We start from the raw sequence: 144,179 nt of genomic DNA on the forward strand, positions 1-144,179 counted from the left end.
TCATACTGAAAAGTGTACTAATAAGTCATACACACACACACCCACACCCTACCCTCTACTCTGCCAACTCACATGCAGGGACACATACATATATACACACACACCCCCACACCCTCCCCTCTACTCTGCCAACTCACATGCAGGGACACATATATATATATATTTATATATATATATATATATATATATATATATATACACACACCCCCACACCCTCCCCTCTACTCTGCCAACTCACATGCAGGGACACATATATATATACACACACCCCCACACCCTCCCCTCTACTCTGCCAACTCACATGCAGGGACACATATCTATACACACACACACCCTCCCCTCTACTCTGCCAACTCACATGCAGGGACACATATCTATACACACACCCACCCACCCACACCCTCCCCTCTACTCTGCCAACTCACATGCAGGGACACATATCTATACACACACCCACACACTCCCACTGGTATGTCAGGTTATGAGTCACAGAGAACGGCAGGTCCAGGGGCCCTTATGAGGAGTGACTCAGTCCCTGCAGAAGGATTACAACTAAGGAATCTATTACTAGTTGTGTTAATACTGTATTGTCATTTGACTGAAATATTGTAGAATATCATCAGGGCACAGGCCTTGTGTTTAGTTTTATGTGGATGAGGGTGTGCATTGACGTGAGGGGTTTTATAATGGTGTGTAGTGCTCATTCACTGAGAGATTCCTACACTTCACTTCAGGTAGCTACAGACACAGTCGGCTCTCTGCTCTATTCCAACCAGCACATGTCCAGACAGATAAAGATGGTCTTTTAGCATCCCTCCTTCTGGTCTCTCTCCTTTCGTCGTACTCCTCCCTTCTCTTTTTTCAGAGAGAGAGAGAAGTCCAGACCTGTCAGCAACATACAGCTCTAGCTAGACGTCCTTCAGACTTCTCCATCTCCCCCTCTGTCTTTCTCCAAGGCCAGTACATCTATTCTTTTATGCCCCCACCATTAAACTCCCCCAAAATAACAGAGAATGAAGCCTCCTAGCCGCTCCTCCAACCCCCCAAATGCCCCCATCAATCCACCAGCTTGCATCTCTTATGACAGCTTTCGTTTAAAAAAATGAATTTAGTGGCGGAGGGTGACTCCAATCACTAGCCTTCTTTTTTTTTGTCTTCCGCACAGTTAGCGTCAAGATGCCTGTACCTGCAGTCAGACTGGAAACAGTCAAGAATATATTTTTGCTGTGGTTTAACAGTAGGTTAATGTTAGATGACAACAATGGTTCTTTATTTGATTCTCTACATGCAACACCTTTTGACCCTTTGCTAAGCCCCGCCCCCCTTGGTTACTGTGGGTACAGTCATTTCTGTACTTACCATTTGACTATTATTTATAAGCTAACGCCGGGTAAATAGTGGACTTTCATGTGTTCCTATTAAATGTCCCTATGTGAAAGGCCATCCTGTGTGGAGTACGGTATAGTCAGTCCACTCTCCCAGAGAACAATATGATCCTAGGTAGTGTGGTGCCAGGCGTCCATTTGAGACTAGCTGCATTGTGTCAATGACGGAAGCCCTCCCTGTCCACTTCTTTATTTATTTACCCGATGGAGGAGAGGGGGATAAAGAGAGAGGAGGAGTGGCATGGAATCCTAATTGAGAGCTGTGCCTTCATCAGAAGGTTAATTCTATATCTCTTCTTGTCATGTTTTCCCTTTTCTCTCGCTTTCTCTTCCTCTCTCACGCTTTCCCCACACCTCCGTGCCCCCCTCTCCTCTTCTCTCTTCTCTTCTCTCTCTCTCCTCTCTTCTCTCTCTCTCTCTCTCCTCTCTTCTCTCTCTCTCTCCTCTTCTCCCTCTCTATTATGCTTTCTCCCTCTCTCACTCTCTCCATCCCTGCTGTATCCCTGGGTGGTTGTGTATTACTATATAGTCTGATTAGCATGGACAACCACACACTAGAGGGCTTAGGACTGATGGAGCACACACAGAGAGAGAGAATATCAAGGGGCACACTGTGGTATAGTCTGATTATCATGGAGATGATGAGAACTTGAGAAGGCTATAGTGTTGGTATGAGAAAGATGGGGGGTTGGAGTAATATGGAACAAGGTTGAGGGTTGGAGTAATATGAAACAAGGTTGAGGGTTGGAGTAATATGAAACAAGGTTGATGGTTGGAGTAATATGGAACAAGGTTGAGGGTTGGAGTAATATGGAGCAAGGTTGAGGGTTGGAGTAATATGAAACAAGGTTGGAGTAATATGAAACAAGGTTGAGGGTTGGAGTAATATGAAACAAGGTTGATGGTTGGAGTAATATGGAACAAGGTTGAGGGTTGGAGTAATATGGAACACGGTTGAGGGTTGGAGTAATATGGAACAAGGTTGATGGTTGGAGTAATAGGGAACAAGGTTGATGGTTGGAGTAATAGGGAACAAGGTTGAGGGTTGGAGTAATATGGAGCAAGGTTGAGGGTTGGAGTAATATGAAACAAGGTTGGAGTAATATGAAACAAGGTTGATGGTTGGAGTAATATGGAACAAGGTTGAGGGTTGGAGTAATATGGAACACGGTTGAGGGTTGGAGTAATATGGAACACGGTTGAGGGTTGGAGTAATATGGAACAAGGTTGATGGTTGGAGTAATAGGGAACAAGGTTGATGGTTGGAGTAATAGGGAACAAGGTTGATGGTTGGAGTAATATGGAACACGGTTGAGGGTTGGAGTAATATGAAACAAGGCTGAGGGTTGGAGTGAAGTTGGAGTAATATGAAACAAGGCTGAGTGTTGGAGTGAAGTTGGAGTAATATGAAACAAGGCTGAGGGTTGGAGTGAAGTTGGAGTAATATGAAACAAGGCTGAGTGTTGGAGTGAAGTTGGAGTAATATGAAACAAGGCTGAGTGTTGGAGTGAAGTTGGAGTAATATGAAACCAGGCTGAGTGTTGGAGTGAAGTTGGAGTAATATGAAACAAGGTTGGGCTCCATTCCATTTCAGTTGCTGAATGCTTTCCTACAATATGGACTTTCAGGTCGCCTCCCGGTGCAGGTTGTGAGTCAAATATGGTAAACTGTGATGGTGACGGTACTCTCTGTCTGTGTGTTTCCAGACCCAGAGAAGGACACTGGAGAGCCGGGGGGGAACGGGATGTCCCAGGGGATACTGAGCAGTCAGCAGCTCCACCCCTGTCCTGTCTGTGGCAAGGTGTTTGGCAGACAACAGACCCTGTCCAGACACCTGTCTCTACACACAGGTGAGTTCACTAACACACACACACACTCCCTGTGTATGTTGTGACATGTCTTGTCAACGTTCCCTTGGCGTGTGTGTGACTGTGTGTGTAATACCCTGTAAAAAGTAAATAAGGTTTACTAGACTGGATTGCCCTCTCCTTTAAAGAGATTACCACCATGATTAGTCTCAGTGGGAAAACTGCCCGCCTAATTACCAAGCCAGAAGGCTGCTCTGCATCCCAGTACACACACTGGACGCAATGGACACACAAACACGGACAGACGCAATATCGGATGCGCACACACACACGTGTTTATTTATTTAAATGTATATATCCACACACACACACACACACACACACACACACACTGAGTGGATGGATTCATACACACAGTTACAGTAGGTGTACATACAGTGTAACAGCATTGGGGCCAAACCGTATCTGATGCAAAACCACAAACTACTGTTTCTGTACATGCTTTATGCATATGGATTCATTTACATACACATATATATACATTAATACATTTAATGTATATTAATACATATTAATACACATAAATACATACACTGAGTGGGCAGAACATTATGGACACCTTAATATTGAGGCTTAAAAATCCTTCTTTAAACTGTCTCCTCCCCTTCATCTACACTGATTGAAGTGGATTTAACAAGTGACATCAATAAGGGATCATAGCTTTCACCTGGATTCACCTGGTCAGTCTGTCATAGAAAGAGCAGGTGTTCATAATGTTTTGTACACTCAGTGTATAAGTACATGTAAATACATGTGAACACAGCACACACTCTACCGTCTAAGCGATCCATTGGATGAGAGATCCAAACAGAGGTCCTGACTCTCAGTGGTTCAGATCAGAGATCTCCACTCCCCTGGCATTACCACAAGTCTAAGGGTCATTGCTGTAAAAGATAAATCATTCTCAATTTTAATTTTATTTAAATTGTTCTTTTTAATGCACCCACATTTATGTAAAAACCTACATATTCTTGTGCATGAAAGCGCATGGTCCACACACACTAATACAAAACGTGCACACACACTCCCCCTGTGAGTGGGTTGTTTGGCTGAGAACAGCTTGGGCACACCACAGAGAGCAGAAACGGGGGCATATGTCATCATGATGGTTGTTTTTGGTTTACCCGGGCCACAAAGGTTCCCTGGCTTCATGTCCTCGGGCAAAGTGTGTGTGTGTGTGTGCGTGTTCGTTCGTTCGTTCGTTCGTAGCTGACGTAATAGGATTTGCGTGTGTGTTTTGTGTGTGTAGTCCACTAAGCAGACATTCTCATGCAGGGGGACGTACTCATTGTATTTGTGTATACGTGATGTGTACGCATGTTGTTTGCGTACGTACGTGTGCCTGCATGCGTTTCGTATTATGGCGTGCGTATTACACATAAGTGTATGTACGAATGTGTGTCCCCGTAGACCCGTCTGTCTCTCTCTGTCTCTCTCTCTGTCTCTCTCTGTCTCTCTCTGTCTCTCTGTCTCGCTCTCTCTCTCGCGCTCTCTCTCTCGCTCTCGCTCTCGCTCTCTCTCTCTCTCTGTCTCTCTCTCTCTCTGTCTCTCTCTCTCTGTCTCTCTGTCTCTGTCTCGCTCGCTCTCTCTCTCGCTCTCTCTCTCGCTCTCTGTCTCTCTCTCTCTCTCTCTCTCTCTCTCTCTGTCTCTCTCTCTGTCTGTCTCTGTCTCTGTCTCGCTCTCTCTCTCGCGCTCTCGCTCTCTCTCTCTGTCTCTCTCTGCCTCTCTCTCTCTGTCTCTCTGTCTCTGTCTCGCTCTCTCTCTCTGTCTCTCTCTCTCTCTCTGTCTGTCTCTCTCTGTCTCTCTCTGTCTGTCCCTCTCTCTGTCTGTCTCTCTCTCTGTCTGTCTCTCTCTCTCTGTCTCTCTCTCTCTGTCTGTCTCTCTCTCTCTCTCTCTCTCTCTCTCTGTCTCTCTCTCTCTCTGTCTCTCTCTGTCTCTGTCTCGCTCTCTCTCTCTGTCTCTGTCTCGCTCTCTCTCTCTGTCTCGCTCTCTCTCTCTGTCTCTCTCTCTCTGTCTCTCTCTCTCTCTCTGTCTCTCTGTCTCTGTCTCGCTCTCGCTCGCTCGCTCTCGCTCTCTCTCGCGCGCTCTCTCTCTGTCTCTCTGTCTCTGTCTCGCTCTCTCTCTCTGACATTGTGTCTGTCTGTCCGTCCGTCTGTCCTTCCAGAGGAGCGGAAGTATACGTGTCACCTGTGTCCTTATGCAGCCAAGTGCAGAGCCAACCTCAACCAGCACCTGACCATCCACTCTGTCAAGCTGGTCAGCACCGACGCAGAGCAGATGGTCAGAGCCGTCGCCAGCGCTGAGGGACGAGACGGGAAGACCTTCCCCTATTACTACAGGTGCTGCTACGCTGAATGAAAGAAACACTCCAAAGAAACATTTAATAAATTGGGTTCAGTATCAGTAATGTAAACCATGGACTGTACATGACTGACCTATTTCTTTACTGGTCTGAGGTCAGCCTTTAGGGTTTGATTAGGAATTCATGACGACGTCTTGCCTCTATAATCTGGTCTGAGATCAGCATTTGGTCTATGTTCAATACCTCTCTCCTTTCCCCTCTAGCTGTGACCTGTTCTGAGATCAGTGTTTAACCCCTCCCTCTTCCTGTCCATCCAGCTGCCATGCGTGTGGTTTCCAGACGGGGCTGAATGCCCAGTTCGTCAGCCACATGTCTCTCCACGTGGACAAGGAGCAGTGGATGTTCGCTCTGTGCTGCAGCGCCTGTGACTACGTCTGTGTGGAGGAGAGTGACATGAAGTCCCACGTCAGTCACGGACACACAGGTAGATCATCTGTCTTCTGCTCAGGCATGTATTGTATGGAGAGATGGCTTTGGTCCACCTCTTGTCCCTGGGGGCAGCAATAGGACGAAGTCAGCTTGTACAACCAACTTGGTGGCATTTCTTTTCCAGCTGAACTTGGTTTTGCTGCCGTCGAATTGTTCCAAATGGTATTGATTCCCTTCCTGAAGCGTGTATCTATCTGCTCGCTCGGACTCATGGGTTTTAAAGTGCTGTTTTGGTGTAAGGATAGTCTAGAAAGAGGGGGTTTATACATTTTCTTACACCCAGTCTATACCTTTTACATCCACGAGGAGGACTGGAGAAGTCTGCACCTCGGATCGTAGCCAAACAATGTTTTAAAGCTTTCAGAAGAGACCAACCTTTCAGAATTTTTATTTTTTTATTTTTTTATTTCACCTTTATTTAACCAGGTAGGCAAGTTGAGAACAAGTTCTCATTTACAATTGCGACCTGGCCAAGATAAAGCAAAGCAGTTCGACAGATACAGCGACACAGAGTTACACATGGAGTAAAACAAACATACAGTCAATAATACAGTATAAACAAGTCTATATACAATGTGAGCAAATGAGGTGAGAAGGGAGGTAAGAATGATTCTCAGATCAGCTGTGACATGTTGTTGGTAGGGAGCTGTTGGGGGAGTGTTGCAGATTGAGGGGCTACTGCTGACTGTTCAGAGTAGAAACAGCTAGTTTAGTTCACAGCCATTTATAGTAGAGGGAACCAACATGTTCAGTCTCAACACACTGAACTGATGTGACAATAAAGTAAAGCTTCATAAAACGAGTCCCTTCCCGGGAGAGAGAGGAGACTCTGTGACTCTGTAAACTCTCCAAACAGAAACAACTTCCGCTTTGAATAACAAAACATGTAGATTCTTTTCCCTCCCTCGACCTTCCCTGGACTTTTTAAAGCCACTGGTCCAAAACCCAGCCTGTCAATATATTTTTTCGGTCCGTAGCGGGTTTGTCCGGTTTATCGTCCGATACGGTTGCCCGTCTTGCCCTTCCGTGGCAGTGTGTGTGTTTGGGATTGTCCGGTTTATCGTCCGACGCGGTTGCCCGTCTTGCCCTTCCGTGGCAGTGTGTGTGTGTGGGATTGTCCGGTAGTGTTGCAGACAGCTGAGGGGTCCTCACGGAGGCCGGGGAGCGACCTTGTTTATCTACGATGGCTGCCCCTTATCGTGCCTGAAGGGAAAAAATCAATAGGCCCTCTGGTCCTTCAGAGGCAGGCCAGGGTTCACACACACACACACACACACATTCGTACCCTCTCTCACACAGACACAGAGTGGTGTTTCCATATCGAAGCTTGGCATTTAGGCTAGCCTCCACCCACTAGCAAACATGGCTGCTGAAAACACACCACATTGGGGCTGTAGAAAAGACTGCTGGGTGTTATTTGTCAGCTGATAGTGTTTGGACACCACATCTCCCCCAGCCAAGCACCAGACAGACATGGAAACGGCTGAACTCAGCAGGTGTTACGCCTGAAGTTGGCCCCCGCTAAGATGTGTGTCAGCCACATGGGCAAGGGGTCAGACTGGTGGCCCCACAGCAGGAAGCCTGGCTGCTGCTAGGAACAGGACAGAGATACTGTGTGTGTGGTGGTACAGTAGGAACAGGACAGAGATACTGTGTGGTGCTTCCTGCTGCTAGGAACAGGACAGAGATACTGTGTGTGTGGTGGTACAGTAGGAACAGGACAGAGATACTGTGTGGTGGTACAGTAGGAACAGGACAGAGATACTGTGTGTGTGGTGGTACAGTAGGAACAGGACAGACATACTGTGTGTGGTGGTACAGTAGGAACAGGACAGAGATACTGTGTGGTGGTATAGTAGGAACAGGACAGAGATACTGTATGGTGGTACAGTAGGAACAGGACAGAGATACTGTGTGGTGGTATAGTAGGAACAGGACAGAGATGCTGTGTGTGTGGTGGTACAGTAGGAACAGGACAGATACTGTGGTGGTACAGTAGGAACAGGACAGAGATACTGTGGTGGTACAGTAGGAACAGGACAGAGATACTGTGTGTGTGGTGGCATATATTAGGAACAGGACAGAGATACTGTGTGTGTGGTGGTATAGTAGGAACAGGACAGAGATACTGTGTGTGTGGTGGTACAGTAGGAACAGGACAGAGATACTGTATGTGTGGTGGTACAGTAGGAACAGGACAGAGATACTGTATGTGTGGTGGTACAGTAGGAACAGGACAGAGATACTGTATGTGTGGTGGTACAGTAGGAACAGGACAGAGATACTGTATGTGTGGTGGTACAGTAGGAACAGGACAGAGATACTGTGTGTGTGGTGGTACAGTAGGAACAGGACAGAGATACTGTGTGTGTGGTGGTACAGTAGGAACAGGACAGAGATACTGTGTGTGTGGTGGTACAGTAGGAACAGGACAGATATACTGTGTGGTGGTACAGTAGGAACAGGACAGAGATACTGTATGTGTGGTGGTACAGTAGGAACAGGACAGAGATACTGTATGTGTGGTGGTACTGTAGGAACAGGACAGAGATACTGTGTGGTGGTACAGTAGGAACAGGACAGAGATACTGTGTGTATGGTGGTACAGTAGGAACAGGACAGAGATACTGTGTGTATGGTGGTACAGTAGGAACAGGACAGAGATACTGTGTGTATGGTGGTACAGTAGGAACAGGACAGAGATACTGTGTGTATGGTGGTACAGTAGGAACAGGACAGAGATACTGTGTGTGTGGTGGTACAGTAGGAACAGGACAGAGATACTGTGTGTGTGGTGGTACAGTAGGAACAGGACAGAGATACTGTGTGTGTGGTGGTACAGTAGGAACAGGACAGAGATACTGTGTGTGTGGTGGTACAGTAGGAACAGGACAGAGATACTGTGTGTGTGGTGGTACAGTAGGAACAGGACAGAGATACTGTGTGTGTGGTGGTACAGTAGGAACAGGACAGAGATACTGTGTGTGTGGTGGTACAGTAGGAACAGGACAGAGATACTGTGTGTGTGGTGGTACAGTAGGAATAGGACAGAGATACTGTGTGTGTGGTGGTACAGTAGGAACAGGACAGAGATACTGTGTGTGTGGTGGTACAGTAGGAACAGGACAGAGATACTGTGTGTGTGGTGGTACAGTAGGAACAGGACAGAGATACTGTGTGTGTGGTGGTACAGTAGGAACAGGACAGAGATACTGTGTGTGTGGTGGTACAGTAGGAACAGGACAGAGATACTGTGTGTGTGGTGGTACAGTAGGAACAGGACAGAGATACTGTGTGTGTGGTGGTACAGTAGGAACAGGACAGAGATACTGTGTGTGTGGTGGTACAGTAGGAACAGGACAGAGATACTGTGTGTGTGGTGGTACAGTAGGAACAGGACAGAGATACTGTGTGTGTGGTGGTACAGTAGGAACAGGACAGAGATACTGTGTGTGTGGTGGTAGAGTAGGAACAGGACAGAGATACTGTGTGTGTGGTGGTACAGTAGGAACAGGACAGAGATACTGTGTGTGTGGTGGTACAGTAGGAACAGGACAGAGATACTGTGTGTGTGGTGGTACAGTAGGAACAGGACAGAGATACTGTGTGTGTGGTGGTACAGTAGGAACAGGACAGAGATACTGTGTGTGTGGTGGTACAGTAGGAACAGGACAGAGATACTGTGTGTGTGGTGGTACAGTAGGAACAGGACAGAGATACTGTGTGTGTGGTGGTACAGTAGGAACAGGACAGAGATACTGTGTGTGTGGTGGTACAGTAGGAACAGGACAGAGATACTGTGTGTGTGGTGGTACAGTAGGAACAGGACAGAGATACTGTGTGTGTGGTGGTACAGTAGGAACAGGACAGAGATACTGTGTGTGTGGTGGTACAGTAGGAACAGGACAGAGATACTGTGTGTGTGGTGGTACAGTAGGAACAGGACAGAGATACTGTGTGTGTGGTGGTACAGATTATGGGAACAGGACAGAGATACTGTGTGTGTGGTGGTACAGTAGGAACAGGACAGAGATACTGTGTGTGTGGTGGTACAGTAGGAACAGGACAGAGATACTGTGTGTGTGGTGGTACAGTAGGAACAGGACAGAGATACTGTGTGTGTGGTGGTACAGTAGGAACAGGACAGAGATACTGTGTGTGTGGTGGTACAGTAGGAACAGGACAGAGATACTGTGTGTGTGGTGGTACAGTAGGAACAGGACAGAGATACTGTGTGTGTGGTGGTACAGTAGGAACAGGACAGAGATACTGTGTGTGTGGTGGTACAGTAGGAACAGGACAGAGATACTGTGTGTGTGGTGGTACAGTAGGAACAGGACAGAGATACTGTGTGTGTGGTGGTACAGTAGGAACAGGACAGAGATACTGTGTGTGTGGTGGTACAGTAGGAACAGGACAGAGATACTGTGTGTGTGGTGGTACAGTAGGAACAGGACAGAGATACTGTGTGTGTGGTGGTACAGTAGGAACAGGACAGAGATACTGTGTGTGTGGTGGTACAGTAGGAACAGGACAGAGATACTGTGTGTGTGGTGGTACAGTAGGAACAGGACAGAGATACTGTGTGTGTGGTGGTACAGTAGGAACAGGACAGAGATACTGTGTGTGTGGTGGTACAGTAGGAACAGGACAGAGATACTGTGTGGTGGTACAGTAGGAACAGGACAGAGATACTGTGTGTGTGGTGGTACAGTAGGAACAGGACAGAGATACTGTGTGGTGCTTCCTGCTGCTAGGAACAGGACAGAGATACTGTGTGTGTGGTGGTACAGTAGGAACAGGACAGAGATACTGTGTGGTGGTACAGTAGGAACAGGACAGAGATACTGTGTGTGTGGTGGTACAGTAGGAACAGGACAGAGATACTGTGTGTGTGGTGGTACAGTAGGAACAGGACAGAGATACTGTGTGTGTGGTGGTACAGTAGGAACAGGACAGAGATACTGTGTGTGTGGTGGTACAGTAGGAACAGGACAGAGATACTGTGTGTGTGGTGGTACAGTAGGAACAGGACAGAGATACTGTGTGTGTGGTGGTACAGTAGGAACAGGACAGAGATACTGTGTGTGTGGTGGTACAGTAGGAACAGGACAGAGATACTGTGTGTATGGTGGTACAGTAGGAACAGGACAGAGATACTGTGTGTGTGGTGGTACAGTAGGAACAGGACAGAGATACTGTGTGTGTGGTGGTACAGTAGGACAGGACAGAGATACTGTGTGTGTGGTGGTACAGTAGGAACAGGACAGAGATACTGTGTGTGTGGTGGTACAGTAGGAACAGGACAGAGATACTGTGTGTGTGGTGGTACAGTAGGAACAGGACAGAGATACTGTGTGTGTGGTGGTACAGTAGGAACAGGACAGAGATACTGTGTGTGTGGTGGTACAGTAGGAACAGGACAGAGATACTGTGTGTGTGGTGGTACAGTAGGAATAGGACAGAGATACTGTGTGTGTGGTGGTACAGTAGGAACAGGACAGAGATACTGTGTGTGTGGTGGTACAGTAGGAACAGGACAGAGATACTGTGTGTGTGGTGGTACAGTAGGAACAGGACAGAGATACTGTGTGTGTGGTGGTACAGTAGGAACAGGACAGAGATACTGTGTGTGTGGTGGTACAGTAGGAACAGGACAGAGATACTGTGTGTGTGGTGGTACAGTAGGAACAGGACAGAGATACTGTGTGTGTGGTGGTACAGTAGGAACAGGACAGAGATACTGTGTGTGTGGTGGTACAGTAGGAACAGGACAGAGATACTGTGTGTGTGGTGGTACAGTAGGAACAGGACAGAGATACTGTGTGTGTGGTGGTACAGTAGGAACAGGACAGAGATACTGTGTGTGTGGTGGTAGAGTAGGAACAGGACAGAGATACTGTGTGTGTGGTGGTACAGTAGGAACAGGACAGAGATACTGTGTGTGTGGTGGTACAGTAGGAACAGGACAGAGATACTGTGTGTGTGGTGGTACAGTAGGAACAGGACAGAGATACTGTGTGTGTGGTGGTACAGTAGGAACAGGACAGAGATACTGTGTGTGTGGTGGTACAGTAGGAACAGGACAGAGATACTGTGTGTGTGGTGGTACAGTAGGAACAGGACAGAGATACTGTGTGTGTGGTGGTACAGTAGGAACAGGACAGAGATACTGTGTGTGTGGTGGTACAGTAGGAACAGGACAGAGATACTGTGTGTGTGGTGGTACAGTAGGAACAGGACAGAGATACTGTGTGTGTGGTGGTACAGTAGGGTAGGAACAGGACAGAGATACTGTGTGTGTGGTGGTACAGTAGGAACAGGACAGAGATACTGTGTGTGTGGTGGTACAGTAGGAACAGGACAGAGATACTGTGTGTGTGGTGGTACAGTAGGAACAGGACAGAGATACTGTGTGTGTGGTGGTACAGTAGGAACAGGACAGAGATACTGTGTGTGTGGTGGTACAGTAGGAACAGGACAGAGATACTGTGTGTGTGGTGGTACAGTAGGAACAGGACAGAGATACTGTGTGTGTGGTGGTACAGTAGGAACAGGACAGAGATACTGTGTGTGTGGTGGTACAGTAGGAACAGGACAGAGATACTGTGTGTGTGGTGGTACAGTAGGAACAGGACAGAGATACTGTGTGTGTGGTGGTACAGTAGGAACAGGACAGAGATACTGTGTGTGTGGTGGTACAGTAGGAACAGGACAGAGATACTGTGTGTGTGGTGGTACAGTAGGAACAGGACAGAGATACTGTGTGTGTGGTGGTACAGTAGGAACAGGACAGAGATACTGTGTGTGTGTGGTGGTACAGTAGGAACAGGACAGAGATACTGTGTGTGTGGTGGTACAGTAGGAACAGGACAGAGATACTGTGTGTGTGGTGGTACAGTAGGAACAGGACAGAGATACTGTGTGTGTGGTGGTACAGTAGGAACAGGACAGAGATACTGTGTGTGTGGTGGTACAGTAGGAACAGGGCAGAGATACTGTGTGTGTGGTGGTACAGTAGGACAGGACAGAGATACTGTGGTGTGGTGGTACAGTAGGAACAGGACAGAGATACTGTGTGTGTGGTGGTACAGTAGGAACAGGACAGAGATACTGTGTGTGTGGCTGGCTACAGTAGGAACAGGACAGAGATACTGTGTGTGTGGTGGTACAGTAGGAACAGGACAGAGATACTGTGTGGTGGTACGTAGGAACAGGACAGAGTACTGTGTTGGTGGTAGGAACAGGACAGAGATACTGTGTGTGTGGTGGTACAGTAGGAACCAGGACAGAGATACTGTGTGTGTGGTGGTACAGTAGGAACAGGACAGAGATACTGTGTGTGTGGTGGTACAGTAGGAACAGGACAGAGATACTGTGTGTGTGGTGGTACAGTAGGAACAGGACAGAGATACTGTGTGTGTGGTGGTACAGTAGGAACAGGACAGAGATACTGTGTGTGTGGTGGTACAGTAGGAACAGGACAGAGATACTGTGTGTGTGGTGGTACAGTAGGAACAGGACAGAGATACTGTGTGTGTGGTGGTACAGTAGGAACAGGACAGAGATACTGTGTGTGTGGTGGTACAGTAGGAACAGGACAGAGATACTGTGTGTGTGGTGGTACAGTAGGAACAGGACAGAGATACTGTGTGTGTGGTGGTACAGTAGGAACAGGACAGAGATACTGTGTGTGTGGTGGTACAGTAGGAACAGGACAGATATACTGTGTGTGTGGTGGTACAGTAGGAACAGGACAGAGATACTGTGTGTGTGGTGGTACAGTAGGAACAGGACAGAGATACTGTGTGTGTGGTGGTACAGTAGGAACAGGACAGAGATACTGTGTGTGTGGTGGTACAGTAGGAACAGGACAGAGATACTGTGTGTGTGGTGGTACAGTAGGAACAGGACAGAGATACTGTGTGTGTGGTGGTACAGTAGGAACAGGACAGAGATACTGTGTGTGTGGTGGTACAGTAGGAACAGGACAGAGATACTGTGTGTGTGGTGGTACAGTAGGAACAGGACAGAGATACTGTGTGTGTGGTGGTACAGTAGGAACAGGACAGAGATACTGTGTGTGTGGTGGTACAGTAGGAACAGGACAGAGATACTGTGTGTGTGGTGGTACAGTAGGAACAGGACAGATATACTGTGTGTGTGGTGGTACAGTAGGAACAGGACAGAGATACATTCAATCTCCCAGATTCTGGCCCATTAGCAGATATTTATGCATCTGTAACTTTTGTCACTCATCATTATTCATGATTCATTCATGATTATCCGTAATTGTAGCGTCCACATTAATGTAGAAGTGTTCAGAAACCTTTTTACAATAAAACTGCCTCCAATGAAGCAATATATTATGTACCATTCATTTTTATTGGGCAAAACAATCTGATACACAACCAAAACAAACTACAAATACATCCAACAAGTTACTAGAGTCACCTGATTGATGTAGTCATTGCATGCTAGGAAAATGGGACCAAATACTAAACTTTGAACTACTTTAATACACATAAGTGAATTTGTCCAAATACATATGACTGCTTCAAATTGGGGGACTTGATACATTAGGTGCTTTCATTTCTGAACGGTATGTATAAAATACCCTCAAATAAAAGGTGACATTCTGTACATCATATTAAACGTATTAAAATCCAAAATGGTGGAGTATAGAGCCACCTTTTAAAGTTTTCGCTTCACTGTCCAATCCGTAGGGGAGTGTAACACAGGTTTACAACGTTTTCCACCCTCATAAAAAGTGAAGTGTGTTTGACTAAACACATGCTTCAATAGCATCTTGGACCTTGTAAAAAGTGCTAACAAGGAATATGCCAACAGGGATGATAAATGATGTGGTTTCCCACAAGGGACAAGTACTCTTTGAATGTTCAGAGCATCATGTACTCTATAGCTCCCTTAGATAGTGGAGTGGTGAGCCTCGTTTTGTCTTTAATCTACCTCTAGAGGTCTTCGGTGTTGAGAGAGATGGATACAATGGTATTTCACTCTCTGCTTTCTGCGTTTCTATACCTGCATTCTCTCATTCTCAAGGATGAAAGTGTGTAGGCTATGCACAATATGTGTCTTTGAATGTGTCTGTGTGAATGCCTCAGTGCGATTGTGTGTATGTGCCTGTGTCGTGTGTGTGTGCGCGCACATACAAATGTGTGTGAGGTAGCTGGCGTCGGCCATTTCACAATCCATGGCAGCCAGCAGCTCTATACTCCTTCACCTCCCTCCCTCCCTCTCCTTCTCCCTGACTGAATGCCCTTTGTTGAGCTGTGCCCTGAGTTGCTCCCGCCATCTTAGCTCCCTTAGCCGTGACCCTCCTCCTCCCCTCTTCTCTCTCTCTCATACTCTCTCTCTATCCCAGAGAAGTGCGGTCAAACAGAGAGAGGGAGAGAGGAAAAAGAGAGAGATCAATAAAAGCATACTGGCTGTAGATTGGACTGGCAGCAGGGCTCCAGTCAGAGGACATGGCCCTGAAGCTGAACCTGCCTGCCTGCAGTGTGTGTGATTTTCATTTTGTATTCAACAGACTGTGTTTGTGTGTGTGTGTGTGTGTGTGTGTAGTTTTGACTGTAGTTTAGGGCTTTTCCTCCTTTTATTGTGTTGAGGTACCCTGTCTAATGGTGAGAAAGCACTAATGTGCTAGTGACAGAATTGGGGTATATTACTTAATCATTCAGGAAGTAAAGTGAAATGTAATTACTTTGGTACATTTTCTGAATTCGATGATGATGATTGTCACGATGATGACAACAATGCTGATGATGTTGATGATGATTGACTCTTGGCCCCTCTTCTTCCTAGGTCTGAACTCGCGGAGCCCACTCAGTGAGACTAAGAGCACCTCCTCCTCCCTGTCGGCCCTCAGCGATTCACTGAACAGCTCAGAGGGTGGAGAACTTACCCATGCCAATGAGGAGCTCAAGAACCTGCTGGCCCCTCCCTCCTCTGCAGGCAGCCAATCCAGCTCCAGCAGCCACTCGGGATCAGGAACTGAAGAGAAGTCTGAGAAAGGCAAGGAGTTCTGGGATGTATAGGCTGGAACATTATGTAGAACTACAGTTAATTTAATCTACTTATAATTCTGTATCCTTAAAGGTCCATTGCAGCCGTTTTTATCTCAAAACCAAATCATTTCTGGGTAACAATAAATACCTTACTGTAATAGATTCCATAAAAAATTTGCAAAAAACTACTTCTCAAGCAAGATTTTTGCTAGGACTGTCTGGGAGGGGTCTGAGTGGAAAGGGGAAAACTGAAAACTAGCTGTTATTGGCAGAGAGGTTTGGAACTCTCTTTGTTATTGGTCTATTAACTCATTTACCGCCTGGTGATATCACGATGGAAATCTGAAACTCCCGCTCATGCAAACCTGATGATTAGAAGGTCCTGTGTAGGTTGTATTTTCAACCAGCAGCTGTCAGGAAATAACACTGATCACATTTCACACTTTTACAGTGTTCGTTTCATCAGCTGTTGTACAATACGATATTAATCACAGAAAACATCATTTTGACTGCGCTGGGCGTTTAACCTCTCTGGGATATGTGGGACAGTAGCGTCCCACCTGGCCAAAATTCAGTGAAAATGCAGAGCGCCAAATTCAAATAAATTACTATTAAAATGTCATGAAATCACACATCCAAGATACCAAATTAAAGCTACACTTGTTGTGAATCCAGCCAACGTGTCAGATTCCGGCTTATCGGAGAAAGCAAAAGATGCTATTATCTGAGGACAGCACCCCAGTAAACTTTTTTTTTTAAATACATATTTTTTATTTTACCTTTATTTAACTAGGCAAGTCAGTTAAGAACAAATTATTATTTTCAATGATGGCCTAGGAACAGTGGGTTAACTGCCTGTTCAGGGGCAGAACGACAGATTTGTACCTTGTCAGCTCGGGGATTTGAACTTGCAACCTTTCGGTTATTAGTCCAACACTCTAACCACTAGGCTACCCTGCCGCCCCGACAATCCCATTTCAACCCTCCAGGTGCGACACAAAACACAGAAATAAAGATATAATTCATGCCTTACCTTTGATGAGCTTCTTCTGTTGGCACTCCAATATGTCCCATAAACATCACAAATGGTCCTTTTGTTCGAATAATTCCGTCGATATATATCCAAAATGTCAATTTATTTGGCGCGTTTGATCCAGAAAAACACCGGTTCCAACTTGTGCAACGTGACTACAAAATATCTCAAAAGTTACCTGTAAACTTTGCCAAAACATTTCAAACTACTTTTGTAATACAGCTTTAGGTATTTTTTAACGTAAATAATCGATACAATGGAAGACGGGATGATCTGTGTTCAAAACAAAGTGTAGCTAGCTTTCAGGTCATGCGCCTCTAACAAAGAGTACACTTCCCTCGAGCCTCATTCTGAACATGGCTACTTCCTTCATTTCTCAAAGGAAAAACCTCAACCAATTTCTAAAGACTGTTGACGTCCAGTGGAAGTAGTAGGAACTGCAAGAAGGTCCCTTAGAAATCTGGATTTCCAATGAAAACAAAAAAAGAGAACAAATCAAAATCAAAAATGAGAGTGACCTCAAAACAAAACAAAATCTGAATGGATTTTCCTCGGGTTTCGCCTGCCAAATAAGTTCTGTTATACTCAGACATGATTCAAACAGTTATAGAAACTTCAGAGTGTTTTCTATCCAAATCTACTAATAATATGCATATTTTAGCTTCTGGGCCGGAGTAGCAGGCAGTTTACTTTGGACATGCTTTTCATCCGGATGTGAAAATACTGCCACCTATCCCAGAGAAGTTAAAGGGATCGTGTAAGCCCTTTATCTACTTCCCCGGAGTCAGATGAACTCATGGATACCATGTTTACGTCTCTGCGTCCAGTATGCAGGAAGTTAGCGTTAGCGCAATGACTGAAAGGCTCCTCGAACAGCTAGCATGCAAAAGCACAGACTTTTTTCACATAAATTATGCAGTGACGTAAATGTGTGTGTGTGATGTGTCCAGAATATGTGAGTTAAATACGAGCAATAATTTGAGCCACACACAAGGATATCACAGGGGTGATGTTTAATTAAGAGGACGAGGAGCACTGAAGTCATGCTAACTCCCTCTCCCCCCCCCACCAGGCTTCGAGTGCGTCTTCTGCAACTTTGTGTGCAAGACGCGGACCATGTACGAGCGCCACCTCCAGATCCACCTGATCACGCGCATGTTCGAGTGCGACGTGTGCCACAAGTTCCTGAAGACGCCCGAGCAGCTGCTGGAGCACAAGAAGTGCCACACCGTCCCCACCGGAGGGCTCAAGTAAGGAAAGCAAGTACAGACAGAGGTTCCTACTCCACCACCCCCCCACCCTACCCTACCCCGACTCCTCCCTCACACATGTACAGACGCACAGGCAGACGGTAACCCACTGACCGACTGACTATAGCATGCACATTAAGTCGAAAACATGCGTGTAAGACCACATGTATAAACATAATACACACGCAGTCTGAACTGTAAATGTGTGCATGCATTCAGCCACACTTTCAAACTAGATGACGTCAACACACAAACACTGTCCAACATACACATTTACGTGCATAGGACATCTAGCTCACTGAAGCTATTAAGACATTCACAGAGTATATATAAAGCCCTATTACACTCACAGCCCTAAATACTAAACACTGTCCCCCTCTGACCCAATACTCCTATACCCCTATAGGAGCCTCTGTTGTACTGTGTGATGTACACACACACACACACACACACACACTGTAAACCATACATAGCCATTTAGCCCGTCTGTTCATGTTAAACCAACGCTGCCAGGACATGAAGCTCCTCCAACACACACGCAACAACATGCTAATGACATTAACCTAGCCTAGCGCTGTGCTTTTAAAGCCTGCACACACAGATGCATATTTTATACCACATAGATGTTCTATTTTCCCAGATTGCATTTGAAACCATCAGGAATGAAAGTAGTACATGCAGTCACTTAACAGGAAATCTAAACAGTCATCTAGGGAAATATTTAAGCGCAGTAGAAACAGATTGTTAGTTAACACACAACAGTCACTGTCATTTTTATGTGTTTCTTTTTTTTGTTTGTATCTATTTGTCAAAGTTGTTTGCCATGATACGCAGTCAGTCAATGCACGTGTAGAGCCATCGATATCAATCAGACGCCATTGAACTCATCTCGCCATTAACTGATCGGCCGACACGGTCACTTGACCATGTTTAATGTCAAGCTGTCACCACTATTCACCAGATACTGTCCATTGTCTAGCCATCGGTACCATTAGATCAGTAGTTGGTTTGGTGTTTGGAGTGAGAGAGTCAGGGTCGTAGTTTACTGAGGTATCTGTTAGTGTCTCGTCTTGTTACAAGGAGTAGAGGCACGGTTAAGGTCTCAATACGCCACCACCGATTCTCTCCACGTTCATTGGTCAAAACAGGAACACACACACACACACACACCATCAACACTGCTAACAGTATTAGGCCATTTTAGGTACATGGGCATGTATTTATTTCAAGGGTGCAATTAGTTCAGTCATTATAGTAGAGTGTTTTAATGTTTGTTAGAAATCCATCCTCTATCCTGACTTTAAAACCAGACAGACAGTCCACAATAGATGTGCGGGTAAGGTTTGAGAGGTCAGAATTAAAAGCAGGTAGCCCAAACACAGCTGCCCCCTCAGTCCAGTTCAAGAGGGTATCTCTAGTCTAGAGTGTCTAGTGTCCAGACAGGATTGTGTACTAAGTAGTGTGTGCTCAGCAGTGGACGGTGGGGTGACGGAGTGGTGGTTATCCACTGCAATGGAGAACACTTTCAAATCAAGCTGAATAAGCTGGACAAAAGACAGACGAGAAGTTGTAGACAATGGAGAAAAAACACTTTAAGAGAGAGAGACGAGGCTGTAGTGTGTACCGAAGAGGAGAGCGTACTGAAGACTGTGCACTCTGAGTGTGGCGTGAGGTGTGTCTAGGACAGAGAAGGGCCTCCCTTTACCAGTGCATCCTTAGTGTACTCAGAAGTGTTCATTCAGGAGTGTATGGGAGAGAGAAGGTGTGTGTAGGGTCTTCACCACGTGGCTGGTTGTATTCTGAGGTGATTCTGTTCTGCAGGGTTTGTGAAGCGCTTTGGGGCCCAGAGCAGATGAATGGTGCTATTTAAATGTAAGTGCCACATTTCCATTTATTTCAGTTATCCTTCCATTCCTAATTCCGTCCAATCCTGTTCTCTTTCCACAACCTGTCTCTGCCCAGTTCTACATGCCCCACCCACCTACCACCAACCCACTCCAAACACACTTTCAACCCCAACCCATCCTAGACACTTTAAAATTTCAACAACACAAACACACACACACACACACACACACACACACACACACACACACACACACACACACACACACACACACACACACACACACACCAATCATTCCTTTAGGGTCAAATATTCAGGACACATCACACACACCTTTCCTCCCTCACCTTCCCTCTCTTCATCCTCCCTTGTGTTGAAGTTTTAAGGTGTGTGTTTTGGTCATCGTGTATTTAAGTCCTCTCTTCGTTAAACCTCCCCTCGCTATTGTGTGTGTATTTCCCATGTCCTGCCCCCTTCCACTTCCTCCTTCCTGTTTCCCAGGTGCCCCGTCTGCATTTATTCCACCAATCGACCGGCGGCCATGGAGTGCCACCTAAAGACCCATTACAAGATGGAGTACAAGTGTCGCATCTGCCAGTCGGTGTGGTGCGACCAGCCCGCGCTGGAGAGGCACGTGCGCGAGCATCGCCTCGGCAACCACTACAAGTGTGAGCAGTGCGGCTACCTGTCCAAGACGGCCAACAAGCTGATCGAACACGTGCGCGTGCACACGGGCGAGCGGCCCTTCCACTGTGACCGCTGCGGCTACAGCTGCAAGCGCAAGGACAACCTGAACCTGCACAAGAAGCTGAAGCACGCCCCGCGCCAGACCTTCGGCTGCACGGAGTGCCCCTTCACCACCACCCACCCCTTCATCTTCAGCCGCCACCTCAAGAAGCACCAGGGTGGAGGGGAAGGGGAGGAGGCCGGCGAGGAGGAGTTCCAGGCCCAGCTAGGGGGCTCTCTGGTGGGGTCTCTGCGGGGCGGGGAGCCTTTCCTCCTGGGGGTAGGTGGAGGTGGGAGTAGCGGGGGGAGCGGTAGCAGCAGCCCCCTCATGATTCTCTCTGCCTCCCAGGCCCTGCAGTCTGTCGCCCTGTCACTCATCACAGGGAAACAACACCACCGTCAACAGGAACTCCCGCCCCCAGCCCAGCGTTATCTGACCACAACCAATGGAGGAGGCCCCTCCCTCTTCTTCCCCTCCCCACGCCACGTCTACGAGCAGTTGGGAAACTACGAGCGGGCGCACCTGATCCCCCTCACAACCCTGTTCACCCACCGCCACCGCCACCGCTCCACATTCCACTCGCCCCTCTCCAGACTCCAGAGGCCGCCCTCCTCCTCCCCCATTTTCCTCTCCTCCACCGCCTCCTCCCCCTCTCCTCCCTCGCCCACCTCACTCAAACACTCCTTCCTGGCTTACCTAGGACTGGGACTGACGGAGAGAGCCAAGACTATGTGACTGTTCTCCTCTCCTCCTTCTCATCACCATCTCTTCCCCCTCCCTCTCGTTCCCCTTTCTCTCCATCCCTCTCTCCCTGGACAGTGGTGTGAATGATCGTTATCCACTGCGATGGGGAAAACTTTCCAATCAAGCCAGCTGAATAAGCTGGACAGAGACAGACAAGTAGTTATTGTAGACAATGGAAAAAATAAAAAAAATAAATGATCAGAGAAAAGGCTGTATGTGCTAAAAAATGCATTTATATCAAAAGCTGCTTTTCTTATCTGTTATATCGATTGAATTATTACTCTCTATCTCTACTTTTTATTTTCTAATGTTTGTTTTTGGGACTTTTGAATGACCAGGACCCAACTGCATTACCTGTAAAACGGATCCCTGTTTTCTTTTTGTTTTTGTTAGAAAAGTGGAAAAAGAAGAAGAAACAAAACAAGGTCTCTGACATTTTTAGTGCATTTTTGTCTTTTGGCTACTACGCATCAGAATAGCATGCCTGCCTCTTTGTTTCCGCTAGCTTTGATGCACGTCATTTAATAGGGTATGATGAACCAATCCCCAGGTTGTTAAATTGTGATGCGCCGCGAACAAGAACCAATGAAACGGGAACGCTTTTTCTCAAAAGTCTCGTTTCCAAAGCAACGCCTCAAACCACGCACTTATTGAATTATTTAACAAAGGTGTTCTGTACATAGTTTTGTAGCTTTCAATCTCCCCCACAACTAAGCTTGGACTTGATCTGTTTGGTTTTGTGTAATGGTGAAACCATATGCATAAATCGCCGACTGAACTCACCTTTGTCTCAGGTGGCGGTCGTCTTGGCAACACATACACACAGGTGACATCTTGTACGTTGTTTGACGTTGTGCGGTGGGGTGGCCAGAACAAGTGACATTCTCTACTCAAGGCCCTTTGCCAATTCAAACGGTTTTCAAATCAATGTAACACACATTATAGCCTCATGCTATAGTCTTTGCTTTTCCCAACTTAGCCCTTGTGTAACCGTAGCCTAGTCCCAGGTCTGTTTGTGCTGTCGTGACAATGACCGTAGGAATTGGCAAGACACCACAAACAGATCTGGGACCAGATTAGTTTTACCCCAACAGCCCACATCAAACGATCCATGAGGACACCTGTAACCCCTGAGACCAGGGTCCTATTCATTAGGCACCAAACAGAAGAAAAAGGACTGAATCACCAGAACTTGTCGTTATGCTACGTTGTGCCCTAATGAATACAACCCAGGTGTTGTTCGGTCCAGCATCGCGTGTAGAACTATGTATGGACTGGCGCACCATTACGTTAGATAAGCTGTAAGAGAGAACTGTTTTGTGGAGGTGACCAGCTGACGGGGTGTTAAAACCCCCAGCGGCTCCGGTCACCACAGGCCGATTCAATGGTGCTTTTTCGAGCTCTTTTGTAATTTTGTGTAAAAGAAAAAACAGAAAGAAACTGTTCCAAAATGACTTGAATGAATGTATTTTTCTTTGTTGATGTACGTGATGCGAATGTGATGCAGATGTGCGGTGTAGTTGCAGGCAGGGACTGTTGGGTACCGTTGCCTATATGACAGAAAGCAAGGGGTTGGTTTTTGTAGGTCGGTGGCCTTCTGTGTCTTTTTAGGTTGTTCATTCGGTTTTTTCCCCCTCTCTCTTTCTCTTTTTTACTGAGCCTTTTAAACGTAGGACGATGAGCGTTTTCTACTAACGTGCATCGCTATTATGAAGCCATTTTGATGAAGGCTCCGATAGGTCCAATGTTGTTGACGAGGAAGCAGCCATTGGTTTGGTTTTGGTGGTGTCGCTTCTATCTCAGTGAGAAGACATGGTACTGCTTTCTTTTCCCCCTTCGCTCCATCTCTCAGTTGTAATTGCACTTAGCTTAGTCCCATTTCAAAACCAAAAGCACTTAGCTAGTTCATATTGTTATAGTGGAAACGTTTGAGCTGTCGGTCCGATAGGATGTCACCGGAAACAGACTTATTACCTTTTTAAGATGTTTGCTGTGAACAATCTGAATCAAAACCGTGATTTCCTGATTTTTGTTGTGTAGACATTTTGTGCGGAGGGTTTTTACCTCTGTAAAATTGCGGAGCGCAGATGAACACAAATTTGCATGAATTAGGCAGTCGAGGTATACTACGCTGGGAGACCCAAAGGGCCCAGGCTAAATTGTCAAAGCCAATTTTGCACAGTGCTGCACTTTTTGAACATGAAACATGTATTTATCTGTACAGACGGAGATGCTCAACATGGAGAGTGTACATGAGACCAGGCAGCATAATAAAGGCATTTCGTTTTTTTTTTTTCAAAAGCATTACCCATTTAATTGACCTTGCTCGCATTCCCAAGTGGTCTTTAAGCCAAAATGGTTTCTTATTTGTAAAGGGATATTTTTTTTTTTACCTTAATTGTTTTGCTTGTTTCTTGTACTTTTCATTTTCTTGTGATTTAATTTTTTTTATATATATTTTTTTATTTCTTTGTAATGACAAAAAAATTTAGAGAACAATGCATTGTTAAGACCAAATGAAACTTAAAAACGAGGTTGTGATACTAGGATTAAATCCGTCACTTCCTGGTAACGGAGGGGTGTAACAGTTAAATCTCTCCCCCGTGGTTGGTTTTCTTTTAGTCCCCTTTGACAACATAGCAATGTTCAGCATGCTGTCCGCTGGTCGCTGCTACATTATAGGAGTACAAGGAGCCCCCACCCCTGCCACACACACACTCCTAGGTCAGCTCCAGCTCCTTATCTATCCTCTAATATGTAATACTCTAGTGCCACTTGGTGGAAGGGAACCGCCTGAGACCACTGAGAATGAGTCAAACTGATTTTCAGGGTCCAAATCTAAAAACAAAAAATAAGAGGAACAAAAAAAAGAATGTGCCCGTCTTTTTACGACTGACTGTATGCCTTTTTTATATATATATATATATAGCTACCGCATAATCATTATGTAATCAAGAATGGCTGCAGTTGTTTCTTCTTATAGAACGGCCCCTTGGTCTGGTTGGTGTGTCTAAGGAGAAGAAAAGGCCGACAGGGATCGCTTCTCTGTCCTTTCCAAACCCAGTATTTTTAAGCACTTATCGTTTGCTTATACTTGTTTTGTCTAATTGTAAAGAAGCAGCAGAAGGTGATTTTTTTTATTTTTATGTTATGTCGGGTGACTACCTTTCTGAGCACTTCGGAGTATGCATGACATCTCTCTATTTTATGACTCGACAAGACTCAACTTCTTTTTTGTGTGTTTTCGTTCATCTTTTTGGCACTCAGTAAAAATTGGTATGTGCTGTATAAAGCTTTCTGATTAGTTCATTGTTAAGGCTGTACAGGGTTGTTTGTGACAATAACTGGTAAATAGATCATTTGTACTTTTTTGGTTTTTGTATTCGTTGTTTCTTTGTTTTGGCATTATTTTATGTTCAAAAGTTGCCAGATCTAAATGTAACAGGATTTGAAAGTAAAGCTTACAAAAGATATTCCACCTCAGGTCTGGTTTTTCTTTCGATTCTATAATGTCATTTTCAATGTCATGTTGTCTTGATTGTATATAGTTGAAACGGCCTCTCTCCAGGTACAGCTGCTACACCGGTGGAGATGTTTACAACGGGAAAGAAAAGAGCAGCAATGGATCCTCCCAAAAGTCTAATTATAGAATGCCTCAAAGCAATCTAACCGGCCAACACTCACAGCGGAGGACTCTTTGATGCAACGCAGCTCTCTATAGGTTTCATAGGTTGTGTCTGAAATGGCACCCTTTTCCCTATATAGTGCACTACTTTTGACCCCTGTTCCCTATAAAGTGAACTACTTTTGACCAGGGCCCGACAGGGTTAACTGACAACGACGAAAACGATGCACGCGCTTCAATGGGGCAGAAGGCCGCGAGTTGCTATGATTCTGGACGGCCAGATAGTTAGCAACAGTAACAAGAAGCTGCCATGTAGTGAAGCGCAAGTGGCTCATTTCAGCTAGATTGTTCTTGATACCATGTCTTGTTTTGAGGTGTTTTGTCTCATGTCACATCTATGCTAATATGGCTAAAATTAGCTAGCTCGCTAACCAACAACAGTAACAATGTATTTGAGAAACAAGTGCTCATTGTGAAAATGTATTTATTATTTCAAAAACATGAGAGACTAAGTATAGTTTACACGTTGTCAACAATCTAAATCAACACCGTCCGTTTTGCTCCAGAGTTGCGCACGCCTCGGTTTTGTTGCTAAACAACCAACCTGTCTTGGGACCCTGGTCAAAAGTAGTGCGCTACATAGGGAATAGGGTGCAATTTGGGGCGTGTCCACAGTGCTGTAATGGAGGCAGCAGACAGCAGCAGCACGTTCTCACCCAGCCAGAGGTTGGGGCCAGCCTAATGAAAACAGATGAAGCAGAGATAAAGTGTTTGCAGAAATTAAGGGACTCATTTATCACTGTTAGGCCCCGAGCTATAGAACACCTTGGTCTAAAGTTCTCCTTTAACAGGCCTACAGTCAGTATCCCAAACACACACACTCTCTCCCTCTGTCTACCACCCCTTCTCTCTCCCCCCTCCCTCTCAATTCATTGACTTTATTGGCATGGGAAACATATGTTTACATGAAGTAGATAATAAACAAAAGGGAAATAAACAATTAAAGACATGTCTAATTCAAACTGAAATAGTGCATATCATATAAACAGCCAATACTTTGAAGGGGTGAGACCCCCCCCCTCTCTCTCACCCCTTAAGTATTGACAGTTGCATATGGCTGTTTATATGATATGCACTATTTCAGTTGAAAGTCAGTGTGTATTATGCAGTAATGTTATCTGTTCATATTAGCCAATGATCTGTATATACAGTACCTCATCCACATGATTTCAGTGTTGCTCAGAGTAAAGTATGGAGCTTTGGCGATGCTAGACCAAATGGTCACCTCACTGCCCTGGACCTTAACCTTTACAGAGTTCACCCGTGTTCAGGTCTGAAACTCCTCTCTCTTCTCTATGTAGTTCAGATGTTGGCGTCTAGATCCGGTCTGGCCGTTTGCCATACCGTGGTATTAATGAGTCTCCTCTCCAGTGTGTTTAAAGCTGCTTAATTAAGTTCAAAGCAGTGCCAGGGTCACTAGAGGCCTGCTCAGCTGACCTCCCTATGAGTGGAAGTGTTGATTAGGAAGTGGAGATGGAGACACTCGCGCGGGCACAACTTACATACACACTAGTGGAGACTCACTCGCGCGCACACACACACGGCAGGACCTGTATTGATTTGGGGGTATATAGACGTCTAAAGATTGACTTCCATTCACATAACACCTTAATTACTATACAATGCTATTGTCCAAAATTGAGAATTTATCCTTCCTCACAAAAAAGGTGTATATATATTTATAATAATATCCCTCCACCCCTGGGCTCAAGCTGTCTGCACAGCGAAGACCTTTCGACACCACCCCGTGAAAGTTGGCCGGCACCGATCGATAGCGCGTTAGCTTTTTGTTTGTAGGTTCAGGCTGCCTTGGCTTTATTACAGTTGGTTCGAGTCACGGGGGAGTCGCAGCGGTGCGGATTTGCAGGCAGAGGGAGAGAGAAAGAGAGGGAAAGAGACAGAGAGGAGCTCCCACTTGTTTGCCAAAAGTGTAATCCCACTGTGACCTGGGCTGACCCCGCCCTGAGAGGAAAGCTGCTTAGACAGAAGTGTGTGTCGGCAGGAGGGAGCTGCCACCCAGTGGCCTGCCTCCCTCTGTCTTTCCTCTTCTCCCGCTCTCTCTGTAGTATGGTGGTTCTCTCTATCTACTCTTTTTCTTTCTCACTGTACCCCTCTACCTTTCTCTCTCCCTCCACTCCTTTCTCCCCTTTTTCTACCGCTCACTTCCTCCCCTACCCTCCTTTTCTCTTGCTCTCCCTCCATCTCTCTCCACCTCCCTCTTATTCCCCCTCTTTCTCTACTTCCTCTACTCTCATGTCTGCCCTGAAGCATCAATACTTCTCAGGCTCCCTCTCTTCACCCCTGTCTGTCCATGGTGGGTTTGAGGTCTTAGCATGTGAAGGAGAAGGAGCTGAGGCAGAGCTAAGTAAAGACAGATCCTCTCTACCCTCCATAGAGAAAACAAACTGAGGGGGGCAAACAGAGGCTATGTCAAAAATGGCACCCTATTCCCTATATAGTGCACTACTTTTGACCAGGGTCCATAGGGCTTTGGTCAAAAGTAGTGTGCACTATAAAGGAGATAGGGTTGCCATTTTATACATAACCAGAGAGACAAAGAGAAGGCCTGCAACATAGAGGCTGTGGTACTAGAAGAGAGGACTGTTGGTGCAGAGAAAAATAAGGGGGAAACTATCTCTGGAATTGATTTAGCATGGGGTATACCAGCACTAATGCAACTTTTCAGAAATGACTAGTTTCCAGACCAAACTTATTTTATAAAGTTGTCATTTCAGATCGAGTTCAATGAAATCCAAAGTGCTACAACCTTATCCATTTGTTGATAATCACATCGTTCTATTACGCTTGGACAGCTTCCACCTCAGGTGAGAAAAACACCTCTTATCCAATCAAGAGCTGGGATCTAGCCAAATAAAAAATGGATAGGGGGACGATCTGTAGTCTGGGTTAGGTCCCAAGTGCACTACTTTTGACCAGAGCTCTATGGATCCTGGTCTAAAGTAGTGCACTTTATAGAGAATATGGTTCCATGTGGGAGCCCTGCAGTCTCCTGTGGTGTATCACTCATTTGCCCGTCCAGAATAGGCAACAGAGAGGACATGCATTTACTTGCTTGTCCTTCTGCACCCAATCCCACCAACCAGGACCAGACGTCACCATCACTAGCCAACCACCCCATGCGGTGTGAGCTCCTAATCGCAGGGGTGAGACATCGCTCGGCGGGGGGGTCCGCAACAATCTGATTCAGGAAGCTCCACAGGGGGTTCCATCGCCACCGAGGAAGAGGGATTACCAAGAAGCCACCGGGCTCTGGCGTATCCAGACTTGGGGCCGCCCGGGAACATTATAGAGGGATGGATCGTATAGCCACACACACACTGCCTCACTACACAAACCCAAACATAAGCTGGGTGATTTTGATTGGACAAGGAAGGCATGTTTACTGTATATAAGGGGGAGGGATATACTGTAACTTGGTGAAACAGATGGGGGGGGGGGGTCATACCACTTAGCTAGGAAGAGTCATCTGAAATGGAGACCCAGTAAATCTCATGACTGTTGTCAGGGCTAGACTGTTACCATGGCACTACGGGACACTGACCAGCCATAGGTTACTTGGTTTCTATGGATATGAGCTCTTCGGTCATAACATAATGGCATGAGTAGGTCTTTTCATTTTCCTATTGGACACCACGCTCAGTGATACTGGCATCATCTTCGGGTTTGTTTTTGTTGACATTTAGAACATGATAGTATGTGACCAGTCTTTTAAAATGTGGTCATTTACAGCATCTTGCCAGCATCAATCAGTTGCCATCAAATGCCATCTAAAATGTATCTCTTCTAATTATGCCATTCTACTCTATTCTATCTCTACATGTATTACTGCTTTATATTTATATTCCTTACCATTTCTGTCTATTACAAGACCGGCACTGATTTCAATGATTCAGGTCCGTAGAGATCTGAGGCTGGCAGGTTTTTGTGCGTCTGGCTTCTTTTTAAGAGCAGATCCAAGGTCAGAGACAAGCTAATCCTGCTCCTCGTTCCCCTGGTGAAGTAATGAAGTTTAACACTGACCCCAGTCTCACCCCCAACGATCTGCTCCGGCTGGCCAGGTGAAAAACTGATCTGGAGACAGTTGTACTTCATTCTGGGTTTGGAAATACAGTAAAACCAGGTACAGTGGTTGTTTACTGAGGAAACCACACAGAGAAACATAAGGGTATCGTTCTCGTTTTCAAATCCACCACAATATCCAATGTGACATTTCTAAGAAACAAACACAAAATAATGTTTCATAATTGTCCTTCAATTCGCAAGAGGCTGAATGTATTTAACCGGAGAAAGCATTCGAGCCCATCTATCTGATGCTGTCTGGTCCAAAAGAGTATGCCATCGTGCCACCCAGAGCATTGAATGCATGGGAAGCCAGCGAGCATTTGGCCTCCCTTGATTAAAAAAAAAGCATCAAATAATAGCCAATCAGCATTGAGCTAAACTGAGTGAGCTCAACTGTGAATGGTCCTGGCACACCAAAAAAAAAATCCATGGGAAGCCCATGTCAAATCGCATCGTTAGCGCATCGTTAGCGTACGTCATTGACAGAATGTTGTTCTTCTACTTGCACCAACACGCACACAGACACAAATCAGAACCATGAACAGCCACATTTTATTTAGCTTACGTTGATTGGACTAAATTGTTTTTGGTATCTTTTAGTTGTCATTGTATTAGACTAAGCAGAGGTGATTAGATGATGTTGAAATGCTGAAGTAGAAGCAAACAACACAATTATCACAACACACAGGTTGTAATGTGGCTTTTTCTTCTGGATTGGCTTCCCCAGTGATTTTACCCACGTACCACTACTGCGTTGAACAGACATGTTTAGAAACAGAAACCACCATCTTTAATAGAATCCTTCCTATTTGTGTTGAGACCTGATCACTGCCTGGTTAGTAGTGTTTTAAATGATTCCATGTACTTGAGCATCTAACGATTTCTACAATGCATTTCAATTAGCCTAATCCAATTGCGGTCTTCAATCAATTACGGGACCGCCCCCTACTCGTTTGTCTTCCAATCAAGACATTGGGAATCCTACCATCAATTCTCATTTAAGAGGAGAGCGGGTCAAACAAATTAACTTGGATTGCATCCATCCAGATGTCTGGTCTAGTCGTTGTACGTGGCTACTACTACACGATAAAACACATTTTTGGGCAAGTCAGACATCTTGTATTCCCATCTTGAAATAAATGACTTGCATATCATATAAGACTGCTGTGGAGTGTGGAGATATCAATTAGTATTTCATGTCCACCATCCGTATCATTATACAGTAGCTTACAAGGCAAGTTAGCGTTGTTCTGGAGACAGTTATGTAAAGTGGTCACTAGCTGGCACAGCCACAATATAAACCTAACCTTAACCACACTGCTAACCCTGACATTAAATTAAGACAAAAAAAAGCACTTTTCATGTATTTTTACAATAAACCCAATTTTGGCTATCTACGTTCTGCCTCCAGGCAAGACTCAGGACAATAACACTGGGTGAATCAACGTTTTTTCCACATAATTTCAATGAAACGATGTTGAACACACGTGAAATAGACGTTGAATTGACGTCTGTGCCCAGTTGGAAATGTCAACCTGAATACAAGCTTACTGTACGGAATACATATTAGAAACTTCCTGATTCCTCCTCAGACCTACTCTAGTCAAGTATCAACCCTCCTCCTCAACCCTCTCCCATAGTCCAGGGTTTCCCAAACTCAGTCCTGGTGCCCCCCCTGGGTGCACATTTTGGTTTTTGCCCTAGAACTACACAGCTGATTCAAATACCCAACTCATCATCAAGCTTTGATCATTTGAATCAGCTGTGTAGAGCCAGGGCAAAAACCAAAACATGCACCCAGGGGGGACCCCAGGACCAAGTTTGGGAAAGCCTGAAGCGTCAACCAGTTATTACCTCTGCTGTAGTCAAGCATGTTATTACTCCAACCTTGTGAAAGTGACAAACTGACGTGTTCATTTTCATCAAAAACAACTTCATATCTGGGACTTCTATTGGAGAAGCAGTTTCTGCCCATCTTCATACTCTACTGTCTTTGCCTCAAAGGCTTACATATCTTGGTTAATAAGATTCTCAATTACACTCACACACACACACGTCACATATCACCATGACTACAGTAACAGAACATGATTATACCAGCATTTGTTCTGAAAATACAGTGTACCAATGTCAGATAACACATCAGTTTCTTTACCAAAACAGACAGATAGGCAGAGGCGGCACTGGCACAGTACAACTAACAAATAAACAAAAGCTTACTCTACAGTCTTGAGTTCAGCCCGTCCAGATGTAGGTAGTGACTCAGGAGCAGCACAGCGATGGTTGCCAAGGTGCCCAGATAGTCATTTAACCCTCATTGGTGGAGAGGCACACAAGCTGAAGGGCAAATTCATTTTTTCAAACTGGGCTCTTTCCATTCTCAATATCTCCCCTGTCATATAACAGATAAATACAGATTTTTAGAGGGATTTCTGTAATCTGCAAATGCCAGCCATGCTCTTTCATTTCAGTAAGAAGACTGCCTTCTGCTGTTGGGTGTGATTTAGGCTAATTGAGAGAAACAACGATAATCACTTCTATTGGAAACATAAAAGAGCAAGTTACACCACTAAGGTCAATAGCAGGAATGGCTGGACTTCAAAACTCTAATCTCATTCGTTTCTCACTGCAGTCCACCATGAAATCGAGGCAGAATTATACAAGTAGGGGGAATATACGATCTGAAAAGGCCATCCTATAGAGAGACCTTCCTCCACCACACAAGAGCGCGCTCTCAGTCAGTTCTCAGGGCCATAGCATGTTTGGATGTCGATGAGCATGCATTCCATGGCACTGACTTTCAACAGACGCCAACAGAGAGTACCACAGGAATGGTTATCACAACAATTAGACTGACAGCTCTTTTCTAAACCAATCTTGATTTATTTTGTTTCCCTAAGATTAATGTCCTGCCTGTACAGTAAAGTTGGCTTTGGTTTGCAGTATAAAATGGGGCAATTTCTCTCCCTCTCTCATAAACACACACACTGCTAGCATGGATTCATTTAGGTGGTCATGTTAAATGATGCATACTAGCACATTCCTCTCCTTCTCTCTGACACACACACAGCTTGCTGCTGGAGGGAGACACCTGGCCCATATCCTCGTGCCAGAAAAACGCCACGTCCGGCTGTCCAGTCAGTCTGTGTCCAGTTGCCAGACCAGTGGTCCAGTGTGGCTGGCACCGGTTACCCTGCCCATCTGCCACCAGGCGCTAACTCGCCCCGTCGCCCGCTCTACCTGCTCCCACGCAACTTGTCCGGGGAGAGCAGGAAGTGGCGGGAACAATGAGTCACGGCGGTGCCCACTGCCCTGGCACGGCTCCCTGACATGTCAACGTGATGTGATGAAGCCAGCTTCGCCAGCCACGGCCACAGCTTCCTGCCCACCTCACAGGCCTTTTACTGTGGGCCGTGTCCGCTTTGCCCCCGGAGCAGAGAGAGGAGCCAGGAACATGCCAGGGCAGTAAAACGGCCAGTGATCAACTACCAGGGAGCAGAGCTCAGCTGCCATCTTGTTACCTCAGTGGGCAGAACAGGGTCGTGTTCATTAGGCATCAAACGGAACAAAAATGGACTGAAACAGGGATGGACCAGTTGAACCATGTCCAATAGGAAGCACTATTTTATATTTTCTGTTGTAAAACGTTTTGATATGGTATACCCTGATGAATACGACACTGGTAGGCTTAGGGCAGGGTGGAGAATGGGCTGTATCCATTACCAGCCATTAGTGAACCAAATCAAAACACCCCCCTTTATATCGCATATTAAAAAGGTGCATTTTTAGGAATACAAATATTTTTTATCATTTCATATAGCCCAATTTTCAGATTATGTTAATCAAAAATCCAGGCAAACAAGCGTGTGCAGTTATTTTAACCAGGTTTGAGTGGTAGCCTAGTCGTTTGGAGGGTCTGGTGCTTGGCTGACCCAGTCCAGCAGTGGGCAGGGTTCCCCCAGGGCAGAGGCACTGAGTGGTCATTAACATATGGCCAAGGAGAGGGCAAGGCAGAGTGCAGTCTATCGGTAGTTAATAGCAACTATCCAATATAAACCTCCTCCGCTCCAGAAAGTAAAAACTAGATTGCGTCCCAAATGGCACCATATTCCCTATATAGTGCACTACTTTTGATCCAGAGCCCCTGGTCAAAGGTAGTACACTATGCAGGAAATAGGGTGCTATTTGGGACGCGGACTAGAACACTTTTTACTGGTTGCCAAGGCTTTAAGTGCTGTAGCATTAATTCTTCCATCATAAAAGACACTGGGCTCAAAGCACAGTGGAATAAAATACAAGATTGTACCGTTCTTCTTCTGCCTCTCCACATGAATCAATTTAGCGGAGTCTGGGATTGTGGCGTGCAGGGAGCTGTCTGGTAATTTTCCCTACACAGCAGAGAGAGAGTGTGTGTAGCTGTGGACAGGTGTGACAGGTTGACCTCCATATGCAGCCAAGGAGGAGTGAAGGAGTGTAGTCCAGCACTGCCTCTCAAAACATGGTCTGTCTGGAGCACAGCCTGGAGAGACCACTGGTTGCCCAGCCTGGAGAGACCACTGGTTTCCCAGCCTGGAGAGACTACTGGTTGCCCAGCCTGGAGAGACCACTGGTTGCCCAGCCTGGAGAGACCACTGGTTGCCCAGCCTGGAGAGACTACTGGTTGCCCAGCCTGGAGAGACCACTAGTTTCCCAGCCTGGAGAGACCACTGGTTTCCCAGCCTGGAGAGACCACTGGTTGCCCAGCCTGGAGAGACCACAGTTGCCCAGCCTGGAGAGATCACTAGTTTCCCAGCCTGGAGAGACCACTGGTTGCCCAGCCTGGAGAGACCACTGGTTGCCCAGCCTGGAGAGACCACTAGTTTCCCAGCCTGGAGAGACCACTGGTTGCCCAGCCTGGAGAGACCACTGAAACAGCCTGGAGAGACCACTGGTTGCCCCGCCTGGAGAGACCACTGGAACACAGCCTGGAGAGACCACTAGTTGCCAAGCCTGGAGAGACCACTGGAACACAGCCTGGAGAGACCACTGGAACACAGCCTGGAGAGACCACTGGTTGCCCAGCCTGGAGAGACCACTGGTTGCCCAGCCTGGAGAGACCACTGGTTGCCCAGCCTGGAGAGACCACTGGTTGCCCAGCCTGGAGAGACCACTGGTTGCCCAGCCTGGAGAGACCACTGGTTTCCCAGCCTGGAGAGACCACTGGTTGCCCAGCCTGGAGAGACCACTGGTTTCCCAGCCTGGAGAGACCACTGGTTTCCCAGCCTGGAGAGACCACTGGTTTCCCAGCCTGGAGAGACCACTGGTTTCCCAGCCTGGAGAGACCACTGGTTTCCCAGCCTGGAGAGACCATTAGTTTCCCAGCCTGGGGAGACCACTGGTTGCCCAGCCTGGAGAGACCACTGGTTGCCCAGCCTGGAGAGACCACTGGTTGCCCCGCCTGGAGAGACCACTGGAACACAGCCTGGAGAGACCACTGGTTGCCCAGCCTGGAGAGACCGCTGGAACACAGCCTGGAGAGACCACTGGAACACAGCCTGGAGAGACCACTGGTTGCCCAGCCTGGAGAGACCACTAGTTTCCCAGCCTGGAGAGACCACTGGTTTCCCAGCCTGGAGAGACCACTAGTTTCCCAGCCTGGAGAGACCACTAGTTTCCCAGCCTGGAGAGACCACTGGTTTCCCAGCCTGGAGAGACCACTGGTTTCCCAGCCTGGAGAGACCACTGGTTGCCCAGCCTGGAGAGACTACTGGTTGCCCAGCCTGGAGAGACCACTAGTTTCCCAGCCTGGAGAGACCACTGGTTGCCCAGCCTGGAGAGACCACTGGTTTCCCAGCCTGGAGAGACCACTGAAACACAGCCTGGAGAGACTACTGGTTGCCCCGCCTGGAGAGACCACTGGAACACAGCCTGGAGAGACCACTGGTTGCCCAGCCTGGAGAGACCACTGGAACACAGCCTGGAGAGACCACTGGAACACAGCCTGGAGAGACCACTAGTTGCCCAGCCTGGAGATACCACTGGTTGCCCAGCCTGGAGTGACCACTGGTTGCCCAGCCTGGAGAGACCACTGGTTGCCCAGCCTGGAGAGACCACTGGTTTCCCAGCCTGGAGAGACCACTAGTTTCCCAGCCTGGAGAGACCACTGGTTTCCCAGCCTGGAGAGACCACTGGTTTTCCAGCCTGGAGAGACCACTGGTTTCCCAGCCTGGAGATACCACTGGTTGCCCAGCCTGGAGAGACCACTGGTTGCCCAGCCTGGAGAGACCACTGGTTGCCCAGCCTGGAGAGACCACTGGTTGCCCAGCCTGGAGAGACTACTAGTTTCCCAGCCTGGAGAGACCACTGGTTGCCCAGCCTGGAGAGACCACTGGTTGCCCAGCCTGGAGAGACCACTGGTTGCCCAGCCTGGAGAGACCACTGTTTGCCCAGCCTGGAGAGACCACTGTTTGCCCAGCCTGGAGAGACCACTGGCAAGAGGGCAGCAGGACCAGGAGAGAGGGACAGGTGGAGAGAGAGAGAGAACAGGGGATATTCACTTTTGCATATTATCTACTTCACTTGCTTTGGCAATGTTAACATATGTTTCCCATGCCAATAAAGCCCCTTGAATTGAATTGAGAGGAGAGAGAACGGCCAGGAGTGAGAGATAGGAAGAGAGAGGGGGAGTGAGGGATGGGTAGAGATAGAGGGGTATAGAGAGGAGATGGGGATGAGGGCTAGTGAGAGAGTACAGCCAGAGATAATAGGGGGAGCTAGTAGCTTAATTTTCACCCTACATATCACTGATCTAGGACACAGCCTCTCAAGGCAGAGAGCTGAGGCAGAGAGAGAAGAGATGGGAGGGGAGAGACAGAGAGAGAGAAGAGAGGGGAGAGACAGAGGGGAGGGGGAGAGAGGGGAGGCAGAGAGAGAAGAGAGGAGAGGCAGAGAGTTGCCAAGCCAGGGACTCTCTGCCTGGGTTGATGTCTCTGTCTCTGCCAGAGAACACTGAGTACTAACAGACACACACACCAGAGGGAGGAGACCGGATCCAAGACGTCCATCCACCTTTTGAAAGATGCACTGTGTCCTCCGGGTCTCGTCGGACATCCTTTTGTTTAAACAAGACGTCTCAGTCGGTCAGATGTTATTCCAGACATTCTCAGGGTAGTAGAGGCCGATTATTGGCCCGCAGTAATCGAACAGCTGAATTCACTTAGGCCCAGAGGAGGCACAGCCAGGCCAATTAGACTGTGGATTAAGAGTGATTGCCTTCTGTGTCCTGAGGTGGCACGGACTGGCGCTGGCTGCCATCTTGAGAATCGCTTTCATTAGGTTCTATTATCATGGCGGCTGCTGGCTGTGCTAAGATAAGCTAACACGCACGCGCAAACGCTAAGCACCACCACCGCTGGCTTAAAAAAAATTATGGACCCTTCCTATAATGTATTTTACCTGGAGTCTGGAGTGGGGGCTGTTTTTAAGATTTTAACAATGCAATCGAGGTGGTTGATGGGTCCGTAGTTTGTAGTTTGGGCTGGGAAGGGGCAGCGTTTTTTTTTATCAGGCAGTGCGCGCGAGGAGCCTAAGCAGCTGGATTTCATTAATTGAGTGCTGGCAGCACCGTCTCTCTCTCCATCTCCCTCTTTTATAGCAGTGGTGACTCACACAATGGGATTCATCCTTCTCTCCCGCTCCCGCCGATATCATCTTCCAACCATAACTACAAATAATTATTCACTCAAATCCATTACCAGAGGTCAACCAAGTTCCCCCAATCGGCTTCTAAAGTCCAATTACTGGGCGCCAAGGAAGGCTCCTTCTCTCTCTCCCTCTCCATATGTAGATCATCGTCCACAGGCCCATAGGCAGCAGGCAGGCGAGCAAATTACACACAGCAAACACAGGTCTGTGTGTGAAAGAGAGGAAGAGAACATTAGTGTGTGGATGAGATGCTCAAATGCTTTAATAAAGGGGCAGACTCACACTAGCTGACCACCTGAGAGGCCCTGTCATACTATGTACCACCATGATCTGCCTACTAGGTTTAATAGAATGACTAGACCCCACTACCACCATGATCTGCCTACTAGGTTTAATAGAATGACTAGACCCCACTACCACCATGATCTGCCTACTAGGTTTAATAGAATGACTAGACCCCACTACCACCATGATCTGCCTACTAGGTTCTGTAGAATGACTAGACCACACTCTACCACCATGATCTGCCTACTAGGTTCAGTAGAACGACTAAACTCCACTCTACCACCATGATCTGCCTACTAGTTTCTGTAGAATGACTAGACCCCACTCTACCACCATGATCTGCCTAATAGGCTCAGTAGAATGACTAGACCCCACTCTACCACCATGATCTGCCTACTAGGTTCTGTAGAATGACTAGACCCCACTCTACCACCATGATCTGCCTACTAGGTTCTGTAGAATGACTAGACCCCACTACCACCATGATCTGCCTACTAGGTTCTGTAGAATGACTATCCCCCACTCTACCACCATGATCTGCCTACTAGGTTTAATATAATGACTAGACCCCACTACCACCATGATCTGCCTATTAGGTTCTGTAGAATGACTAAACCCCATTCTACCACCATGATCTGCCTACTAGGTTTAATAGAATGACTAGACCCCACTACCACCATGATCTGCCTATTAGGTTCTGTAGTATGACTTAGACCCCACTACCACCATGATCTGCCTATTAGGTTCTGTAGAATGACTAGACCCCACTACCACCATGATCTGCCTACTAGGTTCTGTAGAATGACTTGGCCCCACTACCACCATGATCTGCCTACTAGGTTCTGTAGAATGACTAGACCCCACTACCACCATGATCGCCTATTAGGTTCTGTAGTATGACTTAGACCCCACTACCACCATGATCTGCCTATTAGGTTCTGTAGAATGACTAGACCCCACTACCACCATGATCTGCCTACTAGGTTCTGTAGAATGACTAGGCCCCACTACCACCATGATCTGCCTACTAGGTTCTGTAGAATGACTAGACCCCACTACCACCATGATCGCCTATTAGGTTCTGTAGAATGACTAGACCCCACTACCACCATGATCTGCCTACTAGGTTCTGTAGAATGAGTAGACCTCACTACCACCATGATCTGCCTACTAGGTTCTGTAGAATGACTAGATCCCATTACCACCATGATCTGCCTATTAGGTTCTGTAGAATGACTAGACCCCACTGAAACTGGTAGTGAGACGCAATAAAAACTAGCCAATCAGTGCCTCATCGTCCGTATGAAGACACCCTATAGATAGATTATCCCTACGTTCCATCCTACACTCCTTATAATATCACATGTCCCCCACCCTCTAGGGCTCTACTGCTAGAGCAGAGAGAGAGATGCTATGGTGTTATGAGAGGGTTGCTTAGAGGGTGAGCACACAAACAACAAAAAGCACAAATCTCAGACACACACACACACACACACTCTCCATCCTCTCTGCTCACTCCAGTCCACTCCATCCCTACTAGTGACTGTGGGTCCTTGGATCGTTTTGCAGCAGTCTTGAAACTGAGCCGTGAGCCTGAATGAAATGCTTCACACACACTCATCTGTCACGTGAGAGAGACGGCAGAGCAGCCAGCCGAGTCGGTGCGACCCGGGCGGGAGGAGTGTGTGTGTGTCATGGAAGGAGTAGGGCAGTGTGTGTGAGGGAGGTATGTGTGTGTGGAGGGTTTGTGTGTATGAAAGAGGGAGATGGGGATGGTGTGTGTGTGTGCGTGTGTGTGTGAGCAGGGGGGACTGTGGGGAGACGAAGAGAGCCAACACAGCAGGGAGGGAGAGGCTTTGTGGATCGGCAGACCATGACCAGCGGCCACACTACACACACACACACAGAGAAAGAGCCCAGCGTTAGCGTGGTGGGAGGGCCCAGGTGATATTTCATTCAGTGTCACGCATCCCACTCTCTCTGATCAGAGCAGACAACACGCCCAAATACAACACCAGCAGAACCCACAACAAAACCACCACCACCTAGGGGTTATTTTCAATCCTTACCACTGAAACATTACAGATTTCCAGAGAGAAATGGAAAGGTAATTTAGGATTGAGCCGACATATGTAGCGTTTACCGTCTCCGCCAACTTGGGAACATTACCTTTCAATTTCAAATTGGGCTTTAGTGATGAATTTCCCCCGATACGGATTGAATAGAGCCCTAGGTCTCTGTCTGGTGCTACACACGACAAGTTACCACGACAACGCTTTATACTAACCATTCATCATTCTAAGACATGGTTCTGTACACCAGCAACACCAGCAACAGACTGCATAGGTCACCACAACAATTCCTACACAACCATTTCTAACAATAAGACTTGGTTGTCTTTATTTATAGAAACAACACACATAGGAATGTGACTGTCATGTCGCTACGACAACGCTCTATACTACTAACCATTCATAAGGAGTACGTTGTCATGTAATTAGTCATCATTTTGCAGATGTTGTCAAGTGGAGCTGGGTTTGCAATTAAACACAATTTCAAATAAAGAGACGCTTGTGTGTTGGATGAAAATGTGGGGATGGACCACCGCTCTGACGGACACACAAAGCATCAATCGAAGTCTTGAGAAATGGAAAATCCCCCTCCGACCCCATCAAAGACCGTGTCCATGTCCTGTGCTTACATTAAAGAAATGTCTCTAAATGGTAAACACATGTGGGCTGGTCTGTGTTTGGGCTAAAATGGCTGAATGTTGAACATGATACGACAGCATTTGAGTTAATCTTTCCACTGAGAAACCACATCAGGGTGTTTACACTGAAGCCTAGTGAACGCTGTGTGTGTGTGTGTGTCCAGAGATTAAGCTAGGACTGACTGTTCCCTAGAGCAGTACAGTGTGTGTGTGTGTGTGAGAGAGAGAGACAGCGTGATGAAGGGGAAGGGTGTTACTCAAGCCTAATGAATCCATCTGCATTCGAGGCAGTCTTCCTCCAGGCGCAGACAGGAGCAAACGACCGCCAACCTGCGAGCAGAGAGACTCTGGAGGCTGGGGCTCACTTCTGCGGAACAGACAGATGTAAACGATCAAGGAAAGATTGAAGTGGATGGAATAATCGGGGGAGACTGGGACGGATTTGTCTAAGAATCTAGGGATTCTTTCCTAACAACAAACATAGGTTTGTGGCTTTGGACTGCAGCATAGAAGCAGTTTTCTCCCCACTATGTACAGACTGTCCTTTACAAACTTTACACTGGCACTGTACAATGAGGGCAATTCACACTGTTTTTTTTATTTATTTACAGAGGTTGATGCCTACTGCGCCCTGGGCTGGTGTAACGGACGCTTTATGATAATACTACTGTCTCTTTGATCATTCCTCTGCCCAGCGGTAGGTAGCCTAGTATCTACTAGAAGCCAGGCTCTGACTGGCATGGGGGATGGATGTGAAGGATTACCATGGTGTCCTCAGAGCTCCAGGGAAGAAGGATCTGGTGTCCTAGCAGCCTCTCTGTGACCTGTCACCCAGCACATCCTGAGGGGAGGAGCGGTGGAGGGGTGGAGGCTGGCTCTCAGGCCAGTCATTATGATAATGGTTTAGATGAGGTTGTGAAGTTATGGGGACATCTGGTGGTCAAGAGGCATCATTGCAAAAATGTGGTAATTTTGTCTGGAATAAATGTAAAACAACAGGAATGACATGACGCTTGTATTAAAAGTTGTCATGTTCAGAAGCTTCCTTGGTTCAGCAGCTACACCCACACACAATGCTTCCTAGCCCTGGTTCAGCAGTTATGTCCACAAACAAAGCTTCCTAGCCCTGGTTCAGCAGCTACGTCCCCAAAAAAGCTTCCTAGCCCTGGTTCAGCAGCTACGTCCCCACACAACGCTTCCTAGCCCTGGTTCAGCAGCTACGTCCCCAAACAAAGCTTCCTAGCCCTGGTTCAGCAGCTACGCCCCCCACATGAAGCTTCCTAGCCCTGGTTCAGCAGCTACGCCCCCCACACAAAACTTCCAAGCCCTGGTTCAGCAGCTACGTCCCCACACCTAGCTTCCTAGCCCTGGTTCAGCAGCTACGTCCCCACACCTAGCTTCCTAGCCCTGGTTCAGCCACTACGTCCCCAAACAAATCTTCCTAGCCCTGGTTCAGCAGCTACGTCCGCAAACAAAGCTTTCTAGCCTTGGTTCAGCAGCTACGTCCCCACACAAAGCTTCCTAGCCCTGGTTCAGCCGCTACGTTCCCAAACAAATCTTCCTAGCCCTGGTTCAGCAGCTACGTCCGCAAACAAAGCTTTCTAGCCTTGGTTCAGCAGCTACGTCCCCACACAACGCTTCCTAGCCCTGGTTCAGCAGCTACGTCCCCACACAGGGCTTCCTGGCCCTGGTTCAGCAGCTACGTCCCCAAATAAAATAAAATAAAATGTATTTATACAGCCCTTCATACATCAGCTGATATCTCAAAGTGCTGTACAGAAACCCAGCCTAAAACCCCAAACAGCGAGCAATGCAGGTGTACAAGCACAGTGGCTAGGAAAAGCTCCCTAGAAAGGCCAAAACCTAGGAAGAAACCTAGAGAGGAACCAGGCTATGAGGGGTGGCCAGTCCTCTTCTGGCTGTGCCGGGTGGAGATTATAACAGAACATGGCCAAGATGTTCAAATGTTCATAAATTACCAGCATGGTCAAATAATAATAATCACAGTAGTTGTCGAGGGTGCAGCAAGTCAGCACCTCAGGAGTAAATGTCAGTTGGCTTTTCATAGCCGATCATTAAGAGTATCTCTACCACTCCTGCTGTCTCTAGAGAGTTGAAAACAGCGGGTCTGGGACAGGTAGCACGTCCGGTGAACAGGTCATGGTTCCATAGCCGCAGGCAGAACAGTTGAAACTGGAGGAGCAGCACGGCCAGGTGGACTGGGGACAGCAAGGAGTCATCATGCCAGGTAGTCCTGAGGCATGGTCCTAGGGCTCAGGTCCTCCGAGAGAGAGAAAGAATGAGAGAAAGAGAGAATTAGAGAGAGCATACTTAAATTCACACAGGACACCGGATAAGACAGGAGAAGTACTCCAGATATAACAAACTGACCCTAGGCCCCCGACACATAAACTACTGCAGCATAAATACTGGAGGCTGAGACAGGAGGGGTCAGGAGACACTGTGGCCACATCCGATGATACCCCCAGACAGGGCCAAACAGGAAGGATATAACCCCACCCACTTTGCCAAAGCACAGCCCCCACACCACTAGAGGGATATTTTCAACCACCAACTTACCATCCTGAAACAAGGCCAAGTATAGCCCACAAAGATCTCCGCCACGGCACAACCCAAGGGGTGGCGCCAACCCAGACAGGAAGAGCACATCAGTGACTCAACCCACTCAAGTGACGCACCCCTCCTAGGGACGGCATGAAAGAGCACCAGCAAGCCAGCCCCTGTAATAGGGTTAGAGGCAGAGAATCCCAGTGGAAAGAGGAAAACCGGCCAGGCAGAGACAGCAAGGGCGGTTCGTTGCTCCAGAGCCTTACCGTTCACCTTCACACTCCTGGGCCAGACTACACTCAATCATATGACCCACTGAAGAGATGAGTCTTCAGTAAAGACTTCAAGTTTGAGACCGAGTCTACGTCTCTCACATGGGTATGCAGACCATTCCATAAAAATTGAGCTCTATAGGAGAAAGCCCTGCTTCCAGCTGTTTGCTTAGAAATTCTAGGGACAATTAGGAGGCCTGCGTCTTGTGACCGTAGCGTACGTGTAGGTATGTACGGCAGGACCAAATCAGAGAGATAGGTAGGAGCAAGCCCATGTAATGCTTTGTAGGTTAGCAGTAAAACCTTGAAATCAGCCCTTGCCTTAACAGGAAGCCAGGCAAGCACTGGAGTAATATGATCAAATTTTGGGGATCTAGTCAGGATTCTAGCAGCCGTATTTAGCACTAACTGAAGTTTATTTAGTGCTTTATCCGGGTAGCCGGAAAGTAGAGCATTGCAGTAGTCTAACCTAGAAGTGACAAAAGCATGGATACATTTTTCTGCATCATTTTTGGACAGAAAGTTTCTGATTTTTGCAATGTTAGGTAGATGGAAAAAAGCTGTCCTTGTTCGTCAAAAGAGCGATCAGGGCCCAGAGTAACGCCGAGGTCCTTCACAGTTTTATTTGAGACGACTGTACAACCATTAAGATTAATTGTCAGATTCAACAGAGGATCTCTTTGTTCCTTGGGACCTAGAACAAGCATCTCTGTTTTGTCAGAGTTTAAAAGTAGAAAGTTTGCAGCCATCCACTTCCTTATGTCTGAAACACAAGCTTCTAGCGAGGGCAATTTTGGGGCTTCACCATGTTTCATTGAAATGTACAGCTATGTGTCATCCACATAGCAGTGAAAGTTAACATTATGTTTTCGAATGACATCCCCAAGAGGTAAAATATATAGTGAAAATAAGTGGTCCTAAAACGGAACCTTGAGGAACACCGAAATGTACAGTTGATTTGTCAGAGGACAAACCATTCACAGAGACAAACTGATATCTTTCCGACAGATAAGATCTAAACCAGGCCAGAACTTGTCCGTGTAGACCAATTTGGGTTTCCAATCTCCCCACACAAAGCTTCCTAGCCCTGGTTCAGCAGCTACGTCTCCACACAAAGCTTCATAGCCCTGGTTCAGCAGCTACGTCCCCACACAAACATTTCAGCAACAGAAAACACCCACCACTATATAATTCATTTAATAATTTATTCAACTCATTGATTAAGATAAAATCTATAAAACTGCATCCATTGATACTCTTCAAGTATAAACCGATAAACTGCAATGTCAAGTCTCTTGTATGAGTAAGTAGGTCAGTGTTTCAATTTGAAGGCAGTGTGTTGTGTGTGAGATTGGGAGGGGGACCAAGACCTAGAATTCCTTCCCTTCTCTCATCAACAATCAATCGTCCTTACAGAGCAGTGACCTGAGAGACAAGGCGAGAAGAGTAATCAATATTACAGTATATGGATAATGCTGTTGGTATTAGATCTCCACTTCAGCTAGGTCACTGTGAGGAGGAGGATGATGAAGAAGAGGTGAAGGCCTTCAGTAACAGATCAGCCGCCAGGCCCGGTGATATAGCTCCCCTGGTGACCCTGTCCTCTAGCTGGGGTAGCTCCCCCCTGACGGCAGGGTGTTCCTGGAAGTGCCTCAGGACATTCTCCTGGATCAGGCTCCACATCCACACCTTGTGCTGGGCCCTACGTCTGTCCTGGAAGTCCCCGCTGGACAGGGTGGCTGAGTGGAAGGCCTCCATCTTACCCCACAGCTCTGCTACACCCTCGCCTGTCTGGGATGACACACGCACTACCTGGTGGGGGGGGGAGAACCACACACACACACACAATATATGGACTTTGGGGATTTTCAGTACCCACAAGGATAGTAATACAAGCCCCCCCACCCCCCACACACATACACTGTGCATACAGACATACATATACTCTCACATATGGTACTAGTCAAACGTCTGGACACGCCTACTCATTCAAGGGTTTTTCATTATTTTTACTATTTTCTACATTGTAGAATAATAGTGAAGACATCAAAACTATGAAATAACACATGGAATCATGTAGGAACCAACAAAGTGTCAAACAAATCTAAATATATTTTAGATTCTTCTAAGTAGCCCCCCTTTGCCTTGATGACAGCTTTGCACACTTGGCATTCTCTCAACCAGCTTCACCTGGAACGCTTTTCCAACAGTCTTGAAGTGGTTCCCACATATGCTGAGCACTTGTTGGCTGCTTTTCCTTCACTCTGCAGTCCAACTCATCCCAAACCATCTCAATTGGGTTGAGGTCAGGTGATTGTGGAGGCCAGGTCATCTGATGCAGCACTCCATCACTCTCCTTCTTGGTCAAAAAGCTCTTACACAGCCTGGACGTGTGTTGGGTCATTGTCCTGTTGAAAAACAAATGATAGTCCCACTAAGCGCAAACCAGATGGGATGGCGTATCGCTGCAGAATGCTGTGGTAGCCATGCTGGTTAAGTGTACCTTGAATTCTAAATAAATCACAGTGTCACCAGCAAAGCACCCCCACACCATCACACCTCCATGCTTCACGGTGGGAACCACACATGTGGAGATCATCCATTCAACTACTCTACGTCTCACAAAGAAACAACGGTTGGAACCAAACAGCTCAAATTTGGACTCATCAGACCAAAGGACAGATTTCCACTGGTCTAATGTCCATTGCTCGTGTTTCTTGGACCAAGCAAGTCTCTTCTTATTATTGGTGTCCTTTAGTAGTTTCATCACAGCGCCTGATGTTTTTTGCGACTGCACTTGAAGAAACTTTCAAAGTTCTTGACATTTTCCAGATTGACTGACCTTCATGTCCTGAAGTAATGATGGATTGTCATTTCTCTTTCTTTATCTGAGCTGTTCTTGCCATAACATGGAATTGGTCTTTACCAAATAGGGCTATCTTCTGTATACCACCCCTACCTTGTCATAACACAACTGATGGGCTCAAACACAAGACACACCTGTTAATTGAAACAGGTGACTACCTCATGAAGCTGGTTGAGAGAATGCCAAGCGTTTGCAAAGCTGTCATCAAGGCAAAGGGTGGCTACTTTGAAGAATCTCAAATATATTTTGATTTGTTTAACACTTTTTTGGTTACTACATGATTCCATATGTGTTATTTCATAGTTTTGATGTCTTTACTATTATTCTACAATGTAGAAAATAGTACAAATAAGGAAAAACACTGCAATGAGTAGGTGTGTCCAGACTTTTGAGTGGTACTGTATGTGAACACACACGTGTGGACCGCCATGCAGTTGGTAATCAATCCCCCCATATGCCCATGCAGGCACAGTGACACACCACAGATATCACACACCCAGTGGGGTCTCTGTATTCCCATATTCACCTCAGGCCTGTCCAGACAACACCAGTGATTTAAGGACTAAACAACTCAGTATTGACCAGTGCTTGAATGAGAGTGAGGGCACTACAAAAAGGGAACTGTGTGAAGTCATATCTCAATGGTGCAATACTCTATCAAGCTGTATTCTATATAGTCATTCCTAAATTGGTCTATTCACAATTCAAGTGTGCCAATAGAAATGTGTTTCTGACATGGGGAAATACTGTAGAAATGTCTTACAAAGCTACAGTCAATATGATTAATCTGCTAGAAGGGAGCCTTCCAAAGTACCCTCCCCTGAACCTAATATTGAGATATGGCAGAGGAGGAATCATGTGGAGACCCATTAAAATCACTGTGGTGGATATCTTCTGTCCTGACTGAAGTCAGTGTTGCTGCCTCTGGTACTAGTGGAAAGAAGAACAGGGCCAGAGAGTGAGAGAGACAGACAAATGGAGCAAAACAGAGAGAGATGAGATAGATGGAGATGAAGAGAGAGAGAGAGGTAGAGAGAGGTGGAGAGAAATAGAGACAGAAAAACAGAGAGAGAGAAAGGGAGAGAGAGAGCGAGAGAGACAGAAAATTGGAAAAAGAAGCGAGAGAGACAGAGAACGAGACAGGTCTTGGAGTCTTTCATCTGAGTGGGTGGACTGCTAATCAGGAAAATACATGACATAGCAGCTCTCTATTCAGAGTGGGGAGGAAGAGGAAGAGGGGGATGGAGGGAGAAGGGTGGGTGGGTGGCGGTAGGGGACTTTGGCAGGTTGCCAGGTGGGCAGATGCTGCATTGGGCCGCACGCGGTCGGTCTGAGACAAAGAGACAATGCCACAACGCTCGGCCCAGGGCGGGAGACATGCAGAGAGCACCCCCTCCCCACCCCGGGAACACTGCGACAGACTAGAGTGCCCTGATGATGACATCACATTAATCCCTCTCCCCCGGGTCAGCTGACCTCGCTGTACAGTGGGACGGCCTGTCGGTTCTGGTGATGTGTGGAGAGTTGAGGGCGGCAAAAAAGGGTTTTCAGAGGAAATGTAACACAGCTCTCCAATAGAGGATACGAAGAAGAACATCAGGTTCCAACCCCCAGTTACCTGGAGTTTGAGGCAATATGTCTATTTTTTGTAGGTATGCATTTATTTCTCATTATCTGTTTGTATTTCTTAATTCTGTGCATATGAAAGTATGAGCACAAAACCATACAACCCAACACTAACCACGTTCCAGGTCTTGGACTTCTTCCTGAGCAACAATTTGAAGCACTTTTCTATATACAGTGGGGCAAAAAAGTATTTAGTCAGCCACCAATTGTGCAAGTTCTCCCACTTAAAAAGATGAGAGAGGCCTAATTTTCGTCATAGGTACACTTCAACTATGACAGACATAATGAGAAGAAAAGAAATTCCAGAAAATCACATTGTAGGATTTTTAATGAATTTATTTGCAAATTATGGTGGAAAATAAGTATTTGGTCAATAACAAAAGTTTATCTCAATACTTTGTTATATACCCTTTGTTGGCAATGACAGAGGTCAAACGTTTTCTGTAAGCCTTCACAAGGTTTTCACACACTGTTGCTGGTATTTTGGCCCATTCCTCCATGCAGATCTCCTCTAGAGCAGTGATGTTTTGGGGCTGTTGCTGTGCAACACGGACTTTCCACTCCCTCCAAAGATGTTCTATGGGGTTGAGATCTGGAGACTGGCTAGGCCACTCCAGGACCTTGAAATGCTTCTTACGAAGCCACTCCTTCGTTGCCCAGGCGGTGTGTTTGGGATCATTGTCATGCTGAAAGACCCAGCCACGTTTCATCTTCAATGCCCTTGCTGATGGAAGGAGGTTTTCACTCAAAATCTCACGATACATGGCCCCATTCATTCTTTCCTTTACACGGATCAGTCATCCTGGTCCCTTTGCAGAAAAACAGCCCCAAAGCATGATGTTTCCACCCCCATGCTTCACAGTAGGTATGGTGTTCGGATGCAACTCAGCATTCTTTGTCCTCCAAACACGACGAGTTGAGTTTTTACCAAAAAGTTATATTTGGTTTCATCTGACCATATGACATTCTCCCAATCTTTTTCTGGATCATCCAAATGCTCTCTAGCAAACTTCAGACGGGCCTGGACATGTACTGGCTTAAGCAGGGGGACACGTCTGGCACTGCAGGATTTGAGTCCCTGGTGGCGTAGTGTGTTACTGATGGTAGGCTTTGTTACTTTGGTCCCAGCTCTCTGCAGGTCATTCACTAGGTCCCCCCGTGTGGTTCTGAGATTTTTGCTCACCGTTCTTGTGATCATTTTGACCCCACGGGGTGAGATCTTGCGTGGTGCCCCAGATCGAGGGAGATTATCAGTGGTCTTGTATGTCTTCCATTTCCTAATAATTGCTCCCACAGTTGATTTCTTCAAACCAAGCTGCTTACCTATTGCAGATTCAGTCTTCCCAGCCTGGTGCAGGTCTACAATTTTGTTTCTGGTGTCCTTGACAGCTCTTTGGTCTTGGCCATAGTGGAGTTTGGAGTGTGACTGTTTGAGGTTGTGGACAGGTGTCTTTTATACTGATAACAAGTTCAAACAGGTGCCATTAATACAGGTAACGAGTGGAGGACAGAGGAGCCTCTTAAAGAAGAAGTTAGAGGTCTGTGAGAGCCAGAAATCTTGCTTGTTTGTAGGTGACCAAATACTTATTTTCCACCATAATTTGCAAATAAATTCATAAAAAATCCTACAATGTGATTTTCTGGATTTTTTTTCTAATTTTGTCTGTCATAGTTGAAGTGTAACTATTATGAACATTACAGGCCTCTCATCTTTTTAAGTGGGAGAACTTGCACAATTGGTGGCCGACTAAATACTTTCTTTGCCCCACTGTAAGTTTAACCCCTTTGCACTACCACTCAAACAAAAAACATTCAACCCAATACAACCCACCTTAGGGTTCCAGGACTTTGATTTCTTCCTGAGCAGTTTCAGAGCGCTGGTATACTCTGCCTGGATTCTCCTGGCTGGAACTAACAGGTCTCCGTCTGCTTTAGTGACCACCACGAGGTCTGCCTTCTCTATGATGCCTCGCTTAATGCCCTGGCAATGGAGAACACACACAGATTCAGTACTGTGCCCTGAACTTTACAAAATGTCCCTAGATGGCTACCACCCGGTTACTTAACCCTGCACCTTAGAGGCTGCTTGCCCTATGTACATAGTCATGGAACACTGGTCACTTTAATAATGTTTACATACCGTTTTACCCATTTCATACGCCTCACAAGTCCTCAACTAGCAGCTTCATTAAATAGTACCTGCAAAACACCAGTCTCAACATCAACAGTGAAAAGGCGACTCCAGGATGCTGGCCTTCTAGGCAGAGTTGCAAAGAAAAGCCATATCTCCTACTGGCTAATAAAAAGAAAAGATTAAGATGGGTAAAAGAACACAGACACTGGACAGAGGAGCTCTGCCTAGAAGGCCAGCATCCCAGAGTCGCCTCTTCACTGTTGACGTTGAGACCGGTGTTTTGCGGGTACTATTTAATTAACCTGCCAGTTGAGGACTTGTGAGGCATCTGTTTCTCAAACTAGACATAAATGTACTTGTCCTCTTGCTCAGTTGTGCACCGGGGCCTCCCACTCCTCTTTCTATTCTGGTTAGGGCCAGTTTGCGCTGTTCTGTGAAGGGAGTAGTACACAGCTTTGTACGAGATCTTCAGTTTCTTGGCAATTTCTCGCATGGAATAGCCTTCATTTGTCAGAACAAGAATAGACTGACGAGTTTCAGATGAAAGTTGTTTCTGGCCATTTTGAGCCTGTAATCGAACCCACAAATGCTGATGCTGCAGATACTAAACTAGTCTAAATAAGGTGAGTTTTAATACTTCTTTAATCCGAACAACGGTTTTCAGCTGTACTAACATAATTGCAAAATGATTTTCTAATGATCAATTAGCCTTTTAAAATTACAACGTGCCATTGAAACACAGGAGTGATGGTTGCTGATAATGGGCCCCTGTACGCCTATGTAGATATTAATAATTTGATGTTATTTTAATAGACAAAAAAATGCTTTTCTTTCAAAAACAAGGACATTTCTAAGTGACCCCAAACTTTTGAACGGTAGTGTATATGAGATTCTTCAAAGTAGGCACCCTTTGCATTGATGACAGCTTTGCACACTCTTGGAATTCTCTCAACCAGCTTCATGAGGTAGTCACCTGGAATGCATTTCAATTAACAGGTGTGCCTTGTTAAAAGTTAATTTGTGGAATTTCTTTCCTCCTTAATGCGTTTGAGCCAATCAGTTGTGTTGAGACAAGGCAGGGGTGGTATACAGAAGATGGTCTTAACCAAATAGGGCTAAGTCCATATTATGGCAAGAACAGCTCAAATAAGCAAAGAGAAACAACAGTCTACCATTACTTGAAGATATGAAGGTCAGTCAATCTGGAAAATTTCAAGAACTTTGAAAGTTTTCAAGTTCAGTCGCAAAAACCATCAAGCGTAATGATGAAACTGGCTCTCATGAGGACCGCCACAAGAAAGTAAGACCCAGAGTTACCTCTGCTGCAGAGGATAAGTTCATAAATTGCAGCCCAAATAAATGCTTCACATAGTTCAAGTAACAGACACATCTCAACATCAACTTCATGGCCGAATTGCTGCAAAGAAACCACTACTAAAGGACACCAATAAGAAGAAGAGACTTGCTTAAAAGACAGTAACACGAGCAATGGACAATAGACCGGTGGAAATCTGTCTTTGGTCTGATGAATTCAAATTTGAGATTTATGGTTCCAACCACCATGTCTTTGTGAGACTCAGAGCAGGTGAAGGGATGATTTCCGCATGTATAGTTCCCACCGTGAAGCATGGAGGTGGTGTGATGATGCTTTGCTGGTGACACTGAGTAATTTATTTAGAATTCAAGGTACACTTAACCAGCATGGCTACCACAGCATTCTGCAGCGATAAACGCCATCCCACCTGGTTTGTGCAACAGGACAATGACCCAAACACACCTATCTGTGTAAGGGCTATTTGACCAAGAAGTAGAGTGATGGAGTGCTGCATCAGATGGCCTCCACAATCACCTGACTTCAACCCAATTGAGATGGTTTGGGATGAGTTGGACCGCAGAGTGAAGGAAAAGCAGCCAACAAGTGCTCAGCATATGTGGGAACTCCTTCAAGACGGTTAGAAAAGCATTCCAGGTGAAGCTGGTTGAGAGAATGCCAAGTGTGCAAAGCTGTCATCAAGGCAAAGGGGGGCTACTTAGAAGAATCTAAAATATATTTAGATTTGTTTGACACTTTTTTGGTTACTACATGATTCCATGTGTTATTTCATAGTTTTGATGTCTTCACTATTATTCTACAATGTAGAAAATAATAAGAAATAAAGAAAAAACATTTAAAAATGTAATGAGTAGGTGTGTCCACACTTTGATAGAAATAACGTCTGCTAAATACGTGTATGTGACCAACACGATGTGCTTTGAATCAACTTATTGATCTCCAGAGGGGAAATTGGATGTAAATCTTATGTCTATACGTCTAAGCTGATTGATGGACAGTGCGACAGTCTGTGATCCTGTTTGAATACTTAAGTGCATCCTGAGACAGAATAAGTGAAGACAACAGGGTGGAAAGAAACCATTTAGTTTCTTTTGCAAATATGAAAGGCATGAGGAATCAGATATGTACACTGCTCAAAAAAATAAAGGGAACACTTAAACAACACAATGTAACTCCAAGTCAATCACACTTCTGTGAAATCAAACTGTCCACTTAGGAAGCAACACTGATTGACAATAAATTTCACATGCTGTTGTGCAAATGGAATAGACAACAGGTGGAAATTATAGGCAATTAGCAAGACACCCCCAATAAAGGAGTGGTTCTGCAGGTAGTAACCACAGACCACTTCTCAGTTCCTATTCTTCCTGGCTGATGTTTTGGTCACTTTTGAATGCTGGCGGTGCTTTCACTCTAGTGGTAGCATGAGACGGAGTCTACAACCAACACACGTGGCTCAGGTAGTGCAGCTCATCCAGGATGGAACATCAATGCGAGCTGTGGCAAGAAGGTTTGCTGTGTCTGTCAGCGTAGTGTCCAGAGCATGGAGGCGCTACCAGGAGACAGGCCAGTACATCAGGAGACGTAGAGGAGGCCATAGGAGGGCAACAACCCAGCAGCAGGACCGCTACCTCCGCCTTTGTGCAAGGAGGAGCAGGAGGAGCACTGCCAGAGCCCTGCAAAATGACCTCCAGCAGGCCACAAATGTGCATGTGTCTGCTCAAACAGTCAGAAACAGACTCCATGAGGGTGGTATGAGGGCCCGACGTCCACAGGTGGGGGTTGTGCTTACAGCCCAACACCATGCAGGACGTTTGGCATTTGCCAGAGAACACCAAGATTGGCAAATTCGCCACTGGCGCCCTGTGCTCTTCACAGATGAAAGCAGGTTCACACTGAGCACATGACAGACGTGACAGAGTCTGGAGATGCTGTGGAGAACGTTCTGCTGCCTGCAACATCCTCCAGCATGACCGGTTTGGCGGTGGGTCAGTCATGGTGTGGCATTTCTTTGGGGGGCCGCACAGCCCTCCATGTGCTCGCCAGAGGTAGCCTGACTGCCATTAGGTACTGAGATGAGATCCTCAGACCCCTTGTGAGACCATATGCTGGTGAGGTTGGCCCTGGGTTCCTCCTAATGCAAGACAATGCTAGACCTCATGTGGCTGGAGTGTGTCAGCAGTTCCTGCAAGAGGAAGGCATTGATGCTATGGACTGGCCCGTCCGTTCCCCAGACCTGAATCCAATTGAGCACATCTGGGACATCATGTCTCGCTCCATCCACCAACGCCACGTTGCACCACAGACTGTCCAGGAGTTGGCGGATGCTTTAGTCCAAGTCTGGGAGGAGATCCCTCAGGAGACCATCCGCCACCTCATCAGGAGCATGCCCAGGCGTTGTAGGGAGGTCATACAGGCACGTGGAGGCCACACACACAACTGAGCCTCATTTTGACATTTTGATCAGCCTGTAGTGTGGTTTTCCACTTTAATTTTGAGTGTGACTCCAAATCCAGACCTCCATGGGTTGATAAATTTGATTTCCATTGATCATTTTTGTGTGATTTTGTTGTCAGCACATTCAACTATGTAAAAAAAAGTATTTAATAAGAATATTTCATTCATTCAGATCTAGGATGTGTTATTTTAGTGTTCCCTTTATTTTTTTGAGCAGTGTACTTTAAAGACAGTTGAAAGAAATTTATTTTCATCAAGAATCAATGGATATATTATTCATTTAAATGAACAAAAATGTCTGTAAATATCACAAGATTTTCACTGGTTCTTTAATGGCATTGTAACAGGGGAGTGTGATGGTGATGGAGGTGCAGTCTGTCTGACCTGTAGTTCATCGCCCCCTGCTGGTGGGATCAGCAACACAAACATGTCCACCATGTCAGCCACAGCAAACTCTGACTGGCCTACACCTGAGGACACAACACACAATGAAACTAAGTATTTATGAAACGCTAGATACCTTAGGATTTTATGAGCTATGTTATGTATGAGCTATGTATGAACTATGTATGAACTATGAGCTATGTTATGTATGAGCTATGTTATGTATGAGCTATGTTATGTATGAGCTATGTTATGTCATTTCATAATTGTATCCTTTATGCCATTTAGACTTTAGAAACCACGTAATGTGGAAGATGCAAAGCATGAATCACAATGAGATTAAATCTGGTTCAATAAAAACTGTGCAGGTGGCCTATCCCAGGTGAAGATTTGTCCCTTCTGAGGCTTTTAAAAACAGTCGACTCCTCACCTACAGTTTCTACCAGAACGATGTCGTAGCCACCCCCCTCACACAGTACTATGGCCTCATTGGTGGTGCGGGTGACTCCTCCCAGTGTTCCAGAGGTGGGGGAGGGTCTGATGAAAGCACTCATGTCTCTGGAGAGCTCAGTCATACGAGTCTTGTCACCCATCAGAGACCCTGGGGAGAGGGGGAGGATTTATGCGTAACACCAACATAAAGTATAAAAGTGGTAGTATATCAGTATAGGTATCAATATTTAACAATAATCCTTTGCCTAGATTGAAGAAGATATATGTGAGGAACACAGGAGGCTGCTGAGGGGAGGACGGCTCCTAATAAATGTCCAGAACAGAGCAAATGGAATGGCATCAAACACCTGGAAACCATGTATTTGATACCATTCCACTGATTCCGCTCCAGTCATTAACACGAGCCTGTCCTCCCCAATTAAGGTGCCACCAACCTCCTGTGGTGAGGAAATTATTTTCAACATCATTGAACAAGGCAGAATAGTTATGTCAATGTTCACAAAATCCCACATGTTACGGTGCAAGAGTCTGTCTGGCATGACGAGGCATTCTAACAGACCCATTTAAACCAATACATATACCCCACAACACTGATGAAATACCACGCACAAACACAGCGATGAATATGTAGAATGATGTGGAAACATACCTCCTGTAGTGCATGATGAGGGGTCGACAGCCAGAACAGAGACTTTATGTCCTTGTCCTGTGAGCATCTTCCCCACCACCTCGATGAAGGTGGACTTCCCAGCTCCGGGTGGGCCAGACAGACCTACAGACAGACGTCACCTCACAGAGGACAAACATGCACGTACACCAAGCCCACACTCTTCCCCATATGGTATTTTAGACTTAGCTACATCAAGAGTATGAGTACAAACATCTTCAATAAAAAGCCCACATTGCAGCCACCAACTCAAGCGGTCCAACTCTAAGGACTCTGCAAGCCACTAGTTCAAATGTTCACATATTATTGGGTCTGCGTGCATTCTATGTTCTGGGCATAGACACAACAATGTTGAACATAACAATCCACATACTAACCCACTCTGAAGGCCAGGGGTTTCCCTCCGTTCTGTTTCTCCTGCTCCTTCCTGTGGGCCAGTACTCTCTGTAGCAGGACCTGGGCCAGCTCTTTCTTTCTGGGATGTTGGGTCTCCACCAGGGTAATGGACTCAGCCAGACTGGCCCGCTGACCTGAGATCAGTCCTTCATACAGCTTATTCAACAGCCTCTGCTCTGGTGGACTCAGCTCCTTAATGTGGCTGAGGGTGGATTCCACACACATCCCGCGGATGTGTTGGGAGTTAAGCCCAGGGAATGAGGGGGTACAGCGGGTACGAGTGCAGGATGGTGGGGGTAGCTGGCGGAGGAGCCATCGGCCCCATGTTGGGGTGACAGTTCGTAAGGGGGAGGACAAGCGGTGGAGAAGCGGAAAGAGTACCGAGGGTCCCATGATTGCCTGGCACTGGTCCCTTCTCTAGGGGAGAGAGTCTGATAATGATGTAACGTTAGACAACAGGCATTCTGTAGAGGTTTGTGACACATTTCAGTTCATTCAACAAGACAGAACCAAAACAAAGCTGATGCTGATTACTCTATGACACTCACTTTGGGCTATTTAGACTGTTTGAGGTTGTGGCATTCAGGAGCAAATTCTGCCAGTAGAAACGAATGGACATATGCATACATACAGTACATACACCGGTAACTGACTGACAAGTAGTCATATAGCTGAACAATTACAAAACGTTTACATACAATGGAGAAATCACCTTGATAGCTAGCTATTTGTACATACATCTGCTTCGTTCGTCTTTGCTGTTGTCCTCTACTATTGCTCCAAATACTTTCATACGTGAGTATTCATTTTTGGAGTAAAGAAAATAAGGATAATTCTGTAATTTGATTCTCAAAAGCAACCACACGTTGACCAATGTTTTGGGCGTCACTAGCTACCACAGTCACAAAGTCATAAACTCCGCCCATTTCTACAATTGATCTTCTTAAAATGTGATATTAAACCTAACATTAACCCTAACCTTAACCATACTGCTAACCTTATGCCAAGACATAACCTTAAAGTAAGACCAAAAGCACATCATTATTTTCATAAAGCTTTTTACTTCGTGGCTGTGCTATCTAGTGAAACCCAGTGGGTATTGTTTTTTTTTGGTGCTTCGTTCACTTCCTACTCCCTGTGACGTTAAACACCGCCCCTTTCTAGAAAAGTAGTACTAATCAAGGCCACACGGTGGTAGCAGTTAGTCGTGGTTGAGCTCTTGTCTTCACAATTCACTCGAATTGAAATTCAAGGGAATCATTTTAGAAGGCATTTATCAAGGGATGGATAACTCTTGCACAATGTTGCTTGTATTTTGCAAGATTTTTCCATTTTCAGCCATTGTGGCCATACAATTTCATGTTAGTGTCTTGAGTTGTAATATTTTTATGGGTGCTTATACAGTTCATGTCCTATTTCACACAGGAACACATGTATTAAAATCAAAACAAATCTAAGTTTATTTGTCACCTGCGCCAAATACAGCAGGTGTAGTAGACTTTACAGCGAAATGCTTACTTACAGGCTCTAAACAACAGTGCAAAAAAGGTGTTAAGGGAACAATAGGTAAGTAAAGAAATAAAACAACAGTAAAAAGACAGGCTGTATACAGTAGCGAGGCTATAAAGTAGCGAGGCTAAATACAGACACCGGCTAGTCAGGCTGATTGAGGTAGTATGTACATGTAGATATGGTTAAAGTGACTATGCATATATGATGAACAGAGAGTAACAGTAGCGTAAAAGAGGGGTTGGCAGGTTGTGGGTGGCGGGACATAATGCAGATAGCCCGGTTAGCCAATGTGCGGGATTGGTCGGTCCAATTTTTATTTATTTAAAAAAAAATATATTTAACCTTTATTTAACCAGGTAGGCTAGTTGAGAACAAGTTCTCATTTGCAACTGTGAACTGGCCAAGATAAAGCAAAGCAGTTTGACACATACAACAACACAGAGTTACACATGGAATAAACAAAACATAGTCAATAATACAGTAGAAAAAAGAAAACAAAAAGTCTATATACAGTGAGTGCAAATGAGGTAAGATAAGGGAGTTAAGGCAATAAATAGGCCATGGTGGCAAAGTAATTACAATATAGCAATTAAACACTGGAGTGGTAGATGTGCAGAAGATAAATGTGCAAGTAGAGATACTGGGGTGCAAAGGAGCAAGATAAATAAATAAAGTATGGGGATGTGGTAGTTGGATGGGCTATATTACAGATTGGCTATGTACAGGTGCAGTGATCTGTGAGCTGCTCTGACAGCTGGTGCTTAATGCTAGTGAGGGGGATATGAGTCTCCAGCTTCAGAGATTTTTGCAGTTCATTCCAGTCATTAACAGCAGCCACCCGTGCTATGGGTGGGTGCTGCTATGGTGACCAGTGAGCTGAGATAAGGTGGGGCTTTACCTAGCAAAGACTTGTAGATGACCTGGAGCCAGTGAGTTTGACGACGAGTATGAAGCGAGGGCCAGCCAACGAAAGCGTACAGGTCGCAGTGGTGGGTAGTTTATGGGGCTTTGGTGACAAAATGGACGGCACTGTGATAGACTGCATCCAATTTGTTGAGGTGAGTGTTTGAGGCTATTTTGTAAATGACATTGCCGAAGTCGAGGATCGGTAGGATTTTCATTTTTTTGAGGGTATGTTTGGCAACATGAGTGAAGGATGCTTTTTTGTGAAATAGGAAGCCGATTCTAGATTACATTTTGGATTGGAGATGCTTAATATGAGCCTGGAAGGAGAGTTTACAGTCTAACCAGACACCTAGGTATTTGTAGTTGTCCACATATTCTAAGTCAGAACCGCCCAAAGTAGTGATGCTGGACGGGCAGGCAGGTGCGGGCAGTGATCGGGTGAAGAGCATGCATTTAGTTTTACTTGCATTTAAGAGCAGTTGGAGGCCACGGAAGGAGAGTTGTATGGCATTGAAGCTCGTCTGGAGGTTAGTTAACACAGTGTCCAAAGCAGGACCAGAAGTATACAGAATGGTGTCAGAATGGTGTCGTTGAGTTTTTTTGAGGTACTATGTACATGAATGTATAGTTAAAGTGACTATGCATATAAACAGAGAGTAGCAGCAGCGTAAAAAGAGGGGTTGGGGGGGGCACACAATGCAAATAGTCCGGGTAGCCATTTGATTACCTGTTCAGGAGTCTTATGGCTGTGTCAATTGAAAATGTGTTGTTTTCATGTCCCAACTCCCCAAGGGTGATCCGAAGGTTTTTATACCTAAGGGCCTTGCAACAGGTGTGCTTCCAATACCATGGCCTCAGTCTATATCAGAGGAGGCTGTTGGGAGGAGCTGTTTGATGTGTTTGATTCGGTTCCATTCATTTCATTCCAGCCAGTACTATTTGAGCCCGTCCTATAGCTCCTCCCATCAGCCTCCACTATATCTGGTCACACCACTCCTCTATCCACACTCTCACATCCTCCTCATATGGGGCGGCAGGGTAGCCTAGTGGTTATACTAGAGAGTTAGACTAGCAACGGGAGGTTTGCAAGTTCAAACCCACGAACAGGTTCTGCCCCTGAACAGGCAGTTAACCCACTGTTCCTAGGCCGTCATTGAAAATAAGAATTTGTTCTTAACTGACTTGCGTAGTTGAATAAAGGTAAAAAATACGAGAACTCACCCTTCAAAGAATCATACTTGCACGATATGCATTCTTGACTAAATATGAATGTTTTTGTTATTTGAGGCTAAATATCATCATGGTGTATTCTTCTGTTTGCTTAAAGGCGCTACATGGCCATTAGGACGTTTGCATTGGCCATGCAGCATTTATGGTGATACAGCCTATGCAGAAGTCAGGGCATTCTTGGGCTTCACCAATCAGAGCAGTTGTGAAGGAAGTGAGTTTGTGTTTATACAGAACCTCTCGCCCCCACCTACCATTAACAAATCATGTCAATTCAATGCGGAGCTATACAGAGCCATCCGCATTTGTTACAACATTTGAGAGGAGCACAGCGATGGGGTAGAGTTCAATTTGGCCTCTGCGTGCCTCGAGGCTCCGCGATTGCGCCACACCACCCATACCGCGCCTCCGATCACATTTCAGATCAAGCTTAAATGGGCTCTTATGCAATATTTATACTGAACTTTCTTGAGCGTCAACTGTTATGTAGCTTATGATACCAACATTACACGTGTTGACATCCGTGGACATTAACTTTAGTTTGGACATTGACATTCACGTTCTTTTATTCTTAAAAAATGAAAACAATATAAGGACACAGGTAATGAAACAACTTTATTTATTGAATCTTCCAGTAGAGACTTGATATTCATGGAATAAAACTGCTTTCTGGGAGTACTACTCAGCAAAAACAGCGCAAAGAAAAAACTAAACAAAAAAACTAAGAGAAGAGGCAACAATCTGTGAAAGTGCAGATAACAAGAAACAACAAGAAAACATATTCAAAAAAATACAAAAATCAATACAACTTGTAATAGCGGTATTTCTAAGCCTAAAATAATTGAAAGACAAAAACAGTCTGCATTTTTATAAAATGATCAAATCATGTATAAGGGCCATCAGTAACTTACTCACCAGTGAAACTAATGTTTTTTTTTCAGTCAACAAGTTCTGAAGGATGCCATTGTTTTATTAACTGTCTTTTTGTAAGTTTTGCTGAGTTGATGCCTTTAGAGAATGTAACAGAAGAGATATATCCTCAATAGATTACCACACTTGTCATAATATCCATAAACCCTAGCGGTCAAACAGAGAAATGGTTCCAATCGTTTTTCCACCATTCATTTCCCCATAAGGGATTTTAGAAACATTTCAAATGAGGGCTGTATTTCATGAAGGCTTACCCTGTCGTGACATTTTGATAAACGTGTAAATCTCTCTAGGACAAGAAGACTTAGTAATATATTCACCCCCAAAAAATGAAACGCTAATTAGCTGCTAATGTGGCTATCATAAAGAACTACAAATGCCGTGATGATCTGGACGAGCCTGCGAATGGAGGCAAAGGTAAGAATCTCTGGATTAACTATCTAATGTTAGCTAAATGCAGTAATGAATAAATTGGTTATATTTCTTTAAATGAACAATTCTGTAAACTGTCTTGTGTAAGTTCTAAATTGACAATACCTGTTAGCAACGGTATCAGCTAGTTGTAAATCTAAGAGTAAATAGCGTAATATACTGATAAAAGTCACCCTGTCCAAGATAAATTTATATGGTTATCAAAACCGTCACGCCAGGGTAAGCCTACACAAAACATAGCCCTTATTTGAAGTGTTTCTAAAATCCCCTATGGGAAAAATGATTGGAACCGTTTCCCTGTTTGACCACTAGGTTTTATGGGTATTATGACACCTCCACTGTGGGGCTCTATGTGACTCTACAATTGATTATTTTCTTTTTTTGCTGTACCATGCACAGCTAGGGTCAAACTGAACTATCATACGCTTGTGCCCATCTCTGTATCTGTTTAGTGTCATTCTTCAGTCACTACCTAAACAAGCCAAACTGTGATTTGCTACACTAAACCAAACTACGCGTTTGCAAAACCGACTGCACAGCACTTTGCTCTAATGTTGAGTATGCCTAAAACACGATTAAAATGGTTTAATTCAGGTTGTAACACGGGTGTAACACAAGAAGAGAAATATTTATTTATATACCATTTTTTTAATCTTATGTCCTGTGAGCACAATCCCACAATGCCCACCTCACTCTCCCGCCCCGCTCCCACTGACGCCCTCTCCTGATTTCTCCTCATGACAGGGTTTGTAAATAATCTAAAGGGATTTTATGTAGGGGTCTTTTTCTTCAACTCTTTTTATTTGCCAAAACCTTTAAAAAAAACATTTTTAGGGTTCTGGGGGAGACATTTGTATTTACTGACCTCAGTATCTTCCTACGTTCTAAATATGTTCATAAGAAACATAATATTTCCATTTTTTCATCCATATTGGTTGTCTTCCAATCCTGTACACATTTATTATCGTTGTAGCAACACATGAAACTGGCTGTATGGGTTTCCAATGTTAACCCAAAAAACAGGGGAAGGGAAAACTGCCAGAACAAGATCAGGGACCCATATTCACGTATTAGAGTGTTGATCTATGTTCAGGTCCCCCCAGTCCATATAAATGTATTCATTATGATCTAAAAGGCCAATCTGATCCTTGTTCAGACTCTTTCTGAATATGGGCCCCATATGAGGAGGATAGTTTGCGTAATGATGAATTGATGATTCGTTTATAATGATTTGAGTCTGATTGATAATTATTACAGTTGGTCACAAAGATCAAGTATCTTCCAGATGCTTCTATCTCACCCCCCCCCCCCCCCCCCACACACATCCCAGTCTGCAATGTGCCCAATTTCAGACATAATCCCTCAAGTACAAACCCACCAGGGTTGGGGTCAATTCCATTTCAATTCAGTCAATACAGTAAATAAACTGAATTTCCTATTTTTATTTAGATTCTCTTAAAATTCCAGTTTACTTCCTGAATTGACTGATTTAAATTAGAATTGTCCCCCACCCTGAAACCCACCCCTCCACTGGAACCTAAATGCTGGGTTTGGACAGCCCTGGGGCCTGGGGACAGTTTCGTCTAGGACACAGAGGAGATGGGGTTGTGGGGGGAGCCCATCTGGGTTAGCACCTTGTCCAGCCACTGCAGAGGACCGTGCAGGTGGATCTCAATCCAGCAGGGGGTGCTGGTCACATCCTGGCGGTGGTACTCTGCACCCCAGCCCTGGGAGAGCAAGAGGAAGAGAGATATTCTCTTTAGGGATAGGTATTATCATCATGGCTCTTTCAATCGCATTTCCTTTATTCTTTGAATTTCCTCGTCTTCATCTCATGACCCCAATATTCATTCTGAACCATTTAACATTATATTCTCTATATTATGGGATGTATGTCTATGACGGTTACCTTGACGAAGCTCATGCGGATGGTACACATCTTGGTCAGCTCGTAGACAGCCTCAAACCCGTGGTTGACGGACTGGGCCAGCAGCTCAGCAAACTCCTGGTTGTTAAAGATCTTGAGGCTGCAACCGCTGGGGATCTTACAGACGGTGGTGGGGTGGAAGCCGTGATGGTAGTTACAGTTCCGACTCTGGACGAAGATGCTGCTGTCACTCAGACATTCAGCATACACTTCACCACCCACATAGTACAGGTGGACTCCTGGGGAGAGGGGAAGAGAGGGTTACATGGGACAAGAATGGAGTAGAGTAGAGTACACTAGATTAGAATGGAATAGAATATTCTTGCCTTTGGCAACTTGCTTGGATTCTTAATTGATTGTTTTTTTTGTCGCACTGCTTTGCTTTATCTTGGCCAGGTCGCAGTTGCAAATGAGAACTTGTTCTCAACTAGCCTACCTGGTTAAATAAAGGTGTTCTCAACTAGCCTACCTGGTTAAATAAAGGTGTTCTCAACTAGCCTACCTGGTTAAATAAAGGTGTTCTCAACTAGCCTACCTGGTTAAATAAAGGTGTTCTCAACTAGCCTACCTGGTTAAATAAAGGTTAAATAAATAAAAGAAAAAAATAAACACTGACACTAACAATTGAACCAGTCATGTGGACAGTGTGTCCATGGCCTTATATTTGGGATAATATAAGGCAAAATAAGAGTGTTCCCATCCATGGCTATTTTTACCTTTGCCAATGTGTCGCCGGGTGTTCTCTATGGTTGAGTTGCGGTTGACGTTGGAGAGGAGGCCCAGGCAGAAACGGTTGCGGTTGTTGGACGGGTCGGTGAAGCCGTCGACCAGGACGCTGGTAGAGTTGGCCTGGAATGCCTCGCCCACCCGGTTGTTCAACTCGTAGTACACTATAGAGCACCAGTGTTTAGGTTCCTCGTAGGCCACCGGCTGAACATCTAGGAGAACGGGAGGAGAGGAGACAGGGATGAGAGGGAGGTTGTTCAGCTTGTCGTACACTATGAAGCACCAGTGTTTAGGTTCCTCGTAGGCCACCGGCTGAACATCTAGGAGAACGGGAGGAGAACGGGAGGAGAGGAGACAGGGATGAGAGGGAGGTTGTTCAGCTTGTCGTACACTATGAAGCACCAGTGTTTGTCCTCCTCATAGGTCACCGGCTGAACATCTGTACAGGATGTCAAACACACACAGAAAGGGTGAGATGTGTGTTTGTGATCAAACATACACAATCAGGCACGCACACACACACACACACACACACACACACACACACACACACACACACACACACACACACACACACACAGTGAGACATTTAAGCACACACACGCACGTGTAGATTGACTCGAGTGGCTCATGAGCATCAAGCCTTCTGTTCTGTTAAAGTCTGTCTGTCTAGTCTGACTTTGAGCTGCAGTCTGATATAGCAGATGTTCATCTTTCATCTCCTTCCTTTACTAGGATTAGAGAAAAAAAATTGTGATTTGTATGTCGATGACAAAACGTGGGAAAGGTGTATGAAATGTGTGGTATGTGACGTTAAGTCTGAGTACACACAGAGAGCTATAGGTCATGTTTGCATACAACAGAAACAGAAAATCAATGCTGACAAATCCATCCAACCCCAGTAGACTGACTGTGGTCAGGCTGGACAGGGCCAGTCTTGATCAAATACTGTCCACTGACTGCGGGCAGTCTAGTCTGGTCTGGGATCAGTATTTATTGAGTCAAGCAGTCAGTCAATAGACCAAGCCGGTGCCCGCCTGGTGCCGTCTCTCTCTGCCCGGTATCTTGGGTGAGCTTTATGCCAGCTGGCCCCCTCTCTCTAAGGGAGGGAGGGAGAGTTTATCCAAGTGGCATACTCCTCCCTAACATCCTCTGCTGAGAGTAGCGGCCATCAGGTGTATTTGGTCTATGCTTTTCCTAGATCCATCGGCCCGGACCTCTAGAACACTACATAGGATGCAGCTTGGGGAAGGACAGAAAATTCCCCAATCACCACTTCCAGGGAGTATTTCTCCACACCCATTGCAATATCCACCTGTGTGGGTGGGGATACTACTGTGACTGGATGCGTAACAATTATATAGGGAGATTGGTAAGGAGATTGCAATACTGGTTTTAGCGAGCGTAAAACAGTTTGTACAATTCTGCCCAATACCTTGGCTGCTGAAAGTATCCACAGACTGTGTACTGTAGACACTACAAAATCGCTTCAACTTCAAAAATCAAACCCCTTATTATCTTTTGCCATGTAAACAGCCTGCATGTCTGGCGGCATACATGACTTTTGCGTATGGACTGGCTGTTCAGATGTGTGATGTGTAGGACTGCCAGATCTCCACAGCAACTAACGATTGACTGAACCACAGTTGAGGTAGGTGGTAGCAAACAAGGGTTCTCAACAAGATTTTTTAAAATTTGAAACAAGTGTTTCAGATATAAAAGTTGGATGTAATTAGTGAGGCCAATTCTTAACAAGTTCTTAACGAGCTTTCAGTTAATTACCACCGGCAGAGATGATGTCAGCCAGAAGCTTTTAAAGGCCTCGTAAAATCGGCTCTGAGACCAGATTTAATTGGCAGACTCTCTGATCTTTCCTCTGGGTTGCATGTATAGATTGACGCTTTTGTGTTCATCATACTAAAATCTAAAACCTAATGCCTCAAAATGGTGTGAGATGCTCTGCTTTTCTGAACATGGATACGCATTCATGTTATTTTCCATTTACCCTGCATTAATGATCATATCAAATTCCCTTTTAATTAATATATTAATAGTATTAATTATTATTATTATTAATATTATTATTATTATTATATTAATATATGAAGGAAATAGTTTTCTAGCTAATCTTTTCCAACTCATGATGTGCAATTTTGAAGGTCATCACATGAATCACCCTGTATTTTAACAGAGGGATAAAGCACCTACAGCATGCATGAGGACTTTAATGAACACAAACCCCAACAACCACGACTACTTTTCAAGTGTTACTTTCAACTACATCGCCTATTAAAACCGAGTTTGATTCACAAATAAAAAGCAGAGTGTGTCATGGTTGTGTACTTGTACCCAGAAAACCCCTTGCACCTGTAGTACGAGCTGGTGGGGCGCTGACAGCTCTAAGAGGGTGATGTCACAGCTGATTACCTGGCCTGTTGCTGATCTCCAGGGGCAACGCGGGGACCATCAGGTTGGTGTCCATGGGCTGAGGGCAGTCCTGAGTCATCCGCTCCTCTGGGGGCAAGTAGGCTGGAGGGGGGGTCTCTGGAGGAGGGCAGGGAGAGGGGTCGGAGGGGGTTTAAACCGGAGAGAAAGAAGTCTTCCAACTGTCACTCTATACAGAACATTGACTTACCAGCTTTATCTGTTTTAGAGCCTTTGGTTTAGTCCAACATGCTACCCTACACCAGGGTTTCCCAAAGTCCTCGGGACCCCAAGGGGTGCACGTTTAGGGTTCTGCCCTAACACTACTACTAACACTAGCCAACAGGCTTTGATCATTTGAATCAGCTGTGTAGTGTTAAGGCAAAAACCAAAACGTGCACTCATCAAGTTTGGGAAACGCTGACCTATAAAGTACAGCTACCTGAATATTCCTGTCATACCTCCTTTACTTACCGTCATCACCTACAGTAAGTGTATTGCTACTTCGCCTATTCCATTGTTTATATTGGATCAGCCATTTGCCAAGCACACACATATACACTGAGTGTCCAAAACATTATGAACACCTGCTCTTTCCATGACATAGACTGACCAGGTGAATCCAGGTGAAAGCCATGATCCCTTATTGATGTCACTTGTTAAATCCACTTCAATCAGTGTAGATGAAGGGGAGGAGACATGTTAAATAAGGGATGTTTAAGCCTTGAGACAATTGATACATGGATTGTGTATGTGTGCCATTCAGAGGGTGAATGGACAAGACAACATATTGAAGTGCCTTTGAACGGGGTATTGTAGTAGGTGCCAGGTCGAACTGGTTTAAGTGTGTCAAGAACTGCAACGCTGCTTGGTTTTTCAAGCTCAACAGTTCCCTGCGTGTATCAAGAATGACCCACCACCCAAAGGACATCCAGCCAACTTGACACAACTGTGGGAAGCATTGGCGACAACATGGGCCAGCATCCCTGTGGAATGCTTTAGACACCGTGTAGAGACCATGCCCCAGCCAGTTGAGGCTGTTCTGATGAAAAGGGTCTGCAACACAATATTAGGAAGGTGTTCATAATGTTTTGTACCCAAGATACCCAAGAGGGGGATGGCATAATTCAATAAATTGTTACCACACTAACCGTTATAAAAGTTATTAGTGAATTGTACCTGGCATCTGACCTGGCGGGTCACCTGGCATCTGAAACGGGCTGCCTGGGTCAGAGCTGGTGGGGGAGTGGGGGAAGGTTGCACTGCTGCCACTACCAGGGGAGCCAGGGTAGCTGTTCCCCCCAGGAGAGTGTGTCTGTGTCTGGGGGAAGTTCATCTGGGTGTTCGCCTGGGAGAAGGACTCTGGGAAGGTGGCGTTCTGGGGCATGTGTGGCTCGTTCTGGTGCAGAGGGTTGCGGAAGCGTGGTAGCATGCTGTGTTTGGCATTGAACTCGCTATTCCGTGGGACCAACACTGGGGGCAGCACTGAGACAGAGGGGAAGGAGAGAGGACATCAGGGTCATGTTCAGTTGGCATGAAACCGAAGAAAACAGACAGAAACATGGAGGGACAACCTGGACTTGCCCAATAAGAAATACATTTTGTTTTCTGCTGTTAAATGTTTTCTGTTGTGTACTCTAATGAACACAACCCAAGGTTAGTTACAGGAGCAGTTTCTGTATCTCTATACTGCTTTGAATGGTAAGTTATGGCCCGATTCTGCACAAAATGGCTACAGGGTCTCTTGCACCATTGCATAGATAGACACTATATAACACATTCATAATAGGTGAGGCCAGTTCACATTTCAAATGAAAGGCACATCCAAATACACTCTGCTCTATAATCCATATTCCAATCATTAAATATTCTAGCCTTTACAACTCTCAGCAGACCTATTATTATTCCCCATTTAGTTTCATTGAGATGTACAGAACCTTTTTAGTTGAATACCTGCTATGATGCAAAGGCTGACCCTGCTAGCAAGGGTATTGTGGGTAGCGAGGGTAGGGGGTTAGCCCTCTCTTTGTGTCCCTAAGCCCCATGAGTCCAGTTAGCGCGCGCACACACACACAGAGCCAGGATGGACAGAGTTCTTTAATTACAGCATCATAAAATGCCTCTCTCTGTCTCTCTCTCTTTCTCTCCTCCCTCTCTCTCTATTCGCTGTGCACATTTGCAGATGCCCCTGGATTTTTGGAATTGCAGCTTGCAGCGTGTTGGTTTAGCCAGCAGTATTTGGCCTCTGTACCAGACATCCTGTTCAGAGAAAACATCTCTATGGTGAGTGAGTCCATTTATGAAGAATCTATCACATGGAGAAAAATATGATTGTGGCTGGATGGTGATGTGAGGTCCATTCAGAGGTATGAGATCAGATATAAACCACTAGAGATCTGTTCCACCAATATCCACAAATAGGTAATTATTATATCATTAAATAATACTGAAACTAAGAGTTTTGTCAATGGAGGCAGGTAGCCCAGCAGTTAAGAGCGTTGGGCTAGTAATCTGAAAAGTCGCTGGTTCAAAGCTCCAAGCTGGCAATGTGAAAAATCTGCCGTTCTTTCCTTGAGTAAGGCAGTTAGTTAAACCCCAGCAACAACTGCTCCCCAGGTGTCAATTAAGGTAGACCCCCACACCTCTCTGATTGGGTTAAATGCAAAGGACACATTTCGGTTGAATGCATTCAGTTCTGCAACTGACTAGGTATCCCCTATCCCAATAAAATGCTACAATGAGAAAGATTACTGGTCAAAAGTTGTGTTTTAAATTCTACGTATTATTTATCTCCTATTGAATACTATTGCATAACCAAATCCCAAGGTCGAGTCTGAACCCTGGCTATTGTTCTATATAAAACTAGTGTCAGGGCATTTCATGTTATCCTGGTGTTACTGCTTTGGGACTAGCTCTGTGTCTGTGTCTCTCTCTGTGTGTGTCTCTCTCTGTGTGTGTCTCTCTCTGTGTGTGTGTGTGTGTGTGTGTGTGTGTGTGTGTGTGTGTGTGTGTGTGTGTGTGTGTGTGTGTGTGTGTGATGGGGGAGGTGTGGACGGACAGGTGCTACAGCCCAGTTGTTAAAACAAGTGTGTGAGGCGGGCATCCGCTCCTCCCTCCCATTGTGTGTTGCTTCCTGTCCCCTTCTTCCTCAGAGAAACACCACGTGTGTGTGGTGTGTGTGTGTGTGTGTGTTCCCCGGGCCCGACCGGTCGCACAGAGCATGCCAAAAACAAAGCCCTCATTCTCCCCCGGCTGGAATTTCCTGCTACACACACACACACACACACTCGCCCCCCTTCCTGTAGCACCCTGTGGACAGCTGTTTCTGTCTAGTCAGCTGGGCCTCATCTTCTGCTTAGCAGACAGACAAACGAGGACATTTGATGCCCCCTGTCCATTAGGGAAACAAATATCTTTCGGTTTCACATACAACAACACATACACACACACGTGCATGCGTATAGGCACACGCACACACATGCATAAATACAGTACACGCACACAAGCACACACAGCTGATATTTCTGAGGCATATCTCTAGTGTGTGGTGGTGTTTTGTTTCTCCGGAGTCTCAGTTCAGACAGATTAGAACACCTGGCTGACACGGGGAGGATATGAAAGGGGGGGGGGGGGGGGGGGGAGAACATCTGCAGAAACCATGGGAAGGGGAAAGCAGAGACGAGATAACATACAGCTGATGATAGGGGAGGAACAGGCTGCTGGGGTGGGTATGTTATGGGGTTATGTGTATGGTTCACCATTAATGTTTCATGTTCAAGAGTGATGTGAAGGATCATAGGAAATATAGGAACTATCAAAACACATTTTGAAAGGGGTCATAAATCAAACATGAAGTAAATGGGGAATTAGGCTGGAAAGATCTAGTGGAGAAACTTTTGATATATTTACACAAAACTTAATGAAAAAGCACATAATCCTTGATGATAATTTTACGTTAACTTTTCAGCACAACATAAAACCTCTAATGTAGTGGTCGACCGATTAATCGGACTGGCCGATTAATTAGGGCCTGTCACGCCTTGGTCTTAGTATTTTGTGTTTTCTTTAATTATTTGTTCAGGCCAGGGTGTGACATGGGTTATTGTGTTGTCGTATTGGGTTTTTTTGTAGGCATTGGGATTGTGGTTGATTAGGGGTGTGTCGAGTGTAGGCTTGGCTGCCTGAGGCGGTTCTCGATCAGAGTCAGGTGTTTCTCGTTGTCTCTGATTGGGAACCGTATTTAGGTAGCCTGAGTTTCACTTTGTATTTCGTGGGTGATTGTTCCTGTCTCTGTGTAGTGTTCACCAGATAGGCTGTATTAGGTTTCACGTTTCGTTTGTTGTTTTTTGTATTTATAAGTTATTTCATGTATCGTCATTCGTTTCATTAAAGACATGAGTAACCACCACGCTGCATTTCGGTCCGACTCTCTTTCGACAAACGAAGAACGCCGTTACAGAATTACCCACCACACACGGACCGAGCAGCATGGTAACAGGCAGCGACAGCAGGAGCAGCGAAGGGAGGACGTTATGGACAGCAATGGCATGGAGTATACGACGTGGGAAGAAATCGACAGGTGGGCGGCCGACCCAGAGAGAGTGCAGGAGCCCGCATGGGATTCGCTAGAGCAGTGCGAAGAAGGCTATAGGCGAATGGAGTTGGAGAAAACACGGCGGCGCAGAGCGAAACCCGAAAGTCACCCCAAAAAATGTATTGGGGGGGGGGCTCAGAGGGAGAGTGGATGAGTCAGGTGTCAGACCTGAGCCAACTCTCCCTGTTAATCGTGAGGAGCAGCGATATAAGGACTTCTGGTCTTGGGAGATGATATTAGACGGAAGAGGACCCTGGGCTCAGCCTGGTGAATATCGCCGCCCCAAGGAGGAAGCAGAGGCAGCAGGAGATAGGAGCCGACGATACGAGGGAACACGGTTGGCAAGGAAGCCCGAGAAGCAACCCCAAAAAATTATTGGGGGGGGGGGCTTACAGGGAGTATGGCTATGCCAGGTAGGAGACCTGCGCAAACTCCCTGTGCTTTCCGGTGGGCTAGAGAGACCGGGCAGACACCGTTTTATGCTATGGAGCACACGGTGTTTCCAGTGCGGTTGCATAGCCCGGTGCGGTTCATACCAGCCCTTCGTATTGGCCGTGCTAGAGTGGGCATCGAGCCAGGTAAGCTTGGGCAGGCTCGGTGCTCAAGAGCTCCAGTGCGCCTGCACGGTCCGGTCTATCCAGAGCCACCTCCACACACCAGTCCTCCGGTAGCAGCTCCCCGCACCAGGCTTCCTGTGCGTGTCCTCGATCCTGTAGCACCAGTTCCAGCACCACGCACCAGGCCTTCTGTGCGCCTCGCCTGTTCAGCACAGCCAGAGCCTTCCTTCCCTCCTGCGCTGTCGGAGTCTCCCGCCTGTTCAGCACAGCCAGAGCCTTCCTGCGCTGTCGGAGTCTCCCGCCTCTCCAGCGCTGCCGGAGCCTCCTGCCTGCATGAAGCAGCCGGAGCTGCCAGTCTGCAGGGAGCTGTCAGTCTGCAAAGAGCTGCCAGTCTGCAGGGTGCTGTCAGCCTGCATGGAGCAGTCAGAGCTGTCAGTCTGCATGAAGCAGCCAGAGCTGCCAGTCTGCAAAGAGCTGCCAGTCTGCAAGGAGCTGTCAGTCTGCAAGGAGCTGCCAGTCTGCAGGGAGCTGTCAGTATGCATGAAGCAGCCAGAGCTGTCAGTCTGCAAAGAGCTGTCAGTCTGCAGGGAGCTGTCAGTCTGCAAGGAGCTGCCAGTCTGCAGGGTGCTGTCAGCCTGCATGGAGCAGTCAGAGCTGCCAGTCAACCAGAATCTTCCAGATCTGCTAGTGAACCAGAATCTTCCAGATCTGCTAGTGAACCAGAATCTTCCAGATCTGCTAGTCAACCAGAATCTTCCAGATCTGCTAGTCAACCAGAATCTTCCAGATCTGCTAGTCAACCAGAATCTTCCTGATCTGCTAGTCAACCAGAATCTTCCTGATCTGCTAGTCAACCAGAATCTTCCAGATCCGCCAGCCAGCCAGGATCTACCGGAGCCTACTACCTACCTGAGCTTCCTCTCAGTACTGGGCTTCCTCTCAGTACTGGGCTTCCTCTCAGTACTGGGCTTCCCCTCAGTTCCGGGCTGCCCCTCAGTCCCGAGCTGCCCCTCAGTCCCGAGCTGCCCCTCAGTTCCGGGCTGCCCCTCAGTTCCGGGCTGCCCCTCAGTTCCGGGCTGCCCCTCAGTTCCGGGCTGCCCCTCAGTCCCGAGCTGCCTCAGTCCCGAGCTGCCCCTCAGTCCCGAGCTGCCCCTCAGTCCCGAGCTGCCCCTCAGTCCCGAGCTGCCCCTCAGTCACGAGCTGCTCCTCAGTCACGAGCTGCTCCTCAGTTCTGTGGGGTTCTGGGTGAGGACTATTAGGCCATGGTCGGCGGCGAGGGTGGATTATCCCAGGACGCGAAGGGGAGGAACTATGACATTTATGGAGTGGGGTCCACGTCCCGAGCCGGAGCCGCCACCATGGACAGACGCCCACCCGGACACTCCCTATGGTTTTGAGGTGCGTCCGGGAGTCCACACCTTGGGGGGGGGGGTTCTGTCACGCCTTGGTCTTAGTATTTTGTGTTTTCTTTAATTATTTGTTCAGGCCAGGGTGTGACATGGGTTATTGTGTTGTCGTATTGGTTTTTTTTGTAGGCATTGGGATTGTGGTTGATTAGGGGTGTGTCGAGTGTAGGCTTGGCTGCCTGAGGCGGTTCTCGATCAGAGTCAGGTGTTTCTCGTTGTCTCTGATTGGGAACCGTATTTAGGTAGCCTGAGTTTCACTTTGTATTTGGTGGGTGATTGCTCCTGTCTCTGTGTAGTGTTCACCAGATAGGCTGTAATAGGTTTCACGTTTCGTTTGTTGTTTTTTGTATTTATAAGTTATTTCATGTATCGTCATTCGTTTCATTAAAGACATGAGTAACCACCACGCTGCATTTCGGTCCGACTCTCTTTCGACAAACGAAGAACGCCGTTACAGGGCCGATTTCAAGTTTTCATGACAATCAGAAATCGCTATTTTTGGGCACCGATTTTGCAGAGTTTTTTTGTTTATTTATTGAATTATTTATTTTTATTTTGTATACCTTTATTTAACTAGGCAAGTCAGTTAAGAACACATTCTTATTTTCAATGACGGCCTAGGTTAACTGGAACGGTGGGTTAACTGCCTTGTTCAGGGGCAGAATGACAGATTTTCACCTTGTCAGCTCGGGGGATCCAATCTTGCAAACTTACAGTTAACAAGTCCAACGCTATAACCACCTGCCTCTCGTTGCACTCCATGAGGAGACTGCCTGTTACGCGAATGCAGTAAGCTAAGGTAAGTTGCTAGCTAGCATTAAACTTATCTTGTAAAAAACAATCAATCAATCATAATCATTAGTTATGGTTGATGATATTACTAGTTTATCAAGCGTGTCCTGCATTGCATATAATCAATGCAACGCTGTGGGATGATTTAACAAAAGCGCATTCGCGAAAAAAGCACAATCGTTGGACGACTGTACCTAACCATAAACACCAATGCCTTTCTTAAAATCAATACACAGAAGTATATATTTTTAAACCTTCATATTTAGCTAAAAGAAATCCAGGTTAGCAGGCAATATTAACCAGGTGAAATTGTGTCACTTCTCTTGCGTTCATTGCACGCAGAGTCAGTGTATATGCAACAGTTTGGGCAGCCGGGCTCAGTGCGAACTAATTTGCCAGAATTTTACGTAGTTATGACATAACATTGAAGGTTGTGCCATGTAACAAGAATATTTAGACTTAGGGATGCCACCCGTTAAGATAAAATACCAAACGGTTCCGTATTTCACTGAAATAATAAACGTTTTGTTTTAGAAATTATAGTTTCCGGATTCTACCATATTAATGACCAAAGGCTCATATTTCTGTGTGTTATGTTATAATTAAGTCTATGATTTGATAGAGCAGTCTGACTGAGCGATGGTAGGCAGCAGCAGGTTCGTAAGCATTCATTCAAACATCACTTTCGTGCGTTTTGCCAGCAGCTCTTTGCAAGCACAGCGCTGTTAATGACTTCAAGCCTATCAGCCTAATGGCTGGTGTAACCGATGTGAAATGGCTAACTAGTTAGCGGGGTGCGCGCTAATAGCGTTTCAAACGTCACTCGCTCTGCGACATGGAGTAGTTGTTCCCCTTGCTCTGCATGGGTAATGCTGCTTCGAGGGTGGCTGTTGTCGATGTGTTCCTGGTTCGAGCCCAGGTAGGGGCGAGGAGAGGGACGGAAGCTATACTGTTACACTGGCAATACTATAGTGCCTAAAAGAACATCCAATAGTCAAAGGTATATGAAATACAAATGGTATAGAGAAATAGTCCTATAAACACTATATTAACTACAACCTAAAACCTCTTACCTTGGAATATTGAAGTCTCATGTTAAAAGGAACCACCAACTTTCATATGTTCTCATGTTCTGAGCATGGAACTCAAACATTAGATTTTTTACATGGCACATATTGCACTTTTACTTCTCCAACACTTTGTTTTGCATTATTTAAACCAAATTGAAAATGTTTCATTATTTATTTGAGGCTAAATGGATTTTTATTTATCTATTATATTAAGTTAAAATAAGTGTTCATTCAGTATTGTTGTAATTGTCATTATTACAAATAAATAAATAAAAATTGGCCGATTAATCGGTATTGGCTTTTTTTGGTCCTCCAATAATTGGTATCGGCATCGGCGTTGAAAAATCATAATCGGTCGACCTCTACTCTCATGCTATAATATACCCCCCCCCCCCCCCCCCTCCCCACTCACCTGGACTATCCACTCTCTTGTAGTGGTACGGATTGATGCAGACATCCTTCTGCTTGGAGCCAAACGGGTACTCACAGCACTCCAGAGCCTTGAGCTCATGATGAGACTGCAGGTCAGGCCACCTCCACACCCTACAGTAGATAACATGGGGTAAGCCCTTCCTGTGGGACACCTGGAGTCTTCCATCCAGGGAGCGAGGGATGGTGACACAGTTACTGGGCTGACCCGGGCAGCTCAGAGCCCTCTCCAACTCCTCCATTGCTCCCTTCTTCTTCTTCAGTTTCTTCACCAGCGCGTCTACGGCTTTCTCCGCCCATTTTTCCTCTTCGTCTCCTTGTTTCCAGCCGAGGAGGCGCTTGACGGCCGGGCTGGTGAAGGAGAACAGGGAGGTGACGTTCATGGTGACGTTCGTGTCTGTCGCCTCTTGCGACCGTGGCGTTGTCGGGACGCTACACGTGAGTGTGCGGGGTTGGGTTTTACAATGGAGAGATAGTCCACTTGGTGAGGGAAAAAGTTGGAGGTTAGAAGCTGCTGTTGTATTTTTTTAGGTGCCACTGAGATGGCTGGGTAGTCCTCAGTCTTCAAAGCTTCAGGACAGAACTTCTGAACAGGACACCTAGGAGGAAGATGGAGATTAAACCAATGCTAATGACATCCATAACACTTCTAACATAGACAAACAGAGTTCAACAGATTCCCTTCAAGTGGACAGTTGAAGGAAGAGATATCAGTGTTTCCACTAATCTTGCCTGGAAAGCAACTAGCGACCCTCCAAAGGAAACGGAGTGATTCTCTCTATTGGCCGTGCGAGGAGAGAGGGCCAATGATGTCACTGCGTTATGACTTCTGGGAATTGACAGCAGTGGGGTCACAATGAACACTGTCCCATTACAGTCAGCAGCCATTCTCCAGATAACTTCCTGTACACACGGCCCTGTTACCGTCACATAACCACTCTCAAGTGTCACTCAGAGAGACCTCTGTTTCAATATCAACACTAGCAAACTAAGTAGAATGAAGTCATGTATTGGGCATGCATTCTGGGAAGTATGCTAGAAAGGACATTAGATCATAGAACTCTGCCATATCAATGGGGCAGTTACATAGAATTATCTTCATTATCCAATAACATTCATTATCCAAATGATTTAGTTTAATAAGAAAATACACATAAAACATAAATGTAATTAAACCAACAAAGCAGAATTGTTGAGGTAGGATTTGGCCGCACTTGAAAGGAAACAGAACTTTATTGACTACACTTGGTTTTTAATATTATCAAAAGAATGTTATATAAAACACTCAGCAACAAACAGCTTTAAGTGCAGGAATCAGCTAGCGACATCCAGGCCAATAAAAGAGGAAATGCATGGTGAAAATCAGGACAAATGTGCCCCATTCACTGAGGTCCCCTGACACCAATTCACCAGGAGAAACAAGCCCACTCTCTCCTTCTGGAGGGGAAATTAGAGACCAGGGACTCAATAGTTCATATTCCTTTTGAAGATATCAGCAGAGATGGGAAACAAGTAGAATTTTGGTTGAGGATAGTATAGCCTACGGTACCCACTTTTCAGGTACCCACATAAATCTCTGCTTTATTGTACATCCATTTAATTGTACACGTTATATACTGTATCTATCCACCACGACAAAAATACACACACACAAGTATCATATTTGTACACCCACTGAGTCAGGTACTGCTACTATTCCTACTACTACCACTACTATTACCACTGCTACTACTAATACTTCTAATGCTACTACTATTACTACTGCTGCTACTACTACTACTGCTGCTGCTACTACTGCTGCTGCTGCTACTACTACTACTACTACTACTACTACTACTACTACTACTACTACTACTATTACTACTACTATTATTACTGCTGCTACTACTGCTACTACTATTACTACTGTTACTACTGCTGCTGCTACTGTTACTACTACAATTATTACTACTGCTGCTGCTATTATCACTGCTGCTACCACTACTACTACTACTACTACTACGATTACGGCTGCTACTACTATTACTACAACTACAGCTACTATTAATACTAATACTATTACCACTGCTTCTGCTATTACTACTATTACTACTACTACTGCTGCTGCTACTTTTACTACTACTACTGCTACTATTACCACTACTGCTGCTACTACTACTACTGCTACTAATAATACTAATACTACTACTACTACTACTACTGCTATTGTAACAGTATAACTTTAGACCGTCCCCTCGCCCATACCTGGGCGCGAAACAGGGACCCACTGCACAACAACAGTCACCCACGAAGCATCGTTACCCATCGCTCCACAAAAGCCGCTGCCCTAGCAGAGCAAGGGGAACTACTACTTCCAAGGTCTCAGAGCAAGTGACGTCACCGATTGAAACGCTATTTAGCGCGCACCACCGCTAACTAAGCTAGCCGTTTCACATCCGTTACACTATTACTACTACTACTACTACTACTATTACTACTGCTACTACTACCAGTACTACTGCTGCTGCTACTATTACTACTACTATTATTACTACTGCTGCTACTACTACTACTGCTACTATTACTACTGCTACTACTACTACTACTACTGCTGCTGCTACTATTACTACTACTATTATTACTACTGCTACTACTACTACTACTACTACTATTACGACTGCTGTTGCTACTACTACTATTACTGCTGCTACTAATACTACTACTACTAATAATAATAATAATACTACTATGGCAGCTATTACTACTACCACTACTACTACTACTACTACTACTGATACTACACCTACTATTACTACTGATACTAGTACTACTACTGCTACTATTGCTACTGCTAGTACTATTACTACTGCTACTACTAATATTACTACTACCATTAATACTGCTAATACTATTACTACTGCTACCATTACTACTACTACTATTACTGTTTACTACTACTACTGATACTACACCTACTATTACAACTGATACTATTACTACTACTATTACAACTGCTACTACTATTACGACTGCTGTTGCTACTACTACTATTACTATTACTGCTGCTACTACTAATAATAACAATACTACTACTATGGCAGCTATTACTACTACCACTACTACTACTACTACTGCTACTACACCTACTATTACTACTGATACTAGTACTACTACTGCTACTATTACTACTACTAGTAATATTACTACTGCTACTACTAATATTACTACTACCATTAATACTGCTAATACTATTACTACTGCTACCATTACTACTACTACTATTACTGTTTACTACTACTACTACTGATACTACACCTACTATTACTACTGATACTAGTACTACTACTGCTACTATTACTACTGCTACTACTATTACTACTGCTACTACTAATATTACTACTACCATTAATACTGATACTACTATTACTACTGCTACCATTACTACTACTACTACTACTATTACTACTATTAGTAGTACTACTACTACTACTATTACTACTCCTGCTGCTACTAATACTACTACTACTATTACTACTACTACTACTACTACTATTACTACTACTACTATTGCTGCTACTACTACTACTGCTACTACTGCTATTAATACTGCTGCTGCTACTTCTACTACTAATACTACTGCTGCTGCTGCTACTATTACTACTACTACTATTATTACTACTGCTGCTGCTACTACTACTACTACTACTACTACTACTACTACTACTACAACTGCTACTACTACTACTATTAATACTGCTGTTGCTACTATTATTACTACTACTACTACTGCTACCATTACTACTACTACTACTACTGTTTACTACTACTACTGATACTACACCTACTATTACTACTGATACTATTACTACTGCTACTACTATTACTACTGCTACTACTAATATTACTACTACCATTAATACTGCTACTACTATTACTACTGCTACCATTACTACTACTACTATTACTACAATTTGTAGTACTACTACTACTCCTGCTGCTACTACTACACTACTATTCCTAATGCTACTACTACTATTACTACTACTACTACTATTGCTGCTGCTACTACTACTGCTACTTCTACTACTAATACTACTGCTGCTGCTGCTACTATTACTACTACTATTATTACTATTGCTGCTGCTACTGCTGCTGCTACCACTACTACTATTAATACTGCTGTTGCTACTATTACTACTACTGCTGCTACCACTACTACTACTAATACTACTACTATGGCAGCTATTTCTACTGCTACTACTACTACTGTTTACTACTACTACCGATACTACTACTACTATTACTACTGCTACTACTACTAATATTATTACTACTACTACTATTAATACTGCTACTATTACTATTACTGCTACTACTACTACTACTATTAGTAGTGGTACTACTACTACTACTCCTGCTGCTACTACTACTATTCCCACTGCTACTAATACTACTACTACTATTACTATGATTACTGCTGCTACTAATACTACTACTACTGCTACTAATACTGCTGCTGCTACTTCTACTACTACTACTACTACTACTACTACTGCTACTATTTATACTAATACTATTACCACTGCTACTGATATTACTACAACTACTACTATTACTACTGCTGCTACTACTATTATCACTACTGCTGCTGCTGCTACTACTATTACTACTACTACTACTACCTTTAATATTATTACTACTACTGCTGCTACTACTACTATAACTACTGCTACTATTACTACTGCTGCTGCTACTATTACTACTACTACTATTACTACTGCTGCTACTATTACTACTACTACTACCTCTAATATTACTACTACTGCTGCTACTACTACTACCTCTAATATTACTACTACTACTACTACTGCTACTATTACTAATACTACTACTACTATTACTACAACCACTGCTGCTACTACCACTACTGCTGCTACTTCTACTACTACTATACTAATACTATTACCATTGCTACTGCTATTACTACTACTCATACTATTACTAATATTACTACTACTACTATTATTACTACTGCTGCTGCTAGTATCACTACTGCTACTATTACTACTACTATTATTACTACTCCTGCTGCTACTATTACTACTATTACCACTACTGCTGCTGCTACTATTACTACTACTTTTACCACTACTGCTGCTACTACTACTACTATTACCACTACTATTACTACTGCTACTACTACTATTACTACTGCTGCTACTATTACTACTACTACTACTATTACCTGCTACTACTACTACTACTACTGCTACTACTGCTACTAATAATACTAATACTATTACCACTGCTACTGATATTACTACTACTACTACTATTACTACTGCTGCTACTACTATTATCACTACTGCTGCTGCTGCTACTACTACTACTACTACTATTACTACTACTACTACCTCTAATAGTATTACTACTACTGCTGCTACTACTATAACTACTGCTGCTGCTACTATTGCTACTACTAGTATTACTACTGCTGCTACTATTACTACTACTATTACCACTACTGCTGCTACTACTACTACTATTACCACTACTACTACTATTACAACTGCTACTACTAGTATTACTACTGCTGCTGCTACTATTATTACTACTACTACTACTACTACTATTACTACAACCACTGCTCTACTACGATTACTGCTGCTACTACTACTACTGCTAATATTACTGCTACTACTGCTATTAATACTGCTGCTACTACCACTACTGCTGCTACTTCTACTACTACAACTACTATACTAATACTATTACCATTGCTACTGCTATTACTACTACTCATACTAATATTACTACTACTGCTGCTACTACTACTACTACTATTATTACTACTGCTGCTGCTAGTATCACTACTGCTACTGCTACTATTACTACTACTATTATTACTACTCCTGCTGCTACTATTACTACTATTACCATTACTGCTGCTACTACTACTACTATTACCACTACTATTACTACTGCTACTACTACTATTACTACTGCTGCTACTATTACTACTACTACTATTACCACTACTGCTGCTACTACTACTACTACAACTACTACTGCTACTAATAATACTAATACTATTACCACTGCTACTGATATTACTACTACTACTACTATTACTACTGCTGCTACTACTATTATCACTACTGCTGCTGCTGCTACTACTACTATTACTACTGCTACTATTACTACTGCTGCTACTATTACTACTACTAGTATTACTACTGCTGCTACTATTACTACTACTACTACCTCTAATATTACTACTACTGCTGCTACTACTACTGCTACTATTACTATTCCTACTACTGCTACTACTACTAATACTACTGCTGCTACTATTACTACTGCTGCTACTACTATTATCACTACTGCTGCTGCTGCTGCTACTACTACTACTATTACTACTACTACTACCTCTAATATTATTACTACTACTGCTGCTACTACTACTACTACCTCTAATATTATTACTACTACTGCTGCTACTACTATAACTACTGCTACTATTACTACTGCTGCTACTATTACTACTACTACTACCTCTAATATTACTACTACTGCTATTCCCACTACTGCTACTACTACTATTATTACTACTACTATTACCACTACTACTACTACTACTACTACTATTACCACTACTACTACTACTACTACTACTATTATTACCACTACTACTACTACTACTACTACTACTACTACTACCACTACTACTACTATTACAACTGCTACTACTAGTATTACTACTGCTGCTGCTACTATTACTACTACTACTACTATTACTACCGCTACTACTATTACTATTCCTACTAATACTACTACTACTACTACTACTGCTACTATTACTACTGCTACTATTATTACTACTACTGCTGCTGCTACTATTACTACCTCTAATATTATTACTACTACTGCTGCTACTACTACCTCTAATATTATTACTACTACTACTACCTCTAATATTATTACTACTACTGCTGCTACTACTATAACTACTGCTACTATTACTACTGCTGCTACTATTACTACTACTAGTATTACTACTGCTGCTACTACTACTACTACTACTACTACCTCTAATATTATTACTACTACTGCTGCTACTACTATAACTACTGCTACTATTACTACTGCTGCTACTATTACTACTACTAGTATTACTACTGATGCTACTATTACTACTACTACTACTACTACTACTACTACTACTACCTCTAATATTATTACTACTACTGCTGCTACTACTATAACTACTGCTACTATTACTACTGCTGCTACTATTACTACTACTAGTATTACTACTGCTGCTACTATTACTACTACTACCTCTAATATTACTACTACTGCTGCTACTATTACTATTCCTACTACTGCTACTACTACTATTATTACTACTACTAATACTACTGCTGCTACTATTACTACTACTATTACCACTACTACTACTACTATTACCACTACTACTACTACTATTACCACTACTACTACTACTACTACTACTAGTATTACTACTGCTGCTGCTACTATTACTACTACTACTACTATTACTACCGCTACTACTATTACTATTCCTACTAATACTACTACTACTACTACTACTACTACTACTGCTACTATTACTACTGCTACTATTATTACTACTACTGCTGCTGCTACTATTACTACTACTACTATTACCACTACTGCTGCTACTATTACCACTACTACTACTACTACTGCTGCTGCTACAATGACTACTACTATTACTACTATTACCACTACTACTGCTGCTGCTACAATGACTACTACTATTACTACTATTACCACTACTACTACTACTGCTGCTGCTACTACTACTGCTACAATGACTACTACTATTACTACTGCTACTATTACTACTGCCACTACTACTGCTACTATTACTACTGCCACTACTACTATTACTACTACTACTACCATTACTACTACTACTGCTGCTACTACTACTACTACTACTACTACTATTATTACTGCTACTACTACTACTACTAGTAGTACTACTGCTAGTACTACTACTACAGACTAACAGGCAGTGATGGTTCTGTGAGAACAGCTGCTGTTTATAACAGCTGGGTGTGTGTGTGTGTGTGTGTGTGTGTGTGTGTGTGTGTGTGTGTGTGTGTGTGTGTGGCGGGGTGCCATTGGAGGCCTGCTATTGCTAACCACGCTGACAGGGAAGCTGAAAGCTCCTCCTATATTTAGCCTAGCCGCGCAAACACATTTACTAATTTAAAAAGCGGTGTAAGGGGTGGGGAGAGGTATGTATGCGAGGGTATGTTTTATTGTGTGTGTGTGTGTGTGTGTGTGTGTGTGTGTGTGTGTGTGTGTGTGTGTGTGTGTGTGTGAGTGTGTGAGTGTGTGAGTGTGTGAGTGAGTGAGTGAGTGAGTGAGTGAGAGATAAGCTACATCAAGGTAAACCTGGGCTTGAGGGCAGATATCCTCTGTCTGGCCTGCTGCTGACCAGGGCCAGATCCACTCCCATGACACCACATTGGAGCAGCATTGTGTTTCAGCCATGTGGGAGGAAGTACAGTTGATGTAGGAAGTTTACATACACCTTAGCCAAACACATTTAAACTCAGATTTTCACAATTCCTGACATTTAATCCTAGTAAAAAATTCCCTGTCTTAGGTCAGTTAGGATCACCAATTTATTTTAAGAATGTGACATGTCAGAATAATAGTAGAGAGTGATTTATTTCAGCTTTTATTTATTTCATCACATTCCTAGTGGGTCAGAAGTTTACATACACTCAATTAGTATTTGGTAGCATTGGCTTTAAATTGTTCAACTTAGGTCAAATGTTTCAGGTAGCCTTCCACAAGCTTCCCACAATAAGTTGGGTGAATTTTGGCCCATTCCTCCTGACAGAGCTGTTTGTAGGCCTCCTTGCTCACACACGCTTTTTCAGTTCTGCCCACAAATTTTCTATAGGATTGAGGCCAGGGCTTTGTGATGGCCACTCCAATACCTTGACTTGTTGTCCTTAAGCCATTTTGTCACAACTTTGGAAGTATGCTTTGGGGTCATTGTCCATTTGGAAGACCCATTTGCGACCAAGCTTTAACTTCCTGACTGATGTCTTGAGATATTGCTTCAATACATCCACATAATTTCCCTTCCTCATGATGCCATCTATTTTGTGAAGTGCACCAGTCCCACCTGCAGCAAAGCACCCCCACAACATGATGCTGCCACCCCCGTTAGTCACGGTTGGGATGGTGTTCTTCGGCTTGCAAGCCTCCCCCTTTTTCCTCCAAACATAACTATGGTCATTCTGGCAAAACAGTTATATTTTTGTTTCATCAGACCAGAGAACATTTCTCCAAAAAGTACGATCTTTGTCCCCATGTGCTGTTGCAAACCGTAGTCTGGCTTTTCTATGGTGGTTTTGGAGCAGTGGCTTCTTCCTTGCTGAGCGGCCTTTCAGGTTATGTCGATATATAACTCGTTTTACTGTGGATATAGATTCTTTTGTACCTGTTTACTCCAGCATCTTCACAAGGTCCTTTGCTGTTGTTCTGGGATTGATTTGCACTTTTCGCACCAAAGTACGTTCATCTCTAGGAGACAGAACGCATCTCCTTCCTGAGCGTTATGACGGCTGCGTGGTCCCATGGTGTTTAAACTTGTGTACTATTGTTTGTACAGATGAACATGGTACCTTCATCAGACATTTGGAAATTGCTCCCAAGTGTCACGCCTTGGTCATAGTGTTTTGTGTTTTCGTTATATATTTTGGTCAGGCCAGGGTGTGACATGGGTTTATGTGTTTGGTTTCGTATTGGGGTTTTATAGGATTTGGGATTGCTATGATTAGGGGTGTGTCTAGTTAGGCTTGGCTGCCTGAGGCGGTTCTCAATCTGGAGTCAGGTGATTCTCGTTGCCTCTGATTGGGAACCGTATTTAGGTAGCCTGGGTTTCGCTTTGTATTTCGTGGGTGATTGTTCCTGTCTCTGTGTAGTGTTCACCAGATAGGCTGTAATAGTTTCACGTTCCGTTTGTTGTTTTTGTATTTATTAGTTATTTCATGTATCGTCACTTTTTTCATTAAAGATCATGATTAACCACCACGCTGCATTTCGGTCCGACTCTCTTTCGACAAACGAAGAACGCCGTTACAGAATCACCCACCACATACGGACCGAGCGGCGTGGTAACAGGCAGGAAAAGCGAAAGGAGGAATGGACAAGGGAGGACGTTATGGACAGCAATGGCATGGAGTATACGACGTGGGAAGAAATCGACAGGTGGGCGGCCGACCCAGAGAGAGTGCAGGAGCCCGCATGGGATTCGCTAGAGCAGTGCGAAGAAGGCTATAGGCGAATGGAGTTGGAGAAACAGACACGGCGGCGCAGAGCGAAACACGAGAGTCACCCCAAAAAATGTATTGGGGGGGGGGGGGGGGGCTCAGAGGGAGAGTGGCTGAGTCAGGAGATGGACCTGAGCCAACTCTCCTTGTTTATCGTGAGGAGCCAAGGAGGAGACCAGAACCAGAGCCGGTGTTAGAGGTGAGCGAAGCAGAGACCGTGAAGGAGTTAATGGGGAAAGTGGAGTGGAGAGTAATGAGGGAGTTGCTAGCTTGGTGCTATAGATACCATATTCGTCCGACGGATCGTGTCGGGGATTTGATGGCACCTGAGTTAGCGCTCCATACTCGTCCTGAGGTGCGTGTTAGTCGGCTGGTGAAGTTGGTGCCAGCCTCATGCACCAGGCCTCCTGTGCACATCCCTAGCCTTGCACATCCTGTGCCACCTCCACACTCCAGTCCTCCGGTAGCAGGTCCCCGCACCAGGCTTCCTGTGCGTGTCCTCGCTCCAGTATCACCAGTGCCAGCACCACGCATCAGGCCTACAGTGCGCCTCGCCTCTCCTGCGCTGTCGGAGTCTCCCGCCTCTCCTGCGCTGTTGGAGCCTTTCTCCTCTCCTGCGCTACCGGAGTCTCCTGTCTGTTCAGCGCTATCAGAGCCTTCCTTCCCTCCTGCGCTGTCGGAGTCTCCCGCCTGTTCAGCGCTATCAGAGCCTTACTCCTCTACAGCGCTGCTGGAGCCTCCTGCCTGTTCGGAGCAGCCTGTGCTGTCAGTCTGCAAGGAGCTGTCAGTCTGCAAGGAGCCCCTTGAACTTTGCGACCTTTTACCACATTTCAGGCTTCAAACATAAAGATATAAAACTGTATTTTTTTGTGAAGAATCAACAACAAGTGGGACACAATCATGAAGTGGAACGACATTTATTGGATATTTCAAACTTTTTTAACAAATCAAAATTATTCAGCCCCTTTACTTTCAGTGCAGCAAACTCTCTCCAGAAGTTCAGTGAGGATCTCTGAATGATCCAATGTTGACCTAAATGACTAATGATGATAAATACAATCCACCTGTGTGTAATCAAGTCTCCGTATAAATGCACCTGCACTGTGATAGTCTCAGAGGTCCGTTAAAAGCGCAGAGAGCATCATGAAGGACAAGGAACACACCAGGCAGGTCCGAGATACTGTTGTGAAGAAGTTTAAAGCCGGATTTGGATACAAAAAGATTTCCCAAGCTTTAAACATCCCAAGGAGCACTGTGCAAGCGATAATATTGAAATGGAAGGAGTATCAGACCACTGCAAATCTACCAAGACCTGGCCGTCCCTCTAAACTTTCAGCTCATACAAGGAGAAGACTGATCAGAGATGCAGCCAAGAGGCCCATGATCACTCTGGATGAACTGCAGAGATCTACAGCTGAGGTGGGAGACTCTGTCCATAGGACAACAATCAGTCGTATATTGCACAAATCTGGCCTTTATGGAAGAGTGGCAAGAAGAAAGCCATTTCTTAAAGATATCCATAAAAAGTGTAGTTTAAAGTTTGCCACAAGCCACCTGGGAGACATACCAAACATCTGGAAGAAGGTGCTCTGGTCAGATTAAACCAAAATTGAACTTTTTGGCAACAATGCAAAACGTTATGTTTGGCGTAAAAGCAGTACAGCTCATCACCCTGAACACACCATCCCCACTGTCAAACATGGTGGTGGCAGCATCATGGTTTGGGCCTGCTTTTCTTCAGCAGGGACAGGGAAGATGGTTAAAATTGATGGGAAGATGGATGGAGCCAAATACAGGACCATTCTGGAAGAAAACCTGATGGAGTCTGCAAAAGACCTGAGACTGGGACAGAGATTTGTCTTCCAACAAGACAATGATCCAAAACATAAAGCAAAATCTACAATGGAATGGTTCAAAAAGAAACATATCCAGGTGTTAGAATGGCCAAGTCAAAGTCCAGACCTGAATCCACTCGAGAATCTGTGGAAAGAACTGAAAACTGCTGTTATACAAATGCTCTCCATCCAACCTCACTGAGCTCGAGCTGTTTTGCAAGGAGGAATGGGAAAAAACATCTCTCGATGTGCAAAACTGATAGAGACATACCCCAAGCGACTTACAGCTGTAATCGCAGCAAAAGGTGGCGCTACAAAGTATTAACTTAAGGGGGCTGAATAATTTTGCACGCACAATTTTTCAGTTTTTCATTTGTTAAAAAAGTTTGAAATATCCAATAAATGTCGTTCCACTTCATGATTGTGTCCCACTTGTTGTTGATTCTTCACAAAAAAATACAGCTTTATATCTTTATGTTTGAAGCCTGAAATGTGGCAAAAGGTCGCAAAGTTCAAGGGGGCCGAATACTTTCGCAAGGCACTGTATGTCTCTCTTCTCTCTCGACCTCTCCATGGGTGGACAGGGGAGGGGGATGGGAAGGGTTATGATTGGAAAGGGATGGTAAAAACGTTGTCTCAGTGTTGTTATGTGATCTTTACCTGACCTTTACATGTATTCTGTATACCAGTGGAGACTGCTGAGTGGAGGACAGCTCATAATAATAGCTGGAACGGCGCAGGTGGAATGGAATCAAACACATAGTACCATTCCACAAATTCCACTCACTCCATTACCACGAGCCCGTTGTCCTCAATTAAGGTACCACCAGCTCCTGTGCGGTATACATATACAGTACCAGTCAAAAGTTTGGACACACCTACTCACTCAAGGGTTTTTCTTTTCTACATTGTAGAATAACAGTGATGACATCAAAACTATGAAATAACACATAGAATCATGTAGTAACCAAAAAAGTGTTTATTTTAGATTCTTCAAAGTAGCCACGCTTTACCTCGATGACAGCTTTGCACACTCTTGGCATTCTCTCAACCAGCTTCACCTGGAATGCTTTTCCAACAGTCTTGAAGGAGTTCCCACATATGCTTAGCACTTGTTGGCTACTATTCCTTCACTCTCCAACACATCTAAATGACAGATTTCTACCTGTCTAATGTCCATTGCTCGTGTTTCTTGGCCCAAGCAGGTCTCTTCTCTCTGAACTTATCCTCTGCAGCAGAGGTAACTCTGGGTCTTTCATTCCTGTGGACCTCATGAGAGCCCGTTTCATCACAGCACTTGATGTTTTTTGCGACTGCACTTAAAGAAAATTTCAAACTTTCTAGAAATGTTCCAGATTGACTGACCTTCATGTCCTAAAGTAATGATGGATTGTCATTTCTCTTTGCTTATTTGAGCTGTTCTTGCCATTATATGGACTTCGTCTTTTACCAAATAGGGCTATCTTCTGTATACCACCCCTACTTTGTCACAACACACCTGTTAATTGAAATGCATTCCAAGTGACTACCTCATGAAGCTGGTTGAGAGAATGCCAAGAGTGTGCACAGCTGTCAACAAGGCCAAGTGTGGCTACTTTGAATAATCTGTTTTGTTTAACACCTTTTTGGTTACTACATGATTCCATATGTGTTATTTCATAGTGTTGATGTCTTCACACTTGTTCTACAATGTAGAAAATAGTAAAGAATAAAGAAAAACCCTTGAATGAGTAGGTGTGTCCAAACTTTTGACTGGTACTGTACGTTACAGAAAATATGTATTTTTAAGTTGTAGATTTGATTGTGTATTTATGACTTTGTAAATGGTAAATTATTGAATTTGAAATAAACCATTCTCTCTCTAACAGGTTTTCCCGCCATTCTGGGATGAGATTCCCTTTCCATGAACGGAAAAGGAGATCAAATTAAAAAGCAATGATACACAACTCAATACCAAAGACAGCTCTTGTCTGTCAATCTCAAACACAACCCTGCTTTGATGGGCCAGTCAGACAGTCAGACAGTCAAACAGACAGTCAGTCAGACAATCAGACAGACAGTCAGTCAAACAGTTGGCCAGATAGTCAGTCAGACAGTCAGACAGTCGGTCAGATAGTCAGACAGTCAGTCGGTCAGACAGAGAGTCAGTCAGTCAGATTGTCAGAGTCAGTCAGACAGTCAGATAGTCGGTCAGACAGTCTGACAGTCGGTCAGATAGTCAAACAGTCAGTCAGTCAGATAGTCGGTCAGATAGTCTGACAGTCAGTCAGATAGTCAGATAGTCAGTCAGTCAGATAGTCGGTCAGATAGTCAGACAGTCACTCAGTCAGACAGTCAGTCAGTAAGTCAGTGAGATAGTCAGTCACTCACTCACTCAGACAGTCAGTCACTCAGACATTCAGTCAGTAAGTCAGGCAGATAGTCAGACAGTCAGTCAGTCACTCAGTCAGTTAGTCGACAGCCCATCTCACCACACGCTCCAGACCAGCTGCAAAAAAACAACTCGTAATCCAATTCAGATGGAGGATTCCAGGAAAGTAGAGAGTGATAGACTGTAACAGGAACATCTGGACAGACAGGGCTCTCTACACAATCACCTACTGTCAACAACATCATACACTTGGATTAGATCTTCTGTATTTCTCCAGTCCAGACCTTACTTGGGTATTTCCAAACATGAGGAGCTTAAGGGAATAGGTGTGACTTTCGCTCACAGTTAAAAAACGGTACGTTTTATTTAGCTATTTCAGCCAAAAAAAGACAGGACGTTTCTTCTGTCAATTACCATCATTAGAAACTACTAATCTCCAACCTGAGGAGGATCTATAATGTATGACCGATATATGATCAGAGTTTGATCAGCATTACTGTCACGCTCGTGCTCTTCTTCTGACGAGGAGTAGCAAGGATCGGACCAAAGCGTAGCGTTGTACGTGTTCATGACGATATTTATTCAACTCAGAACACTAAAACAAAAATAACAACGAGAATGATACGAAACAAAACAGTCCTGTCTGGTGACATACACAAAGACAGAAAATAATAGAAAACAGGCTCCCTAAATATGGTTCTCAATCAGGGACAACGATTGACAGCTGCCTCTGATTGAGAACCATACCAGGCCAAACACAGAAATAGCTAATCATAGAAAAACGAACATAGACAACCCACCCAACTCACGCCCTGACCATACTAAAACAAAGACATAACAAAAGAACTAAGGTCAGAACGTGACAATTACTGTATGAAAAAGGAAAAATGGGATTGTATTCACGCTTGAAACAGACAATGCTCATATGGGGTTGTCTGTGGACCAGTCAAAATAGAATGGGGTCCGTTGTTGTGCCCTACTCTGGACTGTATACAATGGGGCCGGTGTTGTGTCCTACTCTGGACTGTATAGAATGGGGCCAGTAGTGTGCCCTACTCTGGACTGTATACAATGGGGCCGGTGTTGTGTCCTACTCTGGACTGTATAGAATGGGGCCGGTAGTGTGCCCTACTCTGGACTGTATACAATGGGGCCGGTGTTGTGTCCTACTCTGGACTGTATAGAATGGGGGCCGGTGTTGTGTCCTACTCTGGACTGTATAGAATGGGGCCGGTGTTGTGTCCTACTCTGGACTGTATAGAATGGGGCCGGTAGTGTGCCCTACTCTGGACTGTATACAATGGGGCCGGTGTTGTGTCCTACTCTGGACTGTATAGAATGGGGCCGGTGTTGTGTCCTACTCTGGACTGTATAGAATGGGGCCGGTGTTGTTATTCCCTACTCTGGACTGTATAGAATGGGGCCGGTGTTGTGCCCTACTCTGGACTGTATAGAATGGGGAGGGTTTGGGCTACTCTGATAAACCTACATTAGCTTTATACACAATGTTCTGAGAACAGGAGTGGTAAAAATGTAAATGAGAAACCAAAGGTAATGTGATTGGTAAGGTTTCAGTATCACCTTGTTAGTCATCAGACACAATAACTACCAAGCTAGATCACACACTATCTGATAAATGGTTACTACAAGTCATTATTTGATCACTGGTCGTTGGTTACTACAGGCGACCCCGTAGATCTGTGATAATCTGATATCCGATCCCCCTCCTAAAAGGTAAGCCTGACCTACACTTTTCTTTCTTTCCTAAATCACATTAACCTCCCAAACATCTTCCAGTCCAGCCGTCCCCTTCTCTAACCTCTCTTACCAAACACATACTTAGGGTGTGTCCCAAATGGCACCCTATTCCCTACACAGTGCACATACTGCTATGGGCCCTATAGGTTGTGTAATATATAGAGAATAGGATGCCATTTGGGATGCAGAGTTACGCCTCTCCCTTACACAAGTAGGGCCCAATTAAGCATCACACAAATATCTGTAGCGGACAGGTCCCACTCTTATCCGCCCTCTGCCCATTTAAGCTGAAACACACGCCGCCGTTTACACAAGAGCTCCATAAAAGTGCCCAGGCAGAGCTATCTATCTATCTCCCTTCCTTGCCTGCCATTCATTCAGCCTGTATTGGGTTAGTGCTCTAACTGGCGCTAACGCTAACCCATTGGTGAGTAGTTAGCATAGCCAGGCAGAATTAATGGGAGTCAGAGGGATCTAATAGGTTAGCCCATGATCACATGTCATTGACAAGGCCTGTTAGCCTGACCTGTGCAATTCCAAGCCTGCGCTAGCTGCTAGCCACCAATCCCTACCAACCCCATTGATCATTTTGCGCTAGCTGCTTCAGTCAGTGCTGTTAATCAATTTAGGGGCCGGGGCTGTAGGATGAGGAGCCAGTAATGATGCTCTCTGCTCTCTCCCCAGAGACGGGGCATTATAAAGAAGTTACATTATTTATCAGCAGGGCCTGGACGGGGCCTCCATTAGCCCCCACTCAATTGAGTCGCTGGCTATGAAGGGAGGAGTGGATGGAGAGAGGAATAAAGAGATGCAGAGAGATAACGAATAGAGGAGAGAGGGATGAAGAGAGGTAAAGAGGAGAGGAGAGAGGGATAAAGAGATGCAGAGAGATAACGAATAGAGGAGAGAGGGATGGGAGAGGAGGGTGTGTGTGCGTGCGTTCGTGTGTACGTGCATGTGCAAGTGTGTCTGAGAGAGAGAAAAAGAGTGAACAGAGAGGCCGAGGGAGGAAAGAGGGAGAGAGAGAGGGAAAGTGAGAGGGGGAAAGAGTGAGGTGAGGAGAGAGAGGAACGAGGGAGGAGAGCGAAGGGGGATGCAAATTCTCGTTAATACACACACTGTCTAGCCTCTCGGCGTAAACCTTCCACTTCACACAAGAGTGTTCCCTCTAACTGTCAGCTCAGCAGCCCAACACAAATAGTGACTGTATGGCCTCGTTGTGCTGTCTCCCTCTCACTCTGTGTGGCCTGAACCATCGCCATGGACGAGGTGTGTCTATTCCATGTATTATGTGTTCATTAATACACAGATAACAATCATCAAGTGCCAAAACTGGATATCAAAATTCAATGAATGAGTATCGATGAATGATCTCCAAAAAGCAGTCGAGAGAATGTGTTTCGACAAGCAAGCCCTCACGAACTAGGCCTACCCACGACACCACAACACCCAAACAACCATACCTCCCCAGCCTCGACAGACAGACAGACAGAGAGACAGACAGACAGAGAGACAGACAGAGAGAGAGAGAGAGAGAGGTTTTGCCCTTGGTGACTAGACACAGCATTGACCCAGGAGGTCTACACAAATCTAGGGTCAGTTATCACACACGCACACACACACACACACATCCACCACACCTCACGTTAGCCACAAACATAACTCACCCACTGTAACCAACACATGGGCTTTCAATCAGCTATCCCAACCATTCCAGGCATTTGGGGTAAGTGTTGTGTTTGTGGTGGTTGGGATGGTCGGGAGGACACCTCAGGCCAACACATCATGAGGGGTCTGGGAGGGGTCGGACATATAGAGAAAGGCTATTCTGAGGATGCCTCTGTCTGAACTGAGAATTATGTTATGGCTGGAGACTGGAATGTGGTTAACTTGTTTATTCATATAAGGGGGAAATGTCTCTCCAAGTCCACCATGTGCTGTACCAGACTGAATACAGGGGATGTCCACCTATAGATGAACAGAAGAGGAACTGAGAAATGTGCCATTTCCTCTGTATAAGATCTAGGTTAAATGTCTAAGCTAAGACTGGACTCATTTTTATAGTGTTAACTACACAGAAAAATACCCCATTCTCTGAGATAATGTTGCATATGAATGATCAATATCACTATCAACACTAGGATTTAGAGATAAAGTACACATGTCCCTTTCACTCCTTCTATTATCCTGTCTTTAGCGAACCCAACAGCTATCTGTTATCAGACCATTGCAGAAATATCACATCTTTAGAACTATGTAACACAGGCATTGCATCACAATCGTTATATCTATTTAAAAGTTTGAATAAAGCCAAACTGTCACATTTACAGTGTGCCCCACAACAACAAAAAACAGAAACAAATTGTTCATTTATAATAAAACACAAACCTGAATTTGACAAGAATGCTGCAGGATTCAACAATTGTACTAAATCATGGACAAGGACAAATTCCAGTCCTTTGAGTAATCTGATATGTCATCTTCAATGATGTCAGGAGATCTGGCCCTGCTGCTCAGGGTCTCACAGTCACACAGGCTCACTCTGCATCCATGAGACATGGAACACACACACACATACATATGTGCACACAATGCACGCACACTAACATACACATGTGCACGCGCGCGCAAACACACACGATGGAAAAGATAGATAGCCTATGTTGATTATTTAAAGCAAGTAATTTAGCAATGAGACACAGCTTCCCTCCAAATGGACACTGACGTTGAGATGAAGATCACTGTTAATATCCAATTAAATATCGCAAATCTTGGTTTGCATCTTGGTTTTGCTGCTACATGCATGATGCATGAACATAGATCAAATAATCTGCATGACATTTAGCAATGGAAAGTAAAAATGTGATGTTGATACTATTTCTGAGTACAAGAGGCCTACATCAGTAGCATATTAGATTTAATCACAACAAATACAGATAGACAGACTGATATTAAACATCATACCAACACAATGCATCACAAAGGTTAACCATCAATGCAGACTGACACATTGAAATACACACATTGTGCACACACACTATTAATATTAAGTACGTGTTCCAACTGTAGAATACACGACAATACAATGTTACAAATATGAAATTAATCCCACATTCTACTAACGTTAATTGCCAATCAATCTCTGTTGCCAAATATGATAGACAGAAAAGTTTGAAGCCTCAAAATACATTTTCACTGTCTCTATCCCTTTTAAAAAGTTGCAAATACTATTTTCTTATAAGCAATAGATCTAGTCAACCGAACATACTCATTCCCCCAAGGTTGTTGATGTTTTGACGGGTGAAAAATAAAGTTTACAGTACCTTACAAACAGCTATCAAGCTCGCTCTCAACCCTCCCATACTATACAGCTGCCTGTCTCTGGTCTCCTCGCGCTGGCGTCAGGGAGTCGCTGGGCCGTCGCACCCTCCGCGGAGCGCCAGTATCATGCCGCGGGATACAGTTTGGGGCGGTCCGTGAATAACAAGACCTACTTTTACACATCTAACATTTTCATGCACTGTGGAATGGATTATGTAACTGTAAAACAATGTATTCTTTCGTGGAGTTTTAAAAAATTTGGGACTGTCCTTTTGCTATTTTGGCAGTGGAGACTCTAGCCAAGTTGATTGCCTGTAGAGGACTATACACTCATCTGACTCCTGTTTCTTGTTAAAAGATACAGTTATGTGCTGCATCTTTTATGTGCAAATTGCATGAATGAGAAAAGAAGTACATTTAGCATATTTCTTTTACGAAGCTGTGAACATTTTTGAGGGTTTGATTCATTGTGATTAGATAGAAGAACATTCTTGCAGATGGATTGGCACAGCTGTTTTTGATGAACAGTTGCATTTATTCAAAAGATACATTTATTGCCATTGATGTATTGCTGATTCAACAAAATGGCCACACACATTCACACACTGTAAATAAAGATTGTGATAATTTGTTGTCGAAGAATGCATAGAATAAATTATAAATTAATGCATATAACTGACATAAAAACGTAGGTTATACTGGTGTAATACTATATAATATAGTAGTATAGGCCATCTAGCAGACGCTTTTATTCAAAGTTACTTACAGTCAAGCATATATACATATAAATTCTTATATTATACTGAAGAAAAATATAAACACAACATGCAACAATTTCAAAGATTTTACGGAGTTACAGTTCATATAAGGATATCAGTCAATTGAAATAAATAAATGAGGTCCTAATCAATGGATTTTACATGACTGGGCAGGGCACAGCCATGGGTGGGCCTGGAAGGGCCACTTGGGAGCCATGCCCAGGAAATCAGAATTAGTTTTTCCACACAAAGGGGCTTTATTATAGACAGAAATATATATGGTCTCAGACGATCCCTCGGGTGATGAAGCCGGATGTGGAGGTCCTGGGCTGGCGTGGTTACAATGTGGTCTGCGGTTGTGAGGCCGGTTGGACGTACTGCCAAATTCTCTAAAACGACGTTGGAGGTGACTTGTGGTAGAGAAATTAACATTTCATTTTCTGCCAACAGCTCTGGTGGACATTCCTGCAGTCAGCATGCCAATTTCACGCTACCTCAAAACTTGAGAGATTTGTAGCATTGTGTTGTGTGACAAAACTGCACATTTTAGAGTGGCCTTTTATTCCCCCAGCACAAGGTGCACCTGTGTAATGATCATGCTGTTTAATCAACTTATTCATATGCCACACCTGTCAGGTGGACGAATTATCTTGGCAAATGAGAAACGCTCACAAACAGGGATGTAATCAAATTTGTGCACAACATTTAAGAGAAATAAGTTTGTTCTGCATATGGAACATTTCTGGGATCTTTTATTTTAGCTCATGAAACATCGGATCAGCACTTTACATGGTGCGTTTATATTTTTGTTCAGTATATATTCAGTAACCAGAATATGCCAATTTTCTATAGACCTAATATAAGCTTATTTTCACCGCAAGTTAAAAATACACCTTCTGTCTCAGAACTGGATCAGTAATCTCTTGCAAATATGAGAGAGAGCCCGATAACACTGGTGTGGTTATCTGATGGAACTGATCTGAACTTTTGAACTGATCTGTGCTTAAGCTTGTTCTTAGTTCCCCTTCTTTGATTGTGGCGCGATAAGCACTATTTATGTACTCGGGAGAACTAAAGTGTCTAAGGCAAGTGTCAACACAAAGGGCATGTTCTGTCATGTCCTCATATAGGCTACCATCTCAAATGAACACCTTGCTCTAGGGGCCTAAAGACTGTGTTTTAAAGTAAAGTGGAGAATGACAGCTGTGTTACAACTTAACAACAATGGGCCTGTGTTAAATGTGGGGAAAGACGGCTTAGTTTGTATCAACCCTCATTTTGATTGTTGCACTGTCAGAGAGAACGAAGCTGCAACGATTCATCAAACCATCTCATTAATACTGCATGCTAATGCATGAAAATAGACGTTAGGGTATCAGGCAGGCAGCAGGCAGGCTGGACGACAGGAACATTAAGTTTAATTTCCTCTTTCAGATTTGTGTGAGAGAGATGATACTAGACTGCAGACATAAACCCATTTTATATATATTGACTGAATTGATAAATAGGCTGAATACGTAGGCTAATAATAATTACTGATAGTTTACAATTGTGGGATAGTGCACCATAGCCAAGCCTGCATCTGGAAGCCTGTAAGAAAATGAAGCAAAGAATAGAATACACTAGAATATGACATGATAGACTACAATAGAATATAACATACTGGAATAGAACAGAATAGAATTGGCCTATGCCATGATGACAGTGGACCTGTCATTATCATACAATTACCATTGACATAATTTATGAGAAATAGGCTAAATAGATCTTCCTTTTGAGATGAATGATGTTAAATTTCGAAGATTTTTTACCGGTCAAGAATTTTCACCGGTCAAGTTTGACATGGCTATTTGGCAAATTGGAGGGAATCGCCGCCGGCAGCAAACTGAGACAAGCGGGTGGAACTAGATTCTCCTCAGGACTACTAGCGGCGGAGGAAAACCGCTGAAAGTGGAAGTTACTAGCGCAGGTTACGTCACGGGGCTGGCGACAGAATGTCTGAGTGAGGCGAGAGCAAGCTGCACGTGAACGTGAAGTGAAATCTGGGAAAACAGTGCGATGCGCGAGCGTGTTGGGAGCAGTTGAGGAGAAAAGACAAGGACTCTCCGAGGAGCCCTGAATTAGAATAAAATTGTCAGCAAATTTGATTACTTTGCTGTTTTAGAGCAGCAACAGTGTCTGTTTACTCTCTCTTGTTCTGTACTTTTACAGACTGCAACTCACTGTCCAAATACTGTAAATTAATTTGTTTGCAAAGCTGGCAGCCACCCTTAGGCAAATATTTGCATTATGTCACCATCATATCTGATAAACACAGAGATAAAACAATGCACATGTTCTGTTCCAGACAGACTATCAGTGTAAGCATAATTGTAATCAATTTATCAAGCCTATTTGAATCAGAACCTTTACAAATTATTCTGATTACTTGATTGCAAAAGAATGTGTGTATTTGCTGATATACACTATATATACAAAAGTATGTGGACACCCCTTCAAATTAGTGGATTTGTCTATTTCAGCCAAACCCGTTGCTGATAGGTGTATAAAATCAAGCACACAGCCATGCACTCTCCATAGACAAACATTGGCAGTAGCATGGCCTTTTTGAAGAGCTCAGTGACTTTCAACGTGGCACCGTCATAGGATGCCACCTTTCCAGCAAGTCAGTTTGTCAAATTTCTGCACTGCTAGAGCTGCTCCGGTCAACCTTTAAGTGCTGTTATTGTGACGTAGAAACATCTAGGAGCAACACAGACTCAGCATGAAGTGGTAGGCCATACAAGCTCACAGAATGAGACCACCGAGTGCTGAAGCACAAAGCACGTAAAAAATCATCTGTCCTCGGTTGCAACACTCCCTACTGAGTTCCAAACAGCCTCTGGAAGCAACTTCAGCACAATAACTTTTCATCTGGAGCTTCATGAAATGGGTTTCCCAGGCCGAGCAGCCACACACAAGCCTAATATCACCACACGCAATGAGTCGGCTGGAGTGGTAAGCTCGCCGCCATTGGACTCTGGAGCAGGGTTCTCCAGAGTCTGGGTTTGGCAGATGCCAGGAGAATGCTTCCTGCCCAATGCATAGTGCCAACTGTAAAGTTTGGTGAAGGAGGAATAATGGTAATGGGGCTGTTTTTCATGGTTCAAGCTAGGCCCCTTAGTTCCAGTGAAGGGAAATCTTAACGCTACAGCATACAATGACTTTCTAGACCATTCTGTGCTTCCAACATTGTGGCAACAGTTTGAAGAAGGCCCTTTACTGTTTCAGCATGACAATGCCTCTGTGCACAAAGCAAGGTCCAAACAGAAATGGTTTGTTGAGATCGGTGTGGAATAGAATGACAGACTCCTAGATTATGGCGGATGGCGGTCGGTATGACACTGGCCTTTCATGGAATGTTTGACTAATATGACACTGACCTAATTTTGATTAAACTCATTTGTCTACTCATATAGTCAATGGGTACCTTATATTGTTCTTCGGAAACTGTTAACACAAGAAAAGGAAAATGCATCTGAACTGTAATATCATAGTAAACGTCATTAGAGATTTCATGAAAGCAGGACTACGGGAAGAACTGGGAAATAGAGTCAACCCCCATATCTTCCACACGCTGTCTCACCACCATTATTTCTAGTGATGTGTGCGTGTGTCTTTTTCTTTCCTGAGATGTTCTATGACAGGTCCTATTGTTAGGTCATCACACAGCTGGATACCTCGGAGTGACGGAGAAGAGAAAAGATCTATTGGAGAGGTCGTCACCTTCCCATCTCTCTTCACCACACAAACACAGGCATGCACGCACACACACACAAACACACACTGCCTGTGTACTAAATAATGGAAGGCGTTGCTTTCTAAGCACAGATCCAGGATCAGCTCTTCCCGAGACCAAATCTAACCGATAAAAAAAAGGTTCAATGTATATCTGACCCAGACCAGTCTTAAACCTATCAGTCCACTCCTTAGTGACCAGTGACCACTGATCTAAAATAAGACGATAGGTGGGTAACCAAAGGTGGGAACCAATGGTTAGTAGTGTGAGTCATTGACATCACTGGTATAGTGAGACTTATGATCCTGGTACACCTGTTTTCATCTTAAACCTGTCCGTCCACTCCTTAGTGACCACTGATATAAAATGACTAAAATTAGACGCGTTAGGTGGGAACCAATAAGAGGTGGAACCAATGGTTAGTGGCTGTGGGCATTTAATATCATACACATAATGTTGTGGGCGCGTGGCCAGCCACTTTGATTTCACTTAGTTGTTTGAGATCAGAGGTCATGAGGACAGCCGTGCCATTGGCCCATTTAAAAGCATTGGAACTCAGCCTGTCTCTAGGCTAGACGGCATGAGGAAGAGCATAACTGGAAGGTTGGATTGCAGCACAGCGTTCCATAGACGTCCATGAATTGGCACGGGCATCAGAATGCTCTACGACGAACGATGACAGACGTGTTTAGATGAGAGTGAGAGAGACCGGGCGGGTGGTGCGAGTGGGGACGTTGCCCCCCCACCGGAGGACTTTGGCAGGCCTGGTAGGTTTTTCAGTAACGACAGGCATTCTGGCAGGCAGTGTATCGGCCAGCTCGCATTTCAAACGGGCGCCTCTCTTGACGCAGCTTTCCACTAGTCCTTCTAGAAATAATGTTGGGAGTGGTAATATTAAAACGGTCTCTCTACGGGCTGAGGGATTACTATCTCCATCCAGTCACTGCACAGCACAATGCCCTAAGCCTTCCTCAGTAGCATACTGAAACATTCAGGTGTCACTCACTCATGTCAGTGACCACAACAAGCATATTGCTGTGTATATATCATTGGCTATTGTCACCATGACTCTCTAAATTGCAAAATAACAAGGCAGACACATGCACACACAGCTATGCACTGACACGTGCACACACATGGTATGCAACAACAGAATGCATCAGTAGTACCCTACTATGTCACTTCTCCAGTATGACTCAAACCACAGCCTGTAAGGACACACACACACACACACACACACGCCACTCCTCACCCCTCTGATCTGATCACAGGTCCGCTGGTGATTGCCGTTTGTCTCTGAGGACAATGTGCTATTTGTGAACCCGCCGTATGTAAACTGAGATGGCAGACTGTCGGCTGTGTCTAAAAATCACGGTTGGGGCTGGTCGCCTGCCCCCCGCCCCCACCCAACTACCCCCCAGAAGAGGCCCCCAAGGCAGGGCACCATGGAGGGTGGTCTGGGCTGGCCCTGTCCCCAGGGTTTGGCGGGTTGGGGGGGGGGGGGGGGTCACTTTTGGGGAGGAGCGTCAGCTGCCACGGTCACTTGGTGGATGAATGGAATAGTCAGCATCAGACAGCAGCTCACGGCTGTCAGTCAAGGATCCACCCTGAAGCGATGGGTTTGTGGGCTACAACAGAGAAGGGAAGGTGACACACTGGGCCTCTCCTAACTGTGAGATGTGTTGTATTTTATTAGACACGTGCCGGTGAATTCTCAGATAGACCTTCACTTTCAGGCATCAATCTCATGACCCATCCACGTTTGGTGTTACGTATGTGATTAGAAGACCACAGAACATTCTTCAAGGCCTTTGGAGAGGACACAACGCGGTAGCACACAACGCTCATTCAGAAGCTCCATTAAGGGGAATGGGATAATGGATATAATTTACGGAGGGTTATACACAATATTCTTGTGAGGTGATGTCAGGGGTGACAAGATGTACCGTGCAAGGTTCTCCTCAACCAGTTAACGGATCTTTAATAGAGGAAGTGGAGGAAATGGATGACGTAACTATAGCCTTGTGGTGATAGAACCACAAGCTAATCATCTCATACTGTACATCCAGCACTATTCTATCTCTGATATAAACACAGAACACAACACTGATATAGTACAGTACTGTATAAATATGGATCTGCTTTCATAGTAGGGGTCACAATTCACACTAAATCTGCTAGATTACATGGATGTTGTTTTAATGGAGTGCAGTGATGAGGTCATCTCTCACGAGACACACACACACACACACACGTGTACATCTGGGAGTTGAGAGAGAGCATTGTAAGCGATAGCATCATGACGGCACCTCTTTTCCTGGATTGGCCTCCAAACACCAGAACGTACTGTAACAGCAGCGGGCAAAAATAGATCACAGTTCCCAAACAAAGCGGTGATGACTGATTTTTTTGATTTTTGATTTAAAAAAATATAAGAATCACTCAGGCAGTGGTTGGAATTAGATCATTAGGGTACGTTTGGGGTCGACCGTCAATGAGCACAGAGTAACACAAGGAGCGGGGCAGCTGTGGTAGTCATTAGATATAAGTTCCTCATTAAAATGGATCGTGATACAGATTTTGCTCAATGAAAGAAACATTTATTATTGTTACAACACAATGATGGTCTTGGAGTAAGGACACCCTGTCCAGTCGAAAAGAACATCAGGTGATAACTGCACCATCTCAAAGCAGGTCTGGTAAGACAAACAAATGAAAAGGGCCACTGATTTCCAGAACTTTGAGGCGCAGCACGCAATTAAGAGGCATACAACCGAACGGGTCCATTAACATTATTACGTTTCACCCATCATGAAATGCCTGTTAAATGTCACTATGTGTGGGTATAGCAGGGCTGTTGAATTGAACACTTGTTAAAGAAGCAGAAGCTTGGGGACATCCCTCCCTTGCTTTGTTGACCTTTAGGGGAGAGAGAGAAGCAAGCTGCACCCACCTACCCAGACTGAATGATGTCATGCCACCCACCTCCAGACCAGTGGTGGATTGATCTCTGTAGCACCACACCTTAGCCCCCCTGGGCTGCATGTAGCTGTGTCCTCACTGCCCTGCATCCGAGGGAGGCAGGTGGAGGGACTTTAGGAGGGAGGCGGTCGTGGGGTTAGGGTCAGGGTTAATGTGGTTACAAGCTCAGTTAACTGCTCCAATCCAATCGTTCTTGATTAGGGGTTGTTGCATCATTTTACCCACTCCAGGGCAGACAGACCACCACTCTTTCTTCCCACGCTACCCCCTCCTATAGTCTAGTTATTCACCCCCTCTCCCTCCTGTAGTATCTTCCCCCCTTTCTCTAATATCTTCCCCTCTCTCACTATCTTCCCCCTTTCTCTCTCTAAGGGGCAGCAGGATAGCCTAGTGGTTAGAGTAACCGGAAGGTTGCAAGTTCAAGTCCCCGACCTGACAAGGTACAAATCTGTTGTTCTGCCCCTGAACAGGCAGTTAACCCACTGTTCCTAGGCCGTCATTGAAAATAAGAAAAAATATCACCCCCCCTTTCTCCTCTAGTCTTTCACCCATTTCACTCTCTAATATATTCTCCCTCTATCTTTCCCCCTCTCTCTCTCCCTCTAATATCTTCCCTCCTCTATCCCCCCCTCTCTCCTCTAGTATCTCCCCCTCATATCTTCCCCCCATCTCTCTCCCTCTAATATATTCCCCCTCTCTCTCTCCCTCTAATATCTTCCCTCTATCTTCCCCCCTCTCCTCTCTCCCTCTAATATCTTCCCTCCTCTATCCCCCCCTCTCTCCTCTAGTATCTCCCCCCTCATATCTTCTCCCCATCTCTCTTCTCTAGTATCTCCCCCCTCATATCTTCTCCCCATCTCTCTTCTCTAGTATCTCCACCCCCCTCTCTCTCTCCCTCCTCCTTCAGTGTGCAGTCTAGGCCTAAGGGGGAGACCCGTCCCATCGATCTTGGCCAATTACCACAGCAACCCTCTCAGGACAGTACAGTGACAGTCAGACCTGGGTTCAAATACTATTTGAAATCACTTCAAATTCTTTATTTGAGTGTTATTGAGCTTGTCTGGCGCAATGGAACCAGTAGAATAGTCGCACAGCTGTAAACCCAGTCCATCTAGAACCACAGGCAGGCCAAATCAACAGATACGTATTTGAAATATTTCAAAGAATATTTGAACCCAGGTCTGCTGTCTACAGATCTCCAATAACCTCTCGCCTACTATATACTACACTTTATGAGTCCTCTGAGTAGAATGGAGAGGATGGCTGCGAGATCAGTTGGTTAGTCCCTATAGGACAGTGATATGGAGGGGGTCACCTTCTGGAAAATGACGGTGGCTGCATCTGAAATCCCACCCTATTCCCTGTATAGTGTACTACTTTATATCAGGGGCCAGAGGGCCAACCAACCGATCTCTCCACAATCTCACCAAGATTTCCATTTAAAATCAAATCTAATTTGATTTGTCACATGCTTTGTAAACAACAGGTGTAGGCTAACAGTGAAATGCTGACTGATGGGCCCACTGAGAGAACAAAATAAATTGAAAACATTTGAGAAAAAAAGCCAAACAACTCAGACGTAGCCAACCTTGTCGTGTACCAAGCTCAGTTTCCAAATGTTTTTCTCCTATTCAAAGGGAGGAATCCCCTAGCCCTCACTCTGCTGTGACAGCCATCACTATTAACGTTGGACATAATGAACATCAACGCAAAACTCTATTTCTTATAGTTAATGGCTCTTTACCCCCATCTAGTGGTTGGTTGCATGGTTGACTTTGAAACAGTACAATATAGAATTCTAGTTTGGATATTCTGTCATTTGCACCTTTAAAAGGGATTCACCCATTTTGATTGTTATATTGTTTTTGTGCATCTCTGAGCAATGTTCTATCTATGCTGGAAGTTAATAGGAATAAAGTTTTGTACAATTTTGATCATGAAAACCTATATCATACATGTCCAGGGTGGAGTAGGTTACTTTCTAAATGTAATCCGTTAGTTACTGGTTATCTGTCAAAAATTGTAATCAGTAACAATTTTGGATTACCCAAACTCAGTAACGTAATCTGATTACATTCTGTTACCTTTAGTTTACTTTCCCCTTAAGAGGCATTAGAAGAAGACAAAAATGTATGTTACCAATTGATTTATCCTGAAATAGATGCCGTTCAATGTTAAAGTTTACATAGCTGGCCATATATGGATGTAAAGTGTTACTTAATGGGTTGGTTATGTAGGCTTCTTCTAAACCATCACGTTCTACTACATATATGATTCAATTATATCTTTACATTGAAAACCAAAGTCTATCAGAATTCCAGTCATTCCAATAAATGTTATACTCCTTGATCTTCAAGAATAGGACTTGGAAATATGGAAGTATAGATTAGGAAAATTGTTTTAACTGAGCTACGGACTTATTAGCCAACCCTACTCTGTTTATGATTTTGTTGTCAAGGAGGACTGATTTGGCTCATTGATTCGAGTTGTTGAGCTCATGGAATTGCATGCTTTGAGCACTACTGAAAAGTGCTATTTTCATGTGAAAAATGAATGCCATATGCTGCATTTTCTATAGGCCTATTGTTTACTTTTTTGTTGGTGACACTTTGCTATCTTGATAATATGCAGCTGTTTAAAGGGCAAATCCACAGATTAAACAATAAAATGGACACCCCGCCTGTTTTGGTTGAGGGATAGGCCTGGAGAAATGTAACCACTCTCAGATTAATAGACAGAGCTATAGATGCAAGGACTGACCATCCATGACATAACAATGGTTTTAACCATGTTGAGGTTATATAGTGTTTGTTTACATTTACAATGTTCATAAACATTGGAATAAAACAAGCTAATATTTTGGGTTCTAAACTCATGAGGCATTTATAAATTACTCTTTAAAAAAAATAATCTATGGATAGATAATTCTAATTTATAAATCAAAAAATGGATGTAGCCCCTACAGATTGCCCCTTTAAGTCTATCAAAGGTGTACAAGTTCAAGCATGTATCCATTAGGACAATGGATATATTTTTTAATTATCAGCATGAATTACATTAAGCAATAAAAGCCACACTTTTATTCCATAGGCTTGGATCCGCACTTGGTGCAAGAGCACATTTTTCATTGGCTGTCCACAGGTTTCAAAAACAATGATTGATAGGCAACTTAAATTTATCGAATTCAACTATTGGGTTAAAATATTTTGATTAGTGAACAGCCACCCACAACCCGTAAGGCGCAAAATGAGAGTAGCAGTGTGATTCGCATCAATGTGCTATGTAGCTATCAATAATAAGTGATATCCGTATCGCCGTAGACTACACCACTGCTGTCATCCTTACCTCCAAGCGTTTATTCAAATTGGTTGCCGACAGCAGTCGCACAATTGGAAGACAGCTTGGACTGTAGCCTACAAAAGCCAATTCCTTTCTTTTCCCTTTTCCCACGATCCATCAAACACATTTGGGGTGTCAAGAAACACACTTAAAGTTAACCTTTTTTTCGATGCTGATTTGAATGTCATTGACAAAAACAGAAGTGTCAAAGATTTTTCGCAAATATCCTTTCGGAATTTAAAAGTCTTCCTCGAAGTAAACATCTAGTTTTTCAAAAGTATATAATCTGATTACAATATTTTTGCTGGTAATGTGACGGATTACTACAGGTAGTTTTTGTAGTCCCTTACATGTAACTGATTACATTACATATACGCCATTACTCCCCAAAACTGTACGTCAGATTTCAATACTGGCCGATGTCATAACGTGGGAGGTTATTCCCACACCAAGAAATGTGTAATTTAACAGAGGGTCTCTATTTGTCTGGCTCTTTAGTCCAGGGTGTCGTTGCGAATGTCACACTGCGAGCCCCTGGTGAGATTTTAAGAATCCTACATTGATAGTTGGTTTAGGCGATTTTACAGCTAGCTAGCTACTTCACATGCTAATATTAACTTTGGTATTATTGTATGTAACTACGTTTACTAGCTTGCTACCTAGCTCGCCAGCCAGCCCATAGAGCGTTGCATGTTTTGTAGTTGACTTGAGCTGCAACAGATTTCCACATGTTGCTACCAACCTTGTAATGACAAAATAAATACTTATTCACTTTTATTTAACACTAAATAAAAGGAATTGTGGTTTTGGGTGGATTTTTCCTTTAAAGCTGGCAACGTAAGAATTGCTGTGTAAATGATATAAGCTTGATACTTGGTCTGGAGGACAAATTGAATTGTGGAATAACAATTGTCATTAACTATAACACATTGACAAGAACTGTATAGAGACACTTTTAATTGTTGAACCGCAGAATATGAAGGTATATTGCCTTTAATTCCAGTAAATAGATTGTATTACTTCAGATGTGCATTTTTTGATGGAGAACCAACTAACCGCTGTACTCTGCTGCCTTCTTGTGGACAAAACCCACAATTTCACTTTCAAAAAACACCACCATACTCAGGAAATGGTGTTTATTCATAAGATACCATTTTAAAATGACATGAATTGGATGACTCTTTGATAAAACACTCCTTTGGCTCCCAAAGGTAGGTGTGTGTGTGGGTGAGTTTGTTTTGCATAGCCCTGTGCACATGGGTGGTTGAAGATTTCACTTTAGGACCAATGGTCTAATATGTAAACCCAGGGCACCAGGCAATGCAAAACAAACTCACCCTGTGTGTGCACGCATACGTATGACTCTGGTGGTCCACCCAGGTTGGGTCTCTAAGCCATCAGCCCAAGGGGGGGCCAGTAGGGTAGGGCTACGTTCCAAATACCCACACTAACATCATTTAGAATGGAGCAATGTACCATGGAATGCTAGTGTGGGTACTGGAACAGCCATACAGGTGTCAGGGCATCAGGAGGATGGATATGGAGGTCTCTGATGGCAGGAGGGTTTGGTCCTTTAGTCATCCAGGAAGAAGTAGTTCCCACTCTTCTTCTGTTCACAATCCTAGATATACAACATATAGATTGGGTTACAGAGGAGCCACAATCCTAGATATACAACAGGTGAGAGCAAATAAAATAAAATGGAGTGATGCTGAATGAATTGACTGAAAGTCAATACGTTTACTAAAAACACAAAAGGGATGTAAATAAAAATGTAGGTTTTAAACACTCAGTATTTCCCTGTACTAGAGGTCGACCGATTATGATTTCTCAACACCGATACCGATTATTGGAGGACAAAAGAAGCCGATACCGATTAATCGGACAATTTTTAAAATGTATTTGTAATGACAATTACAACAATACTGAATGAACACTAACTTAATATAATACATCAATAAAATCAATTTAGCCTCAAATAAATAATGAAACATGTTCAATTTTGTTTAAATAATGCAAAAACAAAAGTGTTGGAGAAGAAAGTAAAAGTGCAATATGTGCCATGTAAGAAAGCTAACGTTTAAGTTCCTTGCTCAGAACATGAGAACATATGAAAGCTGGTGGTTCCTTTTAACACAAGTCTTCAATATTCCCAGGTAAGAAGTTTTAGGTTGTGGTTATTATAGGAATTATAGGACTATTTCTCTCTATACCATTTGTATTTCATATACCTTTGGATGTTTTTAATAGTCACTTTAATATTGCCAGTGTAACAGTATAGCTTCCGTACCGTACCTCTCCTCGCTCCTACCTGGGCTCGAACTAGGATCACAACAGCCACCTTCGAAGCAGAGCTAACCTTGCAGAGCAAGGGGAACAACTACTCCAAGTCTCAGATCGAGTGACATTTGAAACGCTATTAGCGCGCACCCCGCTAACCATTTCACATCACATTGTTACACCAGCCTAATCTCGGGAGTTGATAGGCTTGAAGTCATAAACAGCAGAGCTGCTGGCAAAACGCACAAAAGTGCTGTTTGAATGAATGCTTATGAGCCTACAGGTGGCTACCATCGCTCAGTCAGACTGTTCTATCAAATCATAGACTTAGTTATAACATAACACACAGAAATACGAGCCTTAGGTCATTAATATGGTAGAATCCGGAAACTATCATCTCGAAAACAAGACGTTTATTCTTTCAGTGAAATACGGAACCGTTCTGTATTTTATCTTAACGGGTGGCATCCATCAGTCTAAATATTCCTGTTACATTGCACAACCTTCAATGTTATGTCATAATTACGTAAAATTCTGGCAAATTCATTTGCAACGAGCCAGGCGGTCCAAACTGTTGCATATACTCTGACTCTGCGTGCAATGAACGCTAGAGAAGTGACACAATTTCACCTGGTTAATATTGCCTGCTAACCTAGATTTCTTTTAGCTAAATATGCAGGTTTAAAAATATATACTTCTGTGTATTGATTTTAAGAAAGGCATTGGTGTTTATGGTTAGGTACACGGAGCAACGACAGTCCTTTTTCGCGAATGCCGCACTGCATCGATTATATGCAACGCAGGACATGCTAGATAAATTAGTAATATTGATTATGATTGATTAAGTTTAATGCTAGCTAGCAACTTACCTTGGCTTCTTACTGCATTTGAGTAACAGGCAGGCTCCTCGTGAGGCAGGTGGTTAGAGCGTTGGACTAGTTAACCGTAAGATTGCAAGATTGAATCCCTGAGCTGACAAGGTAAAAATCTGTCGTTCTGCCACTGAACAAGGCCGTCATTGAAAATAAGATTTTGTTCTTAACTGACATGCCTAGTTTTTTTTTTTTACATTGGCAAAAAAAAAATCTGCGTCCAAAATTACCGATTTCAGATTGTACTTGAAATCAGCCCTAATTAAATCGACCATTCCGATTAATCGGTCGACCTCTACCCTGTACCTTTATGGAATTCATCTTGTTGATCCTTGGTCGGAAGTTGTTGGGGTCTCTCCTGAACGTTATCTCCAGCTGTGATAGGAACTTGTTCATCCCTGCGAGTAAGGTCTGTGGCCTGAGAGGTCAAAAGATGACGGGCCCGTGTTACACAGTTGCTTAAGAGCTAAACATCTGTCTTGTCATGAAAATACCACTTTGTCAGACTGGAACAAATTTCAGTCAGGATTTGACAGTATGCTTACAAATGAACCAATAAGCAGTTTGAAAGAGCTAAGAGTTCCATCAAGTAAGAGGAAGAAAACAATAGCCACCACAGATAAGAACATCAGATATTAAAAGCCACCACAGATAAGAACACCCAACGTCATGCTGCTGGGTAAATCAGTGGATGAGACTCATGCCAAATGAATGTGGAGGGTTAACGTACGTGTTGGCAGCGGTGCTTCGCGAGGGAATACCGTCAAACACAATGACGCGGTCAGCTAGGTAGGTGGCCATGATGAAGTCGTGCTCCACCACAAACGCAGTCTTCTTGGCGTGGAGGATGAATCTACAAACAATGAATGTATCAAAATCAATGGCGTCCATTAAGGTTTGGGAGGTTGTAGGGTTTCTGTATTTCCTGTCAAACAACATATTCAGGGTTTGTGACTGGTACTGCTGTGAGCAATGTACAGCATGAGGTGGATCGCTTTGCTGGAGGTAGAAGTTCACCCCACCCTAACCACAGATCTAGGATCAGAGTGTGTGTGTTTACCTTTTGATGACCTTGGCACACACAAGACGCTGCTCAGAGTCCAGGTAGGCGGAGGGCTCGTCTATCAGGTAGACATCAGCTGGTTTCCCCAGACACAGGGCCATGGCCACCCTCTGCAACTCTCCTCCAGACAGGTTCTGGACCTACAGAGACAAGCAGGGGGCTGCTCATTAGACACCAAACGAAGGAAAACTGACTGAAGCAGGGAGTACCTGGACATGTCCAATAAGAAATGCTTGCTTTCCTAGTGGTTAGAGCGTTGGACTAGTAAACGAAAGGTTGCAAGTTCAAATCCCCAAGCTGACAAGATACAAATCTGTCATTCTGCCCCTGTACAAGGCAGTTGTTCCTAGGCCGTCATTGAAGGAAAGTAGGAAAGTGATTTGCATTAGAAATGTTTTATTCTGTTCTTAATGGACAAGTTAAGGAAGTAGTTGCTCATCGTTGCAAAACATTCAATGAGAACTGAACACAACCCCAGAAAGCACAACTTACGTCCTGGTCGATGATGCTCTCAATCTGCATAGGCTTCATGACGTCAGTCACAAACTGGGGGTGAGTGTAGGCGTCTCGGATCTTCTCATGGAGCAGAGCCCGCACACTACCCTACAGACAGAGGACATGAGGAAGTTAGTCAGGGGCTGAGGGGCACACTACCCTACAGACAGAGGACATGAGGAAGTTAGTCAGGGGCTGAGGGGCACACTACCCTACAGACAGAGGACATGAGGAAGTCCTCATGAGATGAGGGGCAGGTGTCTGTTAGAGGTGTGTAGTTGTCAAGGCAGTGACTGGTTGGTACCTACTTTGAATTTGGGGCTGATCTTTTGAGGTTTGTAGCTGACGTTCAGGATAGGCACTTCCCCTTTGGTAGTAATAGAAAATGTTTAGGAAAAATGGACAGAGTGTACAAAACAATAAGAACACCTACCTAATATTGTGTTGCACCACCCCCTTTAGCCATCAAAACAGTCCCACTTCAATATTTTGTCTTGCCCATTCAACCTCTGAAAGGCACACACACAATCCATGTCTCATTTGTTAAGGCTTAAAAATCCTTATTTAACCTGTCTCCTCCCCTTCATCTACACTGATTGAAGTGGATTTAACAAGTGACATCAATAAGGGATCATAGCTTTCACCTGGATTCTTTGTCATGGAAAGAGCAGGTGTTCCTAATGTTTTGTACACTCAGTGTATATTAAGAGTACATGGTTCCAGCAATTCGACGATGTGAAGAGGAACAAAAATTTGTGAAATGTTATTTACCCCCTTCATCTGGTTTCAGACGGCCAGCCAGCATTCTGATGAACGTGGTTTTGCCCGTCCCTGAAAGAGAGGATTTAGAAATAACACTCATTATATGGAACTTGGTTGATAAAGACACACACACACTCCTCCCCCGCCTCCTCACCATTCTCTCCCAGCATGACCATGATCTCAGAGTCAGTGAACTCTCCTTCCAGGATCTCCAGGGCAAAGTCTCCCATGTTCTTCTTCATGTGGGGGTACTGGTAGTGGCACATCCTCTTGATCTCCTCCTCGTTGGCCGTCTCCGCCACCTAGTGTTGTATTACTACATTATTATGAATTGGACGGTTTGAGCCCTGAATGCTGATTGGCTGAAAGACCACATACCACAGGTAAGACAAAAAGTAAGTACTTTTTACTACGTTGGTAACCAGTTTATAATAGCAATAAGTTTGTGGCACTGCGTTGCGTCGTGCATAAGAACAGCCCTTTGCCGTGGTATATTGGCCATATGCCACATATCATCAGGCTTAATTGTATCACATTACCTTGAACACAAGCGATATCTCCCTGAAGCGCAGATTCTCCGTGGGCACATAGCCGTCCAGGAAGATGTTGATGCCTGGAGAAAGGAGCGGAGGAGGCCTGGGGTTAGAGGTGAAGTGGTCAAGTGAACAGGACAGGTGTGCATTGGGAAGATATCCATTGGTTGTGGTGATATGCTCCACTGACAGATTGTGAAAAGCTGTGTTACCATTTGGAGGGTAAGTGACAGAGTGGTGGTCTATGGGGTGCTGCGCTAGGCTACGGCCTTAAGGCTTTGAAAAGTCTGTACCAGTTGGCTCTGCAGCAGACCCATTAGAGTTAGTCCCTAGTGGGGTCAGAGTGGGGGTTTACTGTAGCAGAGATCAAGTTGAGACAGATCTTCATTTGTCTTCACAGACTAGACTGTAGCCTGCCATGTACTGAGGATATACTTTATCCATTGATATCAATGCAAATAATAATAATAAAGTACACATACCAATAGCCAGGGCGTCATTGTGAATGAAGTAAGAGGGTGGTAGAGGTAGTTTCGCCTTCCCTGACTCCAAAGGCCACAGTGACCGCTCCATAAGCACTGGACACTCCTTACAGACCGCATGGTGTAATATGAAGTATTTAGGGTCCTACCTTCCCTAACTCCAAAGGCCATAGTGACCACTCCATAAGCACTGGACACTCCTTACAGACCGCGTGGTGTTTATGGTGTAATATGAAGTATTTAGGGTCCTACCTTCCCTAACTCCAAAGGGCATAGTGACCACTCCATAGGCACTGGGCACTCCGTACAGACAGCAGATGAAGTCAGACAGGTAGTCCAGCACACTCAGGTCGTGTTCCACCACTATGATGTATCTGGTAGAGCGAAAATAAGAGTCAAGAGTCTACAAGACAAGAAAAAGCTGATGGAAGAACAGTGGATAATGTTCAAGTAGACATAAAACCAAAAGTAAACCAAGTGAAATAGGGCAGAACAACCAGGTTGGTGTTTATTAGGAATAAAGCAGAAAAAAACTGCCAGGGCAGTACTACCTGAATTTGTCCAATGAGAAACTATGGTTTTTCTTTTTCCGTTGCAAAACGCTTTGCTACTGTATGCCCTTTTGAACAGGACTCAGCTCTCTAGTGAGAGCATCATGTAATGCAACAGACCTGTCTGGGGAGATGAGGGAGCGGATGGTGACGGCAGCTCTTAGACGTTGCTTAACATCCAGGTAACTGGACGGCTCGTCAAACATGAAGCTGGAAGGAACCACATAAAGAGAGCCGCGTTAAGAACCACAACAACATAGTCTTGGACAGCTTCCACTGAAGCTGGTGCTGTTGACTTACATGTCTGCTCTCTGGATGCAGACCACAGCGATGGCAAAGCGCTGCAGCTCTCCTCCTGATAGGTCCTCCACATTCCTCTCCCTGAGATGAGTCAGATCTGGGACAGGAGAGATTAAATAATCTGCTGACCAAATTGTATATTTTACTGACAACTTGACTGTAGAAGTGGGTCAAAAGTAGAGGTCGACCGATTAATCGTAATGGCCGATTAATTAGGACCGATTTCAAGTTTTCATAACAATGGGTAATCTGCATTTTTGGACACAGATTATGGCCGATTACATTGCACTCCACAAGGAGACTGCGTGGCAGGCAGACTACCTGTTATGTGAGTGCAGCAAGGAGCCACGGTAAGGTGCTAGCTAGCATTAAAATTAGCTTGTAAAAAAAAAACAATCAATCTTAACCTAATCACTAGTTAACTACACAAGGTTGATGACATTACTGGTTTATCTAGCATGTCCTGCGTTGCATATAATCGATACGGTGCCTGTTGATTCAATGATAAATTACAGCCTACTTCGCCAAATGGGTGATTTAACAAGCATTCGTGGAAAAAAGCACTGTCGTTGCACCAATGTGTACCTAACCATAAACACCAATGCCTTTCTTAAAATCAATACACAAGTATATATTTTTTAAAACCTGCATATTTAGTTAACATTGCCTGCTAACATGAATTTATTTTAACTAGGGAAATTGTGTCACTTCTCTTGCGTTCTGTGCAAGCAGTCAGGGTATACGCAGCAGTTTGGGCCGCCTAGCTCGTTGCGAACTGTGTGAAGACCATTTCTTCCTAACAAAGACCGTAATTAAGTTGCTAGAATTGTACATAATTATGACAACTTTGACGGTTGTGTAACGTAACAGCAATATTTAGACATAGGGATGCCACCCGTTAGATAAAATACATAACGGTTCCGTATTTCACTAAAAGAATAAACGTTTTGTTTTTGAAATGATAGTTTCCGGATTTGACCATATTTATAACCCAAGGCTCGTATTTCTGTGTGTTATATTATAATTAAGTCTATGATTTGATAGAGCAGTCTGAGAGGCGGTAGGCAGCAGCAGGCTTGTAAGCATTCATTCAAACAGCACTTTACTGCGTTTGCCAGCAGCTCTTCGCAATGCTTCAAGCATTAAGCTGTTTATGACTTCAAGCCTATCAACTCCCAAGATTAGGCTGGCAATACTAAAGTACCTATTAGAACATCCAATAGTCAAAGGTATATGAAATACAAATGGTATAGAGAAATAGTCCTATAATAACTACAACCTCTTACCCGGGAATATTGAAGACTCATGTTAAAAGGAACTTCAACGGTAACTTTTTTACATGGCACATATTGCACTTTTACTTTCTTCTCCAACACTTTGTTTTTGCATTATTTAAACCAAATTGAACAGGTTTCATTATTTATTTGAGACTAAATTGATTTTATTGATCTATTATATTAGGTTAAAATAGTGTTTAATCAGTATTGTTGTAATTGTCATTATTACAAATATATATAAAAAAAAATAATTTGGCCGATTAATCAGGATCTGCTTTTTTTGGTCCTCCAATAATTGGTATCGGCATTGAAAATTCATAATCGGTCGACCTCTAGTCAAAAGGAACATTTTTTTAAACATAAATGGAAAGAGTTAGGATTACACACAAATTATAGACAAGGTGAGAAACCAATCTAAACGTACCGAGCTGCTCACAGACGATGGTCTCAGTCTTGGAGTCGTCTTTCCTGCTTAGAATGGAGCCCACAGTCCCCTAGCGGCAGAACACAGCACTACTGTTAGCCCGTCAGACAACAATTCTGTACAGATCTGTGTATCTGGAATGCACCAATTCTATCCCTGCATTAATTTCTACAGGCCTGAACCCACACCCACAGGCTTGACTGACCTTGACAGTCTTGGGGATCTGGTCGACGTACTGGGGCTTGACGATGGCTTTCAGGTCATCCTCCAGGATCTTGGTAAAGTAGTTCTGGAGCTCAGAGCCACGGAAGTAGGTCAGGATCTCCTGCCAGTCTGGTGGAGCCTGGTGGAGGAACGGGAGAGAATTGAGCTTTTGAAACTGGGGATAGAGTGATGGTAACACAGCGTTTAAGTAACTAGTTGCATTTCTGTAATTTAGCTGACATTGTAAGATCATTCAGCTGACACTAAAGACATTCTGCGGACATTATAATTATGTAGAGGGACTTAAGTGACCCTTTAAACATTGTAAAGCCAGATAATGTATTAGACATCTGGCTACATTCTCTACAAGGCTGTGTCATAAAACGAATAGTTACACACTTACATCGTACTTCCCCAAGTTAGGCTTCTGTTTTCCAGCCAGGATTTTCAGTGCCGTGGATTTCCCGATTCCGTTGGTGCCCACAAGTCCCAGAACCTCTCCAGGTCTGGGAATGGGTAATCTGGAATGGAATATTGCACAAGTACAGTCCATGGATTCAAGAGAGAAACAAACATTCATTGAGATTAGGCCTACAGGTCTATGAGACAAACACAGCTCTCTTTACCTTGAAAAGTAACCCACCTATGCAACTTGAAGGAGTTGGCACAGTATCTGTGAGTTGTCTCTTTCTCGAGGTTGCTTGGCAAGTTGACAATAGACAAGGCCCCAAATGGACATTTCTGGAATAAAAAAAAGAAGTCAGTGCTAAGTGCCGTGTAGTCAGGACTGAAGGACAATGCATAAAGAAAAAACTTTTCTATCAACAGAGGGTCAGTCATTTTGTTACGATTTTACCTTGATACAGATGCCACAACCGATACAGAGCGATTCAGAAATCCACACAATTTTGCTCTGAGCTGTGACTTCTATGCACAGTTTGCCTGCAAGACAAAAAGATTAAAGATGACAATTGAGCCTTGAAAAAAGTAAACATGGACCATTTCAACTGTACATAACTTGAGGCATTATCGTTTAGGCTACGGCCTAAAGACCTGGAGGAATTAGTTAGTGTATGTGTCAGTGATATTATAATAGGCCTAGATTCTCAAGTACGAGGTTCAGCACAGTAGGAAAGGATGCAACACAAGTCGTACCCATCCGAACCACAGGGCAACTCTTCTTGCACTCTTGCCGGCATTTCTTTGGCTTGCATTTGTCATGGTTCACAATGGCGATTCTGGTGTTTTTCTCCGACATTCTGCCTGCTCTTGTCAATTCTTAGCGGAGCAGAATCCCTCCCCAGAGTACTGCGATACAGAGATATGAGAGTTTAGATCAGACAAGGGTTAGGCCTGTAGCGTCTGCAGAGACAGTGAGTCAGATTGATAACAGTTTGGATGAATGAATACAAATGGCCTGTAAATCACTATTTATTATGAATTTCCACTAGCTGCTGCCAAGGCAGTAGCTACTCTTCCTGGGGTCCAGCTAAATTAAAGCAGTTATACAATTTTAAAAACATTACAATACATTCACAACAGATTTCACAACACATTAAGTGTGTGCCCCAAATCTGGGGGACGCAAGGGAGAAGAATGTATCTAGCTATTTCCATCTCGTATCCATCTCCCACTTCGAGACAAGAAAGCAAGATGGATAAGGTTATACAACTAGATAACGAGTAACACTGAAATATGAAATGATAGCTATCAGCAAAGAGACGGAGACTAGCTGAGCAGTGTTGATGCCACTGACAGTTTAGCTAGCTACATTAGCAAGTTTGCCAACTAACACGTAGTTTACCCTAGCTAGCTATGTTACCCTAACGGTCACTTCATCCAAATCAGCTGAAAGGCGACACTGTTGGCTATACAAACTAGTTAGCCAGCTTACTAGTATCAGTGACCTATAATTAAACACGTGGTCATTTAACTGGCAGTTATAAACTATCAAATTAACGAACAGCTGTCATGTGAAATTAACAGAGGCGGCTATGATACACTAGCTAGCAAGCTAACGTTAATTCGCTAACGAACAGTGCTGACGTTGGTGCTAGCTCTGTTAGCTAGCCAGCTGGACAATCAGCCCATTAAAATGTTATTTGACAAGTTTGTCATTAATATAATTTATATATCAATCCAACTCACCCAGAAACACTCTTCGTGTGTTTCTGTCCTCCAGGTATGATACTTTTGGTTTTAAAGTGTCGTTTTACTACGGCGTTTCAAACAACGTGTTCTCAACTGGGACAGAACGCCGGGAGAAAAATGGCGCTCCCATGCGTAAAGTTTAGCGACGTTCAGCCATGTGTCGCTGTGACGTTGGTATCTACGACAATAAAAGGTGGGAGTAGGTTATTTGAGGAGATGGCAAAGCAGAACCATCTGTTAGACATTCATAAAAAAAATTTGAAGTGTATTATCAGAAATGTTTAATTTAATTTGTGAGGCCTTCAATGTAAACTCAAACTGATGTATAATTTTACCTCTGTAATATACAATGGCTTAATTTCCTGCATGGCCTTAATAAATAAAAGTGTATCAATGGGTTCACCATGCCATCAATGGATAAAAGGGAAATATGTTACTTATCGAAAACAAGTTATTTTAACTACATATGCCCATTGATGCTAAGATGTTTAGAAATATGAATCATAATGTATTTTTCATATAGGAACAATTATTTTGAAGGCATCTCTGGCTGCAGTGCAACTGGTGTCTTCATGGCACATACTGTATCAAAATGCAGAATGAGACAAAGTGAGTATCCTTAAACCACCATAGGCCTACTCAAATCAGACCAAATTTAATTTAATTGGTCACATACACATATTTAGCAGATGTTATTGCGAGTGTAGTGAAACGTTTGTGCTCTTAGCTCCAACAGTGCAGAATATCTAAAAATACACAACAATACACACAAATCTAAAACTAAATGAATGGAATTAAGAAATATAGAAATATTCGGATGAGCAATGTCATAGTCCGGAGTATATGACCAAAAGTATGTGGACACCTGCTAGTCAAACATCTCATTCCAAAATCATGGATGGAGATGGTCCCCTCTTTGCTGCTATAACAGCCTTCACTCTTCTGGGAAGGAAAGCGGATACCAAGTCAGTTGTACAACTGAATTGCCTTCAACTGAAACGTGTCTTCCGCATTTAACCCAACCCCTCTGAATCAGAGAGGTGCGGGGGGCTGTCTTAATCGACATCCATGTCTACAGCACCCGGGGAACAGGGGTAGAACAACAGATGTTTTACCTTGTCAGCTTGGGGATTCAATTCAGCAACCTTTCGGTTACGGGCCCAATGCTCTAACCACTAGGCTACCTGCTGCTAGATGTTGGAACATTTCTGCGGGGGACTTGCCTCCATTCAACCACAAGAGCATTTTTTAAATTGAATTTGTATTTATTTTTACCTTTATTTAACTAGGCAAGTCAGTTAAGAACAAATTCTTATTTTCAATGACGGCCTAGGAACAGTGGGTTAACGACAGATTTGCACCTTGTCAGCTCGGGGGTTTGAACTTGCAACCTTCCGTTTACTAGTCCAACGCTCTAACCACTAGGCTACCCTGCTGCCCCATTAATGAGGTCGGCACTGATGTTGAGCGATTAGGCCTAGCTCGCAGTAGGCATTCCAATTCATCCCAAAGGTGTTCGATGGGGTTTAGGTCAGGGCTCTGTGCAGGCCAGTCAAGTTCTTCCACGCAAATCTTGACAAACCATTTCTGTATGAACCTTGCTTCGTGCACAGGGTCATTGTCATGCTGAAACAGGAAAGGGCCTTCTCCAAACTGTTGCCACAAAGTTGGAAGCACAGCATGGTCTAGAATGTCATTGTATGATGTAGCATTAAGATTTCCCTTCACTGGATCTAAGGGGCCTAGCCCAAAACATGAAAAAGAGCCCCAGACCATTATTCCTTCCCCACCAAATTTTACAGTTGGCACTATGCATTGGGGCAGGTAGCGTTCTCCTGGCATCCGCCAAATACAGATTTGTCCGTCGGACTGCCAGATGTTGAAGCGTATATTTTTATAACTCTAGAGAACGTGTTTCCACTTCTCCAGAGTCCAATGGCGGCGAACTTTACACCACTCCAGCCAATGCTTGGTATTGGGCAAGGTGATCTTAGGCTTGTGTGCGGCTGCTAGGCCATGGAAATCCATTTCATGAAGCTCCAGATGAACAGTCCTTGTGCTGATGTTGCTTCCAGAGTCAGTTTGGAACTCGATAGTGAGTGTTGCAAATGAGGACAGATTATTTTTACGCGCTACGCACTTCAGCAGTCGGCGGTCCCGTTCTGTGAGCTTGTGAGGGCTACCACTTCGCGGCTGAGCCATTGTTGCTCCTAGACGTTTCCACTTCACACTTCGCAGCTAAAACAGGGCAGAAATTTGACTAAATGACTTGTTAGAAAGGTGGCATCCTATGATGGTGAAAGTCACTGAGCTCTTCAGTAAGGCCATGTTACTGCCAATTTGTGTCTATGGAGATTGCATGGCTGTGTGCTTGATTTTATACACCTTTCAGCAACGGGTTTGGCTGAAATAGCCGAATCCACTAATTTGAAGGGGTGTCCACATACTTTTGTATATAGAGTGTACATGGGATGTATAGACATTTTGGACAGTATGTGGATAGAATATTTAGTAAATCTGAAGAATACTATATGTAAAGCAATAGTTAAATAGGATGGCCTTGACTAGAATACAGTATATACCTATGAAATGGGTAAAACAGTATGTAAACATTATTAAAGTGACCAGTGTGACCATTTCTATGTACATAGGGCAGCAGCCTTTAAGGTGCAGGATTGAGTTACCGGGTGGTAGCCGGCTAGTGACAGTGACTAAATTCAGGGAAGGGTACTGGGGGAGGCCGGCTAGTGATGGCTATTTAACAGTCTAATGGCCTTGAGACAAAATATGTTTTTCAGTCTCTTCGTCCCAGTTTTGATGCACCTGTACTAACCTCGCCTTCTGGATGATGGCGGGGTTAACAGTCAGTGGCTCGGGTGGCTGAGGTCATTGAGGATCTTCTTGGCCTTCCTGTGACACCGGGTCCTGGAGGCCAGGCAGTGTGCCTCCGGTGATGCATTGGGAAGACCGTACCAGCATTATTCAACTAATAAAAGACTGGACGACCTGACCAGAGAGGTCCAAGACCTGAAGAACAGCTTGCAGTTCTCCCAGAGTCAGCTCGATGAGTTGAAACAGGAGAACGGCAAGATGACAGCAATCTGTAAGTCATTGAGAGAGGACATCAGTTCTGTATGTGAACCCTTGAATCCATGAAAACATTGACGGATAAATCTCGAGGGACAATCAATACGGAATAACATGGTTGTGGACGCAATTGCAGAATCTCCACATGAGACCTGGACGGAGTCTGAGGACAAAGTGAGGGAAATGATCTCTGAGAAATTGAAGATGGACCACAGGATGATTGAAGTGGAGTGCGCCCACAGGACTGGAAAACCCACTACCAGCGTAAGTGACAGGCCCAGGCCGATAGTGGTCAAGTTCCTGAGGTTCAAGGACAAGGTACCTGTTCTGGAAAGAGCCAAGAATTTGAGAGGAACATATCTTTCTCAACGAGGACTATCCTGAAGCTGTGCGCCAGAAGAGGAAATAACTTTTCCCAGCCATGAAAGCTGCCAGAGCGCGTGGGGACATTGCTTACATCTGCTATGACAGGCTCATTGTCCACCCTCCCTCCCAGAAGCCTGGAAGGGATGAGAGAGCCAAGCCTATGGGTTCGTAGTTTCAACCCCACAGCACACACACACACACACACACACACACACACACACACACACACACACACACACACACACACACACACACACACACACACACACACACACACACACACACACACACACCAATTGATTAATGGACTGCTGAATGTATATTCTTTCCCCTTGCTTTGTTTGCTCTATTATGTCTATCTCTAATAAGCTACACAGGAAAGGGCTGAAAATAGCCCATGTTAATATACGTGGCCTTAGAAATAAGGTTCATGAAATCAATAACTTGCTAACATCAGATGACATTATTATATTAGCCATTTCTGAGACTGATAATTCATTTGATGATACAGCAGTTGCAATACAAGGATATAACATCTATAGAAGAGACAGGAATGCTTATGGGGGAGGTGTTGCTGTATATATTCAGAGCCATATCCCTGTAATGCTTAGAGAAGATCTTATGCCAATTGTTATTGAAGTGTTGTGGTTGCAGGTTCACCTGGCATATCTAGAGCCTTTTCTTTTGGGGTGTTGCTATAGGCCACCAAGTGCTAACAGTCAGTAACTAGATAATATGTGTGAAATGCTTGATAGTGTATGTGATGAAAACAGAGAGGTATACTTTCTTGGGGACCTGAATATTGACAGGTTTTCATCAAGCTGTCCGCTCAAGAGGAAGTTCCTCACTTTAACCAGTGCCTGTTATCTTATTATTAATCAACCTACCAGGGTGTTTACAAACACTACTGGAACAATATCATGTATCACATTTTGTAACGTCTTTCTTCCTGGGAAGGAGGGGGAGGAGAAACGCAACATGAACACGCTACAAAACAATAACTGTGACAAAACCCAAAACAGTCCTATCTGGTGCAGAGAACACAAAGACAGGAAACAATCACAACACAAAACAGGCTACCTAAATATGGTTCCCAATCAGAGACAATGACTAACACCTGCCTCTGATTGAGAACCATATCAGGCCATACATAGAAATGGACAAACTAGACACACAACATAGAATGCCCACCCAGCTCACATCCTGACCAACACTAAAACACACAAGAACTATGGTCAGAACGTGACAGTACCACTCCCCCAAGGTGCGGACCGCACAACCTAAACCTATAGGGGAGGGTCTGGATCAAATCAAATTTTATTTGTCACATACACATGGTTAGCAGATGTTAATGCGAGTGTAGCGAAATGATTGTGCTTCTAGTTCCGACAATGCAGTAATAACCAACGAGTAATCTAAATAACAATTCCAAAACTACTACCTTATACACATAAGTGTAAAGGGATAAAGAATATGTACATAAAGATATATGAATGTGATGTGTGATGGTACAGAGCGGCATAGGCAAGATGCAGTAGATGGTATCGAGTACAGTATATACATATGAGATGAGTATGTAAACAAAGTGGCATAGTTTAAAGTGGCTAGTGATACATGTATTACATAAAGATGCAGTAGATGATATAGAGTACAGTATATACATATGAGATAAATAATGTAGGGTATGTAAACATTGTATTAAGTAGCATTGTTTAAAGTGGCTAGTGATATATTTTACATCAATTCCAATCATTAAAGTGGCTGGAGTTGAGTCAGTGTGTTGGCAGCAGCCACTCAGTGTTAGTGGTGGCTCTTTAACAGTCTGATGGCCTTGAGATAGAAGCTGTTTTTCAGTCTCTCGGTCCCAGCTTTGATACACCTGTACTGACCTCGCCTTCTGGATAGCGGGGTGAACAGGCAGTGGCTCGGGTGGTTGTTGTCCTTGATGATCTTTATGGCCTTCCTGTGACATCGGGTGGTGTAGGTGTCCTGGAGGGCAGGTAGTTTGCCCCCGGTGATGCGTTGTGCAGACCTCACTACCCTCTGCAGTTGCCGTACCAGGCGGTGATACAGCCTGACAGGATGCTCTCGATTGTGCATTTTGTTGACGTTGAGTGTGAGGTTATTTTCCTGACACCACATTCCGAGGGCCCTCACCTCCTCCCTGTAGGCCGTCTCGTCGTTGTTGGTAATCAAGCCTACCACTGTTGTGTCGTCCGCAAACTTGATGATTGAGTTGGAGGCGTGCGTGGCGACGCAGTCGTGGGTGAACAGGGAGTACAGGAGAGGGCTCAGAACGCACCCTTGTGGGGCCCCAGTGTTGAGGATCAGCGGGGTGGAGATGTTGTTGCCTACCCTCACCACCTGGGGGCAGCCCGTCAGGAAGTCCAGTACCCAGTTGCACAGGGCGGGGTCGAGACCCAGGGTCTCGAGCTTGATGACGAGCTTGGAGGGTACTATGGTGTTAAATGCTGAGCTGTAGTCGATGAACAGCATTCTCACATAGGTATTCCTCTTGTCCAGATGGGTTAGGGCAGTGTGCAGTGTGGTTGAGATTGCATCGTCTGTGGACCTATTTGGCCGGTAAGCAAATTGGAGTGGGTCTAGGGTGTCAGGTAGGGTGGAGGTGATATGGTCCTTGACTAGTCTCTCAAAGCACTTCATGATGACGGAAGTGAGTGCTACGGGGCGGTAGTCGTTTAGGTCAGTTACCTTAGCTTTCTTGGGAACAGGAACAATGGTGGCCCTCTTGAAGCATGTGGGAACAGCAGACTGGGATAGGGATTGATTGAATATGTCCGTAAACACACCAGCCAGCTGGTCTGCGCATGCTCTGAGGGCGCGGCTGGGGATGCCGTCTGGGCCTGCAGCCTTGCGAGGGTTAACACGTTTAAATGACACAGGTGGCATCGGACAGCTACAGTGCCTTGCCCCCTTGAACTTTGCGACCTTTTGCCACATTTCAGGCTTCAAACATAAAGATATAAAACTGTATTTTTTGTGAAGAATCAACAACAAGTGGGACACAATCATGAAGTGGAACGACATTTATTGGATATTTCAAACTTTTTTAACAAATCAAAAACGGAAAAATTGGGCGTGCAAAATTATTCAGCCCCCTTAAGTTAATACTTTGTAGCGCCACCTTTTGCTGCGATTACAGCTGTAAGTCGCTTGGGGTATGTCTCTATCAGTTTTGCACATCGAGAGACTGACATTTTTTCCCATTCCTCCTTGCAAAACAGCTCGAGCTCAGTGAGGTTGGATGGAGAGCATTTGTGAACAGCAGTTTTCAGTTCTTTCCACAGATTCTCGATTGGATTCAGGTCTGGACTTTGACTTGGCCATTCTAACACCTGGATATGTTTATTTTTGAACCATTCCACTGTAGATTTTGCTTTATGTTTTGGATCATTGTCTTGTTGGAAGACAAATCTCCGTCCCAGTCTCAGGTCTTTTGCAGACTCCATCAGGTTTTCTTCCAGAATGGTCCTGTATTTGGCTCTATCCATCTTCCCATCAATTTTAACCATCTTCCCTGTCCCTGCTGAAGAAAAGCAGGCCCAAACCATGATGCTGCCACCACCATGTTTGACAGTGGGGATGGTGTGTTCAGGGTGATGAGCTGTGTTGCTTTTACGCCAAACATAACGTTTTGCATTGTTGCCAAAAAGTTCAATTTTGGTTTCATCTGACCAGAGCACCTTCTTCCACATGTTTGGTGTGTCTCCCAGGTGGCTTGGGAGAAAAAACTACACTTTTTATGGATATCTTTAAGAAATGGCTTTCTTCTTGCCACTCTTCCATAAAGGCCAGATTTGTGCAATATACGACTGATTGTTGTCCTATGGACAGAGTCTCCCACCTCAGCTGTAGATCTCTGCAGTTCATCCAGAGTGATCATGGGCCTCTTGGCTGCATCTCTGATCAGTCTTCTCCTTGTATGAGCTGAAAGTTTAGAGGGACGGCCAGGTCTTGGTAGATTTGCAGTGGTCTGATACTCCTTCCATTTCAATATTATCGCTTGCACAGTGCTCCTTGGGATGTTTAAAGCTTGGGAAATCTTTTTGTATCCAAATCCGGCTTTAAACTTCTTCACAACAGTATCTCTGCCTGGTGTGTTCCTTGTTCTTCATGATGCTCTCTGCGCTTTTAACGGACCTCTGAGACTATCACAGTGCAGGTGCATTTATACGGAGACTTGATTACACACAGGTGGATTGTATTTATCATCATTAGTCATTTAGGTCAACATTGCATCATTCAGAGATCCTCACTGAACTTCTGGAGAGAGTTTGCTGCACTGAAAGTAAAGGGGCTGAATAATTTTGCACGTCCAATTTTTCAGTTTTTGATATGTTAAAAAAGTTTGAAATATCCAATAAATGTCGTTCCACTTCATGATTGTGTCCCACTTGTTGTTGATTCTTCACAAAAAAATACAGTTTTATATCTTTATGTTTGAAGCCTGAAATGTGGCAAAAGGTCGCAAAGTTCAAGGGGGCCGAATACTTTCGCAAGGCACTGTAACACGCTCCTCAGGGCGAATGCCGTGCATAGCTCTCTCTCTACTCTGTCCAATACCTCCTCAACACTCCCAGACGCACACCTCAACTTCGCCGACTGCTCTGATTCCATCCATGGCTCCTTACGGTAAACAGGGGGAGTTGGCTCAGGTCTGACTCCTGACTCTGCCACACTCTCCCTGTGCCTCCCCCCAATACATTTTTGGTGCTGCCTCTCGGGCTTCCAGCCGCTCTGCCGTGCTAGCTCCTCATAATGCCGCCTCTCCGCTTTCGCTGCCTCCAGCTCTGCTTTGGGGCGGCAATATTCCCCTGGGCTTTCTTCCTGGGAAGGAGGGGACCAAAGTGCAGCGCGGTAAGTGTCCATGGTTCTTTAATGACAGAAACTCAACATGAACACACTACAAAACAATAAACGTGGCAAAACCCAAAACAGTCCTATCTGGTGCAGAGAACACAAAGACAGGAAACAATCACCCACCAATCCCAACACAAAACAGGCTACCTAAATATGGTTCCCGATCAGAGACAATGACTAACACCTGCCTCTGATTGAGAACCATATCAGGCCATACATAGAAATGGACAAACTAGACACATAACATGGAATGCCCACCCAGCTCACGTCCTGACCAACACTAAAACAAGGAAAACACACAAGAACTATGGTCAGAACGTGACACATTTTCACTAATACTGTAGAACTTTGTTCTAAAGCTGTATCCGTACCCATTGGATGCAGTGATCACAATACAGTGACTATAGCCAGGAAAGCCAAAGTTCCGAAAGCTGGGCCTAAAATAGTGTAAAGAGATCATACAAAATATTTTGCTGTGACTCTTATGTGGATGATGTTAAAAATATTTGTTGGTCTGATGTGATTAATAAGGAGCATCCAGATGCTGATGAATTTAGGAAATGTCTTATTCCAATTATTTATAAACATGCACCTGTTAAAAGAAACTGACTTTTAGAACTGTTAAGGTTCCATCGATTGATGAACAATTGAAAAACTTTATGGTTGAAAGAGATGGGGCAAAAGGAGTGGCTAATAATTCTGGCTGCACATCTGACTGGCTGACTTACTGCAAATTGAGAAATTATGTGACTCAACTCAACAAAAGAAGAAGAAACTGTATTATGAAGCCAAGCTTAATGATCAAATCAAATCTAACTTTATTTGTCACATGCAACGAATACAACAAGTGTAGACTTTAACGTGAAATTCTTACTTCTTACTTAATTAACCAATAGTGCAGCTCAAGAAGAGTTAAGAAAATATTTGTACATGTAAGTAGGGGTGAAGTGACTATGCATAGATAATAAACAGTGAGTAGCAGTAGTATACAAAACAAATATATGGGGGGGCGGGGGGGCTGTCAATGTAAATAGTCCGTTGGCCATTTGATTAATTGTTCAGTAGTCTTATGGTTAGGGGTAGAAGCTGTTAAGGAGACTTTTGGTCCTAGAATTGGCGCTCCGGTACCGCTTTCCGTGCGGTAGCAGAGAAAACAGTCTATGACTTGGGTGACTGGAGTCTCTGACAATTTTCGGGGCTTTCCTCTGACTCAGCCTAGTATATAGGTCCTGGATGGCAAGAAGCTTGGCCCCAGTGATGTACTGGGCCGTACGCATTACCCTCAATAGCCTTTTGGTCAGATGCTGAGCAGTTGCCATACCAGGACGTGACTCAACCGGTCAGGATGCTCTTGATGGTGCAGCTGTAGAAATTTTGAGGATCTGGGGACGCATGCCAAATCTTTTCAGTCTCCTGTGGGGGAAAAAGTGTTGTCGTGCCCTCTTCACGACTGTCTTGGTGTGTTTGGATCATGATCGGCCCACCTTTTCCTGTAGTCCACGATCAGCTCCTTTGTCTTACTCACATTGAGGGAGAGGTTGTTGTCCTGGCACCATACTGCCAGGTCTCTGACCTCCTTACTATAGGCTGTCTCATCGTTGTCAGTGATCAGGCCTACCACTGTTGTGTCGTCAGCAAACTTAATGATGGTGTTGGAGTTGTGTTTGGCCACGCAGTTGTGGGTGAACAGGGAGTACAGTAGAGGACTAAGTACACACCCCTGAGGGGCCCCAGTGTTGAGGATCAGCGTGGCAGACGTGGTGTTGCCTACCCTTACCACCTGGGGGAGGCCAGTCCAGGATCCAGTTGCAGAGGGAGGTGTTTAGTCCCAGGGTCTTTAGCTTAGTGATGAGCTTCGTGGGCACTATGGTGTTGAACGCTGAGCTGTAGTCAATGAACAGCATTTTCATATTCCTTTTGTCCAAGTGGGAAAGGGCAGTGTGGAGTGCGTTTGAGGTTGCGTCATATGTGGATATGTTGGGGCGGTATGCGAATTGGAGTGGGTCTAGGGTACCCAGGAGGATGCTGTTGATATGAGCCATGACCAGCCTTTCAAAGCACTTCATGGCTACCGACATGAGTGCTACGGGGTGGTAATCATTTAGGCAGGTTACCTTCGCTTCCTTGGGCACAGGGACTATGGAGGTCTGCTTGAAACATGTAGGCATTACAGACTCGGTCAGGGAGAGGTTGAAAATGTCAATGAAGACAGTTGCCATTTGGTCCGCGCATGCTTTGAGTACACGTCCTGGTAATCCGTCTGGCCCCGTGGCTTTGTGAATGTTGACCTGTTTAAAGGTCTTGCTCACATTGGCTACTGAGAGCATTATCACACAGTCGTCCATAACAACTGGTGCTCTCGTGCATGCTTCAATGTTGCTTGCCTCGAAGCGAGCATAAAAGGCCTTTAGCTCGTCTGGTAGGCTTGCGTCACTGGGCAGCTCACGTCTGGGTTTCCCTTTGTAGTCCATAATAGTTTCCAAGCCCTGGCAGATCCGACGAGCGTCAGAGCCGGTGCAGTAGGATTCAATCTTAATCCTGTATTGACACTTTGCTTGTTTGATGGTTTGTCTGAGAGCATAGGGGGATATCTTATAAGGAGTCCAGATCAGTGTCCGCTCCTTGAAAGCGGCAGCTCTTGCCTTTAGCTCAATGTGAATGTTGCCTGTAATCCTGGCTTCTGGTTGGGATATGTACGTACAGTCACGTCATCGATGCACTTATTGATAAAGCCAATGACTGAGGTGGTATATGATGCCATTGGATAAATCCCGGAACATATTCCAGTCTGTGCTAGCAAAACAGTCCTGTAGCGTAGCATCCGCGTCATCTGTCCACATCCGTATTGAGCGAGTCACTTGTACTTCCTGCTTTAGTTTTTGCTTGTAAGCAGGAATCAGGAGGATAGAATTATAATCAGATTTGCCTATTGGAGGGCGGGTAGAGCTTTGTATGCATCTCTGGGTGTGGAATAAAGGTGGACTAGAGTTTTTTCCCTCTGGTTACACATGTGACATGCTGGTAGAAATGAGGTAAAACTGATTTAAGTTTGGAGGGCCTTATAGAGTTGGTTGAGTGCAGTCTTAGTGCCAGCATTGGTCTGTGGTGGTAAATAGATGGCTACGAATAATATAGATGAGAACTCTCTTGGTAGATAGTGTGGTCTACAACTTATCAAAAGGTACTCTACCTCAGGCGAGCAATACCTCGAGACTTCTTTAATATTAGACGTTGCGCACAAGCTGTTATTGGCAAATAGACACACACCCCCACCCCTTCTCTTACCAGACGTAGTTTCTCTGTTCTGCCGGTGCATGGAAAATCCTGCCAGCTCTATATTATCCGTGTCGTCGTTCGACTCACGACTCGGTGAAACATAAGATATTACAGTTTTTAATGTCCTGTTGTTCGGATAATCTTGATCGTAGATCATCGATTTTATTTTCCAATGATTGCACGTTGACCAATAGAACGTATGGCAGTGGGAGTTTACCCGCTCGCCTACGAATTCTCAGAAGGCAGCCCAACCTCCGCCCCCTTTTCTCTCAGTCTTTTCTTCACGCAAATGACGGTGATTGGGCCTGTTCCTGGGAAAGCAGTATATCCCTTCCATCGGACTCGTTAAAGAAATAAATATATAAAGAATGATGGAAAAAAACTTTGGGTTACATTAAATTAAATTATGGGCAGAAAGACAAATTCAACTCCATCTTTCATCGAATCAGATGGCTTACTCATCACGAAACCATTTGATGTTGCCAATTACTTTACTGATTACTTCATTGTCAAAGTGGGTAAATTTAGGCAGAAAATGCCAATAACGAACAGTATTCTTGCATAAAAAGTTAGAGTGTGAGAGGTGGTAAAATCAATAATGACAAACGTCCTGGCATTGACAACTTAGATAGAAAGCTACTGAGGATGGTAGCTGACTCTACAGCCACTCCTATCTGTCATAGCTTTAATCTGAGCCTGGAGGAAAGTGTTTGTCCAAAGCAATTCCGCTACCCAAGAGTGGTAAAGTGTCCTTTCTGGTTTTAACAGCAGACCAATAATCCTACTGCCAGCGCTTAGCAAACTTTTGGAAAAAAATGGTGTTTGACCAAATACAATGCTATTTCTCTGTATTTTGAAATTATTTATTTAACCTTTATTTAACCAGGTAGGCTAGTTGAGAATATGTTCTCATTTGAAACTGCGACCTGGCCACGATAAAGTACAGCAATTTGACACATACAACAACTCAGAGTTACACATGGAATAAACAAAACATAGTCAATAACACAGTAGAACAAAATAAAACAAACAAATCTATATACAGTGAGTGCAAATGAGGTAAGATAAGGGAGTTAATATAAATAGGCCATGGTGGCGAAGTAATTACAATATAGCAATTAAACACTGGAAAGGTAGATGTGCAGAAGATGAATGTGCAAGTAGAGATACTAGGGTGCAAATGAGCAGAGAAACGTAGATAACCTGTAGCCAGTGGGTTTGGCGACGAGTGTGAAGCGAGGTCCAACCAACGAGAGCATACAGGTCGCAATGGTGGGTAGTGGGCTTTGTGGGCTTAGTGGGCTTTGGTGACAAAACGGATGGCACTGTGATAGACTGCATCCAGTTTGTTGAGTAGAGTGTTGGAGGCTATTTTCAAGATGACATCACCGAAGTCGAGGATCAGTAGGATGGTTAGTTTTACGAGGGTATGTTTGGCAGCATGAGTGAAGGATGCTTTGTTGCAATATAGGAAGTCAATTCTAGATTCAATTTTAGATTGGAGATGCTTAATGTGAGTCTGGAAGGAGAGTTTACAGTCTAACCAGACACCTAGGTATTTGTAGTTGTCCACGTATTCTAAGTCAGAGCCGTCCAGAGTAGTGATGCTGGACGGGTGAGCAGGTGTGGGCAGTGATCGGTTGAATAGCATGCATTTAGTTTTACTTGCATTTAAGAGCAGTTGGAGGCCACGGAAGGAGAGTTGTATGGCATTGAAGCTCGTCTGGAGGTTAGTTAACACAGTGTCCAAAGAGGGGCCAGAAGTATACAGAATGGTGTCATCTGCGTAGAGGTGTACCAGAGAATCACCAGCAGTAAGAGCAACATCATTGATGTATACAGAGAAGAGAGTCGGCCCGAGAATTGAACCCCCATAGAGACTGCCAGAGGTCCGGACAACAGGCCCTCCGTTTTGACACACTGAACTCTATCAGAGAAGTAGTTGGTAAACCAGGCGAGGCAATCATTTGAGAAACCAAGGCTGTCGAGTCTGCCAATAAGAATGTGGTGATTGACAGAGTCGAAAGCCTTGGTCAGGTCGATGAATACGGCTGCACAGTAATGTCTCTTATCGATGGCGGTTATGATGTCGTTTAGGACCTTGAGCATGGCTGAGGTGCACCCATGACCAGCTCTGAAACCAGATTGCATAGCGGAGAAGGTACGGTGGGATTCGAAATGGTTGGTAGTCTGTTTGTTAACTTGGCTTTCGAAGACCTTAGAAAGACAGATATAGGTCTGTAGCAGTTTGGTCTAGAGTGTCACCCCCTTTGAAGAGGGGTTGACTGCGGCAGCTTTCCAATCTTTGGGAATCTCAGATGATACGAAAGAGAGGTTGAACAGGCTAGTAATAGGGGTTGCAACAATTTCGGTAGATCATTTTAGAAAGAGAGGGTCCAGATTGTCTAGCCCGGCTGATTTGTAGTGGTCCAGATTTTGCAGCTCTTTCAGAACATCAGCTATCTGGATTTGGGTGAAGGAGAAATAGTGGGGGCTTTGGCGGGTTGCTGTGGAGGGTGCCGGGCAGTTGACCGGGGTAGGGGTAGCCAGGTGGAAAGCATGGCCAGCCGTAGAAAAATGCTTATTGAAATTCTCAATTATAGTGGATTTATCGGTGGTGACAATGTTTCCTAGCCTCAGAGCAGTGGGCAGCTGGGAGGAGGTGCTCTTATTCTCCATGGACTTTACAGTGTCCCATAACTTGTTTGAGTTAGTACTAAAGGATGCAAATTAAGCTAGCCTTAGCTTTCCTAACTGCCTGTGTATATTTGTTTCTAACTTCCCTGAAAAGTTGCATATGACGGGGGCTATTCGATGCTAATATAGAACGCCACAGGATGTTTTTGTGCTGGTCAAGGGCAGACAGGTCTGGAGTGAACCAAGCACTATATCTATTCCTAGTTCTACATTTTTTTAATGGGGCATGCTTATTTAATAGCCAGGCATCATCTACTGACGGGATGAGGTCAATGTCATTCCAGGATACCCAGGCCAGGTCAATTAGAAAGGCCTGCTCGCAGAAGTGTTTGAGGGAGCGTTTGACAGTGATGAGGGGTGGTCGTTTGGTCGCAGAACCATTACGGATGCAGGCAATGAGGCAGTGATCGCTGAGATCTTGATTGAAAATAGCAGAGGTGTATTTGGTGTGCGAGTTAGTTAGGATGACATCTATGAGGGTGCCCGTGTTTACGGATTTGGAGTTGTACCTAGTAGGTTCATTGATAATTTGTGTGAGATTGAGGGCATCAAGCTTGGATTGTAGGATGGCCGGGGTGTTAAGTATGTCCCAGTTTAGGTCACCTAGTAGCACTAGCTCAGAAGATAGATGGGGGGAAATCAATTGACATATGGTATCTAGGGCACAGCTGGGGGCAGAGGGAGGTCTATAGCAAGCGGCAACAGTGAGAGACTTGTTTCTGGAAAGGTGAATTTAAAGAAGTAGAAGCTCGAATTGTTTGGGTACAGACTTGGATAGTAATACATAACTCTGCAGGCTATCTTTGCAGTAGATTGCAACACCGCCCCATTTGGCAGTTCTATCTTGGCGGAAAATGTTATAGTTAGCGATGGAGATTTCAGGGTTTTTGGTGGTTTTCCTAAGCCAGGATTCAGACACGGCTAAGACTTGGCAGAGTGTGCTAAAGCAGTGAGTAAAACTTAGGGAGTAGGCTTCTAATGTTAACATGCATGAAACCAAGGCTTTTACGGTTACAGAAGTCAACAAATGAGAGCACCAGGGGAGTGGGAGTGGAGCTAGGCACTACAGGACCTGGATTAACCTCTACATCACCAGAAGAACAGAGGAGAAGTAGGATAAGGGTACGGCTAAATGCTATACGAACTGGCCGTCTAGCACGTTCGGAACAGAGAGTAAAAGGAGCAGGTTTCTGGGCACGATAGCATAGATTCAAGGCATAGTGTACAACCAAAGGTAAGGTAGGATGTGAGTACATTGGAGGTAAACCTAGGCATTGAGTAATGATGAGAGAGATATAGTCTCTAGAGACGTTTAAACCAGGTGATGTCATCGCATATGTAGGAGGTGGAACAACATGGTTGGTTAAGGCATATTGAGCAGGGCTAGAGGCTCTACAGTGAAATAAGACAGTAATCACTAACTAGGACAGTAATGGACGAGGCATATTGATATTAGAGTGAGGCATGCGTAGCCAAGTGAACATATGGGTCCAGTGAGTGGTTGGGCTGACTGGGAACACGGCGATTCAGACAGTTAGCAGGCCGATGCTAACACGCTAACAGTTAGTAGGCCGGGGCTAAACAAGCTAGCAGTTAGCAGACCGGGGCTGGCAAGCTAGCAGTTAGCAGACCGGGTTAGCAAGCAAGCAGATTGTAAACAAATTAACAATAGACCTTCAGCATGCTTATAGAGAGGGCACTCAACATGTACTGCACTGACATAAATGACTGTTGATTGGTTGAAAGAAATTGATAATAAGAATATTATGGGAGCTGTACTGTTAAATTTCAGTGCAGCCTTTGATATTATTGACCATAACCTGTTGTTGAAAAAACGAATGTGTTATGGCTTTTTCCATATAGTGGATTCAGAGCTATCTATCGACTAGAACTCAAAGGGTTTTCTTTAATGGAATCTTCTCTAACGTCAAACATGTAAAGTGTGGTGAAATAGCATTTATATTTTTGCCAATGACCTGCCACTGGCATTAAACAAAGCATGTGTGTCCATATATGCTAATGATTCAACCATATACACATCAGCAAACACAGCTAATGAAGTCACTGAAACCCTTAACAGAGAGTTGCAGTCTGGTTTGGAATTGGTGGCCAGTAAGAAACTGGTCCTAAACATCTCCAAAACTAAGATCATTGTAATTGGTACAAATCATTCCCCAAGTTCTACAACTCAAGCTGAATCTGATAATGAATGGTGTGGCTTTTGAACAAGTTGAGGAGACTAAATTACTTGGCGTTACCTTAGATTGTAAACTGTCATGGTCAAAACATATAGATTCAATGGTTGTAAAGATGGGGAGAGATCTGTCTGTAGTAAAGAGATGCTCTGCTTTTTTGACACCACACTCCTAAAAGCAAGTTCTGCAGGCTCTAGTTTTGTGTTATCTTGATTATTGTCGTGTGGTCGAGTGCTGCAAGGAAAGACCTAGTTAAGTTGGCCCAGAACAGAGCCTCACATCTTGCTCTTCATTGTAATAACAGAGCTGATATAAATACTATTCATGCCAGTCTCTCTTGGCTAAGAGTTGAGGAGAGACTGACTGCATCACTTCTTCTTTGTATAAGAAACATTGTGTTGAAAATCCCAACTTGTTTGCATAGTCAATTTACACACAGCTTTGACACACACACTTACCCCGCCAGACATGCCACCAGGGGTCTTTTCACAGTCTCCAAAATCAAGACAGCGAACAGTATTATATAGAGCCATTATTGCATGGAACTCCATTCCATCTCATATTGTTCAAATAAACAGCAAACCTGGTTTCAAAAAACAGATAAAGCAACACCTCACGGCACAACGCCTCTCCCTTATATGACCTAAATAGATGTGTGTATGTGATGATATGTAGGCTACGTGTGCCTTTATAAAAATGTTTTATGTAGTTCTGTCCTTGAGCTGTTCTTGTCTATTACTGTTCTGTATTATGTTTAATGTTTTGTGTGGATCCCAGGAAGAGTAGCTACAGCTTTTGCAACACCCAATGGGAATCCTAATAAAATACCAAATAATGGAGAGCCCTGAGGTTGCGGATGGTGCAGTCGCCGTACCAGGCGGTGATACAGCCCAACAGGATGCTTTCAATGGTGCATCTGTAAAGATTTGTGAGGGTCTATAGGGGCAAGCCAAATTACTTCAGCCTCCTGAGGTTGAAGAGGCTCTGTTGCACCTTCTTCACCACACTGTCTGTGTGGGTTGACCATTTCAGATTGTCAGTGATGTGTACGCCGAGGAACTTGAAGATTTTCACCTCCTCTTGGCCAGATGGGATAGGGCAGTGTGCAGTATGATGGCGATTGCATCATCCGTGGATCTATACTGAGCATAGAGAACTGTGTAGCCTACAGTATTGAGCTAATATGATTTAGCCCTCAGTCATCCAGATGTGGCACGTGGACATTGAGAGTGACAGCCACTCCATTGTATCCCTGGTGTTTAGAGCAAAGTGCTACACAATAAACACACCAGCACACAGTACTGGGAGCTAGGCAACGGGTCCCCTAGTGGTCCCCTGAACCGAATGCTCTCACGTCTATGTGTAACATCATGACACTGTCAGCAGTAGAGCTACAAGCTAAACAACAGTAGAGCTGTAGTTGATTACTTTTTGGACTAACCTTTTGGACTAACCTTGTAATGATGTTGCATATTAGATGAAACTAGGAATGTTATTAGAGGCTGAGCATTGACAGTTTATTCCTGTAGGACCCCAATTCTAAACTGCCAATGCTTGCGCTAGTCATAGACAGTGCAGTATTACTTTCCTGTCACTAGGTGTCACCGTTCACTAAGGAAAACAGCCAGCTGGAGACTGGATAGGATGAATAGTCTTTCCTATAAGTTTGACAAAAATTAATTATATATTACAGGTATGCTCTGTATGGTGGTGAAGTTAAATTATTATTCAAAGTACTGCAAATTGTTGTTGAATATCCCATGTCCCTTGTGTGTTCTAGTTGAGACATTGCAAACTAAGGGTCCCTATAATGTCCATTGAAATGACTCAGTTGCTATATTGTATCTAAAAGAATATCTCAGACTGAGGGGAAATTCCAAACCCAGAGAGTCAAGGTCTGTTTAGCATATTTCTATGTAAAAACAACAGGCAGAAAAACAGTTGAAATGGAAATAAACCATATGTGGTTTTCTTAAATTGTAGTGGTGTTTGAGAGGTCTTTGTGGAGTGAGGCTTGTGCTTATTGTGTGAGCTCTCTTTTTAGCTTCATTTTGACAAATATAAATGAAGAACACTCAAGACTGAAATAAGATTAATACATCTAGATAAAGAATAATGCAGACATTTCTTTTCTAATTTCACAATAATTAGAAATTCTATACTTGAGAAACCCTTTTCTGTTTCCACTTATCTCTCTAGGCCTCTACTACAGTAGGAATGGATATTCTATTCTCATGGGACAGAGAATGTGTGAGTTTTAGTGTGTGTGTGTGTGTGCGCGCATGCATGCCTGTGCACACGTGTCTGTGCGTGTGTGTATGTACGTGTGTGTATATGTCCCTGCGTGTGTGTGTCAGAAGCAGAGGGGTGAAGGTTAATTTATGACTGTTTATTTCCCCATGCCAGAGGTAAGCAGCAGCCCGGATTAGTGTTAACTGCCACCCAGTCTCCAGCCTGGTTCAGAGAGCCACCGGCGGCCCTCCAGCAGCAGACTATTGGGGCCCGGCCTGCACGGGGGCCGACTGAGGACTGCTAATCTAGGCCTGAATAGAGACCCCACCATGGCCAGGTCCCCGGGCCACTTATCGTCACATCACAAGCCCAGGCTGTGTGGCTGGGGATCTGGAGCTCTGTAGCTGGTGGGGCTGGCCTGGGCCGAGTGGATGAGCTAATCGCTCTCCTCGGAGGTGTTGGGGAGGGGAGCATAGGAGGAGGGGAGTAGGAGGGAGGGGGAGAGAGCCGGCCGGACCACCCACCCGGAGGATTCAGAGGCACACAGATTCACAGCCCATTCTGTGACCCGCCGCACCGCCCCGCTCTAAGGCAGGGCCCTCCCCAATTGTTCCCCCTGCTAACATGCAGAGGGGCAGAGGGAGGGGGTAGGAGGGAGAGGAGGGGGGACTAGCAGTAAACAGCGGGCCGGGCTGCCCTCCTTAAGCGGCACAATGGGGCTGAATTCCGTCAGGGGCTGGAGCACTTCTTAGAGTGGCCTGCCTGGCTGCCATCAGGCTGAATGAAACATCTGTGGAGGCTATGCTGGAGGGGGGAAATGCTATTTTGTTGTGAGCCACACTGACAACCTGTTGTTCCCTTTTCTCTTCCCCCCCCTCTCTTTTCGTTCCGTTTCTTGCTTGGCATACGCGAGCGAGCATACAATATGAATAGTTTTACAGGGCAGAGGGAGGGAGGGACATGATTTAAAATGTTTTGTTGAGGGACGCAGGACTAGTTGGCGGGCGGATACATATCTTTTCCACATGCGTATAAATTCACACATATTAGAAACTCATGTACGGTTTTACTGGCTTTACAGGAAAGTTTTCATGTATATTTTGGGTGGACATTCCTTTGAGAGAGAAATTCTGGAGACCACACTGAATGCAGCATTCAAAGTAAACATGTTTTAAATGCTTGAAATGCAAATGCCTTACACTAAAACAACCAAGAATACATTGTGTACAGTTTTCCCCCATCATATGTACTGTGTATGCACTGACACTACTCTATATATTCACTCTAGCACCAGTCCTGTATGTTGGAGCCTGCTGGTGTCCTTTCAACATGTCTCTCTACAGATGTAGGATCTTAATTTGATCACTCTTTTTTTGCTGAGAGTTTTCCGGTACAGCAGGAAATGCAAACTGGTAGTGCATTCGCGGCTTAAAAAGGCCTTTAAAGTTTGTAATTTCCAATTAAAAATGTTGAGCAAACTGGCTCAAATTAAGATCCTACATCTGTAGTGTACAGTAGCATAAACTCACATTATCACACTCTGCCTCTCAGGAGAGCTTGTAGTCCAGCAATCAATCATCATCACATCACCTCTCCAAACCTGACCACCTTCCAAGAAATCATGCACCATTCGCCAACCTCCACCCCACACCACCTCACCTCACCCCACCCACCCAAACCCAGCACCTCTACCTCAGCCATACTCCCTGTTCCCCAATGTCCTGCTGGGATATGATGACAGAGTTTCACCCACACAGATCAGGGCTGGGAGAGAGAGAGAGAGAGAGAGAGAGAGAGGGAGAGAGAGAGAGAGAGAGAGGGAGAGAGAGAGAGAGAGAGAGAGAGGGAGAGAGAGAGAGAGAGAGAGAGAGAGAGAGAGAGAGAGAGAGAGAGAGAGAAGTAGAGAGAGACAGGGACCACCAAGACATTTGATTTAATTGAAGTGAAAACAAAGACCCCTTACTTCCTGGTCACCCATTTCCTTTAATCAATTTACTCTCTTTTGGTCCTTATATCATCTGTAATTAGTTTCACCTCACCCACCCGCCTGTCACCTCAGTTCCTCCAGGGGTATAAGCCTCCACACACTGTGGACCCTGCTGTGCCCACCAATACCTTCAGCATCAATACTGGCTGGCCCACCGACCCTCCGGCCCCCTTCGGCTCCTCAGCCTTCTAAACAATGGAGAAAGAAAGCCCTACTGGCTCCAGAACCCCACAGGGTAACCCCTGCCCACCTACTCTGCACAAGGAGCAGGACTCCCCCAAACACACACACACACACATAAGTCACACATAATACAAGACAGACACCCGGGATGGGGAGAATGGAGGGGCTGCTGCGAGACCACTTTAAATACCAGCTCAGCTTGTCATCACTGGGGTTTGACCTTACAACACTTCTAATGCTAAGAGGTCAAGAAGCTAGAGCATTCATACCTCCCACCCCTCACCCCTTCTAACCCTCCCCACCCTCACCCCTCGCCTGGCTGCCCTCCGTAACTCTGTTCTTTCAGGACCTCTCTACTTTCTCTGCTGTTTTCTTGACATGATGGTGTTCCCAATACTAAACAATAAATTACCCGGACAAAATTCCTCTACTTCCTTTTTCTACGAAAGCAAAATAGACATTCTGAGAAACAGAAATTCTGAGAAAGATTCATTAAATTGTTCATAGGAATTAAGAAGATTTATACTGCAGGCAAGAGTTTAGATACAGACGAAAATACTCACATCGCCCAGCAAATGAACTTTCCTTTTTTGGACTTCATGTTCTCCAAATATGACCACCCAGAGAAAAGATATGAGCCCTATACCACCCACATACTAGTGAATGGACACACACACACACACACACACACACACACACACACACACACACACACACACACACACACACACACACACACACACACACACACACACACACACACACAGTCCTGTTAGTGTAGTTGATAAGAGAAACCTGCTGCTTTCAATATTGGCATCGTTGCCTTCACCTCAGGGAAGTGAAACATCACAAACACCCACCTAAAAATAATAAACTATTGGAAGAGGAGAGGTGATGTCAACAAGTATTATAATCAGAGTGGCGGTACTGTATTGTACAAACCTGAAAGCAATAAGGAAAGGAAAGTCAATGTGTCACAGAAAGACAAAGTTGAGCATAAATGATTTAAAAAAATAGATCATAGAATAGAATATGATACAATAGAATAGAAAATAATAGAATAGGAAACAATAGAATAGAAAACAATAGAATATTAAACAATAGAATATTAAACAATAGAATATGAAACAATAGACTAGAAAACACAATAATTTAAAACAATAGAATATGAAACAATAGAATATAAAACAATGGAATATAAAACAATGGAATATGAAACAATGTAATATAAAACAATATACTATAAAACAGTAGAATAGGAAAATGTTATTGTCCACTCCATTTGGCAATAATATCATGATACAAATGGCAGTGATATGTTGAGATCACTATAGCTACATAGATCCACTGAGAGCGAGTTCCCTTGGAGAAAACTGTGCTGCCTGGTGATAGTCTCTGTCCCTGGCCTTGGGGACCAGCCACTGTCTGTGTATCCATGTAGATAATGGACAGCTGTGTTTAAATTCACTTACACTGACGTGATCCACCATCACACACACACACACACAGCCGCCAACATGGGCCATCCCATTCTACCCAGCAGATAACACCTAGCAGTATCTCCACATGGTCGGACAGCCTCGCTTCAGGGACCACCATGACATTCATTAGTGATTACTGCTGCGAGGGAAAGTGGATAGAGGAAGGAGAGAGCGAAAGCAAAAGAGAGAGAGGGAGAGCAAGAAGAGAGAGAGAAAAAGAGAAAGAGATGGGAAGGAGAGAGAGGTGAAAGAGGAAGGAGAGAGAAAGATCTATATATATTTATATAGATAGATAGATAGATAGATAGATAGATAGAGAGAGAGAGAGAGAGAGAGAGAGAGAGAGAGAGAGAGAGAGAGAGAGAAAGAGAGAGAGAAAAGAGAGAGAGAGAGAGAGAGAGAGAGAGAGAGAGAGAGAGAGAGAAAGAGAGACAGAGAGAGAGAAAGAGAGAGAGAGAGAGAGAGAGAGAGAGAGAGAGAGAGAGAGAGAGAGAGAGAGAGAGAGAGAGAGAGAGAGAGAGAGAGAGAGAGAGGGATAAATTCTATAACCACCTAAAAGGAAGCGATTCCCAAACCTTCCATAACAAAGCCATCACCTACAGAGAGATGAACCTGGAGAAGAGTCCCCTAAGCAAGCTGGTCCTGGGGCTCTGTTCACAAACACAAACACACCCTACAGAGCCCCAGGACAGCAGCACAATTAGACCCAACCAAATCATGAGAAAACAAAAAGATAATTACTTGACACATTGGAAAGAATTAACAAAAAAACTGAGCAAACTAGAATGCTATTTGGCCCTACACAGAGAGTACACAGCGGCAGAATACCTGACCACTGTGACTGACCCAAAATTAAGGAAAGCTTTGACTATGTACAGACTCAGTGAGCATAGCCTTGCTATTGAGAAAGGCCGCCGTAGGCAGACATGGCTCTCAAGAGAAGACAGGCTATGTGCTCACTGCCCACAAAATGAGGTGGAAACTGAGCTGCACTTCCTAACCTCCTGCCCAATGTATGACCATATTAGAGAGACATATTTCCCTCAGATTACACAGATTCACAAAGCATTCGAAAACAAATCCAATGTTGATAAACTCCCATATCTACTGGGTGAAATTCCACAGTGTGCAATCACAGCAGCAAGATTTGTGACCTGTTGCCACGAGAAAAGGGCAACCAGTGAAGAACAAACACCATTGTAAATACAACGCATATTTATGCTTATTTATTGTGTCCTTATCTTGTGTCCTTTAACCATTTGTACATTGTTAAAACACTGTATATATATAATATAACATTTGTAAGGTCTTTATTGTTTTGAAACTTCTGTATGTGTAATGTTTACTGTTAATTTGTATTGTTTATTTCACTTTATATATTCACTTTATATATTATCTACCTCACTTGCTTTGGCAATGTTAACACATGTTTCCCATGCCAATAAAGCCCTTGAATTGAATTGAGAGAGAGAGAGAGAGAGAGCGAGAGGAAGGAGAGAGAGAGAGCACGAGGAAGGAAAGAGAGAGAGCGAGAGGAAGGAAAGAGAGAGAGCGAGAGAGGGCATGAGAATGAGGACGATGCAAGTTCAGCTGCTCTGAGCTTTTGATGAAGGTATGACGAACAGTGCGCTGGGTGGCAGCGCACATAAACACACACAGTGTCACGAACCTTGCCGAAGACTGTGCCTCTTCCTGTTCGGGCGGTGCTCGGCGGTTGTCATCGGCGGCTTATTAGCTACCATCGATTCCCTTTCCGTTTGTTTTGGGTTATTGAGTAATTGGGTACACCTGTTTTGTATTAGGGTTTGTTTGTAGGGTATTTAAGGGCACTAGGCCCGCTGGGTATTTGTGCGGGCTTGTTTGTGTTACTCTGTGTTTGATGGTAGGAGTTATTCGTATATTTATTCTCCGGACTATTTTGTCCTGTTGTTTGGACTGGCAACTTATATACGTGTTATATATATATGTGTTGGCGTGACTGTTTTGTTGCGCTGGGGAATACATTTGAAAGAAAGACTGAACCCTGCTCTCTGCGCCTGATTCCACCCACCACCACTCCTAGTTGATCGTAACAGAAGCCCGCACCATCAGAAATGGAATCAGCAGGAGCAGCGACCACCCCTCTCCCCACTATGGAGGAGCGCGTCCACCACCACACAGCGGTCCTCCATCGGATTGGTACCGCGATGGACCAGATGATGGAACGATGGGAGAGGAGTGGCCTACCAACGTCTACCCCAGCTCCCCCACTGCCGACATCACCTACTCCACCTACGTCGTCCTCTGGGTCCGGCGCACTGCGTCTCTCCCCCCCGAGGGAGTACGATGGAGCGGCGGCAGGGTGCCAGGGATATTTGCTCCAGCTAGAGCTCTACCTGGCTACCGTGCGTCCGGCTCCCTCGGGTGAGGAGAGTGTGAGCCTCCTCGTCTCCTGTCTAACGGGCAGGGCCCTGGACTGGGCTAACGCGGTCTGGAACAGTCCAGACTCGGCTCGGGACAACTACCTGGAGTTCACCCGCCGTTTCCGAGCTGTGTTCGATCATCCACCAGAGGGTAAAGCGGCGGGTGAGCGACTGTTCCACCTCAGACAGGAGACGAGGAGCGCACAGGACTTCGCGTTGGAGTTTAGGACCCTAGCTGCTGGTGCTGGGTGGAATGACAGGGCCCTGATGGACCATTACCGCTGTAGTCTCCGGGAGGACGTCCGCCGGGAGCTAGCTTGCAGGGACACAACTCTCTCCCTGGATTAACTAATAGACATGTCTATTCGATTGGACAACCTGCTAGCTGCCCGCGGGCGTTCGGAAGGGGTCCTGTTAATTCCACCTTCCAGCTCTCCCACTCCCACTCCGATGGAGTTGGGAGGAGCTGCATCTAGGGGGATCAGAGGGGGCTCCTCCTGCTCCTATTGTGGACGGAGAGGACACACTTCGGACCGGTGTTGGAGGAGTCCCTCTGGGAGTCGAGAGGGTCGGCGGAACACTCCTCGGCCACCCCAGGTGAGTAAGCACCAAACTCACCCAGAGCTCCCTGTTGGTCACATGTTTTTGTTATTTTTTTTCCTGCGTTTTCCCCCTCTCTTCAGCATAAGGCACTAGTCGATTCAGGCGCAGCTGGGAGTTTTATGGATCGTGGACTCGCCTGTAAATTGGGTATTCCGTTAGTGCAGATAGACCCACCTGTCCCCGTGCACTCCTTAGATAGCCGACCGTTAGGGCCAGGGCTGGTCAGAGAGGCCACGATTCCGCTGGACATGGTAACGCAGGGGAATCATGGGGAGAGGATCAGTTTCTACCTTATTGATTCACCTGGGTTTCCGGTGGTGTTGGGGGTTCCCTGGCTTGCTATTCACAATCCCCTTATTTCCTGGAAACAGGGGGCTCTTAAGGGGTGGTCAGACGAGTGTTCAGAGAGGTGTATAGGAGTTTCCATCGGTGCCACGACGGTGGAGAGTCCAGACCAGGTTTCCACCGTGCGCATTCCCCCAGAATATGCCGATTTGGCTATCGCTTTTAGTAAGAAGAGGGCGACCAAATTACCACCCCATCGACGGTGGGATTGCGTGATAAATCTCCAGGAGAACGCTGCACTTCCCCGGAGTCATGTGTACCCGCTGTCACAGGAGGAGACGCTGGCTATGGAAACATATGTCACGGAAGCTCTGAGACAGGGGTACATTCGGCCCTCCATGTCACCCGTCTCCTCAAGTTTCTTTTTTGTGAGGAAAAAGGAGGGAGGTCTGCGTCCGTGCATTGATTATCGAGGTCTCAATTCGATCACAGTGGGTTTTAGTTATCCGCTACCTCTCATCGCTACGGCGGTGGAATCATTCCACGGAGCGCGTTTCTTCACAAAACTGGACCTCAGGAGCGCGTATAATCTGGTGCGTATTCGGGGAGGAGACGAGTGGAAAACAGCGTTTAGTACCACATCAGGCCACTATGAGTACCTCGTCATGCCGTATGGGTTGAAGAATGCTCCAGCCGTCTTCCAATCCTTTGTAGATGAGATTCTCAGGGACTTGCACGGGCAGGGTGTGGTAGTCTATATTGATGACATCTTGATTTATTCTACCACACGCGCCGCGCATGTTTCCCTGGTGCGCAGGGTTCTTGGGCGACTGCTGGAGCATGACCTATAATATCGCATTTCCAGCTCGGGGATGATGATGGAGTGTGACCGCGTTAACGCCGTGCGTAATTGTCCGACTCCGACCACGGTAAAGGAGGTGCAGCGGTTTTTAGGGTTTGCCAATTACTACCGGAGGTTTATCCGGGGTTTTGGCCAAGTAGCGGCGCCCATTACCTCACTGCTGAAGGGGGGGCCGGTGTGTTTGCGGTGGTCAGCAGAGGCTGATGGAGTTGAAGGCACTGTTCACTGGGGCTCCCGTGTTGGCGCATCCGGACCCTTCGTTAGCATTCATAGTGGAGGTGGATGCATCTGAGGCTGGGGTTGGAGCCGTGCTGTCTCAGCGCTCGGGCACGCCACCGAAGCTCCGTCCCTGCGCTTTCTTTTCTAAGAAGCTGGGTCCGGCGGAGCGGAACTATGATGTGGGGGACCGGGAGTTACTAGCTATGGTAAAAGCCCTGAAGGTGTGGAGACACTGGCTAGAGGGGGCTAAACACCCTTTTCTCATCTGGACTGACCACCGTAATCTGGAGTATATTCGAGCAGCGAGAAGACTGAATCCGCGTCAGGCTAGGTGGGCCATGTTCTTTACACGTTTTAGATTTACGATCTCTTACAGGCCAGGTTCCCTCAACACTAAGGCCGACGCGCTGTCCCGTCTCTATGACACCGAGGACCGGTCCATCGAACCCACTCCCATCCTTCCAGCCTCTCGGCTGGTGGCCCCAGTGGTATGGGAGGTGGACGCGGACATCGAGCGGGCATTGAGGGTTGAACCTGCGCCTACACAGTGTCCGACTGGTAGAAGTTACGTACCGCTTGGTGTCCGTGATAAGTTGATTCGGTGGGCTCACACACTACCGTCTGCGGGTCATCCGGGGATTGATAGGACGGTGCGGGGTCTTAGGGGGAAATATTGGTGGCCCACCTTAGAGCCTCACATCCCTAGCTATGTCTCTTCCTGTTCGGTATGCGCCCAGAGTAAGGCTCCTAGGCACCTTCCTAGAGGGAAGTTACAGCCCCTCCCGGTTCCACAACGGCCATGGTCCCATCTCTCGGTAGATTTCCTTACTGATCTTCCCCCATCTCAGGGGAACACTACCGTTCTGGTCGTTGTGGATCGGTTCTCTAAGTCCTGCCATCTCCTCCCATTGCCTGGTCTCCCTACGGCCCTACAGACTGCAGAGGCTCTATTTACCCACGTCTTCCGGCACTATGGGGTTCCAGAGGATATCGTCTCCGATCGGGGTCCCCAGTTCACGTCTCGGGTTTGGAAGGCGTTTATGGAGCGTCTGGGGATCTCGGTCAGCCTTACCTCTGGTTATCACCCCGAAAGTAATGGGCAGGTGGAGAGAGTAAACCAGGAAGTGAGCAGGTTTCTGAGGTCGTATTGCCAGGACCGGCCAGGAGAATGGGCGAGGTACGTCCCGTGGGCAGTTAGCCCAGAACCCTCTTCGGCATTCGTCCACGAATATGTCGCCATTCAATGCATACTGGGCTACCAGCCGGTCCTGGCTCCGTGGCATCAGAGTCAGACCGAGGCTCCTGCGGTGGAGGAGTGGGTACAGCGCTCTAGAGAGACCTGGCGGGCGGTCCAGG

The 144,179-nt window shown here is 44.8% G+C and overlaps 4 protein-coding genes across 9 annotated transcripts in view; 1 reads left to right on the forward strand and 3 right to left on the reverse strand.

Annotated features, from left to right (window-relative positions):
• LOC109900476 (zinc finger protein 827) overlaps positions 1-25,145 on the forward strand; it is a 100,502-nt gene extending 75,357 nt beyond the window's left edge. For 2 of the 3 annotated variants that reach the window (XM_031837888.1, XM_031837886.1), the window contains exons 9-14: positions 3,092-3,235; positions 5,418-5,592; positions 5,873-6,039; positions 15,870-16,079; positions 18,178-18,355; positions 20,703-25,145. In XM_031837888.1, the coding sequence (XP_031693748.1) occupies positions 3,092-3,235; positions 5,418-5,592; positions 5,873-6,039; positions 15,870-16,079; positions 18,178-18,355; positions 20,703-21,663 (1,835 nt within the window). In that variant the 3' untranslated portion in view covers positions 21,664-25,145. Of the gene's footprint in view, positions 1-3,091; positions 3,236-5,417; positions 5,593-5,872; positions 6,040-15,869; positions 16,080-18,177; positions 18,356-20,176; positions 20,228-20,702 lie in introns of all 3 variants that reach the window. The other variant, XM_031837889.1, reaches the window with a different exon arrangement.
• Positions 25,146-44,149: 19,004 nt separating this feature from the next.
• LOC109900478 (methylmalonic aciduria type A homolog, mitochondrial-like) lies at positions 44,150-56,200 on the reverse strand. Of its 4 annotated transcripts, none has more exons than XM_031837891.1 (7): positions 56,013-56,173; positions 55,256-55,705; positions 54,861-54,983; positions 54,189-54,359; positions 53,759-53,844; positions 49,282-49,431; positions 44,150-44,770 (listed from the first exon to the last, which is right to left on the reverse strand). In XM_031837891.1, the coding sequence occupies exons 2-7, from the start codon at positions 55,665-55,667 to the stop codon at positions 44,465-44,467; spliced, it is 1,248 nt and encodes a 415-aa protein (XP_031693751.1). In that variant the 5' UTR covers positions 55,668-55,705; positions 56,013-56,173; the 3' UTR covers positions 44,150-44,464. The 4 variants fall into 4 exon arrangements, with proteins under 4 accessions (XP_031693751.1, XP_031693750.1, XP_031693753.1 ...); XM_031837890.1 differs by having other exon boundaries at positions 55,987-56,167; XM_031837893.1 differs by lacking the exon at positions 49,282-49,431 and having other exon boundaries at positions 56,013-56,200.
• A 3,315-nt stretch (positions 56,201-59,515) lies between these two features.
• LOC116376559 (mothers against decapentaplegic homolog 1) lies at positions 59,516-93,905 on the reverse strand. The gene is made up of 7 exons (XM_031837894.1): positions 93,819-93,905; positions 74,190-74,805; positions 66,538-66,843; positions 65,362-65,478; positions 62,925-63,146; positions 62,191-62,447; positions 59,516-62,008 (listed from the first exon to the last, which is right to left on the reverse strand). Exons 2-7 carry the CDS (start codon positions 74,587-74,589, stop codon positions 61,865-61,867), a joined length of 1,446 nt encoding a protein of 481 aa, XP_031693754.1. The 5' UTR covers positions 74,590-74,805; positions 93,819-93,905; the 3' UTR covers positions 59,516-61,864.
• An 11,745-nt stretch (positions 93,906-105,650) lies between these two features.
• On the reverse strand, positions 105,651-116,285 carry LOC109901300 (ATP-binding cassette sub-family E member 1). The gene is made up of 19 exons (XM_020497347.2): positions 116,065-116,285; positions 115,072-115,224; positions 114,773-114,858; positions 114,560-114,657; positions 114,320-114,437; positions 113,918-114,055; positions 113,713-113,782; positions 112,012-112,108; positions 111,832-111,921; positions 111,413-111,534; positions 110,685-110,758; positions 110,300-110,447; positions 110,155-110,214; positions 109,692-109,750; positions 109,381-109,491; positions 108,886-109,028; positions 108,556-108,678; positions 108,132-108,243; positions 105,651-106,294 (listed from the first exon to the last, which is right to left on the reverse strand). The coding sequence occupies exons 2-19, from the start codon at positions 115,172-115,174 to the stop codon at positions 106,247-106,249; spliced, it is 1,800 nt and encodes a 599-aa protein (XP_020352936.2). The 5' UTR covers positions 115,175-115,224; positions 116,065-116,285; the 3' UTR covers positions 105,651-106,246.
• Between the last annotated feature and the right edge of the window lie 27,894 nt (positions 116,286-144,179).

This window comes from Oncorhynchus kisutch, linkage group LG12, assembly GCF_002021735.2.
Source record: "Oncorhynchus kisutch isolate 150728-3 linkage group LG12, Okis_V2, whole genome shotgun sequence".
Taxonomy (NCBI): Eukaryota; Metazoa; Chordata; class Actinopteri; order Salmoniformes; family Salmonidae; genus Oncorhynchus; species Oncorhynchus kisutch.

Excerpts from the sequence above, each read along its gene's own strand:
- LOC109900478 (XM_031837891.1), bottom strand. The coding sequence starts at position 55,667 with ATGGGACCCTCGGTACTCTTTCCGCTTCTCCACCGCTTGTCCTCCCCC. Across the intron at positions 54,360-54,860 it reads CTCATCATGCACTACAGGAG|GGTCTCTGATGGGTGACAAG; the intron begins GTATGTTTCCAC and ends CCCTCTCCCCAG. Across the intron at positions 49,432-53,758 it reads CAGGGGGCGATGAACTACAG|GGCATTAAGCGAGGCATCAT; the intron begins GTCAGACAGACT and ends CTCCATTGCCAG.
- LOC116376559 (XM_031837894.1), bottom strand. The coding sequence starts at position 74,589 with ATGAACGTCACCTCCCTGTTCTCCTTCACCAGCCCGGCCGTCAAGCGC. Across the intron at positions 66,844-74,189 it reads CAAGAGAGTGGATAGTCCAG|TGCTGCCCCCAGTGTTGGTC; the intron begins GTGAGTGGGGAG and ends CCTCTGTCTCAG. Across the intron at positions 65,479-66,537 it reads CCCGCCAGGTCAGATGCCAG|AGACCCCCCCTCCAGCCTAC; the intron begins GTACAATTCACT and ends GCCCTCCTCCAG.
- LOC109901300 (XM_020497347.2), bottom strand. The coding sequence starts at position 115,174 with ATGTCGGAGAAAAACACCAGAATCGCCATTGTGAACCATGACAAATGC. Across the intron at positions 111,535-111,831 it reads TCCCTCATCTCCCCAGACAG|ATACATCATAGTGGTGGAAC; the intron begins GTCTGTTGCATT and ends TCGCTCTACCAG. Across the intron at positions 109,751-110,154 it reads TCTGAAACCAGATGAAGGGG|GGGAAGTGCCTATCCTGAAC; the intron begins GTAAATAACATT and ends TTACTACCAAAG.